The sequence below is a fragment of the Anolis sagrei genome, chromosome 10 (assembly GCF_037176765.1).
Source record: "Anolis sagrei isolate rAnoSag1 chromosome 10, rAnoSag1.mat, whole genome shotgun sequence".
Taxonomy (NCBI): domain Eukaryota; kingdom Metazoa; phylum Chordata; class Lepidosauria; order Squamata; family Dactyloidae; genus Anolis; species Anolis sagrei.
In genome coordinates, this window is record NC_090030.1 from 2,632,505 (window position 1) to 2,776,683 (window position 144,179).

The window sequence follows — 144,179 nt, forward strand, 5'->3', positions numbered from 1 at the left end:
TTTTCCAATGAATATCTCATTGAGTCTCAATCCATTCAACCTAGTTTGCATCAGCCACAAAAATGAAGTTTCCAGAGTAGAACAACTACTTTCAAAGAATCAGAAAGAATCACATAACTACTGATTTTTGTGGATTTTTAAAAGTTTATACAAAAATATTTATTCCCCCCCCCCCACTTTAAAAAGCCACAACAGCAATCCCCTTGAATGTCTATCTAACAGTGTGTCTATATGACACACAATTAAATAATAATAATAATAATAATAATAATAATAATCTTTATGTATACCCTGCCACCATCTCCTCAAAGGGGACTCAGGGCGACTCACATGAGGCCGAACCCGATAATACATTACAGCAAAATAAATACAGAATGACACAAAATAACATCACAATAAAATAAGTGAAACATAAGAGTAAAATAAAATAGTGCAAAATAACAAAGTAAAAAATTAAACACAAACGGCGGGCCCAATGTACGACATAGAATAGTAAAACTCTGGATGAGATAAGAATGAAAAAGTTGTATTTGTAAGGAAGGAGCTCGTAGGGGACGGAACAGTGGAGACGGGCCTTCAGAAAGATGGGGGAGAAATGCAATATGAGGACAATGTTATGGGGAAAACAACAGGAAAGAAGTATATGGTCACTCATAGAATCATAGAATCCTAGAATCCTAGAGTTGGAAGAGACCTCCTGGGCCATCCAGTCCAACCCCATTCTGCCAAGAAGCAGGAATATTGCATTCAAATCACCCCTGACAGATGGCCATCCAGCCTCTGCTTAAAAGCTTCCAAAGAAGGAGCCTCCACCACACTCCGGGGCAGAGAGTTCCACTGCTGAACGGCGCTCACAGTCAGGAAGTTCTTCCTTATGTTCAGATGGAATCTCCTCTCTTGTAGTTTGAAGCCATCCTCCATTGCATCCTAGTCTCCAAGGAAGCAGAAAACTCTTCAAAGGCAACTCTTCAAAGGCACTCTCCAATTAACCACATCACATCAACTTAGCACAGATTTATACTATTACTTACTTACTTTAGTCCTCTTTGCAGATTAAATCATTTTATTTATTATTATTGGGCTCACTCTAAACGACTTATGAGAAGTGGAAATAATTTTGCACAGCCCTAGTAGGAATACTTCAGGAGCAGCAGGTGAGACTAGATGGCTACTAGAGTCCCCTGTAAGTCTGAAGAGTGTAGGAAATGTAATTGATTGCTGACACGCCCCCATTGTTTACCGTAGGATTGGAGTTTGCACGCATTTGCCATCCATGCAAAGGATGCCCTTTCCAAACACAGGGGTCTTTCTCTTACCCGGAAGGGATGCGCATCAGCTTCTGATAAATGGCGTGGGGCAGAGAGAAGCAGCTGGCCAGCACCCAGATGAGGATGATGCAGACCCCTCCCTTCACCAGGGACATCCGGGGCTTCAGCGGGTGCATGATCACCTGCAGAGAAAGAGAGTTGGAAGAGTTAGGAATCCTGACCCACAAATGGAGGCTGGGGAACCATTTATCAACTAATTTCGCCTTGTGACATGTCCAAAGTCTGATGCCTTCCATTGAGATGTTTTAGCTCCTGGTGAAACATCTCACCCGGAGCCACATCCTTATAGCCTTCTACCCAACTCTTGTGATCAAGAGATAGATGAATATGATGATAGATTAGATAGATAGATAGATAGATAGATAGATAGATAGATAGGATAGGTAAACAGGGCTGGTAGATAGATGAGATATAGGGCTGACAGATAGATAGATAGATAGATAGATAGATAGATAGATAGATGAATATTATTGTTATGAAAGCAAATGATAGATAGAGCTGATCAATAGATAGATTAATATGATAGATAGATAGATAGATAGATAGATAGATAGATAGATAGATAGATAGATGATAGATAGGGCTAGTAGAAGAGAGAGGATAGGGCAGATAGATAGATAGATAGATAGATAGATAGATAGATAGATGAATATTATGAAAGGTAGATGGAAGGTAGGCAGCTAGCTAGGTAGATAAGAAATAGGACTGATTGATAGATAAGGTTGATAGATTTATATGATTGGAATGAAGGTGGAGGATAGATAAGGCACATAGATAGATAAATTAGAGATAGGGCTTATAGATGATAGATAGATGACTGTGATAGATAGATAGACAGACAGATAGGGCTAGCAGATAGATAGATAGATAGATAGATAGATAGATAGATAGATAGATAGGGAGCTGGTTGATAGGTAGGCAGGTAAGGCTGGTAGACAAATATGATAGATAAATAGATACATGAATATGATAGATAGTTAAATAGATCGATAGGGCTGACAGACCGACAGATAGATGGCTGAACAAGAGAGGTGATCGATGAATGGATAGATGGATGAATGGACCTATAGATAGACTGATGTATAGTTAGACATACAGACAGATAGGAGGACTGAAAGAGAGGTGCAGATCAACAGAGAGATAGACGACAGAAAATGAGAGGTGATGGATGGAGAGATGAAAAGGTAGATCTACAAATAGACTTGGTGTCAAGTTAGTTTCCACTCATAGCAACCTAATAAGCGAGAGACCTCCAAATGCCCTGGAAATTGAGTTGCCCTGGTCTTGCAAACTAGAGACTTGCAAACTCAGGTCTTGCAAATTCAGGTTGTTGAGTCCAGCCATTGGCAAACTTTGGCCCTCCAGGTGTTTTGGACTTCAACTCCCACAATTCCTAATAGCCGTTAAGGCCAAAGTTTGCCCATGCCTGCCCTGGTATCTATTCCAATCAGACACTAGAGATTATGAGATTTTAAATCACAACAGTTTAATTTGCCGAGCAAAGCCATCAGGTCTTTCAAAGTTAGGTCTTGCAAACTCAAGTCTTGCAAATGCAGGTCTTGCAAACTCAGGTCTTTCACACTCAGGCCATTCACACTCAGGTCTTTCTATCTCAGGTCTCTCAAACTCAGATATTTCAAACTGTTCAAGCTCAGGTCTTTCACACTCAGACCTTGCAAACCAGAGTCTTTTTCACACTCAGAGCTTTCACACTTAGGTCTTTCAAACTGGAGTTGTTCAAGCTCAGGTCTTTCACACTCAGACCTTGCAAACCAGAGTCTTTCACACTCAGAGCTTTCACACTTAAGTCTTTCAAACTGGAGTTGTTCAAGCTCAGGTCTTTCACACTCAGACCTTGCAAACCAGAGTCTTTCACACTCAGAGCTTTCACACTTAGGTCTTTTAAATTGGAGTTGTTCAAGCTCAGGTCTTTCAAACTGAAGTCATGCAAACTCGGGTCTTTCACACTCAGATATGTCAAATTGGAGTCTTGCAAACTCAGGGAAGCCATGGCTCTGTTGAAGGACTCAATCCACTTGGAACATACTCTTCCTCTTTTCCTGCTGCCCTCTTCTTTGCCCAGCATTCACCTCTTTCAAACATTAGGATCATGTCAACTCCAAAGTACCACAGCCACCTCTCCATGAATTTACCCAATTCCATTTTAAAGGAAGGCATCACTCTGCTCCACAACAGGGAGTTCCACCGTTCAAACTAGGTGCCATTAGTAGTAAGGAATGGCTCAGACAGAGAAATGCTCTTCCCCCGTCACTTATTTATGGGATTCCTTACCTGGTGCCGGTCCAAAGCAATGGCGGCCAGGGTCAGCACGTAGACATGGACAGAGCAATACTGGCCAAAGCGGCTGATGTGGCACATCAGCTTCCCAAAAACCCAAGAGCTGCTCACAAACCGTACCTGGGAGAGAGGAAACCAGAAAGTGGTGCCACGTGAAAGACAGTTCTTCATTCTGTATGCACTTATTGGATTTCTGCAAAGAGGACTAAAGTAAGTAAGTAATAGTATAAATCTGTGCTAAGCTGATATATGACTGGGAAGGCACAAGTGCATATAAACATTCTCCACCAAAGCAAGGAAGAGGCATCGAATTCTGCCTGAAGTAGAAAAAGTTGACTGAATTTATACCTGAATTTTATAGGAGCCAGATTGGGGGGAGACTGATATCTCCAGTTCAGGTGGGAGAATGCTGAATCTCTTCTGGCTTTGAGTCTGAACTTTCCAAGAGATACATTTGTTGGAGATTGTGATCTCCAACAAAGGCAAGGTCCTCAATCTGCTCTGAATTTCATTTAGAATTTTCCAACGGATACTTTTGCTGGAGGCTGAGATCTCTAATGCAAAGCTGCTCTGGCTTTCAATCTGAACTTTCCAGGACCTAAATTGGTTGGAGACTGAGATCTCCAATACTGGTGAGGTCCTAAATCCGCTCTGGCTGTCAGCCTGAACTTCCAAGAGATACATTTACTGGAGAGTGAGATCTCCAATGCAAATCTGCTCTGGATTTCAGTCTGAACTTTTAAAAAGCTATACCACTATATCCAATGCAAGCAGGGTCCTGTATCTCCTCTGGCTTTCAGACTGAACATTCCAAGGGATGCATTTGCTGGAGACTGAGATCTCTTAAAGGCAAATCTCTGGCTTCCAATCTGAACTTTCCAGAACCTAAATTGGTTGGAGACTGAGATCTCCAAGGCAGGAGGGGTCCTAATTCTCCTCTGGCCTTCAGTCCACACTTTTCAAGGGATAAATTTGCTGGAGGGTGAGATCTATCCAATGTTAATCTGCTCTGGCTTCCAGGCTGAACTAGAACTTCCCAAGAAGACAATAAATGTGCTGGAGACCAAGATCTCCAGGGCAGGTGGGGTCTTAAATCTCCTTTGGCTTTCAGCCTGAACTTTCCAAGAGACTGAGTTCTCTCCAATGTCATTCCGCTCTATATTCCAGTCTGAATTTTCCAAGGGGTGAAATTAGTGAAGAATGATCTCTCCAGTGCAAAACCCCTCTGGATTTCATCCTGGACTATCCAAGACATATATTTGGTGAAGAATAATCTCTCCAACGCAAATCTCCTCTGGCTTTCAGTCTGAACTTTCCAGGACTTTCATTTCCTGAAGAGTGAGAGCTCTCCAATGCAAATCTCCTCTAGCTTTCAGTCTAAACTTTCCAAGAGATACGTTTGTGGAGACCAAGATCTCCTCCGACATCTCCTCTGGCTTTCAGTCTGAACTTTCCAAGGGATCCATCTGGTGAAGAATACTCTCTTCTATGCAAATCTCTTCTGTCTTGTAGTCTGAACTTTCCAAAGGATACATTTGCTGGAGACTTAGATCTCTCCAAGTCAAATCTGCTCTGGACTTCAGTCTGCACTTTCCAGGACCTAAATTGGATGGAGACTGAGATCTCCAATGCAGACTGGGCCTGACTTCTCCCCTGGCTTTCAACCCACACTTTCCAAGGGACAATTGGGCTGGAGATGGAGATCTCTCCATGGCTTTTAGTCTTAACTTTCCAAGAGATCAATCTGTTGAAGAATGATCTCTCCAGTGTAAATCTGCTCTGGCTTTCAGTCTGAACTTTCCAGACTTGCATTTGCCAGGAGAGTGAGATCTCTCCAATGTAAATCTTCTCTAGCTTTGAGTCTAAGCTTTCCAGGGGATTAATGCCCTGCATTTCCTCTGGTTTTCAGCCTGGGCTTTCCAAGAGAGGGCATCCTTCCAATGCCCACCCGCTCTGCCTTCCAGTCTGAACTTCCCAAGAGCTCAGTATGTTGAAGGATGATCTCTCCAATCCCAATCTCCTCTGCCTTTGAGTCTCAACTTTCCAGGAAATACATTTGCTGGAGAGTGGGATCTCTCCAATGCAAATCTGCTCTAGCTTTTAGTTCAGACTAAAAGCAGACTAAAAGTTTCCAAGGGAGACATTTGTTGGGGAGTGATCTCTCCAGTGCAAATCTGCTCTGGATTTCAGTCTGAACTTTCCATGACCTAAATGGGATGGAGGCTGAGATCTCCAATGCAGGTGGGGTCTCACATCTCCTCTGGCTTTCAGCCTGGGCTTTCCAAGGGATAAATTCGCTGGAGAGTGGGATCTCTCCAAGGCAAATCTGCTCTGGCTTCCAGTCTGAACTTTCCAGGACCTAAACTGGTTGGAGAGCGAGATCTCCAAGGCAGGCAGGGTCCAGTCTGAACTTTCCAGGACTGGACTTACAATTGCTCCAGAGTGGGATCTCTCCAAATGCACACCTTCTCTAGCTTTGAGCCTAAGCTTTCCCGGGGGTGAATGTGCTGGAGACCACTCTCTCCAGGCCAGGCGGGGTCCTGCATCTCCTCTGAACTTTCCAAAAGAGGGTGTCCTCCCTGATGTCCACCCGCTCCACCTTCTAGTCCGAACTTTCCAAGAGAGCAACCTGTTGAAGGATGATCTCTTTAACACCAATCTCCTCTGGCTTTGAGTCTCAACTTTCCAGGAGTTTAAAGTTCTGGAGAGTCCTCTCTGCAAGAGGCTGAGTCCTTCCCGCTGCCCACCTGCTCCGCCTTCCAGTCCGAACTTTCCAAGAGAGCAACCTGTTGAAGGATGATCTCTTTAACACCAATCTCCTCTGGCTTTGAGTCTCAACTTTCCAGGAGTTTAAAGTTCTGGAGAGTCCTCTCTGCAAGAGGCTGAGTCCTTCCCGCCGCCCACCCGCTCCGCCTTCCAGTCCGAACTTTCCAAGAGAGCAACCTGTTGAAGGATGATCTCTTTAACACCAATCTCCTCTGGCTTTGAGTCTCAACTTTCCAGGAGTTTAAAGTTCTGGAGAGTCCTCTCTGCAAGAGGCTGAGTCCTTCCCGCTGCCCACCCGCTCCGCCTTCCAGTCCGAACTTTCCAAGAGAGCAACCTGTTGAAGGATGATCTCTTTAACACCAATCTCCTCTGGCTTTGAGTCTCAACTTTCCAGGAGTTTAAAGTTCTGGAGAGTCCTCTCTGCAAGAGGCTGAGTCCTTCCCGCTGCCCACCCACTCCGCCTTCCAGTCCGAACTTTCCAAGAGAGCAACCTGTTGAAGGATGATCTCTCCAATCCCAATCTCCTCTGGCTTTGAGTCTCAACTTTCCAGGACTTGCATTTGCTGGAGAGTGTGCTCTCTCCAATGCAAATCTGCTCTGGATTTTAGTCTGAACTTTCCAAGAGACAAATCTATTGAAAGATGATCTCTCTAAGACCAATCTCCTCTGGGTTTGAGTCTCAGCTTTGCGGAGGACGAATGTGCTGGAGCGCACTCTCTCCAAGAGGCTGAGTCTTGCCTGCTGCCCACCCGCTCCGCCTTCCAGTCCGAACTGTCCGAGAGCTCAACCTGTTGAAGGATGATCTCTCCAATCCCAATCTCCTTTGGCTTTGAGTCTCCACTTTCCAGGACTTGCATTTGCTGGAAAGTGTGCTCTCTCCAATGCAAATCTGCTCTGGATTTTAGTCTGAATTTTCCAAGAGCTCAACCTGTTGAAGGATGATCTCTCCAAGACCAAGCTGCTCTGGTTTTGAGTCTCAACTTTCCAGGGGTTTAAAGTTCTGGAGATCCCTCTCTGCAAGAGGCTGAGTCCTGCCTGCTGCCCACCCGCTCCGCCTCCCAGTCCGAACTTTTGGGGCGAGGAGCCTGACTCGCTGACTCACCAGGGTGACGGGGGCGTTGAGGAGGGTGAGGGTGATGTCTGCGAGGGCGAGGTTGGCGATGAAGAGCCCGGTGGCGGAGGGTCTCTGGGCGGCCAGGACGTGGCAGACCAGCCCGTTGCCGAAGAGTGCCACGCCGGCCACTAGCGCGTAGGCCACTAGCAGCGCCCCACGCGCGGAAGGGCTCTGCCACTCCGCCTCATAGCGCCACGAGGAGCCGTTCGCCAGCGCCCCCACCAGGCCCTCCAGGTCGAAGGACGAGGAAGGGGAAGAGGAAGAGGAAAGGGAAGAGGAAGAGGAAGAGGAAGAGCGGTTGCGGGAGCCGTAGTACGCCGAGAATAAGGCGGCCAGGGGCGGAGGAGGGGGGCCCGGCATGGCTCCGCTGGAAGGGAGGGGGCAGCAGGATCAAGGAACCCCCCCCCCAAAAAAAACACACCGGGACCCCCCTCCCCCGCCCCTCCGCTTCAGCCCCGCAGTCAGGACACCCGCTTCTGCCGCTTCTGCCCAAGAAGGAAAAGAGAAAGAGGGAAGGAAGGAAAGCAGGAAGGAAGGAGTGGCTGTCCCTGGTGCTGAACGAGGGAAGGAGGGAAAGAGGGAGGGGAAGCAAGAGAGGAGGGGAGAGGTAGAGAACGGGGGGGGGAGAGAGAGAGAGATGGGAGGGCACGAGAGAGGGGCAGGGCAGGGCAGGGGGAGGGGTGGGTGGGTGCCTACGGAAGTTGAGGAAGAGAGGTAGATCGATAGATAGATGGATGGATGGAAGTAATTGGTATGAAGGTAGATGATAGACAAGTCTGACAGATAGTTGGATGTACAGATAGATATGATTGTTATGAAGGCAAATAATAGATATAGCTGATCAATAGATACATGAATATGATGATAAATTAATAGATAGATGGATGGATGGATGGATAGATGGATAGATAGATAGACAGACAGACAGACAGACAGATAGATAGATAGATAAATGGATGGGTGGGTGGGTGGGTGGGTGTTTGGGTCGGTGGGTGGGTCAGTGGGTGGGTGGGTGGGTCAGTGGGTGGGTGGATGGATGGATAGATCAATAGATAGATAGATAGATAGATAGATAGATAGATAGACAGACAGACAGATAGACAGGGCTTATGGATAGATAGATAGATAGATAGATAGATAGATAGATAGATAGATAGATAGGTAGGTAGGTAGACAGATGAATATGATTGTTATGAAGGCAGATAATAGATACAGCTGATCAATAGATAGATGAATATGATGATAAATTAACAGATAGAGAGAGAGAGAGATGGAAGTAATTGGTATGAAGGTGATAGACAAGCCTGACAGATAGTTGGATGTACAGATAGATATGATTGTTGTGAAGGCAGATAATAGATACAGCTGATCAATAGATACATGAATATGATGACAAATTAATAGATAGATAGATAGATAGATAGATAGATAGATAGATAGACAGACAGACAGATAGATAGACAGGGCTTGTAGATAGATAGATAGATAGATAGATAGATAGATAGATAGATAGATATGATTGTTATGAAGGTAGATGATAGAGCTGATCAAGAGATAGATGAATATGATGATAGATTAGATAGATAGATAGATAGATAGATAGATAGATAGGATAGGATAGGTAAACAGGGCTGGTAGATAGATGAGATATAGGGCTGACAGATAGATAGATAGATAGATAGATAGATAGATGAATATTATTGTTATGAAGGCAAATGATAGATAGAGCTGATCAATAGATAGATTAATATGATTGATAGATAGATAGATAGATAGATAGATAGATACATGATAGATAGATAGATAGATGATAGATAGGGCTAGTAGAAGAGAGAGGATAGGGCAGATAGATAGATAGATAGATAGATAGATGAATATGATGAAAGGTAGATGGAAGATAGGCAGCTAGCTAGGTAGATAAGAAATAGGACTGATTGATAGATAAGGTTGATAGATTTATATGATTGGAATGAAGGTGGAGGATAGATAAGGCACATAGATAGATAAATGAGTATGATGAATAATTAGAGATAGGGCTTATAGATGATAGATGACTGTGATAGGTAGACAGACAGACAGACAGGGCTAGCAGATAGATAGATAGATAGATAGATAGATAGATAGATAGATAGGGAGGGAGGGAGCTGGTAGATAGGTAGGTAGGTAAGGCTGGTAGACAAATATGATAGATAAATAGATACATGAATATGATAGTTAAATAGATCGATAGGGCTGACAGACCGACAGATAGATGGCTGAACAAGAGAGGTGATCGATGAATGGATAGATGGATGAATGGACCTATAAACAGACTGAAGTATAGTTAGACATTCAGACAGATAGGAAGAAAGAGAGGTGGCAGATCAATAGAGAGATAGACGACAGAAAATGAGAGGTGATGGATGGAGAGATGAAAAGGTAGATCTACAAATAGACTAGGGAATAGTCAGATAGAGAGAGACAGAAAGATGGCAATAGAGAGAAAGATAGATAGATAGATAGATAGATAGATAGATAGATAGATAGATAGATCGGCAAGAGGATATATGACAACATACAGGTAGGTAGGTAAACAGACAGGCAAATAGAAGCATAGACAAAGAGCAATAGGTGGCTAAAGAGAGTCAGACAGTACACAGGTAGGTAGGTAGGTACTTCTTCTTCCTTCTTCTCCTTCATCTCCATCTCCTTCTCCTTCTCTTTGTCTTCCTTCTTCTCCTTCCCCTTCACCTCCTCCATCTTCTTCTCCCTCTCCTCTTTCTTCTCATTCTCTTTCTCCTTCTTCTCCCTCTCCTCTTTCTTCTTCTTATTCTTCTCCTCCTTTTCCTTCTCCATCTTATTCTCCCTCCCCACCTTCTCCTCCTTCTCCTTCTCTTTGTTTTCCTTCTTCTCCTTCTCCTTTATCTCCTCCTCCTTCTCTTTCTCTTTCTTCTTCTCCCTCTCCTTTTCCCTCTTATTCTTCTCCTCCTTCTCCTTCTCTTCCTTCTTCTCCTTCATCTCCTCCATCTCCTTCTCCTTCTCTTTGTCTTCCTTCTCCCTCTCCTCTTTCTTCTTCTTATTCTTCTCCTCCTTCTCCTTCTCCATCTTATTCTCCCTCCCCACTTTTTCCTCCTTCTCCTTCTCTTTGTCTTCCTTCTTCTCCTTCTCCTTCATGTCCTCCTTCTCCTTCTCTTGTCTTCCTTCTTCTCCTTCTCTTTCTCTTTCTTCTTCTCCCTCTCCTTTTTCCTCTTACTCTTCTCCTCCTTCTCCTTCTCTTCCTTCTCCTTCATCTCCTCCTTCTCCTTCTCTTTGTTTTCCTTCTCCTTCTCCTCCTCCTTCTCCATCTTCTTCTCCCTCTCCTTTATCTTCTTATTCTTCTCCTCCTTCTCTTACTTCTCCTTCTCTTCTTTCTTCTCCTTCATCTCCTTCTCCTTCTCTTTGTCTTCCTTCTCCTTCTTCTCCTCCTTCTCCATCTTCTTCTCCCTCTCCTCTTTCTTCTCCTTCTCTTTATCCTTCCCCCTCTCCCTCTTCTTCCCCTTCTCCTCCTCCTATTCCTCCTTCCTCTTCTTCTTTCTCTTCTTTTCTCCCTTTGTTAAGACCTTAGGTACCCAAAGAGGACGGCATAGTTCTCTGCTCTTCTACGCTCTTTGGTCTACTTGGCACAAAGGCCCTTTTTTCGTAATCGAATGAACCAGGCAGCCGACTTCCTTTTGCAGCCTCGAGACCGAGAGACCTGATCCGGGTCCCGCTTCTTGCTGGAGTATCTGCCCATGTTGTCTTGTGCCTGAACAGCCTCCAGATATAAATAGATATATCTTTGGAACATTGCAAGGAAATGAATCACAACCCTGCTCGGGGCCAAACTGGAGGTGACACTGCCTTCGGCTCCCCTCGGTGTGTTGTGATGTGTTGTGCTCACATGGATCCAACTGTGGGAAAGAAGTGACACATAAAGTTATTCTGTTCTATTGCTTTGGGTGCATCTACACTGCAGAATTAATGGAAATCTTTGGCATGACTTGAATTGCTACAGCTCAATGTGATGGAATCGTAGGAGTTGTAGTTTGACAAGGTCTATGAATGGCAAACTACGACTCCCATCGTTGGGCCAGAGCAGTTCACGTGGGGTCAAACTGAGTTCATTCTGCAGTGCAGATGCACCCTCACACATTGCAAGAACTGTTTGCTTCCAGAAGAACATGAATCAGAACCCAGCATGCATTGCAGCCGCAATCAATGTCGTTTCAACCGGAGTCTAATGCACCCATTACATAATGCATAAGGATGTGGGTGAACTGCAAATTCCAAAATCCTGTGCAGTCCTCTTCAAACTCTGCCAGTATTCAAAGTTTATCATGTTGGGTCTGTGTCAAGTTTGGTCCAGATCTGTTGTCAACTAGATTCAATGCTCTCTCAATGCAGGTGAACTACAACTCCCTGAATGCAATGTCAATCACCCCCAAACCCCACCAGCATTCAAAGTTAGCCATGTTGGATCTGTGTGTCAAGTTTGGTCCAGATCTGTCATTGGATGGGTTCAGTGCTCTCTGGATGCAGGTGAACTACAACTTCCCTAAATCAAAGTAAATTCCCCCCTTATCCCTCCAGTGTGTTCAGTTGGTCATGGGGCTTCTCTGTGTCAAGTTTGCTCCTGGTCTATCGCCCTTTGAGTTCACAATGCTCTATAGATGTAGGTGAACTACAACTCCCCTAAATCAAGGTCAATTCTCCCCATACCTCTCCAGTATGTTCAGTTGGTCATGGGGGTTCTCTGTGTCAAATTTGCTCCTGGTCCATCACCCTTTGAGTTCACAATGCTCTATGGATGTAGGTGAACTACAACTCCCCTAAATCAAGGTCAATTCCTCCTCCCCCCGCCCCATACCCCTCCAGTGTATTCAGTTGGTCATGGGACTTCTCTGTGTCAAATTTGCTCCTGGTCCATCACCCTTTGAGTTCACGATGCTCTATGGATGTAGGTGAACTACAACTCCCCTAAATCAAGGTCAATTCTCCCCATACCCCTCCAGTATGATGAGTTGGTCATGGGGGTTCTCTGTGTCAAGTTTGCTCCCGGTCCATTGGCGGGATCCAGAGCACTCCTTGATTGTAGGTGAACTATAAATCCCAGCAACTGCAGCTCTCATGTATCAAGGTCAGTAGCCCCAAACCTCACCAGTATTCAATTTCCGATATGGCAGGTATGTGTGCCAAGTTTGGTCCAGATCTTTGTTTGGATTTACAGTGCTATCTGGATGTAGGTGAACTACAACTCCCTTAAATCAAGGTCAATTTTCTCCCAAGCCCTCCAGTATTTTCTATTGGTCTTGGGGTTTCTGTGTGACAAACTTGATCCTGATCTGTTATCAGTGGAGGTCGCAGTGGTCTCTGGAAGTGGGAACCCATAGGAAAGCTGCCACAAACATACTCCACCGCCCACATACATACGTCCACATCTATATAAATAAAAATGTAATGTTCGTTTGTGGGATTAACATAACTCAAAAACCACTGGACAAATCGACACCAAATTTGGACTTAAAAACCCAAAAAGTGAAATGATGAAAAGCTAAAAGCTAAATGAAGATACAGAAAACAGGGAAGAAAGAGTGAGGGAAAGAAGGAAGGAAGGAAGGAAGGAAGGAAGGGGAGAAAGAGAGAGAGAGAGAGAAAAACATGGAAGCAAAGAGTGAAGGAAGGAAGGAAAAAGGTAGAGAAGGAAAAAAGGAGAGAAAGAGAGAAGGAAAAGAAAAAAGGGGGAAGAAAGGAAAGAGGTAAAGAAGGAAGGAAGGAGAGAAGGAAAGAAAATAAGGGAAGGAAGGAAAGAGGGAGCAAAGGAAGGAGGGAAAGAAGGAGAGAAAGAGGGAGGGGATGAAAGAGAGAAGGAAGGATGGAAGCAAAAAGAGAAGGAAGAAAGGAAAGAGGTAGAAAAGAAAAAAGGAAAAAGAGGGAAGGAAGGAAGAGAGAAAGAAGTATAAAAGCAAGGAAAGAAGGAAAGAGAGAAAGAAGGATAGAAGCAAAAAACGAAGGAAGGAAGGAAAGAGGTAGAGAAGGAAGAAAGGAGAGAAAAAGGAAGGAAAAGAAAAAGGGGAACAGAATGAAAGAGGTAGAGAAGAAGAAAGGAGAGGAAGAGGGAGGGAGGGAAGGAAGGAAAGAAGGAAAGAGAGAAAGAAGAATGGAAGCAAAAAGCGAAGGAAGGAAGGAAAGAGGTAGAGAAGAAAGAAAGAAGAGAAAGGAGAAGTAAAAGAAAAAGGGAAGGAAGGAAAGAGGTAGAGAAGGAAGAAAGGAGAGAAAAAGGAAGGAAAAGAAAAAGGGGAAAGGAAGGAAAGAAGTAGAGAAGGAAGAAAGGAGAAGGAAAAGGAAAGGGGGAAGGAACGAAAGAGGTAGAGAAGAAGAAAGAAGAGAAAGAGGGAGGGAAGGAAAGAAGGAAAGAGAGAAAGAAGGATGGGAGCAAAAAGTGAAGGAAGGAAAGAAAGAGGTAGAGAAGAAAGAAAGGAGAGAAAGGAGAAGGAAAAGAAAAAGGGGAAGGAAGGAAAGAGGTAAAGAAGGAAGGAAGGAGAGTAAAGTAATGGAAAGAAAGGGAGCGAAGGAAGAAGAGAAAGAAGGAGAGAAAGAGGGAGGGAAGGAAGGATGGAAGCAAAAAGCGAAGGAAGGAAAGAGATAAGGAAGGAAGAAAGGAGAGAAAGGAGAAGGGAAAGAAAAAAGGGGGAAGGAAGGAAAGAGGAAGAGAAGGAAGGAAGGAGAATAAAGTAATGGAAGGAAAGGGAGCGAAGGAAGGAGAGAAAGAAGGAGAGAAAGAGGGAGGGAAGGATGGAAGCAAAAAGCGAAGGAAGGAAAGAGGTAAGGAAGGAAGGAAGGAGAGAAAGGAGAAGGGAAAGAAAAAAGGGGGAAGGAAGGAAAGAGGAAGAGAAGGAAGGAGAGAGGGAAAGAAGAAAAGCGAAGGAAGGAAGAAAAGGAAGTAGAGAAGAAAGAAAGGAGAATCATAGAATCATAGAATCAAAGAGTTGGAAGAGACCTCATGGGCCATCCAGTCCAACCCCCTGCCAAGAAGCAGGAATATTGCATTCAAATCACCCCTGACAGATGGCCATCCAGCCTCTGTTTAAAAGCTTCCAAAGAAGGAGCCTCCACCACACTCCGGGGCAGAGAGTTCCACTGCTGAACAGCTCTCACAGTCAGGAAGTTCTTCCTCGTGTTCAGATGGAATCTCCTCTCTTGTAGTTTGAAGCCATTGTTCCGTGTCCTAGTCTCCAAGGAAGCAGAAAACAAGCTTGCTCCATCCTCCATCCAAGGGGGAATGAAGGAAAGAGGTAGAGAAGGAAGGAAGGGGAGAGGGAAAGCAAAAAAGGGAAGGAAGGGAAGAGGGAGTGAAGGAAGGAGAGAAAGAGGGAGGGAAGGTTGGCCACAGTAACGTGTGGTGAGCACAGCTAGTTTATTATAATATACATGGACAGATTGGGAAAATTGGAACTTAGGGAGGAAACATAAGGAGAGAGCCACCTGGCCATTAAGCCATTAGAGATAATGCTGCAGGTCGGAGCTCAGATGGACATTAACGTGGGTTCGTGCCACAATGTTTACCGGCCGCAGGAACACTTGCTCCTCTCACGTTGAGGACAAATGCCATTTGCATGAAATTGCAGAGAGAAGCTTTGAACCGGAGTGGCTTTCGGTGAGCCTGAGATTCATTTGGAGAGATTCATTTGGAGGCAAAATAGAACATTCGCCCAATTTTTGCAAATATTGCGTGGAAAAGTCGCAAAGTTGTGAAGTTACTTACAGCCTTGAAGCTTGTCTTGTATTCTTTTGCTGGGAACATGCATTCAAGGACCGAAGCCTGCGGCATCACCTGTTCAAGGCCGGGCATCAACAGGATCTGAGTCATAACAATATCTAAGGGAATACGTACACTAATCATATTGTGCAGAAATGCAACCTTTTGAGGGGAGGATCTTTGTGTTTTCCTTCAAACTGCACATCTCACCTTTTGGAGCAAAGCTAATTTGCAAGGATCAGATCACAAACTCTAGGCGTGCAATTGCACCGAAATGGAATTTACGGCCCATCTATGCTATAGAATGAATGCAATTTGATACCACTTTAAGTGTGCTGATTCAATGCTATGGACAGAACATGCAAAATCTCCTGATTCCATAGCATCACATTCTAGGCTGTTATGAAAAATGTTGCCTGGGAATCCAACAGTCTGGATGGCCGTCTGTCAGGAGGGCTTGGATGGTGTTGTTCTTCTTAGGAGGTCTGTAAACAGAGCATGGATTGCTTTGGAGAGCAGCAGACTCTCCATATTTCAATGGGGGATGGTTGGACATCTTTCAGGATTGGTTCAGCTGTATCTTCCTGCCTGCCAGAATGGGGATGGACTAGATGCCCGTTGGGGGTCGCTTCTAACTCCTTTGCATTATGGACTGCCTTGGAGTTTGATGGAGTCTCCATCTTTGGAAAGTCTTTATGCACAGACCGAATGGCCATCTGTTGGAAGGGCTTTGATTGTGGGGATGGACTAGATGCCCTTTGGGCATCCCTTCCAACTCCGTTGCATTATGGACTGTCTTGGAGTTTGATGGAGTCTCCTTCTTTGGAAGTCTTTACACACAGACTAATGGCCATCTGTTGGAAGGGTTTTGGTTGTGGGGATGGACTAGATGCCCTTTGGGGGTCCCTTCCAGCTCCATTGCATTATGGGCTGCCTTGGAGCTTGACGGGGTATCCTTCTTTGGAAGTCTTTATGCACAGACCAAATGGCCATCTGTCAGGAATGTATTGATTGTGTTGTCCTGCATGGGGATGGACTAGATGCCCTTTGGGGATCCCTTCCAACTCCATTGCATTATGGACTGCCTTGGAGTTTGATGGGGTCTCCTTCTTTAGAAGTCTTTACACACAGACCGAATGGCCATCTGTCAGGAGGGCTTTGATTGTGTTTAATTGTGAGCCCCAGGTCTCAGCGGTGGTCAGGGGAGCTTTTGCACAACTAAAACTTGTGCGTACCTTGGGAAGTCTGACTTGGCCACGGTAGTCCACGCTTTGGTTACATCCCGTTTAGATTACTGCAACGCTCTCTACGTGGGGTTGCCTCTGAAGACTGCTCGGAAGCTGCAGCAAGTCCAACGCTCGGCAGCCAGACTACTAGCGGGTGCTGGGTACAGGGAGCACACCACTCCGCTGTTACTCAAACTCCACTGGCTGCCAATTAGCTTCCGAGCACAATTCAAAGTGCTGGTGTTGACCTATAAAGCCCTAAACGACTCCGGCCCTGTTTACCTCTCCAGACGTATTCTCCCCTATGAACCATCAAGACCACTAAGATAGTCTGGAGAGGCCCTGCTCTCAGTCCCACCGGCCTCGCAAGTGCGCCTGGTGGGGACGAGGGACAGGGCCTTCTCGGTGGTGGCCCCGCGACTCTGGAACTCTCTCCCACTGGAGATCAGAACCGCCCCGTCTATCCTGACATTCAGGAAACGGGTGAAGACGTGGTTGTGGAGACAGGCTTTCGATGAATGAGACAGCACCCTAGGATTGTGGATGGAAGATGAGGTATACTTGTTTTAATATGACGACTGACCACCGTAGTTTTAAATATAGTTTTTTATTTTAAATGTGTTATTGTAATTATGAACTATGATATTTTACTGATTGTATGTTTTTATGGTTGTAAACCGGGCTGAGTCCCTCTAAGAGGTGAGAAGCTCGGGATAGAAAACTTTGAAATAAAATAAATAAATAAATAAATAATTTTCCTGCGTGGGGATGGACTAGATACCCTTCGAGGGTCCCTCCCAACTCCATTGCATTATGGATTACCTTGCAGTTTGATGGAACCTCCTTCTTTGGAAGTCTTTACACACAGACCAAATAGCCATCTGTCCAGAGGGCTTTGATTGTGTTTTCCTGCATGGGGATGGACTAGATGCCCTTTGGGGATCCCTTCCAACTCCATTGCATTATGGACTGCCTTGGAATTTGATGGGGTCTCCTTCTTTGGAAGTCTTTACACACAGAGTAATGGCCATCTGTTGGAAGGGCTTTGATTGTGTTTTCCTGCATGGCACAATGGGGTTGGACTAGGTGGCCTTTGGGGTCCCTTCCAACTCTATGAGAGGAAGATCCTGTTCATTGGAGCCAAGGATTAAAGGAGTATATCTTTGTTTCTTCGAATATGTCGGAATCTGACCCTGTCACTGAGGGTTCAACCAAGGCTACCCGGTTGATTATTCATCCTGTGATCTCTTCCTTTGCAAAACAGGACTTGAATCATATGTTATTTTTTCCCACTTGTTTCTCGGTTGCAATAAACCCCACTGACTCATTCGTATTCTGGACGCATTCTGCTACATGTCCGACAGAAGGAAAAAATGAATCTTTGAGAGCAATGCCGGGCCTTGGAGACACCTTTGTCTGGAGGAATCCATCCATCATTTCCGGATCTGAAAAGGCAAGTGATAGAAGAGCAAAGAGGAAAAACTTCTCTCCCTGGACACGAGAAACATTTCTTTCCAAACGAGAGAGAAAAATCAAAGAACAGGTTGTTCTTCGGAAGAGTTCTTTGATGGAACAAGCTGTAATTTTCGCTCAGCAAAGCGAACTTGTCCGCCCCTTCTAGCCAGATTTTTGACAGTCTCCTGGGGTTCCTTCTGTATTTGAGGGCTTCGGAAGCAGACTTTTCCGAACCTTTTCCAAAACATGTTCTCACTCCAGGAAGTCCCTCAAAATTCTGTCTCACAGAAAAGTCCTGGAGAGACACCAAAAAAGTCCTGTTTGCTTTCAATCCCAGTCCTAATATTTTATGTGGTCCTTCTGCAGTGCTTCATGTTGATCTAAGAACCAGATCAACGTGCAAACCGAGTTTGAAGGCAACAGGATCAGAGGCTCATTGCTTTCATGCCTGAAAGGATGTCTGACACAGAGTCTGTCAGGTGGAAAAATGCTGTACTAGATAGATAGATAGATAGATAGATAGATAGATGGATGGATGGATGGATGGATGGATGGATGGATGGATGGATAGATGGATGGATGGATGGATGGATAGATGGATAGATAGATAGATAGATAGATAGATAGATGGATGGATGGATGGATGGATGGATGGATGGATGGATGGATGGATAGATGGACAGATGGACAGATGGACAGATGGATAGATGGATAGATGGATAGATGGATAGATGGATAGATAGATGAGAGATAGGGTAGAGTCAAAATAGGAAAGCCTTCCTTATGGCAACTTTGTCTCCTTTGAGAGCTTGAGGCCCAAAGCCCCTACTTTAAGCCCCAGCAAGTAGCCATGAGATCATGTCGAACGCACCTGGGCTTCAAGGACTTCTCACGGATTCCCTCAGAATGTCTAATTCAGGGGTCCTCAAACTAAGGCCCGGGGGCTGGATACGGCCCTCCAAGGTCATTTACCTTGCCCTCACTCAGGATCAACCTAAGTCTGAAACTACTTGAAAGCACACAACAACAACAACAACAACAACAACAACAATCCTATCTCATCAGCCAAAAGCAGACCCACACTTTCCACAGAAATACTAATAAGTTTATATTTGTTACTATTGTTCTTCGTTTTAATTGTCGTATTGTTTTTACTCGTTTTTTGCACTATGACTAAGATATGTGCAGTGTGCATAGGAATTCAAATTATGGTGTGTTTTTTTCACATTATAATCCGGCCCTCCAACAGTTTGAGGGACTGTGACCTGGCAGTCTGTTTAGAAAGTTTGAGGACCCCTGGTCTAATTAGTCTATTCTTCACTCCCTCCAGTCTCAAATCTAATCTGGCTTCTCAGGAAAAATCCCCATCAGACAAAGGGCATTTCACAAGGGAGCTGAAACCTTCATGTTCTTTCACCTAGAAACAAGCATAGGAATCCCAAATATCAGCCTGCACTTCTCTCTGATCACTAGCAGACTCTTCACTTTGAAACCCATCACTTCCCTCATCCTCTGAAAAGTTCTCTGATGCTTGCTGATCCCCAATAGCATGAATGCTCTCCAGGCAGGACCCTCCTTATCCGCAGTCCTTAATCTAACATCAACTTCACTGCCATATATATATATATTCATGTCAGGAGCGACTTGAGAAACTGCAAGTCACTTCTGGTGTGAGAGAATTGGCGGTCTACAAGGATGTTGCCCAGGGGACATTGCCCGGATGTTCTGATGTTTTCTCATCCTTGTGGGAGGCTTCTCTTATGTCCCCTTTACATGGGGAGCAGGAGCTGACAGAGGGAGCTCATCCGCGTTCTCCCCGTATTTGAACCTCTGACCTGACGGTCTTCAGTCCTGCCGGCACAAGGGTTTAACCCACTGCACCACTGGGGATTTTATTTGAGGCAAGTGTGAATGTTGTCATCAGTCAGCTTGATTAGTATTGAATGGCCTTGCAGCTTCAAAGCCTGGCTGCTTCCTGCCTGGGGGAATCCTTTGTTGGGAGGCTTTGACACTGCTAGGCTATTCAATGCTAATCAAGCTGGCCGATTGCAACTTTCACACTTGCCCATACACACTTGCACAAGAGTTTTTTCCTCCCATCCTGGACATTATTCCACAGGTATATAAACCTCCCTGGCCTAGTTTCCAACAGACCTCACAACCTCTGAGGATTTTTTTGTTGTTGTTGTGTCAGGAGCAACCACTCCTGTTGTGAGAGAATTGGCCGTCTGCAAGGACGTTGCCCAGGGGACGCCTGGATGATTTTTGATGTTTTATCATCCTTGTGGGAGGCTTCTCTCATGTCCCCGCATGAGGAGCTGGAGCTAATAGAGGGAGCTCATCCGCCTCTCCCCGGATTCGAACCTGCGACCTGTCGGTCTTCAGTCCTGCCGGCACAGGGTTTTAACCCACTGCGCAACCGGGGGCACCTCTGAGGATGCCTGCCATAGATGTGGGCGAAACGTCAGGAGAGAATGCTTCTGGAACATTGCCAGGCAGCCCGGAAAACCTACAATAACCCACTGCGCCACCGGGGGCTCCATTGCCATATAATATAATGCAGATTGAATGGCATTCTGTAGTCAGTGTAGACCAGGGGTCCTCAAACTTTTTAAACCGGGGGCCAGTTTACTGTCCCTCAGACCGATGGAGGGCCGGACTATAGTGTTTTTTTTTAAAAAATCAATTAAAAATTCCTCTGCACATTGCACATATCTTATTTTGCGGTGTGGAAGGGCCCTTCGAGGGAGGGGTTCTTTCTAGCCCTCTTTAGGCAGTAATTCCAGGAGCAGAGAATGGGAAATCTTCCTATTTCTAGTCTGACCAAAATCTGTCTGTTGTTGTTCATTCGTTCAGTCGTCTCCGACTCTTCGTGACCTCATGGACCAGCCCACGCCAGAGCTCCCTGTCGGCCGTCACCACCCCCAGCTCCCTCAAGGTCAGTCCAGTCACTTCAAGGATGCCATCCATCCATCTTGCCCTTGGTCGGCCCCTCTTCCTTTTGCCTTCCACTTTCCCCAGCATAATTGTCTTCTCTAGGCTTTCCTGTCTCCTCATGATGTGGCCAAAGTACTTCAACTTTGTCTCTAGTATCTTTCCCTCCAGTGAGCAGCTGGGCTTTCTTTCCTGGAGGATGGACTGGTTGGATCTTCTCGCAGTCCAAGGCACTCTCAGAACTTTCCTCCAACACCACAGCTCAAAAGCATCGATTTTCCTTCGCTCAGCCTTCCCTAAGGTCCAGCTCTCACATCCGTAGGTGACTACAGGGAAGACCATGGCTTTGACTAGGCGGATCTTGGTTGCCAGTCTGATGTCTCTACTCTTTACTATTTTATCGAGACTGGACCTTGCTCTCCTCCCAAGAAGGAAGCGTCTTCTGATTTCCGGGCCACAGTCTGCATCTGCAGTCATCTTTGCACCTAGAAATACAAAGTCTGTCACGGCCTCCACGGTTTCTCCCTCTATTTTCCAGTTGTCAATCATTCTTGTTGCCATAATCTTGGTTTTTTTGACGTTTAGCTGCAACCCGGCTTTTGCGCTTTCTTCTTTCACCTTGATGAGAAGGCTCCTCAGCTCCTCCTCGCTTTCGGCCATCAGAGTGGTGTCATCTGCATATCTGAGGTTGTGAATGTTTCTTCCAGCAATTTTCACCCCAGCTTTGCATTCATCCAGCCCCGCACATCCTCGCATGATGTGTTCTGCATACAAGTTAAAAAGGTTGGGTGAGAGGATGCAGCCTTGCCGTACGCCTTTCCCAATCTTGAACCAGTCTGTTGTTCCGTGGTCAGTCCTGACTGTTGCTACTTGGTCCTTGTACAGATTCCTCAGGAGAGAGGGAAGGGGGCTTGGGATGCCCATCCCACCAAGAACTTGCCACAATTTATTATGATCCACACAGTCAAAATCTGTCTACCAGTATTAAAAAAAACTCTAAAATTATAACTGTAAATAAAGAACAACACTCAAGCACAGGGGAACTCCAGACAAGAAACAATCAGGGCCAGCTCATAACCTCTCAACAAAGGATTCTCCCTAAAAACTGTCAGGCTATGAAATGGTAATGAAGGTGGCCACTTGAAACATTCATACCTACCTCCAACAGACAAGAGTTCTTTCTCCCACCCTGGATCTTCCACAATTTTCCTGGTTAAAGGTTTTCCTCTGATATGAAGTCCAGTCGTGTCTGACTCTGGGGTGTGGTGCTCATCTGCATGTCTAAGTCGAAGAGCCAGCGTTGTCCATAGACACCTCCAAGGTCATGTGGACGGCATGACTGCATGGAGCGCTGGGGCAGCCTCCCTTGGCTGGCTCACGCTGTCCATCGGGCCTGACGGATAGCGTGAGCCTGCCAAGGGGGGAGCAGGCCCGCGCAGCCTACTTGTGAGTAAAGTACACTCGAGTAGACCACACAGAGCAGCTGCCCTTGGCTGGCTCACGCTGTCCATCGGGCCTGACGGATAGCGTGAGCCTGCCAAGGGGGGAGCAGGCCCGCGCAGCCTACTTGTGAGTAAAGTACACTCGAGTAGACCACACAGAGCAGCTGCCCTTGGCTGGCTCACGCTGTCCATCGGGCCTGACGGATAGCGTGAGCCTGCCAAGGGGGGAGCAGGCCCGCGCAGCCTACTTGTGAGTAAAGTACACTCGAGTAGACCACACAGAGCAGCTGCCCTTGGCTGGCTCACGCTGTCCATCGGGCCTGACGGATAGCGTGAGCCAGCCAATGGTAGGGCACTGTGTGGGGAGAGGGCGCTCCTCCTCCGCGGGCCAGATAAGGGCCCTTGGCAGGCCGGAAGTGGCCCGCGGGCCGTAGTTTGGGGACCCCTGGTGTAGACACATAATGCAGATTGAATTCACTGCCTCCATTGCGAAACAAAATGCTAAAAAATAAGAGAGAGATCGGGCAATTTCCAAGCACAACAATGGAAATACAATGATGCCCCAAAGGATACAGTGATAAACAGAGATGCAACTTCCGTGGGAGGAATGCCTGACAAAAACATGCCCAACTTCACTGTCAACCTGTCCTCTCCTAAAGAAATATTTGAGCCCTTGCCTGGAAGGTTTTGCCTTTCCCACAATGGGACTCCACTCGAGTGCCCCTTGGATGGTCCAAATTGCATGAGATTAAATGGGTCCCTCATTCAGGGAGAACAAAGAGGAAGGAGAGCATCTCCCGGAAACACAAAAGAGAGATAATGGGACGAAGAAGAATGTGTTAATCAGTCGTGCATTAACACCTCTTTGTGCGAACCAAAGCTTTCTTCCCTTCTGAGAACATTGCAAAGTGATTTGAGCAGAATGGATATTTATCATCATCGCCATTAACATCATCACCCAAATGTTCTCAGGTCCTAGGGTCGCGTCTACACTGCAGAATTAAATCAGTTTGGCAACACTAAAGGTCTTAAAATAATAATGTTGTTGTTCATTCGTTCAGTCGTCTCCGACTCTTCGTGACCTCATGGACCAGCCCACGCCAGAGCTCCCTGTTGGCCGTCACCACCCCCAGCTTCTTCAAGGTCAGTCCAGTCCCTTCAAGGATGCCATCCATCCATCTTGCCCTTGGTTGGCCCCGCTTCCTTTTGCCTTCCACTTTCCCCAGCATCATTCCCTTCTCTAGGCTTTGCTGTCTCCTCATGATGTGGCATTCAAAGGACTTCCACTTTGTCTCTAGTCTCCTTCCCTCCAATGAGCAGTCGGGCTTTCTTTCCTGGAGGATGGACTGGTTGGATCTTCTAAAGTTGGATCTTCCCTCAGGGACATTCTCATGGGTGTCCTTCAAGGTCAGTCCAGTCCCTTCAAGGATGCCATCCATCCATCTTGCCCTTGGTTGGCCCCGCTTCCTTTTGCCTTCCACTTTCCCCAGCATCATTCCCTTCTCTAGGCTTTGCTGTCTCCTCATGATGTGGCATTCAAAGGACTTCCACTTTGTCTCTAGTCTCCTTCCCTCCAATGAGCAGTCGGGCTTTCTTTCCTGGAGGATGGACTGGTTGGATCTTCTAAAGTTGGATCTTCCCTCAGGGACATTCTCATGGGTGTCCTTCAAGGTCAGTCCAGTCCCTTCAAGGATGCCATCCATCCATCTTGCCCTTGGTTGGCCCCGCTTCCTTTTGCCTTCCACTTTCCCCAGCATCATTCCCTTCTCTAGGCTTTGCTGTCTCCTCATGATGTGGCATTCAAAGGACTTCCACTTTGTCTCTAGTCTCCTTCCCTCCAATGAGCAGTCGGGCTTTCTTTCCTGGAGGATGGACTGGTTGGATCTTCTAAAGTTGGATCTTCCCTCAGGGACATTCTCATGGGTGTCCTTCAAGGTCAGTCCAGTCCCTTCAAGGATGCCATCCATCCATCTTGCCCTTGGTTGGCCCCGCTTCCTTTTGCCTTCCACTTTCCCCAGCATCATTCCCTTCTCTAGGCTTTCCTGTCTCCTCATGATGTGGCCAAAGGACTTCTGCTTTGTCTCTAGTCTCCTTCCCTCCAGTGAGCAGTCGGGCTTTCTTTCCTGGAGGATGGACTGGTTGGATCTTCTCGCAGTCCAAAGCACTCTCAGCACTTTCCTCCAACACCACAGCTCAAAAGCATTGATCTTCCTTCGCTCAACCTTCCCAAAAGTCCAGCTCTCACATCCGTAGGTGACTACAGGGAAGACCATGGCTTTGACTAGGCGGATCTTTAGGAGTAATAATAATATTATTATTATTATTATTATATTTTTATATTATTAATATTATTAATATTAATATTAGACCAATTAATATTGGTTTAATATTATTAAAACCAATAATAATAATAATAAACCTTTATTTATACCCCGCTACCATCTCCCGATGGACTCGGTGCGGCTTACAAGAGGCCGAGCCCAAATACATCAGTAAAACAAAACAATAACAACAATACAGACAATAAATAAAACCATAAACAAAGCAGTAAACATTAACAATAACACCATGACGCATTAAAAACCTGTGGGAGGGCCAAATGTAATAATTAAAATTTTAAAAATAATGCTGGGTGTGACCAGGTGACATATAACTAGGATAGGTATTTGGAGAGGGATGGAGCGAGCAGACAATCCTAGATCACTAGTAAAGTGCATTTAGGGACATGTTGCTTAGGGTTTCCTTATTCTGGGAAGGCACACTGGAACAACCCTGTTTTCAGGCTCCTCCTAAAGACTGCCAGAGTTGGGGCATGCCTATTTATTTGTTGTGTCAGAACAACCAGTCAAATTATATTACATTTCTAACAGAACAAAGCAAACAAGCAGATTACAAAATTTGTGAGTATGAGAGTTGATTAAATGTCCTTTGACCAGTATCTGGCCACTTGGAGTGCTTCTGGTGTTGCTGCAAGAAAGTCCTCCCTTGTGCATCATGTGGCAGGGCTCAGGGTGCATTGCAGCAGGTGGTCAGTGGTTTGCTCTTCTCCGCACTCGCATGTCGAGGATTCCACTTTGTGGCCCCATTTCTGAAGGTTGGCTCTGCATCTCGTGGTGCCAGAGTGCAGTCTGTTCAGTGCCTTCCAAGTCGCCCAGTCTTCTGTGTGCCCAGGAAGGAGTCTCTCATTTGGTATCAGCCATTGGTTGAGGTTCTGGGTTTGAGCCTGCCACTTTTGGACTCTCGCTTGCTGAGGTGTTCCAGCGAGTGTCTCTGTAGATCTAAGGAAACTATTTCTAGATTTAAGTCGTTGACATGCTGGCTGATACCCAAACAAGGGATGAGCTGGAGATGTCTCTGCCTTGGTCCTTTCACTATTGGCTGCTACTTCCCGACAGATGTCAGGTGGTGCAACACCGGCTAGACAGTGTAATTTCTCCAGTGGTGGAGGGCGCAGATACCCCGTGATAATGCGGCATGTCTCACTAAGCCCATCCACTGCTTTAGTGTGGTGAGATGTGTTCCACACTGGGCATGCATACTCAGCAGCAGAGTAGCACAGCGCAAGGGCAGATGTCTTCACTGTATCTGGTTGTGATCCCCAGGTTGTGCCAGTCAGCTTTCATATGATATTGTTTCTAGCACCCACTTTTTGCTTGATGTTCAGGCAGTGCTTCTTGTAGGTAAGAGCACGGTCCAGAGTGACTCCCAGATATTTGGGTGCGCTGCAATGCTCCAGTGGGATTCCTTCCCAGGTAATAATCCTCAGAGCTCGGGATGCTTGTCTGTTCTTAAGGTGAAAGGCACATGTCTGTGTTTTGGATGGATTAGGGATCAGCTGGTTTTCCCCGTAATAGGCAGTAAGAGCACCTAGAGCATACCTAATGTCCTTGGGGAGTGAGTTCCAGAGTGGAGAGGCCACCACCGAGAAGGCCCTGTCCCTCATCCCCACCAATCGTGCTTGCGATGAAGGTGGGATCGTGAGTAGGGTTTCTCCAGATAATCGAAGAGATCGTGTGGGTCCGTATACAGAAATGAGGTCACGCAGGTAGGTGGGTCCCAAACCATTTAGGGCAGTGTTTCTCAACCTTCCTAATGCTGTGACCCCCATAATAGAGTTCCTCATGTTGTGGTGACACCCAACCATAATATTATTTTTGTTGCTACTTCATAACTGTCATTTTGCTACTGTTATGAATCATAATGTAAATATATGATATGCAGGATGTATTTTCAAATCCCAAATACCCGATATGCTCAAATTTGAATACTGGTGAAATGGGGGTGATTGATTTTGTCATTTGGGAATGTTGGACTTGCTGGGATTTATAGTTCACCCAAAATCAAAGAGCCTCCTGAACTCTACCAATGATGGAATTGAATCAAACTTTGCACACAGAATTCCCATGACCAAGAGAAAATACCGGGAGGGTCTGGTGGACATTGACCTTGAGTTTTTGGAGTTGTAGTTCACCTACATCCAGAGAACACTGTGGACTCAAACAGTGATGGATCTGGATCAAACTTAGCACAAATACTCAATATGCCCAAATGTGAACACTGGTGGAGTTTGGGGAGAATAGCTCTTGACATTTGTGAGTTGTAGTTGTTGGGATTTATAGTTCACCCACAATGAAATAGCATTCTGAACCCCACCAATGATAGAATTGGACCCAACTTCCCACACAGAACCCCCATGACCAACAGAAAATACTATGTTTTCTGATGGTCTTTGGCGACCCCTATGACACTCCCTTGTGACCCCCACAGGGGTCTCGACCCCCAGGTTGAGAAACACTGATTTAGGGCTTTATAGGTAAGCACCTGCACCTTGAATTGGGACCGGAAAATGAATGGCAGCCAATGGAGCTTCTTAAACAGGAGGGTTGACCTCTCCCTCTAAGGAGCACCAGTTTACAACCTGGCCACCATCCGTTGGACCAGTTGAAATTTCCGGGCCGTTTTCAATGGTAGCCCCACGTAGAGTGCATTACAGTAATCCAATCTGGATTACTTGCCAAACTATATCTCCCAGGATCCCATAGCATTGAGCCAGAGCAGTGAAAGTGGCATCAAACTGCATTAACTGGACAGTATAGATGCAGCCGACAATAGACTACAAATTCAATGCAGAGCTTATGATATTATGTCGTATGGAGCATAGCGTGAGTTGGGGCTGCTTTGTAATAGCCAAAGTCTGCTTGTTTATTTGTGGGTTGTTTACTATTCTTGGTTTGCGATACAAGGCCGGGCCGGGACTCATCAATTGGTGTTTTTGTGCCTCCTTTTTACGGATGTCCATTTGGAGGAGATGCAAAATGCCTTTGGAAGCTGAAGAGGAAGAGCTACATGCAAAATGTTCCCTAATAGCCTTTTGCATTTCGCCTTTATCTCGGCGGTCCATTAGCCTTTCGATGCGCAGGCGGGCTTCCATTTCAATTCCAAGAAAGCCTTTCAGAGAAGAGGCACAAAAGGGTGCATTTGGATGGATCTATAGTTCCATCAAAGAGCCATTGCCCGCAATGTCATTGGGAGCATTTGGATTCCCAGGAAACTATCAACAAACCGCACGGATCTATTGAGGGTGCATCTACACCAGTGGTTCTCAACCTGGGGGTCGGGACTCCTCTGGGGGTCGCAAGGGGGTGTCAGAGGGGTCACCAAAGACCATCAGAAAACATAGTATTTTCTCTTTGTCATGGGTGTTCTGCGTGGGAAGTTTGGTCCAATTCTATCATTGGTGGGGTCCAGAATGCTATTTCATTGTAGGTGAACTATGAATCCCTGCAACTACAACTCCCAAATGGCAAGGTCTATTCTCTCCAAACTCTACCAGTGTTCACATTTGGGCATATTGATTATCTGTGCCAAGTTTGATCCAGATCCATCACTGTTTGAATCCAGAGTGTTCTATGGATATAGGTGAACTACAACTCCAAAAACTCAAGGTCAGTGTCCACCAGACTCTCCCAGTATGTCTCTTGGGCATCGGAATTCTGTGTGCCACATTTGATTCAATTTCATCATTGATGGATTTTAAAAGGCTCTTTGATTTTAGGTGAACTATAAATCCCAGCAATTCCAACATTCCCAAATGACAAAATCAATCCCCTCCAACCCCACCACTATTCAAATTTGGGCATATCGGGTATTTGTGCCAAATTTGGTCCAGTGAATGAAAATACATCCTGCGTATCAGATATTTATATTACGATTCACAACAGTAGCAAAATTAAAGAAGTAGCAATGAAAATAACGTTATGGTTGGGGGTCACCACAACGTGGGAACCTGTACTAAGGGGTCGCGGCATTAGGAAGGTTGAGAGCTACTGATCTACACTATGGGAATTGATGCACTTTGGTGCCATATGGAGTTTGACAAGATACGGCCCTCCAAGCTCATTTACCTGGCCCTCGCTCAGGATGAACATAAGTCTGAAATGACTTGAAAGCACACAACAACAACAACAACAACAATCGATCTCACCAGCCAAAAACAGGCCCACACTTCCCACTGTATAATCTATATAAATAAAAATGTAATGTTTGTTTGTGGGATTAACAGAACTCAAAAACCACTGGATGAATTGACACCAAATTTGGACACAAGACACCTAACAACCCAATGTATGTCCTTCACTCAAAAAAATTGATTTTGCCATTTGGGAGTTGTAGTTGCTGGGATTTATAGTTCACCCGCAATCAAAGAGCATTCGGAACCCCACCAACAATGGAATTGAACCAAACTTGGCACACAGAACTCCCATGACTAACATGGGCATTGGTGGGCATTGACCTTGGGTTTGGGAGTTGTAGTTCACCTACATCCAGAGAGCACTGTGGACTCAAACAAAGATGGATCTGGACCAAACTTGGAATGAATACTCAATATTCAATATGGACCAAACTTGGAATGAATACTCAATATTTGGGGAAAATGGAATCTTGACATTTGGGAGATGTGGTTGCTGGGATTTATAGTTCACCTACAATCACAGAGCATTCTGAACCCCACCAACGACAGAACTGGGCCGAACCTCCCACACAGAACCCCCATGTGGGCCACAGCAACACGTGGCGGGGGACAGCTAATAAGTTTATATTTGTTAAAATTATTCTTCATTTTAATTATTGTATTGTTTTTAAGTGTTTTGTGCACTACAAATAAGATATGTGCAGTTTGCATAGGCATTCATTCAAGTTGAATGAATCCGGCCCTCCAACAGTTTGAGGGACTGTGACCTGGCTCTCTGTTTAAAAGGTTTGAGGACCCTTGGTGTAGATGCTTCCCAAAGATGGAATTCATGTTTTGCAACCTCACTACTTCCTCGGTCTTTGCTGCCCTCCTGTGTCTTTTGATGGAAATATCCCTTTGGCAATAATAAGATCCATTATTATAGGGATTCTATGAGTCTAGATCCCCCACTGTTGGTCTCGAAATAGCTTAAAATCTGGAGTGGATTGATGTCCCCACTGAGGAGGGGGAGGAGGAGAAAAAGAGGAAATTACTGAGGAAGAAGGAGAAAGAGAAGAAAAGAAAAGAAAAGAAAAGGAAGAAGAAGTGAAAGAAACTGAAGAAGAAGGCAAAGTGGAAGATGAAGGAGAAGAGAAAGTGGGAAGTACTGAAGAAAGAAGAAGAAAAATAAAGAAAGTGAGAGGGAGGAAGAAAGGAAGAAGAAGAGGAGGAGGAGGAAAGTGAAGAAGATAAAGGGGAAAATGAAGAAATAGAAGAAAAGGAGGAAAATACAGGAGGAGGAGGAGGAAAAAGAAAGAAAGAAAGAAAGAAAGAAAGAAAAGGAGAAGAGGAAGAAAAAGACATGGGGAAAGATGTAGGAGAAGTAGGGAAATAAAAGGAGGAAGTACTGAAGAAGAAAAAGAAGGGGAAAGAAAGAGGAGAGGAGGAGGAGGAAGAATCATAGAATCCAAGAATCAAAGAGTTGGAAGAGACGTCCTGGGCCACCCAGTCCAACCCCTTTCTGCCAAGAAGCAGGAATATTGCATTCAAAGCACCCCTGACAGATGGCCATCCAGCCTCTGTTTAAAAGCTTCCAAAGAAGGAGCCTCCACCACACTCCGGGGCAGAGAGTTCCACTGCTGAACAGAGGAGGAGGAGGAGGAGGAGGAGGAAAGCAAAGAAGAAGGCAAAGGGGAAGATGGAGAAGGAGAAGAAAAGAAGGAAAGTACTAAAGAAGGAGGAGGAGGAGGAGAGGAGGGGGAGGTGAAGAACAAGAAAAAGATGAAAAAGGCCTACTGCATTTACATGGCTATTATTATTATTATTATTATTATTATTATTATTATTATTATTTGAAACACAACAAGATGAGTCCACAGAGGACAAGATCACTCTGCTGGCTGTTGAATTGGATCACATGTTGGACACTTCCCAAGTGTCTAGGACTGTGTGATGTAGCAGTGAATGATGCATGCAGATCCCAGTAAGGTGGCCTTTTGCAGCTGGCAGGTGGTCATTTTGTTAGCGCCAATTGTGTTTAAGTGCAGGCCAAGGTCTTGAGGCACTGCACCCAGTGTGCCAATCACCACTGGGATCCTCTTGACTGGCTTGTGCCAGAGTCTTTGCAGTTCGATCTTTAAATCCTCATATCGTGTCAGCTTTTCCAGTTGTTTCTCTTCAATCCTTATTATTATTATTATTATTATTATTATTATTATTATTATTATTATTTGAAACACAACAAGATGAGTCCGCAGCAAACAAGATCACTCTGCTGGCTGTTGTATTGGACCACACGTCGGACCCTTCCCAAGTGTCTAGGACGGGGTGATGTATTGGCAAATAATGCATGCAGATCCCAGTGAGGAGCTGACAGGTGGTAATTTTGTCAGCGCCGATTGTGTTTAAGTGCAGGCCAAGGTCTTGAGGCACTGCACCCAGTGTGCTGATCACCACTGGGACCACCTTTTCTGGTTTGCGTCTTTGCAGTTTGATCTTTAAATCCTCATATCATGTCAGCTTTTCCAGTTGTTTCTCTTCAATCCTGCTGTCACCTGGGATTGCGATATCAACGATCCATACTTTGTTTTTTAACACGATCGAGAGATCAGGAGTATTATGCTCCAGATCTTTGTCAGTCTGAATCCGGAAGTCCCAGAGGAGTTTGGCGTGTTCATTCTCTGTAACTTTTCCGGCTTGTGATCCCACCAGTTCTTTGTCGCAGGCAGATGGTGTTTGTGGCACAAGTTCCAATGAATCTTCTGAGCAACGGTGTTGTGCCTCTGCTTGGAGTCTGTCCACAATCTTCTTGCAGCAGCTCAGGATGGGATCTCTTGTTTCGTCTGCTTCCTTGCAGAGTCTACATTTGGGATCTGTTGTCGACTTTTCAATTCTGGTTCTGATGGAATTGGTTCAAATGGCTTGTTCTTGGGCTGCCAGAATCAGGCCCTCCTTGGTCTCCTTTTTCAAAGTCCCATTTGTGAGCCACAGCCATGTTTTTTCTTTGTCAATTTGGCTCCCATTATTATTATTATTATTATTATTATTATTATTATTATTATTATTATTCAAGGTGAAAGCAGAGGGCATGGAGGGCACCCATCGTTGGCGTCCAACCAAAAGCCTTGTGGAGCCACGTCTGTTGTACATTTCCCAGGCTTGTTACGACAGGAAATCACAAAATCTTCCTTGTTGAAAGACAGGTTGGCTCCGGATTGCATGAGAATGACATTTAGGAAAAATCCTCCTGATGCAAAAGTTCATTCAAAGTCATTCATGAAGGTTGTCTAGTACTTTTCCATCTGTGTCTCATAAAATACACATTCTTCTCACCTGATGGGTCTGCACTTTGCCATTCTCATGCAAGAATGTGCGTATGTGTTACATAATAATATAATATATTATATTATTATTCTAATATTTATATTACTATACACTATATAAAGGAGCCTCCAGTGGCGCAGTGGGTTCAACCCCTGTGCCGGCAGGACTGAAGACCAACAGGTCGCCGGTTCGAATCAGGGGAGAATGCGGATGAGCTCCCTCTGTCAGCTCCAGCTCCTCATGCGGGGACATGAGAGAAGCCTCCCACAAGGATGATAAAAATATCAAATCATCAAATTATCCGGGCATCCCATGGGCAATGTCCTTGCAGACGGCCCATTTTCTCACATCAGAAGCGACTTGCAGTTTCTCAGGTCGCTCCTGACACGACAAAATATTTATTTATTTATTTATTTATTTACATTATTTCTATCCCGCTCATATCAGGCTGATTATAATAATTTTATTATATATTATTTTTTAAATATATATATATATATATATATATATATATATATAAACCTATAAATTATTGTAATATTTATATTATATCATATTATAATATATTATATAATATAATATATAATATAAATATTACAATACTTTATAGGTTTTTAAAATAATATATATTATATATTATTTTTAAAAACTATAAACACAAATGATTTTATATATATATATAAGTTTTTTTAAAAAAATTAAATAAATTATTTACAAATGGATATATATATATATATATTTATATATATATATGAATATGTGTGTGTGGCAATTTGTAATTATAGTTTTTTAAATAAGTTTTAATTCTCAATTTGTTTCTGAGATTTTTATATATTAAAAATTATATATATATATAATTTTTTAAATTTATGTAGGAATATTATTTTAAAACTTACTATTTAAAAAACTACAAATACAAATGGATATATATATATATGAATATTTATGTGTGTATATTATATAATGGAGAAAGGCAGGGAGTTTCAGAAAAACATCTACTTCTGCTTCATTGACTACTCTAAAGCCTTGGACTGTGTGGATCATCATAAACGGTGGCAAGTTCTTGGTGGGATGGGCACCCCAAGCCCCCTTCCCTCTCTCCTGAGGAATCTGGACAAGGACCAAGGAGCCACAGTCAGAACTGACCACGGAACAGGAGACGGGTTCAAGATTGGGGAAAGAGTATGGCAGGGTTGTATCCTCTCCCCCAACCTATTCAACTTGTATGCAGAACACATCATGCGAGGATGTGCGGGGATTGAGGAATGCAAGGTTGGGGTGAAAATGGCTGGAAGAAACATTCACAACCTCAGATATGCAGATGACACCACTCTGATGGCCGAAAGCGAGGAGGAGCTGAGGAGCCTTCTAATCAAGGTGAAAGAAGAAAGCGCAAAAGCCGGATTGCAGCTAAACGTCAAAAAAACCAAGATTATGGCAACAAGAATGATTGACAACTGGGAAATAGAGGGAGAAAACGTGGAGGCCGTGACAGGGTTTGTATTTCTAGGTGCAAAGATGACTGCAGACACAGACTGTGGCCAGGAAATCAGAAGACGTTTCCTTCTTGGGAGGAGAGCAAGGTCCAGTCTCGATAAAATAGCAAAGAGTAGAGACATCAGACTGGCAACCAAGATCCATTGCCTAGTCCAAGCCATGGTCTTCCCTGTAGTCACCTACGGATGTGAGAGCTGGACCTTCGGGAAGGCTGAGCGAAGGAAGATCGATGCTTTTGAGCTGTGGTGTTGGAGGAAAGTTCTGAGAGTGCCTTGGACTGCGAGAAGATCCAACCAGTCCATCCTCCAGGAAAGAAAGCCCGACTAAAGCTCACTGGAGGGAAGGAGACTAGAGACAAAGTGGAAGTCCTTTGAAGGCCACATCATGAGGAGACAGCAAAGCCTAGAGAAGGGAATGATGCTGGGGAAGGTGGAAGGAAAAAGGAAGAGGGGCCGACCAAGGGCAAGATGGATGGATGGCATCCTTGTAGTGACTGGACTGACCTGGAAGGAGACCCTGGGGGTGGTGACGGCCGACAGGGAGCTCTGGCGTGGGCTGGTCCATGAGGTCACGAAGAGTCGGAGACGACTGAACGAATGAACAACAACATTTAAAAAACTACAAATACAAATGGATATATATATATATATATATATGAATATGAATATATATTTATGTGTGTATATTATATATATACATATTATTTTAAAACTTACTATTTAAAATACCACAACCTCAAATGGATATATATATATATATGAATATATATTTATGTGTGTATATTATATATATACATATATATGCATTTGTGTTTATAGTTTTAAATAATAAATTTTGAAATAATATGCATATATATATTTAAGCAATATTCATATCTATTCACACATAAATTTTAAAATCATATTCATACATAAAAATTTAAAATAATATTCACATATAATCCTATATTGACATGTACATTTACATATTAGTTTGTGCTTGTAGTTTTTTCAAAATATAAATTTGAAAATAATATTTGCAAACTATTTTTTAAATAATATTTCTTCAGGTGGTTTTCAATTTGAAATTCTAATTACATTTTATTTAAATTAAATCATTACATTTAACTTCAAGCTTTAGTTGGTAGAGATCCATATATTTTAGTTATATTTTATAATATTATTTTATAATATAACTTGTAGGTGCATCCACACCATCGAATTAACGCAGTTTAGTACCGCTTTAGTATCTCTGGATCTGCACTTTGGCAAGGACTTCCATTCAATGTGCCCTCTAAGCATTGATTTCCAAATTGGACTCCAACTCCCAGAAGCCTCGGCCGCGGGGAACAATGGTGAGGAATTCTGGGAGTTGGAGTCCGAAAGACCAGAATAGACGGAAGACAGGCCCTGCGTGCGCGACGTGACGGCGGCTCCCTTCCTAAGACACGCCCACATCGTGACGTAGGAGTGCTGCCCGTTAGGAGCCAATCCCGCGGCGGCGCGGAAGCCGGGCAGCCAATGAGCGACGAGGAGGCGGGGCCAAGTCTGAGGAGACGTTATTTCTGCCTCCGCCGCCACTGCCGCCGGTTGCTTTCTGTGAGGCGCTTCGTTCCCGGCTTCCCACGATGTCTCTCTCCAACAAGCTGACGCTGGACAAGGTGGACGTGAAGGGGAAGCGCGTCGTCATGCGGTGCGTGGCCCCGGGACTCTGGACACGCATCTTTGCACGCGTGTCACGTGGGAAAGGGAGGACACGTGTCAGGGATTAGACACGTGTCTATTTGAAATACCCCTTAACATGGAAAGGCGGCGTCTGGGTGCAGGGGTGGCATTGGGCATTGCCATGCATCTTTGCACGCGTGTCACATGGGAAGGGGAGGACACGTGTCAGGGAGTAGACACGTGTCTATTTGAAATACCCCTTAACATGGAAAGTCGGGGTGCAGGGGTGGCATTGGGCATTGCCATTTTGTATTATTATTATTATGTATTATTACCTTGCTTTCCTCTCTTAAAGGAGATTTTCTCCATTATTATTATTATTATTATTATTATTATCTTAAAGGGGAACTTCTCCAATATTGAACATTAATTGTAATTGTAATATATTATATTGTAATAATAATATCTACTACTCTTGAAGGAGAACTCCAATATTAAACATTATTATTATTATTATTATTATTATCTTAAAGGGGAACTCCTCCAATATTGAACATTAATAATAATATATTATTATATTGTAATAATAGTAATAATATTCTATCCTCTACTTGCTTCTCTTGAAAGAGAACTACTCCAATATTGAACATTATTATTATTATTATTATTATCTTAAAGGGGAACTCCTCCAATATTGAACATTAGTAATAATAATATTGTAATAATAGTAATATCTATCTTCTACTTGCTTCTCTTGAAGGAGAACTCCAATTTTAAACATTCTTCTTATTATTATTATTATCTTAAAGGGGAACTCCTCCAATATTGAACATTAATAATAATAATAATAATAATAATAATATTGTAATAATAGTAATAATATCTATCTTCTACTTGCTTCTCTTGAAGGAGAACTCCAATTTTAAACATTATTATTATTATTATTATCTTAAAGGGGAACTCCAATATTGATCCTTAATAATAATAATAATATATTTAATAGTAATGTGTATCCCCTACTTGCTTCTCTTGAAGGAGAACTCCAATTTTAAACATTATTATTATTATTATTATCTTAAAGGGGAACTCCAATATTGATCCTTAATAATAATAATAATATATTTAATAGTAATGTGTATCCCCTACTTGCTTCTCTTGAAGGAGAACTCCAATATTAAACATTTATTATTATAATTATTATCCTAAAGGGGAACTTCTCCAATATTGAACATTAATAATAATAATAATAATATATTGTAATAATAGTAATAATATTCTATCCTCTACTTGCTTCTCTTGAAGGAGAACTCCAATATTAAACATTATTAATATTATTATCTTAAAGGGGAACTACTCCAATATTAAACATTAATAATAATATATTGTAATAATAATAACATGTATTCTCTTCTTTCTTCTCTTGAAAGAGAACTCCAATTTTAAACATTATTATTATTATTATTATCTTAAAGGGGAACTCCTCCAATATTGAACATTAATAATAATAATATATTATTATATAATAATAATAATATTCTATCCTCTACTTGCTTATCTTGAAAGAGAACTCCAATATTAAACATTATTATTATTATTATCTTAAAGGGGAACTCCTCCAATATTGAACATTAGTAATAATAATATATTGTAATAATAATATCTGTCTTCTGCTTGCTTCTCTTGAAGGAGAACTCCAATATTAAACATTATTATTATTATCTTAAAGGGGAACTTCTCCAATATTGAACATTAATAATATATTATTATATTGTACAAATAGTAATAATATTCTATCCTCTACTTGCTTCTCTTGAAGGAGAACTACAATATTAAACATTGTTATTATTATTATTATTATTATTATCATCTTAAAGGGGAACATCTCCAATATTGAACATTAATAATAATAATAATATATTATATTGTAATAATAGTAACAATATCTATCCTCTACTTGCTTCTCTTGAAGGAGAACTCCAATATTAAACATTATTATTATCTTAAAGGGGAACTTCTCCAATATTGAACATTAATAATAATAATAATATATTATTATTATATTGTAATAATAGTAATAATATTCTATCCTCTACTTGCTTCTCTTGAAGGAGAACTCCAATATTAAACATTATTGTTATCTTAAAGGGGAACTTCTCCAATATTGAACATTAATAATAATGATATAATATATTGTAATAATAATATGTATCCTCTACTTGCTTCTCTTGAAAGAGAACTCCAATTTTAAACATTATTATTATTATTATTATCTTAAAGGGGAGCTCCTCCAATATAAAACATTAGTAATAATAATATATTGTAATAATAATAATATATATTCTCTACTTGCTTATCTTGAAAGAGAACTCCAATTTTAAACATTATTATTATTATTATTATTATTATTATCTTAAAGGGGAGCTCCTCCAATATTGAACATTAGTAATAATAATATATTATATTGTAATAATAGTAATAATATTCTGTCCTCTACTTGCTTCTCTTGAAGGAGAACTCCAATATTAAACATTATTATTATCATCTTAAAGGGGAACTCCTCCAATATTGAACATTAATAATAATATATTATTATATTCTAATATTATTAATAATATATCCTCTACTTGCTTCTCTTGAAAGAGAACTCCAATTCCCGTATCTCGGGAAGTCTGATTTGGCCACGGTGGTACACGCTCTTGTCACATCCCGCCTGGATTACTGCAACGCTCTCTACGTGGGGCTGCCCTTGAAGACGGCCCGGAAGCTTCAGCTGGTCCAGCGTGCGGCAGCCATGTTACTAACTGGAGCGGGTAGCAGGGAGCACACAACGCCCTTGTTGTCCCAGCTCCACTGGCTGCCGATTTGCTGCTGGACCCAATTCAAGGTGCTGGTCTTGGCCTACAAAGCCCTAAACGGTTTCGGCCCAAAATACCTTTCTGACCGCATCTTGGCCTACGAGCCCACGAGGACCTTGAGATCGTCTGGGGAGGCCCTTCTCTCGATCCCGCCTGCATCACAGGCACGCCTGGCGGGGACGAGGGAGAGGGCCTTCTCGGTGGTGGCCCCCCGGCTGTGGAACACTCTCCCGGCACACATCAGACAGGCGCCCTCCCTCATGTCCTTTCGAAAAAGCCTTAAGACCTGGCTGTTCGAGAGGGCATTTAATTAAGTGCTAAGCAACAACATTACGGTAATGAGAACTGGAATGGTATAAGGAAAATGAGACTGGCTATGATTCTACTAAGAGACGAAGCGGATTTTTATGTAGTTTGTATTTGTCGTATAGTTATATGTTGTTGATACTGGCCTTTGTAACTGTCTTTTTATGTGTACTGTACACCGCCATGAGTCGCCCGTAAAGGCTGAGAATGGCGGTTAATAAGTGCATCAAATAAATAAATAAATAAATAAATATTATTATTATTATCGTAAAGGGGAGCTCCTCCAATATTGAACATTAGTAATAATAATATATTGTAATAATAATAATATCTATCCTCTACTTTCCTCTCTTGAAAGAGAACCCCAATATTAAACATTATTATTATTTTATAATATAATATTATTATTGACTTATTCCCTGCTCATTTCTCTTAAAGGAGACCCCCTCCATAATTGAACATTATTATTATGTTGAATTCTATTATTATAATATTAAATTATAATATTAAGGCCCCCTGGTGATGCAGCGGATTAAACTGCTGAACTTCCTGACCGAAAGGTTGGTGGTTCAAATCCAGTGAGTGGGGTGAGCTCCTGTTAGCCCCAGCTCCTGCCAACCTAGCAATTTGCAAACATGCAAATGTGAGTAGATCAATAGGTACCACTTTGGCAGGAAGGTTACAGCACACTGTGCCAGCCACATGACCTTGGAGGTGTCTATGGACAACGCCGGCTCTTTGGCTTACAAATGGAGATGAGCACCACTGCTCAGAGTCCGACACGACTAGACTTAATGTCAAGGGGAAACCTTTACCTATTACTATTATATAAATAATAATATTTATCCCCTACTTTCCTCTCTTGAAGGGGACTCCCTCCAATCTTGAACATTATTGTTATTGATACACTACTTCTTCCCTTCAATGAGATCCCCTCCCAAGATTGAATGTTGTTGTTATTATTATTATTATTATTAATACCTTCATTCCTTCTCTTAAAGATACCCTCCAGGATTGAATGTTGTTGTTGTTGTTGTTGTTATTAATACCTTCATTCCTTCTCTTAAAGACACCCTTCAGGATTGATTATTATTATTATTATTATTATTATTATCTATACCCTCATTCCATCTCTTAAAGACACCCTCCAGGAACATTGTTGTTGTTGTTGTTGTTGTTGTTATTGTTATTATTATTATTATTTATACCTTTGTTCCTTCTCTTAAAGACACCCTTCAGGATTGAACATTGTTGTTATTTTTATTATTATTATTATTATTATTATTAATAATAATACCCTTATTCCTTCTCTTAAAGACACCCCCCAGGATTGAACGTTGTTGTTGTTGTTACTATTATTATTATTATATACCCTTGTTCCTTTTCTTAAAGACATCCTCCAGGATAGAACATTGTTATTATTATTATTATTATTATTATTATTATTATTATTATTTATTATCTATACCCTCATTCCATCTCTTAAAGACACCATCCAGGATTGAACATTGTTATTATTATTATTATTATTATTATTATTATTACCACCATCATAATTATCCCCTACTTTGTTCTCTTAAACAAGACCTACAGGATTGAACATCATCATCATCATCTTTATTTATGCTCTACTTTCTTCTCTGAAATGAGGCCCAAACTGTCCCACAACCTTAAAAGCAATGCAGTCCAAAACCCACAATCCATAGATGTTAGAAATAAACCAATAATTATTAAAAACGAATAGTATAATTAAGACCCTGTCCATGGTCATGAAGAGGCGCTTGGGAGTTTATTCTCTGTCAACTTTCCAAATAGTTTATTTTATTTATGGTCTAAGACAGACATGGGTAAACTTGGGCCCTCCAGGTGTTTTGGACTTCAACTCCCACAATTCCTAACAGCCGGTAGGCTGTTAGGAATTGTGGGAGTTGAAGTCCAAAACACCCGGAGGGCCCAAGTTTGCCCATGCCTGGTCTAAAAGATAGGCCAAACAAAGAAGGAGCACTGGAAAGTGTTGTGCAAAACAGGACTTGGATTAATTTTTTAAGCAGACATAGCTAGGATCCCCTTACTATGCCCTCAAGTTGTAACATTAGGGTAAATGGACCTAAAAAGATGTGTTTTAACTCTGAAGACCGAATGAATCACTGGCTGGAGAAGTGAATCAATGTGTGCAGAAATGCTTCCGTGACTCAGTGCACGTTTAAGCCATTCGTTGCTGGAAAGTGGGTTAACGCTCCTGCCTTTGCAGCAACATATGAATTCAAACAGATTGGAGTTGCAATTCCTAGTACAAAGCCGTTGGATAAGAAGACCCGTTCGAAACCTCTTTGCTTAGAGCCCCAAAGACATTTATAATATAATATATTGTGTATACACATAATATTGATAATATTATAATGAAGTATAATATAATACTAATAATAATATGATATTATAATTATATATTTTATTTATTTATTTACGACATTTATATGCTGCCCTTCTCACCCCAAAGGGGACTCAGAGCAGCTTACAAACTATATATACATACAATATATTATATTATTAGCATAGTACAATGTCAGTATTCTATATTACTATATTGTATTAAACCATTATATTGTAATATTATTAGTAATATTACATGTAATATAAATGTATAATTATAATATCCTCTTATTAGTAGTATTATATTGCATTACATTACAATAATATAAATATTATATGTATATACAATACAGTGTCAAGACCTTGCGTCTAACAGCAACCAGACGCAGAGCCTTTACAGCAGTGGCACCATCACTCTGGAATACTCTGCCACCTGAAGTCCGTGCCTTGCGGGACTTATCAGCTTTCCGCAGGGCATGTAAGACATATCTGTTTCGATGGGCCTTTGATCTTTGATTGCTGTTTTTAAATTGTGTTAGATTTTAGCCTGTTCTTGTAAGCCACTCCGAGCCCCAGGGGAGTGGCCGCATAGAAGTTTGAATAATAAATAAATAAATAAATTATACTACATTATATTATTAACAATATATTATATTATATTATATTATATTATATTATTAACGAATAATATTACTTTGTAATGGTATAGCACAATGTAGTAATATATAATAATATTGTGCTATGATAATAATTAATATATTGTATTTACATATTACTTGTAAGCTGCCCTGAATCCCCTTCGGGGTGAGAAAATGTCTTAAGTGAATAATCTATATAAATAAAAATGTAATGTTGGTTTGTGGGGTTAACATAACTCAAAAACCACTGGACGAATTGACACCAAATTTGGACACAAGGCACCTCTCAGACCAACGAGTGACCATCACTCATAAAAACACTGAAAATCACAACAAAAGAGACTTAAAAAGCAAAAAAATAAGAAATACATTACAATGCATGCGCAAAACCACACATATATGCACATATACACATATATATACACACATATACACACACAAAACACATATACACAGACTGGGCCACAGCAACACGTGGCAGGGGACGGCTAGTAAATAAATAAATTTTGAAAAGCGACATATAAATGTCTAAGTGAATAATCTATATAAATAAAAATGTAATGTTGGTTGGTGGGGTTAACATAACTCAAAAACCACTGGACGAATTGACACCAAATTTGGACACAAGACACCTCTCAGGCCAACGAGTGACCACCACTCATAAAAACACAACAAAAGAGACTTAAAAAGCAAAAAAATAAGAAATACATTACAATGCATGCGCAAAACCACACATATATGCACATATACACATATATATACACACATATACACACACAAAACACATATACACAGACTGGGCCACAGCAACGCGTGGCAGGGGATGGCTAGTAAATAAATAAATTTTGAAATGCCCCAGGAAGAGGGAAGTCAATATCCAACAGCTCGTTTTATTAGGAGTGAATTGTTTCCAGGCGAAGTGCATGGGATTTCGAGCCTGGAGATCTGCAGTGTGTGCCAGAATTTTTGAGTTTGGAGTCTCCAAGTTAGTCTGAAAGTCACCTCTTAAGTTTTGACTCTTTTAAAAAGGCAATTATTCAATGCCTTAAACACAATATACATCCAATATACCATTAAATAAACATTTCAATTAAAAATGGCAAACGGGCCCTTCCAGGTGTTTTGGACTTCAACTCCCACAATTGCTAGGTTGGCAGGAGCTGGGGCTAACAACGGGTGCTCACCAGGCTCCACAGATTTGAACCGTCGACCTTTTGGTCAGCAAATTTGGCAGCGCAGCGGTTGTGTATATTATAATATTATAACAATATTAAGGTAAAGGTTTTTCCCTGACTTTTAGTCTAGTCGAGTCTGACTCGGGGGGGGGGGGGTGGTGCTCATCTCCAAGATTAAGAGCATTAAAACATATTTAAAAAGTAAACAAGATTAAGAGCATTAAAGCATATAAAACATTGCAGTTGCAACAATAAAATCACATCTTCCGCAATCATAGTCAGGCCATTCCAATAATCGTTACACACAAATCCAAGTCCATCTATTGCACTGTGTTTTTGGCCAAAGGCTTGCTCCCAGAGCCATGTTTTTACCCTCTTTCTGAAGGTCAGGAAGGAAGGGTCTGATCTAATATTGCTGGGAAGGGAGTTCCACAACTGAGGGGCCACCACTGAAAAGGCCCTGTCTCTCGTTCCCACCAATCGCACCTGTGAAGAAGGCGGGCCCGAGAGCAGGGCCTCTCTGAACGATCTTAATCTCTGAGATGGTTCATACAGGGAGATATTATTATTATATTATTATAACTTCATTTGTACCCCGCTAGCATCTCCCGAAGGATTCGATGCGGCTCACAATAGGCCGAAGCCCAACACAATACAACAATACAATATCTAGCAAATAAAAACAGTTAAGCAGAAAAACAATAGCAATACAAGAAGACATTATTAAAAACTGAGTCGGCTGGAGTAGGGGTACAAGGTTAAAAGTGCTGATGTATCGGAGGGGTGTGGGATTATGATATAAGTGCGGTGTGCGGTGATTTGGTACTAAAGTGCTTCTGGGATTTGGTAACGTTCAGATAGGTAAACTGGATGAAAAGATTTCTTTTTCCAGGTTTGCTGGTACTCGGCAAGGGCATTTCCTTTGATTTTCAGTTGAAGTTGTTTGGCAAATTATATACTCAAAAATTGAATAATTTGGAACATCAAAATCTGGCATATTTTAGACTATGTTACACTATGATTTTTGTTCCTGGGTTGTAAACGTCATTTCCTAATTGGTTCTAATTTTAAAAATGGGAAAAGTTGACTAAACTACAAAACTTTTGTTTCTGCAGGAAGTAGTTCTTGCTATAGCACCTTTCGCTCTAGTTTTTCTATGAATAGCTCTATTCGTTGAGGCCCCTTCTACACTGCCATGTAATCCGGATAATCAAAGCGAGTTTACATTCTCCTATAATCAAGTTCAGAGCAGATAATCTGGATTTTATTTGGCAGTGTAGAAGGGACCTGAGTCTCAACTCATTCAACAGTTTGCGGCAGCCACAAAAAATGAAGTTTCTGGAGTAGAACAACTACTTCCAAATAGATAAAGGTTTTCCCCTGATATTAAGTCTAGTTGTGTCCGACTTGGGGTTGGTGCTCATCTCCATTTCTAAGACAAAGAGCCAGCGTTGTCCATAGACACCTCCAAGGTCATGTGCATGGAGCGCTGTTACCTTCCCGTGGTACCTATTGATCTACTCACGTTTGCATATTTCAAATTACTAGGTTGGCAGGAGCTGGGGCTAACAGCAGGAGCTCACGCCGCTCCCCGAATTCGAACCTGCGACTTTTTGGTTGGAAGTAAGGAAGTATTCCTTACTTCCAAAGCAAAGAATGCACAATTAAACAGGAAATCACATTTTGAAACCAGGAACAGGATATTGTATTTCAAGTTTGTTTATATAGCTTTATTAAATGATTTTACAGCCTGGGTTTTGTTTCCTTTTCCCTAACTGAGGCCCCTTGTAAACTTCCATATAATCCAAATTATCCAAACAGATGATCCACATTATCTGCTTTGAACGGGATTATTTTAGTCTATATTACTATATAATCCAGTTCAAAATAATCTGGATTTTATATGACAGGACCTGAGATGGTGTTAGGTGCTACAGTGAGTTGCACAAAGCAGTTTGGAGAAGATTTGTTGCATCTTGGAAATATGGGGAGTGTCATTCTACAACCTGAGCATTCAGAGTTGAGCTAAGGCATGTCACTGAACTGCCGGTTTCCTGTTTTAACCGAAAGGAAGCCTGAAGGTTAGCATTCTTTACACAACGCAACTTCCTCTGCCCTTCAAAGCTTGTCCTTTCGGGGCAGAAAGCGGGCTTTGAAGCAATGCCTTCTGGAGCTGCTCCTCCTCCTCCTCCTCCTCCTCCGGGTCTCTCCCCATCTGCCATGTGATGGCATGCAAACCTTTCTGCTGAGTAATTCCTCTCCATTGACATGCAGGATGAGAGTTCTCACAAAGGAGGAGAACTTGCTATCTAAGCCAGTACTTAAATGCAAGCTGCTACATGCAGAGTGGGCATTCTTATGCGCTTTTGGCCCACTGGGAGAAGGAAGTCCCAAAGCTTTGTGAGAACTGCCCAGAATTTGAATGGAATTGGAATGGTATAAAATAATGAAATTGCTCTCCCAGAAGTGTGGTTTATGGCCAGTCAGATCAATAAACAGATGATCCACTGGCCCCATCAGTTAACATGAGCAGTGAGTTGTAAAGAGCAATCCAATGAGTTTAAAGCCAGGAAGGAAAATAATGTGGTCTTCCAGATATGAAACCACTAGCCGTCCCCTGCCACACGTTGCTGTGGCCCAGTCTATGTATACGTGTTTTGTGTGTATACATGCATATATGTGTGTATATATATTTGTGTATATGTGTATATATGTGGTTTTGTGTATGCATTGTAATGTAGTTTTTGTTTTGGTTTTTTTGGTTTTTTGGTTTTTTTGCTTTTTAAGTTCTCTTCTGCTGTGTTTTTATGACTGATGGCCACTCGTTGGGCTGAGAGGTGTCTTGTGTCCAAATTTGGTGTCAATTCGCCCGGTGGTTTTTGAGTTATGTTAATCCCACAAACATACATACATACGTACATACATATATATATATATATACATACATACATACATACACACACACACACACACATATATACGCATATATACACATACACACATATTGTGTGTGTGTGGTTTTGTGCATTTGTTGTAATGGTCTTTTTTTTTTCTTTCTTTTTTTTGCTTTTTAAGTCTCTTCTGCTGTGTTTTTCAGTGTTTTTATGAGTGATGGTCACTTGTTGGCCTGATAGGTGTCTTGTGTCCAAATTTGGTGTCAACTTGACCAGTCGTTTTTGAGTTATGTTAATCCCACAAACGAACATTGCATTTTTATTTAGATAGATAACTCTCATCATTCCTTGCTTGGCCAGGTTAATATTGCTGCTTACAGGACCTGAGGAACCACATGTTCTCCATTCTAAGGGCCCTTCCACGCAGCCATATAATCCAGAATATCAAGGCAGAAAATCCCCCAATGTCTGCTTTGAACTGAGTCCACACTGTCATATATTCCAGTTCAAAGCAAAACATGTGAGATTTTATTCAGCTGTGTAGAAGGGGCCTTAAGTTTCAAGTCTGGAGAGTGATTGGATCCTGAATCTCCCATACACAAGCCCATTGCCTTGTCCAAGGCAAAACCTTGTTGATATTTTACAGGTTCCCCTGAAATCCTGATGTGTTTCTTTCCATTTGTGCATTGCACTGTGAGGAGGTGGGGACAAAGGCTCACACGAGAGAGAGTGCAAATAGACGCTGTGCTCTCTCAACCTTGACTTAGAAACCATCTTGGCCTGCTTCCCAGGCTCTGATCTTTGTTTTAGAATGTTTTTACCTGTCCCCTACCTTTACTTTTGGAATCCCCAAAATTGTATGGTCGATTTCAAAATATAATTATTATTCTTAAAGAGTCACTGTTCCTTTATTTGCTTTACTTTCCCAGGTGTAAATGTGGGAGTGAAATTGTGAGCTATACTACTTCCCGATGTCAGACGTCATTGTTTTCTGGGGAAATGGTGGGGGAGATGGAGCATTATTTGCATATTATGCACGGTTGGTGGGGACGAGGGACAGGGCCTTCTCAGTGGTGGCCCCTCGGCTGTGGAACGCCCTACCCACAGACATCAGATTAGCTCCCTCATTAATGGCATTTCGGAAGAAAGTGAAAACCTTATTCGAACAGGCGTTTGAATAGGCAGTGCAATGAATTACAATGAATTATAGGAAATCAGTGCAACGGATGACGAGCTTGGATTATGATTTTAGTTATGAGATGCCAGTGAGTTGTTTATTGATGTTTACTGATGGTTATTGATGTTAATTGCTTATTGTATTATTGTGTTAATTGTCTTTTAAATGGCTGTACGATGCTTGCATTGAATTTTTGCCGCTACTTGTTGTTAACCGCTCTGAGTCGCCTAATTGGCTGAGAAGAGAGGTATACAAATAAAGTAAATAAATAAATTCTTAGTCTCCCTTTATTATCTTTTTAGGGTTGACTTCAACGTCCCAATGAAAGACAACAAAATAACCAACAACCAAAGGTAAGAGGCCTTTCTGGACTTTTAAACAGGAGATTAATGGGAAGCAGTGATTTGGGTGTCATGTGGAAGACTGCTGTTTACTTGCATGAGATTTCAGGAATGATATGTATAGACAAGACACGGAAGATGGTATGGATCTGTTGGCTCTGAGCCTTGCTCCTCCGACTTTGACGGAACAGTCAAAGTAGCTCAGCTTCCAATTGATCTGAAGAAGGTTAAGGGCTAGATGGAAATCAAATGCAATTGGAAGGTTGCAACTCTCGGGCTACCGTCATTGGTTCATACGGAACCAAATACGTTGCAAATGGCCGTTCGAATATTTTGGTAAGTGATGTTGTGGGTTGGGTTGTTAGAAAGACAAATGGCCCCAATAATGTTTGTGGCATCAACATACAGGTTATGGAAACAATCCTGGATTAATGTGTCGTCAGGCATGTAGCCGGGGGGGGGGGGGGGGGGGGGGGCTTAAGGGGCTTCAGCCCCCCCCCCCCCCTGAAGTTCTGATGGTGGTCCACGAGAAGGCCTTACTGGTGCATTATTTAAACTGTTATGTTTATTCATATCATGATCTGATCACCATACTCAATATATCCCATATGCATGGAGGGGGTATTGGGGTAACGATACAAAAGGTTTGCTAGGCTAGACCCTCTTTCACTCAGAACCCCCCCCCCCCCCCCCCGAATCAAAATCCTGGCTACGGGCCTGTGTGTCGTTGAAGGTTTTCATGGCCAGAACCACTGGGTTGCTGTGGGTTTTCCTGGCTGTCTGGCCATGTTCCAGAAGCATTCTCTCCTGACATTTCACCCACATCTATGATAGGCACACTCAGAGGTTGCGAGCTCTGTTGGAAACTAGGCAAGTGAAGTTTATATATGTGTAGAATATATAAACAGGGTAGGAGAAGAAACTCTTGTCTGTTGGAGGAAAGTGTGAATGTTGCAATTGGCCAGCTTGATTGGCTTTTGATGGACTTGCAGCTTCAAAGCCTGATTGCTTCCTGCCTGGGGGAATCTTTTGTTGGGAGGCTTTGAAGCTGCAAGGCTATTCAGTGCTAATCAAGGTGGCCAGTTGCAACGTTCACACTTGGCTCCAACAGACAAGAGTTCTTTCTCCCACCCTAGACATCACTCCACAGATATATTATAATAATAACAATAATAACAACAACTTTATTTGTACTCCATCTCCCCGAAGGGACTCAGGGTGGCTAACACGGGGCCAAGCCCAAGCAATTACAATAAAGCAAAATAAAATGCATTCAAGACACACAACATCAAGTAAAAATGCTTATACAATAATATAATAGGACAATAAAATAATTACATAATAAAACAGAGTATATGAGCTCCACTTGCCTAGTTTCCAACAGATCTCACAACCTCTGAGAATGCCTGCCATAGATGTGGGCGAAGCATCAGGACAGAATGCTTCTGGAACATGACTTGGCAGCCCGGAAACTCACAGCCACTCAATCCTGAATTAGCTTGAATTGCTTTTCTAACTTTGACCCCTGAGTGAGGCTTTGCCTTTCACCTTCTGTTTTGATTGCAGAATCAAGGCAGCTGTCCCGACCATCAAGCACTGCTTGGACCATGGAGCCAAGTCCGTGGTCCTCATGAGCCACTTGGGGCGGCCAGATGGGGTCCCGATGCCCGACAAGTACTCTCTGCAACCGGTCGCCGCAGAACTCAAAACCCTGATCGGCAGGTACGGCCTCACGTTGCATTTTTTTGGATTTCCTTCTTATTGTAAAATGCCTGGACTCAGGTTGTGTGTTCTTGGGTTGTCCCCCCAGGGATGTCTTGTTCCTGAAAGACTGTGTGGGTGCGGAGGTGGAGGCCGCTTGTGCCAACCCTGCCGCCGGCTCCGTCATTCTCCTGGAGAACCTCCGGTTCCACGTAGAAGAGGAAGGGAAGGGGAAGGATGCCTCCGGGAACAAGGTGGGTGCCTGTGCCTTCAATCAAGTTACGGACACCTCAATTGGACACAGCAGCTCAAAAAGTCAGTGTGATTCTAGGCTGCATCAAGGAGTATTAGTGTCTAGCTCAGGCCTGGGTATTCGTGCCAAGTTTGGTCCACAGTGCTCTCTGGATGTAGGTGAACTACAGCTCCAAAACTCAAGGCCAATGCCCAGCAAACCCTTCCAGTTCTGTGTGCCAAGTTTGGTTCATTTCCATCATTGATGAGGTCAGAATGCTCTGTGATTGTAGGTGAACTATAAATCCCAGCAACTACAACTCTTAAATGACAAAATTCAATTCCCCCCCCCCCCCCAACCCTATCAGTGTGGAGGAAACCATGAAAATGAACAAAATCTGGCTAGTAGTATTAAAAAACTCTAAAATTACAACAGCAAAACAACAGAGAGGAAACTATCTGGGACATCTAATCACCTCTCAACAAAAGATAGCCCCAGGCACTGCCAGGCCGTCAAATGCTAATCAAGGTGGTCAGTTGAAACATTCACACCTAGCTCCCACAAACAAGAGTCCTTTGTCCAACAGACCTCACTACCTCTGAGGATGCTTGCCATAGATGCAGGCGAAACGTCAGGAGAGAATGCCTCTAGAACATGGCCATATAGCCCGAAAAAAACCTACAACAACCCAGTGTTGAATTGGTTTGTATCAGGGTTGAGACTCTATCAGATACTGATTGAAAAACTAGAGTAAAATATGCTGCGAGATCTCCCTTCCACAGGCACAAAGGTTTTGCAGTTTAAAAAACTTTTTCCATGTTTTTATGATGGAACTGATTAGGAAATGACCTTGGTAACCCAGGAACCAAAATCGCCATTCTATGACCCCCATGAATTTCCTCCTGCGGTCACTTTGCCAGTCCCTTTCTCTAGAATACAACCTGGGATTCATCGATTGTCTCCCATCCAAGTACTAAACAGGGGTTGGCCTTTCTTAACACCGGACGCCTTAAGGGCATTCAGGCCACCTCTGACATTTCCTTGAAGGTCACCTATGGTGCTTGGTCCCAGCCGGTTTCTTTTCTTAGCCACTCTGACCCCATTAAGCCTCCGACTTGGCTCCTTTTGGGAGCACCCCGAGTGTGGGAGGCTGACATACAGTAACAGTGCCCTTTTGCAGCGTGATACACAACACCGCATGGCGCTTCAGAAGCATGTGCAAGCAGACGCCTGGAGGCCAAGGGCTTTCATGCACACTGCGCCAGTGTCCACTTATTCTGAAACCTGTGTGAAATACAGGCTGGGTCACTTGCCCTGGGCTTTGCATACTTGCTCCCATTTCCCTCTCAGCTTGTTTTCTCTCCCATTTTAAGCATATGTTCTAAAGTTGCTAGTTCTGTGCAGATAGATATTGATGGGCTTATATGAGGCATGGGCAAACTTATTTATTTATGACATTTATATACCACCCTTCTCACCCCAAAGGGGACTCAGAGGGGCTTACAAGTAATATGTAAATACAATATTTCATATTATTACCATAGCACAATATTAGTATCATATATTACTATATTGTACTATACCATTATACTGTAATATTATTTATTTATTTATTTACTACATTTGTATGCTGCCCCTCTCACCTTGAAGGAGACTCAGAGTGGCTTACAAGATGTATATACATACAATATATTATATTATTAGCATAGTACAGTATCAGTATTATATATTACTATGTTGTACTCTACCATTATATTGTAATATAACACGGAATATAAAATATATAATCATAATATCATATTATTAAATTGCATTACATTATAATATTATAAATATATGTATATACTATATATTAATTATATTACATTATATTATGTTATTAGCATAGCACAGGAGACAAGGTGGAACTGTCTTCTGCCCCCCCTCTCTTCACTCTGGCCCAGAGCAGCAGTTGGTTCGGTGGGGTGGGGTGGGGGTCCCCAACTGATGACATATACAGGAGACAAGATATTATTAGTAATATTATATGTAATATAAAATGTGAAATTATAATATCATATTATTAGAAGTATTGTATCACATTATATATATATATACACACACACACACACACAATGTATTATATTATACTATACTATATTATATTATACTATACTATATTATTATTAACATAGCACAGGAAACAAGGTGGAACTGTCCCCTGGCCCCCCCTCTGTTCACTCTGGTCCAGAGCAGCAGTATCATGCAGGAGATGATATTATTAGTAATATTATATGTAATATAAAATATGTAATTATAATATGGTATTATTATGATTTGTATTGTATTGTATCACATTATAATATTACCAGTATTATATGTATACACAATATATATTATATTATATTATATTATATTATATTATATTATATTATATTATGCTATACTATTAGCACAGTGCCGGAGACAAGGTGGGACTGTCTTCCTGGCCCCTCTCTTCATTCTGATCCCAGAGCAGCAGTTGGTGCTTAGCCCTCCAGGTGTTTTGGACTTCAACTCCCACCATTCCTAACAGGCCCCTTCCTTTTCCTCCTCAGCCGTTTAAGCATTCGTTAGTTGTTGTGGGGGCACTTAAACTAATTTCCTAAAGCTGGTCAATTCTGGAGACTTAGAAGCCATTGAGAGTATTAGTAAATAAGCCAGTGGTAATAGAGAAGGCGACTCGCTTCTGGATGAGGCAAATCCAGCCATGGAGAGGTTTTGGCATGGCTGAGGGGAATTATCCAATTGCTCATAGTGCCTCCAAATAATGTAAACCCAATATATTTTTTTAAATCTCTCTTGTTGTCCACAGATCAAGGCTGATCCTGCAAAGGTGGATGCTTTCAGAGCCTCCCTTTCGAAACTGGGCGATGTTTATGTCAATGATGCTTTTGGGACGGCGCATAGGGCCCACAGGTATGCAGCCTCTGTTTTCACATCATCCGTGTTGGTTTAGCCCTGCTCCTTTATGGGAAGCTTCATGTCCTTCTGTTTTAGGGACGCTGGTTCTGATCCAATCATTATAGTCTTGGGACTCTCTCAGTCTTAGCAAAGTGCAGTTTAATGTGTCCAGAATTCCCCTTATTGTAGGAAATAGGCATTGGGAGAGCTACCTCAATTGAAAAATACTGTGCAATTGCATTATTTCAGTGTGAACGTACTCCATCTATTCTGTGTATGTTTTTACCAGATAGTTGAGCAGCTGTTGCATTCTGGTTACTGGATTTTCAGTTTATATATCTGCTACTTAGCATTGGAATACCCACTAAAAGACTGTTGCTAAATTATTGTTATTATTATTACTATTATTACTATTATTAGCACTATCAACATTATTATTCTAATCGACCCATTTTTTTTAAATTGTTATATGAAGAATAAGAATAATTACTACTACCTTCATCATCATTGTCCCAAGCTGCTGCTATTATTATTATTATTATTATTATTATTATTATTATTATTTTACTGGTTCAAAAAATCACAAGTCAAACACTTCCTAAGTGTCTACTGTTGTTGTTATTGTTATTATTATTATTATTATTATTATTATTATATTATTGAAGGCTTTTATGGCCTGAATCACTGGGTTGCTGTGTGTTTTCTGGGCTGTCTAGCCATGTTCCAGAAGCATTCTCTCCTGACGTTTCTCTTGCATCTGTGGCAGGCATCCTCAGGGGTTGGGCATCTAATTGTGCCTCCTCCTGTAAGCCGCCCTGAGTCCCCCCCGGGGTGAGAAGGGCGGGGTATAAGTAAGTGAAATAAATAAATAAATTGTGAGATCTGTTGAAAACTAGGAAATGGGGTTTATGTGTCTGTGGAAAGTCCAGGGTGGGGGAAAGAACTCTTGTCTGTTTGAGGTAGGTGTGAATGTAGGAATTGGCCACCTTGATGAGCATTTAATGACCTAGCAATTTTCGAGGTCTGGCTTCTCACTGCCTGGGGGAATCCTATGTTGGGAGATGATTAGTTGGCCCAGATTGTTTCTTGTCTGGAATTCCCCTGTTTTTGAGTGTTGCTCTTTATTTACTGTTATAATAAACGCAAGGAAACCAGATCTTTTCCTGTTCTTTCCTACCATTTCATCCAGTCATATAAATGAATCTTTCACACAACAGTGTTGCTTGCAGAAGAGCACCAATAATGTTTGCAGGACATGTTAAATTAGAGGTGTGAGCTTCGAGAAGTCCACTATTGTGTCTCCAGTATTCACATTTGCTGCTAAATCTGTGTATAGCTTTGGATTTGAAGAGTAGAGTGATAAATCCTTATGGAGCCAAAAGAACAGGTGCTGTTATTGTTGTTGTTGATACAATTCAGCACCGTGCATTACTGGCAATGTGTTTTTCTTCTTCCAATAACACAGCTCCATGGTTGGGGTCAATCTGCCCCAAAAAGCTGCCGGTTTCCTGATGAAGAAAGAGCTGGATTATTTTGCCAAAGCTTTGGAGCACCCGGAGCGCCCCTTTCTGGCCATCCTTGGCGGGTAAGAGCCAGAGTGCCAATTTTCCGCTTCTAATTTAAAGTGGATCACTCGGTGGTTGGCTACAAAAGTGGCCTCAACATGTGCAGATACTTGTCTCTTTCTCCTTAGGATCATCAGCATGTTTGCTATATCAGTCAGAATAGTGTGTGTGTGACATTTCCATCAGAGTTCAGGTTGCAAACATATCATAATCTCCACTCAGTACTTCCTGTAGTGCAATGTTTCTCAACCTGAGGGGTCAGGACCCCTGGAGGGGTCGTGAGGGGGGTGTCAGAGGGGTCACCAAAGACCATCAAAAAACACAGTATTTTCTCTTGGTCATGGGGTTTCTGTGTGGGAAGTTTGACCCAATTCTGTCATTGGCGGGGTTCAGAATGCTCTTGGATTATAGATGAACTATAAATCCCAGCAACTACAACTCCCAAATGTCAGGGCCTTTTTTCCCCAACCCCCACCAGTGTTCACCTTTGGACCTATTGAGTATTCGTGCCAAGTTTGGTCCAGATACATCATTGCTTGAGTCCTCGCTGCTCTCTGGATGTAGGTGAACTATATCTCCAAAACTCAAGGTCAATGCCCACCAAACTCTTCCAAGTATTTTCTGTTGGTCATGGGAGTTTTGTATGCTAAATCTGTTTCAATTCCATCGTTAGTGGTGTCCAGAATGCTCTTTGATTGGAGGTGAACTATAAATCCCAGCAACTACAACTCCCAAACATCAAGGCCTATTTTCCCCAAACCCCACCCGTGTTCACATTTGGTCCTATCAAGTATCTGTGCCAAGTTTGGTCCAGATCCCTCATTGTTTGAGTCCTCAGTGCTCTCTGGATATAGGTGAACTACAACTCCAAAACTCAAGGTCAATGCCCACCAAACTCTTCCAAGTATTAGGTTCTTGTGGGTTTTTTCGGGCTATATGGCCATGTTCTAGAGGCATTTCTCCTGACATTTCGCCTGCATCTATGGCAAGCATCCTCAGAGGATCTTCCAAGTATTTATTGTTGGTCATGGGAATTCTGTGTGCCAAGTTTGGTTCAATTCCATTGTTGGTGGAGTCCAGAATGCTCTTTGATTGTAGGTGAACTATAAATCCCAGCAACTACAACTCCCAAATGGGCGTATCAGGTATTTGTGCCAAATTTGGTCCAGTGAATGAAAATACATCCAACATATCAGATATTTACATGACGATTCATAACAATAGCAAAATTACAGCTGTGAAGCAGCAACAAAAATACATCACAACATGAGGAACTGGATTAAGTGGGTCACAGCATTAGGATCGTTGAGAAACACTGCTTTAGTGTGAATTGAAACTATAGCTGGGAGTTACTGTAGCCCAGGCACGGGCCAACTTGGGCCCTCCCTCCAGGTGTTTTGGACTTCAACTCCCACAATTCCTAACAGCCGGTAGGCTGTTAGGAATTGTGGGAGTTGAAATCCAAAACACCTGGAGGGAGGGCCCAAGTTGGCCCGTGCCTGCTGTAGCCAATGACAGGGAATCATTACAACTCTTTTAAGTACTTTAGACAAAGCTGGGCCAAGAGACCAAGCACATTGTTGACTTAAATACAGTTCTACTGTTTACAGTGGGTGTTGCACAATATATTCTATGATGTGTCAAATCTGCTCTTTGAGGCTCCAGTGGGCAAAGGCCAAACTGAGCCTTGGAACGTACCCACAAGACAGGGGCCTTCCCATAAAATTGCAAGACTTCAATGGGCAGGCGCATATTCTTCCGGTTTAAGGAAAGTTATGCACTATCCAAGCCACACCAATGCATTATATTGCAATATAGTATTTTCTTCTTGCTTTTAGTAGGGCTTATAAGCGAAAGTGACAACAGGCTGGCTTGGTTTTGTGACTCTGTGTCTTGTATGGCAAGCTGCTTAATGTTGCCCCAGGTGTTTGTAAAGTAAAGTGCAGATACTCAAGTGGAAGTGTTATATATATATATATATATATATACACACACACACACACACACATACACACACACATACATACACACACACATAGTATAACCTATATATATATATATAAATGCTCTGTGCATAATGAGTACCTTAAAAACAAAAGAACCAACAAACGAAATCACACCAAATTTGGCCACAAAACGTCTCACAATACAAGGAGTGACCATCACTCAAAAAATTATGATTTTTTCATTTGGGAGTTGTAGTTGCTAGGATTTATAGTTCACCTACAATCAAAGAGCATTCTGAACTCCATCAACGATGGAATTGAACCAAACTTGGCACCCAGAACTCCCATGACCAACAGAAAATACTGGAAGGGTTTGGTAGGCATTGACCTTGAGTTTGGGAGTTTTAGTTCACCTACATCCAGAGAGCACTGTGGACTGAAACAATGATGGATCTGGACCAAACTTGGCACAAGAACTCAATACTCCCAAATAAGAACACAGATGGAGTTTGGGGAAAATAGACCTTGACATTTGGGATTTTTAGTCATTGGGATTCACAGTTCACCTACAATCAAAGAGCATTCTGAACCCCACAAATGACAGAATTGGGGCAAACTTCCCACACAGAACCCCCATGACCAACAGAACATACTTAAGGCCATCCAGTCCAACTCCCTTCACCAGGGCAAGAAAAGGTAATCAAAGTCCTCCTGACAAAGAGCCATGAAGCCATAGAGATAGATAGATAGATAGATAGATTGAGATGAAATGAGATGAGATGAGATGAGATGAGATGAGATGAGATGATACACACACACACACAGGTGTAAAATCATAGATTTGAAAAGGATCCCTAAAGAAGGACAATTCTGTGTTGCATATTCCAGGGTGGGCAAACCAGACACTCTCCACATCCACACTGACAAAGAAACAACAAGAAATACTGTTTACTCACAAGCAGAAAGAAATTACATATATTAGAAACCAACACTTTCTCATTATTTCAGTTTCCAGATCAACGGACTGGGCCACAGCAACGCCTGGCAGGGGACAGCTAGTAATCTATATAAATAAAAATGTAATGTTAGTTTGTGGGATTCACATAACTCAAAAACCACTTGGCGAATTGACACCAAATTTGGACACAAGACACCTGTCAGGCCAACAAGTAACCATCACTCATAAAAACACTGAAAAACACCAGAAGAGACTTAAAAAGCCAAAAAAAAAAAAGAATACATTACAAGACATGCAGAAAACCACACACACATATATAAATGCAAACACACATATACTCAAATATATACACACAGAAAACACATATTTATTTATTTATTTATTTATTTATTTATTTATTTACTGCACTTGTTGACCGCCGTTCTCAGCCCTCGGGCGACTCACGGCGGTGTACAACATATAAAAAACAATTTACAATAAAGGCAATATCACAAACCACAATAACAACATCACTATCAATAATACAATTACACTAAATCATTCGCGACGTCTCATCATAGAATCACAATCCAATCTCGTTATCCATATTCCGTTCCAATCATCGTTGCCAATTGTTGTAGCACTTAATCAAACGCCTTCTCAAACAACCACGTCTTTAGGCTCTTGCGGAATGTCATAAGGGAGGGCGCCTGTCTGATGTCTACAGGGAGAGTGTTCCACAGCCGGGGGGCCACCACCGAGAAGACCCTGTCTCTCGTCCCCGCCAGGCGTGCCTGTGAGGCAGGCGGGATCAAGAGAAGGGCCTCTCCAGACGATCTCAAAGTCCTCGTGGGCTCGTAGGCCATATACAGAGACTGGGCCACAGCAATGTGTGGCAGGGGACTGCTAGTATAATATAATATAATAATATAATATAATATATCCAACAGAGTGTCTGCTGTGGACTCATCTTGTTGTGTTTCTAATAATAATACTTTATTTATATCCCACCCTATCTCCCCAAAGGGACTCAGGGTGGTTTACAACAAGAGTAACAGCATAGCAACCATTTAATACCAAAATGAACGAACAACAAATCAGTTGGAGCCGCGGTGGCCTGCTGGAGGGTGATGACGAGTCTTATACGTATATATCCCTTTCGAGCTCTTTGTGGCTCTCTTCCTAAACAGTTCAAGGACTAATATATGTGGTTCTTTCCCCCCTTTTCTTTCGTCAGAGCAAAGGTTCAAGATAAGATCCAGCTGATCAATAACATGCTGGACAAAGTCAATGAGATGATCATCGGTGGCGGAATGGCCTTCACCTTCCTGAAAGTCATCAACAAGATGGAGGTATGTATGCGACTTGTAGCATTTGTAACATTTTTTTATTTCTATCTCATCCAGGATTTGATTATTCTATCCATGCACTTGGCCTGCTCTATTTGTTTGACTTTTATTATGTTATTGTTGTTATTATTATTATTATTTCAGTTACTTCTACCCCATCCTTCTCACCCCAGAGGGGGACTCAGGGCGGCTTACAAAGGCACAATTCGATGCCGGCATCAACATAGTCACTGCTGAATGTTTTTATGTTGAATGTTTTTATACTGAATGTTTTATATTGTGTATAAGCTATTTTAAATTGTAAGTCGCTCGGAGCACTTTGGTGGAGAGCGACTAATTAAGAAATAAAGTGATGGGAGGAGATTCCATCTGAACATAAGGAAGAACTTCCTGACTGTGAGAGCCGTTCAGCAGTGGAACTCTCTGCCCCGGAGTGTGGTGGAGGCTCCTTCTTTGGAAGCTTTTAAGCAGAGGCTGGATGGCCATAAAACCAATAAAACCGATTTCACCTAATTAAGGCTCAACGTTCGCCATCTCATAGTCCAAATTCCAGTTCCACTTTTGTTATTTTGCATTGTCTATTTTATTTTGTGATTTTATGTATTTTGTTCTGTATTTTATTTTACTGTATTGTATTTTTGGGCTTGGCCTCATGTGAGCCGCCCCGAGTCCCCTTCAGGGAGATGGTTTATTATTATTATTATTATTATTAATAATAATAATAATAATAATAATAATAATGTTTATTATTATTGTCCTTATTCAGCGTGAAAGGCATTGCAGGCAGTCCCCGAGTTACGAACAAGATAGGTTGTATAGGTTTGTTCTGAATTTGTGGGTAAGTTGGGACAGGGAAATTTCTTAAGTGTGACTCCAGCCAATTCTATCTATCTAAAATCTTTGGATGGCATTGTTCATTCGTTCAGTCGTCTCCGACTCTTCGTGACCTCATGGACCAGCCTACGCCAGAGCTCCCTGTCGGCCGTTACCACCCCCAGCTCCCTCAAGGTCAGTCCAGTCACTTCAAGGATGCCATCCATCCATCTTGCCCTTGGTCGGCCCCTCTTCCTTTTGCCTTCCACTTTCCCCAGCATAATTGTCTTCTCTAGGCTTTCCCGTCTCCTCATGATGTGGCCAAAGTACTTCAACTTTGTCTCTAGTATCTTTCCCTCCAGTGAGCAGTCGGGCTTTATTTCCTGGAGGATGGACTGGTTGGATCTTCTCGCAGTCCAAGGGACTCTCAGCACTTTCCTCCAACACCACAGCTCAAAAGCATCGATCTTCCTTCGCTCAGCCTTCCCTAAGGTCCAGCTCTCACATCCGTAGGTTACTACAGGGAAGACCATGGCTTTGACTAGGCGGATCTTTGTTGCCAGTCTGATGTCTCTACTCTTGACTATTTTATCAAGACTGGACATTGCTCTCCTCCCAAGAAGTAAGCGTCTTCTGATTTCCTGGCTACAGGATGGCATAGGGAAGGGTAAACACTACCTCTGGAACCTCACAACCTCTGAGGATGCCTTTCATAGATGCAGGCGAAACGTCAGGAGAGAATGCTTCTGGAACATGGCCATATGGCCCAAAAAACCCTCAACAGCCTTGTAAACACTAGGCTTGTGCATACTCGTGAGTAGTCTGCTAATATCTTTAATAGAACAGAGAAATGTATGTCATGTTTTTTTTTCCTTCTGCCTCCAGATTGGCAACTCCTTGTTTGACGAGGAAGGGGCCAAAATAGTCAAGGACCTGATGGCGAAGGCGGAGAAGAACAAAGTGCGGATCAACCTCCCCGTCGACTTCATCACGGCGGACAAGTTTGACGAGAAGGCGCAGAGCGGGAAGGCCACTGTGGCCTCCGGGATCCCGGCCGGATGGATGGTGGGTCCCACGAGAGCCTCCGAGCCAGGTCCCCTTTTCACTCGTCTCTGGGGAAACGGCCGAACCGCAATATCCTCTTTTTTTCTTCCTTTTTAGGGCTTGGATTGTGGTCCCGAGAGCGTCAAGAACTTCGTGGAGGCCGTGGGCCGAGCCAAGCAGATCGTGTGGAACGGCCCGGTGGGCGTCTTCGAGTGGGAGAAGTTTGCCCACGGCACCAAAGCCGTGATGGACAAAGTGGTGGAGGTCACGGCCAAAGGGTGCATCACCATCATCGGTAGGGATGGGGTGGCCCCATGCGACCCTAGAAGGGAGGGCTCTTGACCTGGATCACTGGAACTGTCAGGGATTCTGGGGGAAGAACTAGTCCAGGAATGAGGAAACTTGAGCCCTTCCTCGAGGTGTTTTGGACTCCAACTCCCACCATTCCTAATAGCCTCAGGCCCCTTCCTTTTCCCCCTCAGAGGCTTAAGCGTCTGGTGGGAGTTGGAGCCCAAAACACCTGGAGGGAGGGTCCAAGTTTGCCTGCCACTTTTGGACTCTTGCTTGCTGAGCTGTTCCTGCCTAAGTGGCTGAGGGGGGAAAGGAAGGGGCCTGAGGCTGTTAGGAATGGTGGGAGTTGGAGCCCAAAACACCTAGAGGGAGAGCCCAAGTTTGCCTGCCACTTTTGGACTCTTGCTTGCTGAGCTATTCCTGCCTAAGTGGCTGAGGGGGGAAAGGAAGGGGCCTGAGGCTGTTAGGAATGGTGCGAACTGAAGTCCAAAACACCTGGAGGGAAGGCCCAAGTTTGCTCACGCCTGGACTAGAGTGAACTACATTGACATGAGCGTGGAGGTTGTGGTAGGGAGTAGAAAACCAGAATTTTTGTGCACAAACGTAATTTGCGACTTTACGTCGGCCACTGCAGAACCTCACCAACAATGCAGCCCACTCACAAGCCAATACCTTGGTAATTTACTACCTAGGTTTCTATAGAAAGTCACTCATGAAGTTCACACTCAAGAGATTCCGGTTTTCTGCACACTACCACAACCCCCAGCCTTGTGTCCATGTTACAGTTACAGGGTTTATCACTTTAACAATGACGAAAGGACCCACAAATTTTGGGCTCAGCTTTTTATTTATTTATTTATTATATAAATAAATATTTATTTGTTTGTTTGTTTATGGCATTTCTATGCCGCCCTTCTCACCCTATACTTCATTATAGTATTTACTTATTTGTGGCATTTATATGTCGCCCTTTTCACCTCGAAGGGGACTCGGAGCAACTTACAAGTAATATATAAATATATTATATTATTAGCATAGCACAATATCAGTATTCTATATTACTATATTGTACGATACCATTATATTGTAATATTATTAGTAACATAAAATATATAATATCATATTATTATGAGTATTATATTGTATTTCATTATAATATTTATTTATTTCTTTATGGCATTTATATGCCGCCCTTCTCACCCCGAAGGGGACTCAGAGCAGCTTACAATATATAGATACATACAATATATTATATTATTAGCACAGCACAGTATCAGTATTATATATTACTATATTGCACTGTACCATTATAATGTAATATTATTAGTAATACTACATGTAATATAAAATATATAAATATATCGTATTATTAGTAGTATTATATTGTATTTCATTACAATGTTTATTTATTTACGACATTTCTATGCCGCCCTTCTCACCCCGAAGGGGACTCAGAGCAGCTTACAAGATATATCTATACATACAATATATTATATTATTAGCACAGCACAGTATCAGTATTATATATTTCTATATTGTACTATACCATTATATTGTAATATTATTAATAATATAAGATATATAATTATAATATTGTATTATTATTAGTATTATATTGTATTTCATTATAATACTTATTTATTTATGACATTTATAGGTCGCCCTTTTCACCCCGAAGGGGACTCAGAGCAGCTTACAAGATATAGATACATACAATATATTATATTATTAGCATAGCACAATATCTGTATTATATTTACTATATTGTACTATACCATTATAATGTAATATTATTAGTAACATAAAATATACAATATGATATTATTATGAGTATTATATTGTATTTCATTATAATATTTATTTATTTACGACATTTCTATGCCGCCCTTCTCACCCCGAACGGGACTCAGAGTGGCTTACAAGATATATCTATACATACAATGTATTATATTATTAGCATAGCACAATATCAGAATTATATATTACTATATTGCACCATATCATTATATTGTAATATATAATTATAATATCGTATTATTATTATTATTATTATTATTATTATTATTATATTGTATTTCATTATAATATTTATTTATTTACGGCATTTATATGCCGCACTTCTCACCCCGAAGGAGACTCAGAGCAGCTTACAAGATATAGATACATACAATATATTACATTATTAGCACAGCACAGTATCAGTATTATATATTACTATATTGCACTGTACCATTATAATGTAATATTATTAGTAATATTACATGTAATATAAAATATATAAATATATCGTATTATTAGTAGTATTATATTGTATTTCATTACAATGTTTATTTATTTACGACATTTATATGCCACCCTTCTCACCCCGAAGGGGACTCAGAGCAGCTTACAAGATATAGATACATACAATATATGATATTATTAACATAGCACAATGTCACTATTATATATTACTATATTGTACTATACCATTATATTGTAATATTATTAATAATATAAAATATATTATTATAATATCGTATTATTAGTAGTATTATATTGTATTTCATTATATTTATTTATTTACGGCATTTCTATGCCGCCCTTCTCACCCTGAAGGAGACTCAGAGCAGCTTACAAGATATATATATATATGCATACAATATATTATATTTATTTATTTACGACATTTTTATGCCACCCTTCTCACCCCGAAGAGGACTCTCAGAGCAGCTTACAAGATATATATACATACAATATATTATATTATTAGCATAGCACAATATCAGTATTATATATTACTATATTGTACTATACCATTATAATGTAATATTATTAGTAATATTACATGTTTATATATATATATATATATATATATGTGTGTGTGTGTGTGTGTGTGTGTGTATATAATATTATATTTTTTGGACAATTACACTGGTTTAAGAAATTTAGTAAACAGACTGACTTGCGAGTGGACTGCATTGCTGGCGAGGTTCTGCAGTGGCTGATCAGTCAGTATTGACTGATTCCCGCTACCCACCCCAAAGCCTTTAAAACGCATTTCCATCCTGTCTTTTGCTGAGCAGGTGGCGGGGACACTGCGACCTGCTGCGCCAAGTGGGACACCGAGGACAAAGTCAGCCATGTCAGCACCGGCGGAGGGGCCAGCCTGGAGCTCCTGGAAGGTAACGAACACTCTCTCCCCTTTCTCTCTCTTGACCCCCTTGCCGTTTTCATGGAGTCCGGTTCCAGGGATGCCCACAGGGGCCTTTGGGGCCCGAGCCAGGCAGGTGGGGAGAATCAGGGTGCCGTTTCTTTTATCATATCAGGAGCAAACCAAAGGTAAAGTTGTAATGTATTTTTTAAAAACACAAAGTTTAAAAACTTGGCATTATACTAGATTTCCTTTGGCCAGTAGCTGACCACTTAAGGTGCCTCTGGTGTTGCTTCAAGAAGGCCCTCCATTGTGCATGTGGAAGGGCTCAGGCTGCATTGTAATAGGTGGTCTGTGGTTTGTTCCTCTGCGCACTCACATGTCGTGGACTCCACTTTGTGGACCCATTTCTTAAGGTTGGTTCTCACAGTGCTAGAGCCCCATCTGTTCAGCTCCTCTCAGTTCACCCAGTCTCATAAGGTATCAGCCATCTAGTCCCGTCTAGACTACTGAAATGCTCTCTACGTGGGGTTGCCTTTGAAGACTGCTCGGAAGCTTCAACTGGTTCAACATTCGGCAGCCAGGATGCTAACAGGAGCGGCACTCAGGGAGCATACAACTCCTCTGTTGCGCCAGCTCCACTGGCTGCCAATTTGCTACCGGGCACCATTCAAAGTGCTGGCATTGGCCTATAAAGCCCTAAACGGTTCTGCCCCAAGTTACCTATCCGAACGCATCTCCGCCTACGAACCCACTAAGACTTTAAGATCTTCTGGGGAGGCCCTGCTCTCGATCCCGCCTGCAACTCAGCCACGGTTGGCAGGGACGAGGGACAGGGCCTTCTCAGTGGTGGCCCCTCGGCTGTGGAACACCCTCCCCACAGACATTAGATCGGCTCCCTCATTAATGGCATTTCGGAAGAAAGTTAAAAACTTGGCTATTTGAACAGGCGTTTGAATGAGCAGTGCAATGAATTACAATGAATCATAGGAAATCGGAATAACAGATGACGAACTTGGATTATGATTTCAGTTATGAGACGCTAGTGAGTCACTTATTGATGGTGATTGATGTTTATTGATGTTAATTGCTTAGTGTATTATTGCCTTAATTGTTTTTATATGGTCTGTATGTTGTTAGCATTGAATTTTTGCTGCTGTTTGTTGTTAACCGCTCTGAGTCGCCTAAGGGCTGAGAAGAGCGGTATACAAATAAAGTAAGTAAATAAATAAATATTAGGGCTGGGCGGTTTCGTTTCGTTAATTCGTAATTCGTTAAAAATTCGTTATTTTTTTTGTTACGAAGCGATAACGAACCATTCAGGGGCAACCTAAAAACGAAACGAATTTTTCAATTCGTTTCGTAAATGCTTCGTATTTCGTTATGTATTCGTTTCGTTATTGGTTTGAGGTCATTTCGTTATTATTTCCGCATGTCTGGGGCAAGTTTTATAGTTGTTTTTTGTTTAATTAGTTAAAAAAAAAAATATCTCAACAACAGAGGGAGAGGGAAGCTTCAGAAGTTCCCCCTGTCCCATTTGGAGGTTTTTTAGCGTATTGCGCGGTCGCGTCTGCCATTAACGAATCGATTCGTTATTGTTTCGTTATTGTTTTGTAATTTTTTTACCATTTACGAAATTTCGTAAATATCGAACTTTTTTTAAAAAAAATTTGGAATTCTTTTAAATATCGAAACGCAAAAAAACCCAAAAAACGAATCGATTTTAGAAACAAATTTTTCCGTTGTTACCCAGGCCTAATAAATATATAAACCCATTTTCCTAGTTCCAACAGACCTAAATTTGGGATACAAAGGGTCCCTTGCTCTGCTCCTTTGACGGGCACGCATTCTTTCCTTCCGCCACGAAGCGCTAGGTGACAAAGACCTTGTCCAGCATTGAAATAAACCATCACAGAAGTTGCTAAATGCGGCTGCTTTTATTGGGAATATAAATCTCTTTTTTTTTCTTTTTTTTTGGGGGGGGGGGGAGTCTGATGGAAGACTGGGCATGGAAACCTCGTTCCTTGAGGATGGGAAAAGGGGAGATCCAGGTTTCACCTCCACAGTTGGGATTCAAAACACAACGGACGGCCTCTTTCTTCCAGTGGGCCCACAAGGTCAGGTTGAGCCAGGCCTGGGCAAACTTATTTATTTATTATTTATTTCGGTTGCTTCTACCCCGCCCTTCTCACCCCGGCTGATACCTTATGAGACTGGGTGAACTGAGAGGAGCTGAACAGATGGGACTCTAGCACTGTGAGAGCCAACCTTAAGAAATGGGTCCACAAAGTGGAGTCCACGACATGTGAGTGAGGAGAGGAGCAAACCACAGACCACCTATTACAATGCAGCCTGAGCCCTTCCACATGCACAATGGAGGACCTTCTTGAAGCAACACCAGAGGGAGCCAGGGCGGCTTACAAAAGCAAGGCACAATTCGATGCCCGCATTACATAACAGCAAAGGACAATAACAACAGTTAACAAACAGCAATTTTAGCAACAACAATTAACAGAAAACAATAATTATTATCGACAAAAACAACTATAAAAGCAATAAAATCAATACAAACCTCATTGATGGTCAGCGTTTCACAGTCTCATAGTTTAAGTTCCAATTTCCACAAATTGTCGGTCCTATCCATCCGGTTATCCATATCTAATTGTCAGGGTGTCCAAAGGCCTGGTCCCACAACCACGTCTTTACCTTCCTCCTGAAGGAGAGGAGGGATGTTGATGCCCTGATTTCCCCCGGGAGTGAGTTCCACAGGTGAGGGGCCACCACTGAGAAGGCCCTGCTCCTCGTCCCCACCAGCCTCACTTGTGATAGCGGTGGGGTCGAGAGCAGGGCCTCCCCAGATGATCTCAAATTCTGGGGTGGGACGTAGAGGGAGATACATTCAGACAGATACACTGGAACGGAACCGTAAAGGGTTTTGTAGGTCAGAACCAGCACCTTGAATTGTGCTCAGAACTGAATCGGTAGCCAGTGGAGCTGACAGAGCAGGGGGGTGGTGTGCTCCCTGTATGTCGCTCCAGTAAGCAATCTGGCTGCCGCTCGCTGGACCAATTGAAGTTTCCAAACAGTCTTCAAGGGCAACCCCACGTAGAGTGCGTTGCAGTAGTCTATACGGGATGTAACAAGAGCGTGGACCACTGTGGCCAGATCAGACTTCCCGAGGTACGGGCGCAACTGGTGCACAAGTTTTAATTGCGCAAAGGCTCTCCCAGCCACCACTGAGTCCTGGGGTTCCAGGCTCAGCAATGAGTCCAGGATCACTCCCAAGCTGCAAACCTGTGTCTTCAGGGGGAGTGTAACCCCGTCCAACACAGGCTGTAACCCTATGCCCTGTTCAGCCTTACGACTGACCAGGAGGACCTCTGTCTTGTCTGGATTCAGTTTCAATTTGTTAGCTCTCATCCAGTCCGACACAGCAGCCAGACACTGGTTCAAGATCTGGAATCGGTGGGCCCTCCCTCCAGGTGTTTTGGACTCCAACTCTCACCATTCCTAACAGCCTCAGGCCCCTTCCTTTCCCCCCTCAGCCACTTAGGCAGGAACAGCTCAGCAAGCAAGAGTCCAAAAGTGGCAGGCAAACTTGGGCCCTCCCTCCGGGTGTTTTGGACTCCAACTCCCACCATTCCTAGTAGTCCCAGTCCCCTGCCTCAGCAAGCAAGAGTCCCAAAGTGGCAGGCAAACTTGGGCCCTCCCTTCAGGTGTTTTGGGCTCCCAACTCCCACCATTCCTAACAGCCTCAGGCCTGTTATGCAGGAACATCTCAGCAAGCAAGAGTCCAAAAGTGGCAGGGAAATTTGGGCCCTCCCTCCCTCTGGGTGTTTTGGGCTCCAACTCCCACCATTCCTAACAGCCTCAGGCCTGTTAAGCAGGAACAGCTCAGCAAGCAAGAATCCAAAAGTGGCAGGCAAACTTGGGCCCTCCCTCCGGGTGTTTTGGACTCCAACTCCCACCATTCCTAGTAGTCCCAGTCCCCTGCCTTTTCCCCCTCAGCAAGCAAGAGTCCCAAAGTGGCAGGCAAACTTGGGCCCTCCCTCCAGGTGTTTTGGGCTCCCAACTCCCACCATTCCTAACAGCCTCAGGCCTGTTATGCAGGAACATCTCAGCAAGCAAGAGTCCAAAAGTGGCAGGGAAATTTGGGCCCTCCCTCCCTCTGGGTGTTTTGGGCTCCAACTCCCACCATTCCTAACAGCCTCAGGCCTGTTAAGCAGGAACACCTCAGCAAGCAAGAGTCCAAAAGTGGCAGGCAAACTTGGGCCCTCCCTCGGGGTGTTTTGGACTCGAACTCCCACCATTCCTAACAGCCTCAGGCCTGTTATGCAGGAACATCTCAGCAAGCAAGAGTCCAAAAGTGGCAGGGAAATTTGGGCCCTCCCTCCAGGTGTTTTGGGCTCCCAACTCCCACCATTCCTAACAGCCTCAGGCCTGTTATGCAGGAACATCTCAGCAAGCAAGAGTCCAAAAGTGGCAGGGAAATTTGGGCCCTCCCTCCCTCTGGGTGTTTTGGGTTCCAACTCCCACCATTCCTAACAGCCTCAGGCCTGTTAAGCAGGAACAACTCAGCAAGCAAGAGTCCAAAAGTGGCAGGCAAACTTGGGCCCTCCCTCTGGGTGTTTTGGACTCCAACTCCCACGATTCCTAGTAGTCCCAGTCCCCTGCCTTTTCCCCCTCAGCAAGCAAAAGTCCCAAAGTGGCAGGCAAACTTGGGCCCTCCCTCCAGGTGTTTTGGGCTCCCAACTCCCACCATTCCTAACAACCTCAGGCCTGTTATGCAGGAACATCTCAGCAAGCAAGAGTCCAAAAGTGGCAGGGAAATTTGGGCCCTCCCTCCCTCTGGGTGTTTTGGGCTCCAACTCCCACCATTCCTAACAGCCTCAGGCCTGTTAAGCAGGAACGCCTCAGCAAGCAAGAGTCCAAAAGTGGCAGGCAAACTTGGGCCCTCCCTCCCTCTGGGTGTTTTGGGCTCGAACTCCCACCATTCCTAACAGCCTGTCTCTTGACCTTCCCACAGGTAAAGTCCTGCCTGGGGTGGATGCCCTGAGCAACGTCTAAGCGAGAGAGACCCGGCTGCAAGGAGACCTCCCTCCCTCGCTGTCCCTGTGCACCTTCCAGCAGCCGCGGCAGCGCTTCCCTCCCTTTAGGAACCGCACATCACAGAATGTCAGCCTGGGAACCCGAGGGAACGAACGGCGGAGGGGCTGAAGAAGGCTCTGGGTCGTGGATCCTGCTGTTTTCGAGACGCTGGTTTGCTCACGGTTGCTCCCCCTCGGAACTACTCTCGTGTCCACTTGTCCCTGTGATTCTAGAGTGTACATATTGGTGTTGCTGGCCTCCAGTCTCTCCCAAACCAGCTCCGCTGCATTCGTTGTTGTTAGTCGCTGCTCTTTGTCGATCCACACCGTTCACACACAGCACCCCGAGGGGGGGAAACGGCGGGTTTCATGGTCCCGACTCCAACGTTAGCTTCGAAATAAATGTTTAATTTACGAACCAGTTGACACTTATTTACTTATTTGCAGCTTTTATATTCTGCCCTTCTCACCCTGCAGGGGACTTAGGGTGGATTACAGTGCACACATATATGGCAACATTCAATGCCAATTTTTGACATACAACATATACAGACATACACAGAGGCTATTTAACTTTTCTGGCCGCCAGGGAGCTGTCGCTTTCATCATCCATCTACGACGCTGATGAAGCACTTCCGCATTCCCCGCATGCTTCCCCGCTGGAGTGCTTTGCTGGAGTCTTTTTTACGGCCTCATAAATCAGTTAATTTAGCCTCCCCACACTTTAAGGTGGTACCTTATTTTCCTACTTGACAGATACAACGGTCTTTCGGGTTGCAAAGGTCGACAACATGCTACACCCAATTGGTTGGAAACCCACTCCAACCCGGGCTGGCTTTGAACTCATGACCTTTTGGTCAGAGTGATCTTAATGCAGCTGACACTCAGCCAGCTGCGCCACAATCCCGGTGCACGGAAGCCTCGTTCTTTGATGTGCTTCCCTTCTCCTTCAGTGAGATAACTTTGGGGCTGCACTAGATGACCTTTGGGGTGTTCCCTTCCATATCTATTCAATTACACCAGTGTTTCCTCAACCTTCCTAATGCCGTGACCCCTTAAGACAGTTCCTCATGTTGTGGTGACCCCCAACCATATTATTATTTTTGCTGGTACTTCCAAAACTATAATTTTGCTACTGTTATGAATCATTATGTCAATATCTGATCTGCAGGATGTGTTTTCATTCACTGGACCAAATTTGGCACACATACCTGATATGCACACATTTGAATATTGGTGGGGTTGGGGTGGGATTGATTTTGTCATTTGGGAGTAGTAGTTGCTTGGACTTATAGTTCACCTACAATCAAAGAGTATTCTGAACTCCACCAATGATGGAATTGAACCAGACTTGGCACAGAGAACTCCATTGACCAACAGAAAGTACTGGAAAGGTTTGGAGGGCATTGACCTTAAGTTTGGGAGATGTAGTTCACATACATCCAGAGAGCACAGTTGACTCAAACAATGAAGGATCTAGACAAAAAATGGCACGAATCCTCCATATGCCCAAATATGAACACAGATGGAGTTTGGGGGAAATAGACCTTGACATTTGGGAGTTGTCATTGCTGGGATTTATAGTTCACCTACAATCAGAGTATTCTGAACTCCACCAACAATGGAATTGAACCAAGCTTGGCACACAGAACTCCCATGACCAACAGAAAATATTGGAAGGGTTTGGTGGGCACTCACCTTGAGTTTTGGAGTTATAGTTTACCTATACCCAGAGAACACTGTGGACTCGAACAATGAAGGATCGAGACAAAAAATGGCACGAATCCTCCATATGCCCAAATATGAACACAGATGGAGTTTGGGGGTAATAGACCTTGACGTTTGGGAGTTGTAGTTGCTGGGATGTATAGTTCACCTACAATTAAAAGAGTATTCTGAACTCCACCAACAATGGAATTGAACCAAGCTTGGCACACAGAACTCCCATGACCAACAGAAAATACTGGAAGGGTTTGATGGGCATTGACCTTGAGTTTGGGAGTTGTAGTTCACATACATCTAGAGAGCACTGTGGACTCAATGATAGATGTGGACCAAACTTGGCACAAATACTCAAAATGGCCAAATGTGAACACTGGTGGAGTTTGAGGAAAATAGACCTTGATATTTGGGAGTTGTCGTTGCTGGGCTGTATAGTTCACCTACAATAAAAGAGTATTCTGAACTCCACCAACGATAGAATTGAACCAAGCTTGGCACACAGAACTCCCATGACCAACAGACAATACTGGAAGGGTTTGATGGCCATTGACCTTGAGTTTGGGAGTTGTAGTTCACCTACATCCAGGGGGCAGTATGGACACAAATAATGATGGCTCTGGACCAAACTTGGCACGAATACTCAATATGCCCAAATGTGACCACTGGTGGAGTTTGGGGAAAATAGACCTTGACATTTGGGAGTTGTAGTTGCTGGGCTTTATCGTTGGCGTTCAATAGAATTGGGCCAACCTTCCCACACAGAACCCCCATGCCTTGAAGGGACTTGCTGGTGCATACTGCCTTGCATGCGCCCCCTCGCACAACTCCATGTGCCAAGCAATTCAACCCAGTTTGTGGCAGCCACAAAAACAACAAAGTTTCTGGAGTGAAACAACAACTTTCAAGCTAAGGGCCGCACAATTAAACAGGAAAGAAACACTTTCAAGCTTTCAAACACTTTTTTTCCCCTTGCACACGTAGTTCTTATTTATTTACTGTGCTTGTATACCGCCGTTTCTCAGCCTAACTGGCGACTCAACGCGGTTTACAACAAAATATACAGTGCACAGTATACAATTAAAACCATAAAAAACATAATACACAATATTACACGAAATCACAATCCAATACATCTCCTAACTAAAATCGTGGTCCAATTGCATCATCCATATTACCAATCCGTAATCAACACATTCATTGTACCGAATTAGCCAAATGCCTGCTTGAACATCCAAGTTTTTAGTCTTCTTCGGAATACCATCAGCGAGGAGGCTGATCTTACCTCCATGGGAAGGGCGTTCCAGAGCCGAGGGGCCACCACAGAAAAGGCCCTGTCTCTCGTCCCCGCCAGCCGCACCTGTGAAGCAGGCGGGATAGAGAGCAAGGCCTCCCCAGAAGATCTTAGGGTCCTGGTGGGCTGATAGACCGAGATACGTTCGGATAGGTAGGTTGGGCCAGAACCGTTTAGGGCTTTAAAGGCCAACGCCAGCACTTTGAATTTCTTTTATTTCTTGCGAATGGCTCCAGATACAGAAAGGGGTGAAATGCGGACGTTACGGCAACGCTTCAGGCTTTTGCTTTTCTCCACGGAGGGCATTTGGGGGGCATGTCCTTCATTTTGCTTGTGCCGGATTGCAGTCCCCAAATCGAGATGGTCAACACAGTTGCTTTGCAGAGCAGGAAGGGATGGAGGAGAGCGGGATCGGGTTCTGCGGAGAATGGGCTTTGGCTTGACACGCAGGGAGAACAGAGGATTTTGTTTCGGCTGCAGAAGGATCCGCAAAGGCTGTGGGAAGGGGATCTGGCGAAGGTCCAGGTGCCTTCATCAGGACAGAGGCGGTTGCCACAAAGGGGCTCAAAGGGCCAAGGAACCTGCGTGCAGGAGCGATGGGAAGGCAAGTTCAGCATCAATGACTTTTGGTACAACTAGCGCATGCATATATCTCTATCTCTATTTATTTATTATTTATTTACTGCACTTGTAGACCGCCGTTCTCAGCCCTGGGGCGACTCACGGCGGTGTACAACATATAAAAACAGGTACAATTTGCAACATAAGCAATATCACAAACAACAATAAACAACATCACTATTAATAATACAATTACACTAAATCATTCGTGACGTCTCATCATTGAATCACAATCCGAATCTCGTTATCCATATTCCGTTCCAATCGTCATTGCCAATTGTTGCAGCATTTACTCAAACGCCTTCTCAAACAACCACGTCTTTAGTCTCTTGCGGAATGTCATAAGGGAGGGCGCCAGTCTGATGTCCACAGGGAGGGTGTTCCACAGCCGGGGGGCCACCACCGAGAAGGCCCTGTCCCTAGTCCCCGCCACGCGTGCCTGTGAGGCAGGCGGGATCGAGAGAAGGGCCTCCCCAGACGATCTCAAAGTCCTCGTGGGCTCATAGGCAGGTATTTTGGCCGGTCAGACAGGTATATCTCTACCTAGTGTTGTCCCTGCTTCCCTCCCTTCTTTTCCTTTCCCTCCCCTTTCCCCCTTTTCTTTCTCTTCCTTCACTTCTTCTCTCTCCCTCCCTTTTCCTTCTTTCTCTCTCTTTCCTTTCTCCCCTCTCCAGCTCTGAGAGGGCCGACCTCACTCACACTGTCTCCACGGCCCCTTTGCTACGCGTTCTTTCCTCCCTCATTCCCCTTTACGCACATGCTACCTTTCTTTCGTAAACAAAGAGCCACATCACCCAGCCGTAGCCAAGGGGCCACTTATTTATTGATTTATTTATTTATTACTGTACTTGTATACCGTTGTTTCTCAGCCTAAATTGGCGACTCAACGCGGTTTACAACAAAATACAACAATCAACAATATTCAGTTTAAAAACCATAAAAAACATACACAATACACAATATTGGCCCATCAATAACAATCCAATGCATCTCCTAACTAAAATCGTGGTCCAATTTCATCATCCATATTACCAATCTTTAGTCATCAAAGGCGAAAGGTCAGGAGAGAATGCTTCTAGAACATGGCCATATAGCCCGAAAAAACCTACAACAACCCAGTGATTCCAGCCATGAAAGCCTTTGACAATACATTATTATTATTATTATTATTATTATTATTATGGGGTCGTTGTAGGTTTTTCGGGCTATATGGCCATGTTCTAGAAGCAGTCCCTCCTGATGTTTCACCTGTATCTATGTCAAGCGTCCTCAGAGGTTGTTAGGTCCATAGATGCAGGCGAAAGGTCAGGAGAGAATGCCTCTAGAACATGGCCATATAGCCCAAAAAAACCCACAACAACCGAATTAACCGAACGCCTGTTCGAACATCCAGGTCTTCAATCTTTTTCGAAACACCATCAGCGAGGGGGCTGATCTTACCTCCATGGGAAGGGCGTTCCACAGCCGAGGGGCCACCACAGAAAAGGTCCTGTCTCTCGTCCCCACCAGCCGCACCTGTGAAGCAGGCGGGATAGAGAGCAAGGCCTCCCCAGAAGATCTTAGGGTCCTGGTGGGCTGATAGGCAGAGATACGTTCGGATAGGTAAGTTGGGCCAGAACCGTTTAGGGCTTTATAGGCCAACGCCAGCACTTTAAATTGAGCCCGGTAGCAAATCGGTAGCCAGTGGAGCTGGTGCAGCAGAGGAGTTGTGTGCTCCCTGCGCTCCGCTCCAGTTAGTATCATGGCTGCCGAACGTTGGACTAATTGGAGCTTCCGGGCCATCTTCAAAGGCAACCCCACGTAGAGAGCGTTGCAGTAGTCTAAACGGGATGTAACCAGAGCGTGGACTACCGTGGCCAAGTCAGACTTCCCAAGGTACGGGCGCAGTTGGCGCACGAGTTTTAACTGTGTGAATGCTCCCCTGGTCACCGCCGAAACCTGGGGCTCCAGGCTCAGCGATGAGTCCAGGGTCACACCCAAACTGCAAACCTGCGTCTTCAGGGGGAGTGCGACCCCGTCCAACACAGGCTGTAACCCTATACCCTGTTCGGCCTTGCGACTGACCAGGAGAACCTCTGTCTTGTCTGGATTCAGTTTCAATTTGTTAGCTCTCATCCAGTCCGACACAGCAGCCAGACACTGGTTCAAGATCTGGAATCGGTGGGCCCTCCCTCCGGGTGTTTTGGACTCCAACTCCCACCATTCCTAACAGCCTCAGGCCCCTTCCTTTCCCCCCTCAGCCACTTAGGCTGGAACAGCTCAGCAAGCAAGAGTCCAAAAGTGGCAGGCAAACTTGGGCCCTCCCTCCGGGTGTTCTGGACTCGAACTCCCACCATTCCTAACAGCCTCAGGCCCCTTCCTTTCCCCCCTCAGCCACTTAGGCAGGAACAGCTCAGCAAGCAAGAGTCCAAAAGTGGCAGGCAAACTTGGGCCCTCCCTCTGGGTGTTCTGGACCTCTGTCTTGTCTGGATTCAATTCACCAGGCACTTCACCCAGCAATGGCCTCCCCTTCACCCAGCAACAGCTAAATCCAGCAACACAGCGATGGCCACTTCACCCAGCAGTGGACAGTCCTTCACCTACATCCAGAGCGCGCTGTGGACTCAGACATTGGTGGATCTGGACCAAACTTGGCACTGATACTCAATGTACCCAAATGTGAACACTGGTGGAGTCTCAGCCAAATGAGCAACTCAGAGAAGGCCACTTCACCCAGAAACAGTCAAAACTAGCAACTCACAGGGGGCATTTCACCCAATAACTTCCTTCCCTTCACCCAGAAACGGCCAAACCAGTGACAAGGCCACTTCACCCAGCAATGGACAGTCCTTCATTTAGCATCAGCCAAATGAGCAACTCGCCGAAGGCCACTTCACCCAGCAACAGTCAAAACTGGCGACTCACGGGGGGCCACTTCACCCAGCAATGGCCAAAATTGGTGACTCACAATAGGGACACTTTACCCAGCAATGGACAGTCTGCCTAGCAGCAGACAAACCAGTGACTCTGTGCTGGTACAACTGTACCAGGAGCTCCAATTCTGTTTGCTTTGCATTAAATGTTTGTTTGCAATCCCAGGCTTGGGATTTTGCAGCAGAGTGGCTTCCTGTTATAGTTTGCAATCATAGGGCAAGCCACCTGTCAATTATAGTTAGGTTCCCTGGTCCCACCCATCACCTATTATTATTATTATTATTATTATTATTATTATTATTATTATTGGGTTGTTGTAGGTTTTTCGGGCTATATGGCCATGGTCTAGAAGCAGTCCCTCTTGATGTTTCACCTGTATCTATGTCAAGCATCCTCAGAGGTTGTTAGGTCCATAAATGCAGGCGAAAGGTCAGGAGAGAATGCTTCTAGAACATGGCCATATAGCCCGAAAAAACCTACAACAGCCATGGTTCACACATGGCCATATAGCCCGAAAAAACCTACAACAGCCATGGTTCACACATGGCCATATAGCCCGAAAAAACCTACAACAGCCATGGTTCACACATGGCCATATAGCCCGAAAAAACCTACAACAACCCAGTGATTCCAGCCATGAAAGCCTTCGACAATACATTATTATTATTATTATTATTATTATTATTATTATTATTATTGGGTTGTTGTAGGTTTTTCGGGCTATATGGCCATGTTCTAGAAGCATTCTCTTGTAATGTTTCACCTGTATCTATGGCAAGCATCCTCAGAGGTTGTTAGGTCCATAAATGCAGGCAAAAGGTCAGGAGAGAATGCTTGTAGAACATGGCCATATAGCCCGAAAAACCTACAACAACCCAGTGATTCCAGCCATGAAAGCCTTTGACAATACATTATTATTATTATTATTATTATTATTATTATTATTATTATTATTATTGGGTTGTTGTAGGTTTTTCGGGCTATATGGCCATGTTCTGGAGGCAATTTTTCTCCTGACGTTTCGCCTGCATCTATGGCAAGCATCCTCAGAGGGAGTGAGGTCTGTTGGAACTAGGAAAATGGGTTTATGTATCTGTGGAATGACCAGGGTGGGACAAAGGACTCTTGTCTGCTGGAGCGAAGTGTGAATGGGTTGTTGTAGGTTTTTTCGGGCTATATGGCCATGGTCTAGAGGCATTCTCTCCTGACGTTTCGCCTGCATCTATGGCAAGCATCCTCAGAGGTAGTGAGGTCTGTTGGAACTAGGAAAATGGGTTTATGTATCTGTGGAATGACCAGGGTGGGACAAAGGACTCTTGTCTGCTGGAGCGAAGTGTGAATGGGTTGTTGTAGGTTTTTTGGGGCTATATGGCCATGGTCTAGAGGCATTCTCTCCTGACGTTTCGCCTGCACCTATGGCAAGCATCCTCAGAGATAGTGAGGTCTGTTGGAACTAGGAAAATGGGTTTCTATATCTGTGGAATGACCAGGGTGAGATTATTATTGTTGTTGTTATTGTTGTTATTGTTGTTATTGTTATTATTATCCTGCGTTATCTCTCCCAAAGGTGATTCACAGATGGCCACTTCACCCCGCAAGAAGCCTTGTGGTGCAAACAGTAGAGAGGCAGGCAGGCTTTGACTTTGATAGATGGAGGGGTGCTCTCTCTTTCAAGTCTCAAAGAGGGGGCACAAATACACCAAACCAAAGCATGGCTGTGGGCTTCCTGTCCTTGCTTTCGAGTCAGCTGTGTTGGCCCTAGCTTTGGTTGAAGGTTTTAGTCACAGAGGCTGGGCTAGATGGCCCTTGGGGTCCCCTCCTGCTCACCTTCCCAGCGGAGGGGGGCTGAGGAGGGGGCTGCGGAAGAAGGACATCATCCAGGCGAAGCCGCCGAGGCCGAGCGGAGCGGTCAGGGCCGCGGGTCCAAAGGCCGGTGCCGTTGCGGAGACGGGCATGGCCCTCCAGGCCGGACTGAGGGGGAGGTCCAGGTAGAGGCCCAAGGGAGGTGCCAAGGGGCCGCAGGGCAGGACCCCCAAGAGACCCGTCTTCTCACGCTTCCTCCATTTGGCCCGACGGTTCTGGAACCAAACCTTCCCAAAATACAGAGAGAGAGAGAGAGGAAAGTCAGTAATCAGTGAACCCTGGTGAAAGGAAGGACTTCCAGCTGAAGAACACAACAGAGCTGTGCTGGAGACTCACAAGGGGCCACTTCACCCAGCAATGCCTTACCTGAACCCGGGCTTCTGTGAGGTTGAGCCGCATTGCCAGTTCCTCCCTGAAAAGAGACATCCGAAAATACGTTTCCAATGCTGGAAATGCTAAATCTACAAAATTATGATGCTCATAGAATCATAGAATCAAAGACTTGGAAGAGACCTCCTGGGCCATCATCCAGTCCAACCCCTTTCTGCCAAGAAGCAGGAACATTGCATTCAAATCACCCCTGACAGATGGCCATCCAGCCTCTGTTTAAAAGCCCCCAAAGAAGGAGCCTCCACCACACTCCGGGGCAGAGAGTTCCACTGCTGAACGGCTCTCACAGTCAGGAAGTTCTTCCTCATGTTCAGATGGAATCTCCTCTCTTGTAGTTTGAAGCCATTGTTCCCTTGCGTCCTAGTCTCCAGGGAAGCAGAAAACAAGCTTGCTCCCTCCTCCTCTCTGTGGCTTCCTCTCACATATTTATACATGGCTATCATATCTCCTCTCAGCCTTCTCTTCTTCAGGCTAAACATGCCCAGCTCCTTAAGCCACTCCTCGTAGGGCTTGTTCTCCAGACCTTTGATCTGCTTTCTCCTCCCCGTGGCTTCCTCTCACATATGTATACATGGCTCTCATCATATCTCCTCTCAGCTTTCTCTTCTTCAGGCTAAACATGCCCAGCTCCTTAAGCCACTCCTCATAGGGCTTGTTCTCCAGACCCTTGATCATTTTAGTCACTCTCCTCTGGACACATTCCAGCTTGTCAATATCTCTCTTGAATTGTGGTGCCCAGAATTGGACACAATATTCCAGGTAAAGTGGTCTAACCAAAGCAGAATAGAGCATGGGGAGCATGACTTCCTTAGATCTAGACACTATGCTCCTATTGATGCAGGCCAAAATCCCATTGGCTTTTTTTGCCACCACATCACATTGTTGGCTCATGTTTAACTTGTTGTCCACGAGGACTCCAAGATCTTTTTCACACGTACTGCTCTCGAGCCAGGCATTGTCCCCCATTCTGTATATTTGCATTTCATTTTTTCTGCCAAAGTGGAGTATCTTGCATTTGTCACTGTTGAACTTCATTTTGTTAGTTTTGGCCCATCTCTCTAATCTGTCAAGATCGTTTTGAATCCTGCTCCTGTCCTCTGGAGTCTTGGCTCTCCCTCCCAATTTGGTGTCATCTGCAAACTTGATGATCCTGCCTTCTAGCCCTTCATCTAAGTCATTAGTAAAGATCCTGAGCAGGACCGGGCCCAGAATGGAACCCTGCGGATGGCACTCCACTTGTCACTTCTTTCCAGGATGAAGAGGAAGAATTAGTGAGCACTCTCTGTGTTCGTCCACTTAACCAATTCCAGATCTACCTCACCGTAGTTCTGCCTCGCCCACCTTGGACTAGTTTCCTTGCCAGAAGGTCATGGGAGACCTTGTCAAAGAAGGCCTTCCTGAAATCCAGACACGCTACATCCACATTCCCAGCATCTACCCAGCTTGTAACTCTATCGAAAAAAGAGATCAGATGAGCCTGGCATGACTTGTTTTTGATCAATCCATGTTGACTCTTAGCGATGACCGCATTTGTTTCTAAGTGTTTGCAGACCACTCCCTTCACAATCTTTTGATGCCTTGATGCCTTGCCCATGGGACTTGGCTGCAGCTAAGGAGCCTCCCATCGAAAATGGGACATATGGCTCGTTGCTCCATTTGCTAAAATGCATCAGGGGAGAAACCACAAGCGTTGGAAACAGAAAGGACAAGAAGGGACTTCCTTCTACGTTTGGTATTAAAAAGCCAGAGAATTGTGAGATAATACAAACACATTTTTTCAATCTATATAAATAAAAATGTAATGTTTGTGGGATTAACTTAACACAGAAACCATTGGACGGATTGACACCAAATTTGGATACAATACACCTCTCAGGTGCCTGATAAAACACTGAAAAACACAGTGACAAAAACAACTTCAACCCCAAAAGGCTGTTAAGAAGGCTGTTGGGAATTGTGGGAGTTGGAGTCCAAAACCCCTGGTCTACACCATGGAATTATTCCACAGCATTGAGCCATGGTAGATAAAGGGGCCCCATAGGCCATCCAGCCCAACCACGTTTGGCAGTAAAGGAAGACAGCATCAAAGCCCTCCAGACAGATGCCCATCCAGTTGGAAAGGAGCCCCAAAGGCCATCCAGTCCAACCTCATTGGGCGGTAAAGGAAGACACCATCAAAGCCCTCTTGACAGATGGCAATCCAGTTGGAAAGGAGCCCCAAAGGCCATCCAGTCCAACCTCATTGGGTGGTAAAGGAAGACACCTTCAAAGCACTCCTGACAGATGGCCATCCAGTTGGAAAGGAGCCCCAAAGGCCATCCAGTCCAACCTCATTGGGCGATAAAGAAAGAGACCATCAAAGCCCTCCCAACAGATGGCCATCCAGTTGGAAAGGAGCCCCAAAGGCCATCCAGTCCAACCTCATTGGGCGGTAAAGGAAGACACCATCAAAGCCCTCTTGACAGATGGCAATCCAGTTGGAAAGGAGCCCCAAAGGCCATCCAGTCCAACCTCATTGGGTGGTAAAGGAAGACACCTTCAAAGCACTCCTGACAGATGGCCATCCAGTTGGAAAGGAGCCCCAAAGGCCATCCAGTCCAACCTCATTGGATGGTAAAGGAAGACACCATCAAAGCCCTCCGGACAGATGCCCATCCAGTTGGAAAAGAGCCCCAAAGGCCATCCAGTCCAACCTCATTGGGCGGTAAAGGAAGACACCATCAAAGCCCTCCAGATAGATGGCCATCCAGTTGGAAAGGAGCCCCAAAGGCCATCCAGTCCAACCTCATTGGGCGGTAAAGGAAGACACCATCAAAGCCCTCCTGACAGATGGCCATCCAGTTGGAAAGGAGCCCCAAAGGCCATCCAGTCCAACCTCATTGGGCGGTAAAGGAAGACACCATCAAAGCCCTCTTGACAGAGGGCCATCCAGTTGGAAAGGAGCCCCAAAGGCCATCCAGTCCAACCTCATTGGGCTGTAAAGGAAGACACCATCAAAGCCTACCCAACAGATGGCCAACCAGTTGGAAGGGAGCCCCAAAGGCCATCCACTCCAACCTCCTTTGGCCCCTTAAAGATGTGTGTCTGTCTGTCTGACCATCCATCTATTTACCTACCTATGTTCTATCCACCTACCTTCTGTTTCATCTGTCAATGTCCCTTGCATATGTCTCTTCTGTCTATTGTTTCATGCCTGGAATTCCTCTGCTTTCTGAGGGCCACAGCTATGTGTGGCAGGGGATGGCTAATCTATCTATCTATCTATCTATCTATCTATCTATCTATACATATATCTATCTATCTCTCTCTCTCTATCTATCTATATATCTATATATATATATATAGATATAGATATAGATATATATAAATGCTCTGTGCATAATACCTTAAAAACAAAAGAATCAATGAACAAAATCACACCAAATGTGGCAACAAAACGTCTCACAACGCAAGGAGTGGCCATCACTCAAAAAATTATGATTTTGTCATTTGGGAGTTGTAGTTGCTGGCATTTATAGTTTACCTACAATCAAAGAGCATTCTGAACTCCTCCAATGATGGAATTGAACCAAACTTGGCACACAGAATTCCCATGACCAACAATAAATACTTGGAAGAGTTTGGTGGGCATTGACCTTGAGTTCAAAGCAGATAATGTGGATTATATGGTGGTGCAGACTCATATAATCCAATTGAAAGCAGATAATGTGGTTTATATGGCAATATAGACTCATATAATCCAATTGAAAGCAGATAATGTGGATTATATGGTGGTATAGACTCATATAATCCAATTGAAAGCAGATAACGTGGATTATATGGTGGTGCAGACTCATATAATCCAATTGAAAGCAGATAATGTGGATTATATGGTGGTATAGACTCATATAATCCAATTGAAAGCAGATAACGTGGATTATATGGTGGTGCAGACTCATATAATCCAATTGAAAGCAGATAATGTGGATTATATGGTGGTGCAGACTCATATATTCCAATTGTGGACTATATGGTGTTGTAGACTCATATAATCCAGTTGAAAGCAGATAATGTGGATTATATGGTGGTGCAGACTCATATAATCCAATTGAAAGCAAATAATGTGGATTATATGGCAATATAGACTCATATATTCCAATTGAAAGCAAATAATGTGGATTATATGGTGGTATAGACTCTTACAATCCAATTCAAAGTAGATAATGTAGATTATATGGTTGTATAGACTCATATAATCCAATTCAAAGTAGATAATGTGGATTATATGGTGGCGCAGACTCATATATTCCAATTGTGGACTATATGGTGTTGTAGACTCATATAATCCAGTTGAAAGCAGATAATGTGGATGATATAATCCAGTTCAAAGATGGGAGAGATCTCACCTGGCGAAGACATCTGGATAATGGGACTTCTGGAAGGCGCTCTCCAAGTCCTGAAGCTGGGAGTCGCTGAAGGTGGTGCGGGAGCGGCGCTGGGGCTTCCTCCTCTTGGCCTGGCCTTTGAGGGCGGCGCTCTCGCCCCAGGCTTCCTCCTCCTCTTCCTCCTTCTCTGCTTTGGGCTCCTTCCCCAGCAAAGGCCCTTTGGGGAGCCAGAGGGAGCGCACCCCGCCTTCAGAGGAGAAGAGAGAAGCAAGCCCTGGCAGGGTGGGGAACCCAGAACTCAAGCTATGCGACCTCCCCAAACTACAACTCCCAAGCCTCTATCGCAGGCATGTGCCAACTTGGGGCCTCCTGGTGTTTTGGACTTCAACTCCCACAATTCCTGATGAGAAGAGAAGAGAAGCGAGCGAAGAGAAACAGGAAGATAAGAGAAAGGAGAGAAGGGAAGGGAAAGAAGAAAAGAAAAGAGAAGAGAAGGGAGAGAAGGGAAGGGAAGGAAGGGAAAGAAGAAAAGAGAAGGGAGAGAAGGGAAGGAAAGAAAGAAAGAAAAGAAAAGAAAAGAGAAGAGAGAGAAGGGGAAGAAAAGAGAAAAGATGAGAAGAGAAGCAAGAGAAGCAAGAGAAGAGAAACAGAAAGATAAGAGAAGGGAGAGAAGGGGAAGAGAAAAGATGAGAAGAGAAGCAAGAGAAGCAAGAGAAGAGAAACAGAAAGATAAGAGAAGGGAGAGAAGGGGAAGAGAAAAGATGAGAAGAGAAGCAAGAGAAGCAAGAGAAGAGAAACAGAAAGATAAGAGAAGGGAGAGAAGAGGAAGAGAAAAGATGAGAAGAGAAGCAAGAGAAGGGAAACAGAGAGAAGGGAGAGAAGAGAGACAGAAAGATAAGAGAAGGGAGAGAACGGGAAGACAAGAGAAAAGATGAGAAGAGAACCAAGAGAAGCAAGAGAAGGGAAACAGAAAGATAAGAGAAGGGAGAGAAGGGGAAGAGAATAGAAAAGATGAGAAGAGAAGGGAGAGAAGGGAAACAGAGAGAAGGGAGAGAAGAGAGACAGAAAGATAAGAGAAGTGAGAGAAGGGGAAGAGAAGAGATAAGATGAGAAGAGAAGCAAGAGAAGGGAAACAGAGAGAAGGGAGAGAAGAGAAATAGAAAGATAAGAGAAGGGAGAGAAGAAAAGGAAGGGAAGGGAAAGAAGAAAAAAGAAGGGAGAGAAGGGAAGGGAAAGAAGAAAAGAGAAGAGAAGGGAAGGGAAGGGGAAGAGAAGAGAAAAGATGAGAAGAGAAGCAAGAGAAGGGAAACAGAGAGAAACAGAAAGATAAGAGAAGGGAGAGAAGGGAAGGGAAATAAGAAAAGAAAAGAGAAGGGAAGGGAAGGGAGAGAAGGGGAAGAGCAGAGAAAAGATGAGAAGAGAAGCGAGAGAAGGGAAACAGAGAGAAGGGAGAGAAGAGAAACAGAAAGATAAGAGAAGGGAGAGAAGAGAAACAGAAAGATAAGAGAAGGGAGAGAAGAGAAGGAAGGGAAGGGAAAGAAGAAAAGGGAAGAGAGAGAAGGGAAGGGAAAGAAGAGAAGAAAAGAGAAGGGAGAGAAGGGGAAGAGAAGAGAAAAGATGAGAAGAGAAGGGAGAGAAGAGAAGGAAGGGAAGGGAAAGAAGAAAAGAGAAGGGAGAGAAGGGGAAGAGAAGAGAACAGGAAGAAAAAGAGAAAAGAGAAATAGGAAGAGGAAGAAAAGGGAGAGAAGGGAAAGAGAAGAGAAAAGATGAGAAGAGAAGCGAGAGAAGAGAAACAGATAAGAGAAGGAAGAGAAGAGAAGTACTTACCAAGGCAGATGCTGTCCATGGAGCTCACCTTCCTTCCTTCCTTCCTTCTTCCCTCCTTCCAACCAATGCAGGGTTTTATGACAGGAGAAGAGCACTGCTTTTGCTTGGAAGGGGCGGGCAGAAGGACCCCTCCTTCCTTCCTTGCTTGCATTGGAGGGAGGGAAGGCGGTGCATTTCAACACAGGGGGGAAACTAAGGCAGGGCTACACTCTGGCCATTCAAATGAGAAGGCACAGGTATGGGATGCAACAACCCTGGAAAGGATCTAGAGAGAAGTCTTGGTAGAACACAACACCTGGACAACGGCCAAGGGGCTTCTAGGCTGCTGCATCAATAGTCTAAATCTGGACCGACACTGCCCAATATCCCAGGATCTGATCCCAAAGTACACTATGTAATGCAATTCTTATTATCATATCATTATTATCATCATCACCATCAGTGTTAGTATTATTATCAGTGCTATCATTATATTATCAGCAACAACAGCATGACTATTATTATCATATTACCTTATTATTATTATTATTATTATTATTATTATTATTATTGGAAACACAACAAGATGAGTCCACAGCAGACATTCTGCTGGCTGTTGTATTGGATCACACGTCGGACACTTCCCAAGTACCTAGGACTGTGTGATGTATTTATTATTATTATTATTATTATTATTATTATTATTAGAAACACAACAAGATGAGTCCACAGCAGACACTCTGCTGGCTGTTGTATTGGATCACACGTCGGACACTTCCCAAGTGTCTAGGACTGTGTGATGTATTTATTATTATTATTATTATTATTATTATTATTATTATAAACACAACAAGATGTGTCCACAGCAGACACTGCTGGCTGTTGTATTGGATCCCACGTCCGACACTTCCCAAGTGTCTAGGACTGTGTGATGTTGTTATTATTATTATTATTATTATTATTATTATTATTATTATTTGAAACACAACGAGATGTGTCCACAGCAGACACTGCTGGCTGTTGTATTGGATCACACGTCGGACTCTTCCCAAGTGTCTAGGACTGTGTGATGTATTTATTATTATTATTATTATTATTATTATTATTATTATTATTATTTGAAACACAACAAGATGAGTCCACAGCAGACATTCTGCTGGCTGTTGTATTGGATCACACGTCGGACATTTCCCAAGTGTCTAGGACTGTGTCATGTGTCGGCAAATAATGCCTGCAGATCCCAGTAAGGTGGCCTTTTGCAGCAGCTGGCAGGTGGTAATCCTGTCAGCGCCAATTGTGTTTAAGTGCAGGCCAAGGTCTTGAGGCACTGCACTGTGTGCTGATCACCACTGGGACCCCCTTGACTGGCTTGTGCCAGAGTCTTTGCAGTTCGATCTTTAAGTCCTCATATCGTGTCAGCTTTTCAAGTTGTTTCTCTGCAATCCTGCTGTCACCTGGGATTGCGACATCGATGATCCATTCTTTGTTTTTCAACACGATCGTCAGGTCAGGAGTGTTGTGCTCCTAAACATAATCTGTCTGAATCCGGAAGTCCCAGAGGAGTTTGGCGTGTTCACTCTCTGTAACCTTTTCAGGCTTGTGATCACACCAGTTCTTTGTCAAAGGCAGATAGTCTTTGTGGCACAAGTTCCAATGAAATATGTGAGAGGAAGCCACAGGGAGGAGGAGGGAGCAAGCTTCCTTTCTGCTTCCCTGGAGACTAGGACACAATGGAACAATGGCTTCAAACTACAAGAGAGGAGATTCCATCTGAACATGAGGAAGAACTTCCTGACTGTGAGAGCCGTTCAGCAGTGGAACTCTCTGCCCCGGAGTGTGGTGGAGGCTCCTTCTTTGGAAGCTTTTAAACAGAGGCTGGATGGCCATCTGTCAGGGGTGATTTAAATGCAATATTCCTGCTTCTTGGTAGAATGGGGTTGGACTGGATGGCCCAGGAGGCCTCTTCCAACTCTTTGATTCTATGATTCTATGAATCATCTGAGCAACGGTGTTGTGCCTCTGCTTGGAGTCTGTCTGATTGATCTTCTTGCAGCAGCTGAGGATGGGATCCATTGTTTCATCTGCTTCCTTGCAGAGTCTACACTTGGGATCTGTTTTCGACTTTTCAATCCTGGCTTGGATGGCCTTGGTTCGAATGGCTTGTTCTTGGGCTTCCAGAATCAGGCCCTCCTTGGTCTCCTTTTCCAGAGTTCTGTTTGTGAGCCACAGCCATGTTTTTTCTTTGTCAATTGGGCTCTCACTTTTTCCCAGGAACTGTCTATTATTATTATTATTATTATTATTATTATTATTATTATTAGCAATGTCCCTGACATTGCCCAAATTATTTGAAAAAGCCTTTTTTTTATTTTACAGAATGCATAACGTTGTGGGTGAACTACAGCTCCCATCATGCCAGGTTAACCCCCTGAAACTCCCATCAGTAGTTAAAGTTGGTCATGTTGGGCAAGTCTGCTCTCTAGATGCATCATCAGTGGAGTCCGTGGGGTGTCTGGCTGCAGGATAAACTACAACTCCCACCATGGTGGGTCAGTCCCCTCAAACCCCTCCAGTGGGTTCTGTGTGCCAAGTTTGGTCCAGATCCATCATCAGTGGTGGTCACAGTGTCTCTGGATGTAGGTGAACTACAACTCCCAGAAATGAAGGTCAGTTCCCCCCAATGCAAGGGTCTGGTAGCTCATTCAAGACCAACACATCCTTGTCTATGATGTTGATATCCTGTCGCTCACAAAAGGTGACACTGTTTGGGAAAGTTCCTTGCTTGCACCACCATTGCCAGAAACTCACCAAGTTCAGAGCTGACCTCAATGCAAGAACGTGAGCAACAGCAACGAAGGAAGGAGCGAAATTAGACAAATACGTTGAATATTAGCATGCAATGCCCTTTCTTGTTTCCAAGCTGTACTCAGCAACCCCAGTCTTTGGGAAACTAGAACAAAAACATTGGATATAGCTGATCGAGATCAAGGTAAACAAGCAAAAGTCTTTGCAACAGAGAGATTGTGATTGTGAAGCAAAGCAGAAGACTAACCAGACAGCTTGAATTACAAGTTTGGCTTGTAGGAAATGCATTCAGGGGGCGATCTGCAAAAGGAAAGGAATATATTGCATTTGGAAAGCGTCCCCTCGCAGCGAGAGGCTTTTGACAAAAGTTGACTTTCACACACAATTAAACCAAATAATGTCGGTTTTCAGGTTTCGCCGGAGCCGATCCAGAGAGCGCCCCATCTCCAGGCTGATTGCGTGTTGATCCGAATCACAAAATTAATATTTAGTGGGAGACGACAAGCTTTCAAGCCGGGAAAATAAAGAAAGAAATGAGAGCGCGTTACAAGGAGGAGGAGGAGGAGGAGGGTGTGCAATAAGAGCCCAAATGACAATCATGGCAGAGGAAGAGGCAGCTCTCGGGCTCTTTGCAATTAAAGAAGATGGAAAAGTGGCAAACCACATCTCAAGGAAAGCCCAGGAAGTCAAGTGTCCCTGTGACTTCTTATAAAATTATGTGGCCATCATTGCTTCACTTCTTCTGTTGTCCTTGACTTTGGAGCTGGGAAATCTTAGAAAAGAGGCATTCTCTCCTGACGTTTCGCCTGCATCTATGGCAAGCATCCTCAGAGGTAGTGAGGTCTGTTGGAAATAGGACAATGGGTGTATATATCTGTGGAATGGCTGGGGTGGGGCAAAGAGCTCTTCTCTGCTAGAGCTAGGTGTGAGTGTTTCAAACTGACCACCTTCATTCGCATTTGAAGGCCTGCCTGAGCCTGGGAAAATCTTTTGTTGAGAGGTGTTAAGATGTGCCTGGTTGTTTCCTCTCTGCTGTTTTGCTGTTGTGATTTTAGAGTTTTTTTAATACTGGTAGCCAGATTTTGTTCATTTTCATAGTTTCTTCCTTTCTGTTGAAATTGTCCACATGCTTGTGGATTTCAATGGCTTCTCTGTGTAGTCTGACATGGTGGTTGTGCGAGTGGTCCAGCATTTCGGTGTTCTCCAATAAAATGCTGTGTCCAGGTTGGTTCCTCAGGTGCTCGGCTATGGCTGACTTCTCTGGTTGAAGTAGTCTGCAGTGCCTTTAATGTTCCTTGATGCGTGTCTGGGCAACGCTGCGTTTGGTGGTCCCTCTGGAGACTTGTCCCCAGCTGCATGGTATACGGTAGACTCCTGCAGAGGTGAGAGGATCCCTCTTGTCCTTTGCTGAATGTAGCATTTGTTGGGTTGTATTGTCGAAGTGCTCTTCCAGCAGTCACCAGCCAATCCCTCCCCAATGCCAGAAATGCCTGTGACATCAGGCAGAGTGATATAATGTCACAACTGGTATGTGGCATGTCAAAACTGGGGAGGTAGCACGTCACAGCTGGTGAAAGTCAGAGTCACAACACAAGAGGTGAGAAGTGTGGCTGCCCAGCAGCACTAATAATAATAATAATAATAATAATAATAATAATAATAATAACAACAACTTTATTTAAACCCCGCCACCATCTCCCCAAGGGACTTGGAGCGACTTACATAAGGCCAAGCCCAACAACACATCAATAAAGTCTGACTTGGCCACGGTAGTCCACGCTCTGGTCACATCCCGCATAGATTACTGCAACGCGCTTTACATGGGGCTGCCCTTGAAGACTGCCCGGAAGCTTCAGATGGTCCAGCGCTCGGCAGCCAGGTTGCTAACGGGAGCGGCACTCAGGGAGCATACCACTCCTCTGTTGAGCCAGCTCCACTGGCTGCCAATCTGCTACCGGGCACAATTCAAGGTGCTGGCGCTAGCCTACAAAGCCCTAAACGGTTCCGGCCCCACTTACCTCTCCGAACGCATCTCCACCTATGAACCGACGCGGACACTAAGATCTTCCGGGGAGGCCCTGCTCTCAGTCCCGCCTGCATCACAGGCACGGTTGGCGGGGACGAGAGACAGGGCCTTCTCGGTGGTGGCCCCTCGGCTATGGAATGCCCTACCCATTGACATCAGACAGGCCCCTTCGCTGCTGGCGTTTCGGAAGAAGGTTAAAACCTGGCTCTCTGAGCAAGCGTTTGGCTAATCAGCGCAATTGAACATAGGACGACGGTAAATTGAACATAGGAATGGCACAAGGATTATGAGAATGGATTTTGCTTTGTGATCGAGGCATCATGAATTGATAATAATTGTGTATTTTGTTATTGTGTATGATGTGTTTTAACTGTTATTGTTGTGTTAATTTACATTGTGTAAACCGCATTGAGTCACCTAATTAGGCTGAGAAACGCGGTATAGAAATAAAGCAAATAAATAATAATAAATAAATAAATAATAAAACAAGAAAGCATAAACAAAAACAATACAATGCAATAAATTAATATAGGTAAAGGTAAAGGTAGTCCCCTGACATTAAGTCCAGTCATGTCTGACTCTGGGGTGTGGTGCTCATCTCCATTTCTAAGCTGAAGAGCCTGCGTTGTCCGTAGACACCTCCAAGGCCATGTGGCCGGCATGACTGCATGGAGCGCCGTTACCTTCCCGCCGGAGCGGTACCTATTGATCTACTCACATTTGCATGTTTTCGAACTGCTAGGTTGGCAGAAGCTAGGGCTGACAGCAGAAGCTCACGCGGCTCCCCGGAATCGAACCTGCGACCTTTCGATCAACAAGCTCAGCAGCTCAGTGCTTTAACCCACTGCACCACCCATAAATTACATATAAACAATAAGCAATAAACAATAACACACAAGGATTTATAAAAAACTATGGCCGGGCCAAATTTAATAGTTTAAAATTTAAAAAATAAACGCTGGGCATGAACAAGGGAGGATATATCTGGTAGAAGGGTTTTAAAAGATGTGAGGGGAGCACAGTCCAACCCTATCCAATAATTAAAGTGCATTCTGAGGATATATTGCAGGGAGTTATTTCCTTATTCTGGGAAGGCACACTGGAACAGCCACGTTTTCAGGCTCCTCCTAAAGACTGCCAATGTGGAGGCATGCCTGATGTCCTTGGGGAGTGAGTTCCAAAGTTGGGGGGCCACCAAAGAGAAGGCCCTCTCCCTCATCCCCACCAATCGCGCCTGCAAAGGAGGTGGGCGCACAAGAAGGGCCTCTCCAGATGATTGAAGAGCTCGTGTGGATTCGTACATGGAAATGCAGTCACGCAGGTAGGCGGGTCCCAAACTGTTCAGGGCTATGTAGGTGAGAACCTGCACCTTGAATTGGGACCGGAAAATGAATGGCAGCCAATGGAGCTCCTTAAACAGGAGGGTTGACCGCTCCCTATAAGTCGCATCAGTTAGTAACCTGGCTGCTGTTCATTGGACCAGTTGAAATTTCCGGGCTGTCTTCAAGGGCAGCCCCACGTAGACTGCATTACAGTAATCCAATCTGGAGGTGACTAAGGCATGGCCAGATCCACCTTCACGAGGTACGGTCACAGCTGGTGCAAGAGTCTTAATAGTGCGAAGGCCCTCCCGGCCACTGCTGACGCCTGAGCTTCAAGCGTGAGTGACAAGTCCAAGAGGACACCCAAGCTGTGGGTATCCTTCTGGACTCAGCTATGTTCAGTGTGGCTAGGTAGTAAGGACTCCTTGCCACCTCTAAAGCAGCTCAGGGAATCTTTGTACAGTGATGAGGGGTTGTTCATTTTTGAAATTTTCTAAATGTTTATGGTTACTGTTTTTTTTATATTGGTATTGAATTTTGGTGTTTACGTGTTGTTATAGAAAGTCCCCACATCAGAGTTTCCCATTCTCTGCTCTTGGATTTCAACTCTCAGAATCACGTATATGTATTAGGCCAAAATCAAGACAAACTTTTGACTTACACGGTGACAGCAGCAAGACTAACCTATGCAAAACTATGGAAACAGGAAATCACTCCAACTAGAACATTATGGGCATATATTTTTTTAGCCGTGTCAGGAGCGACCTGAGAAACTGCAAGTCGCTTCTGGTGTGAGAGAATTGGCCGTCTGCAAGGACGTTGCCCAGGGGATGCCCAAATGATTTTTGATGTTTTATCATCCTTGTGGGAGGCTTCTCTCATGTCCCAGCATCAGGAGCTGGAGCTGATAGAGGGAGCTCATCCGCCACTCCCCGGATTTGAACCTGCAACCTGTCAGTCTTCAGTCCTGCCGGCACAGGGGTTTAACCCACTGTGCCACTGGGGGCTCCTATTATGGGTTGAAAAGTATCAGGGGAGCTGAGGGATGATTTATTGTTGCCACCAATTTGAAAGGAACCAGTATTCAGGAGATTTTACCCCAGTTCCCAATTTTAAAAAGACTTAGCCGATTTGCAATGGAGGTTGCCAATTAGGAACCAAATTTACCATCAAGTTAGGAGGGAAGCTGTTCATTTGCACCTCCTCCTTTATTAAGAAAGTAATAACTTAGTACAGGCCCGTAGCCAGGATTTCGTTTCGGGGGGGGGGGGGGGGGGCTAAAAAAATTTTCAGGGGGGGTTTCGGGGGGGGCTGAGTTTCGGGGGGGGGGCTGAGTCTGAGTGAAAGAGGGTCTAGCCTAGCAAACCTTTTGTATCATTACCCCAATACTCCCATGCATATGGGATATATTGAGTATGGTGATCAGATCATGATATGAATAAACATAACAGTTTAAATAATGCACCAGTAAGGCCTTTTCGCGAACCATCATGAGAATTTCGGGGGGAGCTGAAGCCCCCCGAGCCCCCCCCCCCCCCCGGCTACATGCCTGACTTAGTAGTAATTACACTGTAGCGTGACTGGAGAGAAGAATGTAGATTTATTTGGTTACTTTTCCCTACTTTTCTGCCACCACGTGAGGTAAGTTGTAATATTGTGAGAAATGGCACTTGGTACACAGAATAGACGGAGCTGAGGCAATCTTCAAATAAAAGTTAACAATTTTATTAAGTACACAGCGTGTAGTTGCAAGACGTAACTTTTCCTTGTTGCACTTGGAATAATACCTGTAACATTAACAGTTCATTCTTTCAAGTAACACAGTATCTTTCTGACGTAGAGCACTTGTTTCAGACAAAGTTTCCACACAGGGATGTTTCCCTTAGTTGATCCTCCCTATATCAAATACTAAGTAACCTATTCTTTAGCCTCTCCTTAGACTAAAAGAATACCAGCTAGGTTTCACCATTCGGCTGCACTAGCCTGAGAAACTTCCATTAGCCAAACCCAGCTTTTCAAAGCCTCAAAGCTTTGCTTCACAAGTCACTCCACCACCTTTCCTTTCCTTCTCTCCCAACTCCTCACTCCTCACTCCTTTGAACCTAAACCCAGACTGCTCACTCCTCTAAATCTAAACCCCTAACTGACTTTTAACTGTCGTTTTTTCAAACTCTCCTCTCTAAGCTCCTCCCACTTCCCTCTCTCCTGCATCAGTCTCCATGGCAACGCACATGGAGGACTCCTCTGACTTAGGCCGCTCCAGCATTACTGCAGCCAATCTAAACACAAATACAGTTAAAATCATACAATTTATAATCAACTCCTGTACATGGGTATTAAGATTACTAGATATAATTAATATGGGCATATTGACTTATCAAATTTCATGTCATTCCCCAAATCCCAGAAAAAATTAAACATTAAAAAAAAGAAAACGTATTGGACACTCCTGAAATGTTTTCTGAAAGACGAACATCTGGAAATAATAGTAAATGAAACCATTATATGAAATATATGGAACAATTTAAGTCAAGCACTAAAAGGACTAGTAATTTATAAATAATTCTATTTTATTGTCATTTTGGATAACAATTCTTCAAGGCGAAGATAGGAAGCACCGAATCTTTGCTCTACCCTAGTTAATTCCTTTTTTTAAAATATATTTTTAATACCTCCAATACTCTTCTATTCCTTACTCAATTCATTACATCAACTATAATGGTACGTTATATACCTGTGACCATCTTTCTTCGAGGGCCTTGCCTTGCCTTTTTGCCTTTGCCTTGTCTTAATTGCTCTCCTTTTTTGGGATGCTATTAAAAACGGCCAAGGTTTGGATAATGGGGAGCGTATCTCCCATTGAATTTCCATTTTGTGGCTCTATTTAAAGAGCGGTATTATCACGGCCCATTTCCTGCCAGGCCCTTCTTCTATTTGCCCGCGCGGCGGGAGGCAGGACACTTTGGGGGCCCCAAAGAAATGATTATCTCTGAGTAAATTACTCCTAACTCCATTACGGAATACTAAACGCCCGCTCCTCCGTGTTTGCTGTACCTGAGATAACGCTGCCATTTATTTATTTGGTTTGTCCTGTCTGCCTGGGTGACCTCCTCGGAGTCCAGGAAGGCCATAAACCCGGAGCCGCATTAGATAATTATTGATGTGGCGAGTGTCAAGATGTACAGTAGCCGGAGTGGCTTTGATGGCTCTCCAAACGGATAATGGCGCATCGTTTTCACGGCCGGTTGGGTGCTAATTCCCCTCTAATAAGGGAGCTATCAGGAGAAAGTGGCCCTCCTCCTCTTCCTCCTCCTCAAACAAAGGAAGCCATTCGTGAAATGATTCAAAAATTTGTTTAGATTGCTTCTCAGGTGGATTTTTCGCCTCCCTTTGAAAGTTTGTTGTGTGTCGTCCTTTCCAGAGGTTGCCTGTGAACTTGGACAATTGTGTGGTTTTGGATATATAATTTTTGGGTTGTTGTAGATTTTCCAGGCTGTCTGGCCATGTTCAAGAAGCATTCTCTCCTGACATTTCACCTGCATTTGTGGCAGGCATTCTCATACTTCCGCCGGGAAGTAGCAGCCAATAGTGAAAGGACCTATTGGCAGAGACATCTCCAGCTCATTCCCTGTTTGGGTCTCAGCCAGCACGTCAACGACTTAAATCAAGACATAGTTTTCTTAGATCTACAGAGACACTTGCTGGAACACCCCAGCAAGCGAGAGTCCAAAAGTGGCAGGCCCAAACCCAGCACCTCAATTCATGGGTGATACCAGATGAGAGACTCCCCCCTGGGCACACAGAGGACTGGGCGACTTGGAAGGCGCTGAACAGACTGCGCTCTGGCACCACGAGATGCAGAGCCAATCTTAAGAAATGGGGCTACAGGGTGGAATCCTTGGCATGCGAGTGCGGAGAAGAACAAACCACTGACCACCTGCTGCAATGCACCCTGAGCCCTGCCACATGCAACCCCAGAGGCACTCCAAGTGGCCAGATACTGGTCAAAGGACATTTAACCAAATACCAAATTTGCAAAATCTGTGTGTTTTTTTTTCCTTTTTCTTTTTAATCTGTGTGTTTGTTTTGCTCCGTTAGAATTGTAATACAATGGCTGCTGATGACACGATAAATAAAATAGGCATTCTCAGATGTTGTGAGGTCTGTTGGAAACTAGGAAAATGGGGTTTATGTACAACCCACTGGTTCAGACAAATTAATGCAAAACCTGTATACCAGTGGTTCTCAACCATCTATGTCTATGTGGCTGAAAGGGGCTGGACTAGATGACCTTTAGAAGGTTCCCTTCCATATCTCTCCATTACACCAGTGGTTCTCAACCTTCCTAATTCCGTGACCCCTTAATCCAGTTCCTCCTGTTGCAGTGACCCCCAACCATAACATTATGTTTGTTGCTACTTCCACAACTGTCATTTTGCTCCTGTTATGAATCATAACGTAAATATCTGATATGCAGGATGTATTTTCATTCACTGGACCAAATTGAGCACAAATACCCAATTTGAATACTGATGGGGTTGGGATTGATTTTGTCATTTGGGAATTGTAGTTGCTGGGATGTCTAGTTCACCCACAATTAAAGAGCATTCTGAACCCCACCAATGATGGAATTGGGCCCAACTTCCCACACAGAATACCCATGGACCAACAGAAAATACTGTGTTTTCGATGGCCTTTGGTGACCCCTCCGACACCCCCTTGCGACCCTCCTCCCGACAGGGGTCCTGACCCCCAGGTTGAAAAATACTGTTGTATATCAATGTACACATAAACAAACTAACGAAAACAAAAATACTGTACCTTTTAAAAAGTTTTTTTTTATGTCGGAGCAACTTGAGAAACCGCAAGTCGCTTCTGCCGTGAGAGAATTGGCTGTCTGCAAGGACATTGCCTAGGCGTTTGTTTTGGAAATGTTACTGTACAGAAGTCATTGATACTGTTAGAATATATTTGTTTTGGTAACAGTAGCTGAAAGCTAGAGCTAACTGGTTGTATCCACAGGAGGTTGCCAAGGAAACGAAGCAGGCTTGCTCAGAGAGTGAGAAGTGGGCGGAGCCTAGCAAGAGAATGTTAGCTGCGTTTTGAAAAGAAGCAGTTCAGTTGGAGTTAGGAGTTTGGAGTTAGTAGTTGAGAGAGGAGAGTGGGGAAGCAGTGTGTGTGAATAGCCAGAGGTTTCTTCAGTCTAGGAAGGCTGAAGGGAGAAACCTAATTAGTTTCATTAGTCAGAGAGGACTAAGGGAAGCTTGTTTAGATCACTAGTTAGGAAAGAACTAGGGATCTAGGATTTGATCAAGAAAGGATCAAATAGGAAGGCTATTCACCTCAGGAAACATTGTTTAAGAAAGTGCTTCACCACAGTAAAAGTCAATTACAAGTTGTATCATCGAGAAGAGTGAACTGTATTGCAAACCCAGTTACATTCAAAGTTCTATAAGTTATTCAAAGTTATTCCAAGATAATTACCAGCCTGCAACCATACGCTTTGTACAAAATAAACTTATTAACTTTTGTTGAAGACCGTGTTATCTCCATTTATCTGCGTCTGGGGAGCCAGTTCTCATCGGCAATACCTCACGTTGGTGGTAGTTACCTGAATTACATCCATAATCATCCACACCTGTATAATTGGTGGCAGAATTTAAGGATAGTCTATACAATTAGAGACAGCGGGTGGGTTCTTTAAAGTTAAAAAACCTTATACCCTGTCTGTTGTGGGAATTGCAGCACCTTCGTAATAAGCACAATTGTACAACTGGTGCGTGCAGACTTCGCAAATAGGTGGCAGCCCTGTACAAATTGGAGTACAACCTTTACAATTGGCTAGCATCATCGCAGTTACTAACTGAAACAAACCAAGTTACAAAGACAGACTTGTCGGTTCAGAACCCGTGCAAAACCTGGAAAGCAAATACGAATGGCATGGTTTCTTTGCCCTTGGCCTCTTGGAGAGAAGCCGCACTGACTCCTTAGCAAAAAACATCTGTGATGCCCGCGCTGTACTCTAAATTGCTGCAATCATGTCCGCTACTTCCGTCGTACAAAGACATGCATTACATGAAGTCACACGATTTTTGTTCCTGGGTGATCAATGACATTTCCTAATTGGTTCTATCATTTCAAAAAAACATGGGAAAAGATATCCTGCAGCATATTTTGCTCTGGTTTTTCAATGACTATCTGAGAGAGCAGGCATCTGAAAACTTTGGCAAACTTTGGCCCTCCCTACTTTCAAAGTAGGGAAATGCGAAAGACTGCTCAAACTTTCGTACAGTGGCCCTTATTTCTCATCATGCCAGGAAGGGAATGCTCAAGATCCTGCAAGGAAGACTCCAGCAAGACATGGAGCGAGAGTTGCCAGATGTCCAACCTGGGTTTAGAAAAGGCAGAGGAACCAGAGACCAGATTGCCAATATCCGGATGCTGGAGAATGGAGAAAGGCTGGGAGTTCCAGAAAAACATCTACTTCTGCCTCATTGACTATTCTAAAGCCTTTGACTGTGTGGATCATAACAAATTGTGGCAAGTTCTTGGTGGGATGGGCATACCAAGCCCCCTTCCCTCTCTCCTGAGGAATCTGTACAAGGACCAAGGAGCCACAGGAAGAACTGACCACGTAACAAGAGACTGGTTCAAGATTGGGAAAGGCGTCCGGCAAGGCTACATCCTCTCACCCAACCTTTTGAACGTGTATGCAGAACACATCATGCGAGGATGTGCGGGGCTTGAGGAATGCAAAGCTGGGGGTGGAAATGGCTGGAAGAAACATTAACAACCTCAGATATGCAGATGACACCACTCTGATGGCCGAAAGCGAGGAGGAGCTGAGGAGCTTTCTAGTCAAGGTGAAAGAAGAAAGCGCAAAAGCCGGGTTGCAGCTAAACATCAAAAACACCAAGATTATGGCAACAAGAATGACTGACAACTGGGAAATAGAGGGAGAAAACGTGGAGGCCGTGATACTTTGTATTTCTAGGCGCAAAGATGACTGCAGATGCAGACTGTGGCCAGGAAATCAGAAGACGCTTACTTCTTGGGAGGAGAGCAATATCCAATCTCGATGAAATACTGAAGAGTAGAGACATCAGACTGGCAACAGAGATCCATTGCCTAGTCAAAGCCATGGTCTTCCCCATAGTAGTCACCTACAGATGTGAGAGCTGGACCTTAGGGAAGGCTGAGCGAAGGAAGAGAGATGCTTTTGAGCTGTGGTGTTGGAGGAAAGTGCTGAGAGTGCCTTGGACTGCGAGAAGATCCAACCAGTCCATCCTCCAGGAAATAAAGCCCGACTGCTCATTGGAGGGAAGGAGACTAGAGACAAAGCGGAAGTCCTTTGGCCACATCATGAGGAGACAGCAAAGCCTAGAGAAGACAATTATGCTGGGGAAAGTGGAAGGCAAAAGGAAGAGGGGCCGACCAAGGGCAAGGTGGAGGGATGGCATCCTTGAGGTGACTGGACTGACCTTGAAGGAGCTGGGGGTGGTGACGGCCGACAGGGAGCTCTGGCGTGGGCTGGTCCATGAGGTCACGAAGAGTCAGAGACGACTGAACGAATGAACAACAACTTTCAAAGTGAGGACCGCACAATGAAACAGGAAATAACACTTCCAAACCAGGAAAATAACATTTTTCGACCCTTCTCCCAGATGATAAATGGTCTTAATGCCGCCAAGCAAACCGGGAATTTTTGCGGCGCTGCGATCACGTTGGAGTCATTAAGTAAAATGATTAATCAGACATCGATGTTCCTAAGCTCCGGGTCGGAGCTCCGCGTGGAAGGCTAATGCATTTGTTCTGTTGTCGTTGGCCTCCGACGTCAGAACCGGACGGAAATCGGTGTGCCATTAAGCTCAAGTGATGACCTCCTCGGACACGTTTTGGCACTTTTCATCCGAGAGGCTGTTGTGCAAACAGATCGGCGAATCCCAGCGTTATCCAGGATTGCATTAGCGCTTGTTTTCCAAGCAGACGGGTATCGTTCTGGATTTTAATACACGCAACGACACCCCATTCAGCGCCATAAATTACTGCCGTTATCAGTCGGCAAATAGCGTTATCAGTCAGCGAATGGATCGGATTGAAGGCATTAGAGGGCGGGGCACAAAGCATCCCCCCTTCCCCTTACAAGGAAGCAAATGGATTGCTATTTAATTCCTGTTTAATTGTGCAGTCCTGACTTTGAAATTAGCTGTTCTACTCCAGAAACTTCACTGTTTTTGTGGCACAAATTATGCTGAACTGGTTGAGACTCACTGAAAAAAACTAGAGCAAAATATGCTATAGTAGGATGTCTATAGAAACAAAAGTTTTTTTTGCAGTTTAGTCGACTTTTCTCATGTTTTTATGATAGAACCAATTAGGAAATGACGCTTATGACCTAGGAACAAAAATGTCATTACAGATATATTATTACATCTGGTTATTGACTTCTGCTTCGTTGTACATTGCTTTGGAAGTCCTCATAAACAAGAAAAGAAGTAATTGCTTTCAATGTGTGCGCTTCAAAGCTTTTGTCCATGTACTTTCCTCTCTTCCATTCTCTGACAAAACTTCAGGCTCAGTTTCAGACAGTGGAAAACAAGGATCGGGGATCCACTTATCTAACTCGGGTTGGGCTTTAGCACAACAGGTTAACCGCCAGCTACAGTAAATCTTGCCAGTTGAAAGGTTGAGAGTTCGAAGCCCCAGTCAGGGTGAGCTCCTGGCCTTTAGCCCAGCTTCTGCCTACCTAGCAGTTTCAAAAAACAGCAATGTGAGTAGATAAATAGGTACCGCTCAAGAGATAAAAAGGTGGTTGGGCTTCAGCACAGCTAGTTAATCTCCAGCAACAATAGATCACACTGGTTAATCTCTAGCAGCTATAAGATCACACCAATCGTAAGGTTTGCAGTTCGAAACCCAGGTCAGGGTGAACTCCTGGCCTTTAGCCCAGCTTCTGCCTACCTAGCAGTTTAAAAAACAGCAATATGAGTAGATAAATCGATATCATTCAGTAGATAAATAGGTGGCCAGGCTTCAGCACAGCTGGTTAATCTCCAGCAGCAATAGATCACACCAATTGAAAGGTTTGCAGTTCAAAGCCCAGGTCAGGGTGAACTTCTAGCCTTTGCTCAGCTTCTGTCCAACTAGCAGTTTCAAAAACAGCAATGTGAGTAGATAAATAGGTATTGCTCAGTAGATAAATAGGTGGCCAGTCTTTGGCACAGCTAGTTAATTTCCAGCAACAATAGATCACACCAGCTGAAAGGTTGGCAGTTCAAAAGCCCAGGTCAGGGTGAACTCCTGGCCTTTAGCCCAGCTTCTGTCCACCTAGCAGTTTCAAAAACAGCAATATGAGTAGATAAATAGATATCATTCAGTAGATACATAGGTGGCCAGGCTTCAGCACAGCTGGTTAATCTCCAGCAGCAATAGATCACACCAATTGAAAGGTTTGCAGTTCGAAGCCCAGGTCAGGGTGAACTCCTGGCCTTTAGCCCAGCTTCTGCTTACCTAGCTGTTTTGAAAAAAATGACATGAGTACATAAATAGGTACTGCTTAGTAGATAAATATGTGGCTGCATCTCAGCACAACTGGTTAATCTCTAGCAGCTATAAGATCACACCAATCAAAAGGTTGGCAGTTCGAAGCCCAGATCAGGATGAGCACCCAACCTTCAGCCCAACTCACTGTCCACCTAAGCCATTCAAAAACAGCTGTGAGTAGAGAAATTAGGCACAACTTAAAGCGGGGAGGTATTTTACAGCACCACAAAAAGGAAATATCAGAAAATGCCAGCGATCAAAGAGAGGCAGAAGTATGTGATTAAAGGGTCTTGGTCGTAGAGGATGGAGCAACAGCACCTTCCTGTGGCCAGAATCAAGCACAACCTTCAGGACGCCGAAGTTGGGAAAAATGCTGACTTATGCCTCTATCTGTTGTCTGTCCTGTCTGTTTAACAGCACTGAATGTTTGCCATGTACATGTTCTGTGATCCGCCCCAAGTCCCCTTTGGTGAGAAGGGCGGAATATACATACTGTAAACAAATAAATAAATAACTCAGCAAAGCACAACACGCACCAACCACCTCAATCCACTTTGCAAGATCCTTTCCAAACATGACACCGCACACAACCAGTTGCATTAGGTTTGCCTCGTTTTTAATGCCATCTCAAACTACCATATTTGTGTGACTATCTTCATATACAATTAGAGCTTTTGGGGGGGGGGTAAGATGTTTGCCAATATTTTATAACAATGTGTTAAATCCTTCACAACATCAAAAGAGAAAGAAAAAATGGGGAATATTCTATTAACATTATAGCAAGTAGATACAGAATGTACAGTAAACAGTTGAATTTAAAACTGCATTTCAGCATACATTTCTTTAGCAGAAATTCTGGAAAAACAGTCCAGATTTAATATATATATATCTATATATATATATATCTATATCTTTTTTAGACCATCTGAATTATATTCTCCTATTTTGCTTTGGTTAAGAAATATGTCATCTTTAGGACGCCGGTAACATTGGCTGTTACGAAGCGATTCACAACTACGTCGCAAAACCTATTTGAAACACGCATTTCTCTTCTTTCTGCGTCATGTGTTCCAGGACAATACAATGGCCAGAACTCAAGTCACGATCACGGCCTGCTTCTGCATCGTTTCTGGGATTTTTGTCCAAAATTTTGTGCAAAGTACAGCAAAGAATGCAACCAATGCTTCCAAAGTCGTGTTGACGTGACAGCCATAAGGCCATTAATGGGGTTAGCGAGTATTTCTACAATCGCTCTGCCCAAAGGGAGGAAGATATGAGTAAATAGACTTTTTGTTGTTGTTTTTCATACCAAATAATGCGCTCTAAGATTTTCTACAACTACTGTTCACCAGGCTTTATAAGGATTTTACATTCCTATATATACATATACAATTTTATGATAGAGATATTATTATTATTTTCTGGAAAACTTTACAGATTTTCTTTGATCGTCATGTAGAAAAATAATAATAAACACCAAAGAAAACATTTTATTAAAATGTCAGGATGATGCTCTTATAAATACAAAGAATTGGAGTGCAACATCCTTGACTTTGTTTTGCAGCTGGTTGAAAAAGAGTTTCTAGAACAGGCATGGGCCAACTTGGGCCCTCCATCTTGATGTTTTGGACTCCAACTCCCACAATTCCTAACAACATCAGGTCCCTTCCTTTTCCTTCTCAGCCACTTAAGTGGTTGAGGGAGGAAAGGAAAGGGCCTGAGGCTGCTGAGGGTGAAAAGGAAATGACCTGAGGCTGTTAGGAATTGTGGGAGTTGAAGTCCAAAACACCAAGAGAGCAGGCTATGAATAACTCCAAATTTTCCCACTGGTTCAGTCTGTACAAACTTGACCACGATAGGGCTATCCACCTGACTAAGCTCACATTTCCAAAAATTAGGCAAGTCTTCACAACTCTTTGTTTATGTGTTTGCGGGGCCTCGGAAATTGAGGATTTGCCTCCCTCTCTGTTCTCAAGAACTAAAATCCTGGGGCCTCTTTCTTTATCTCCCTCAAACCAATCCAGTGTCAGAAAAGATTGTCATGTTCTTGGCTGACACTAACCCTGTGGTTACTCCCAAGGTGTCTCTTTTTTGCCCTGGCAGCACAGAAAATCCTAATTTCTGATTTTGCAGTCGACTGTGCTGGGGATGCTTTTAACTAATAGTGAATGTTTATATCCAAGGTGTTCCCTGCTTTAAAATCCTGAATTTACTTGGTTTTACCTGGTTTTTAATTATGCAGGTGCTAGTCCATGCAGTATCTTATGGAGTATTTTAAGGGTGTATCACATTATTGACATATGAAGCATTTTAATGATTTATGTAGGATTTTAATGGTGTATTTTATATTGTATTTAATCATAACTTGGAAGTCATAAGATGGCAGCTAGTTGTTGTTTTTTTCTATTTCCAAAAGATGAATGGGTTAATATAATAAGCATTTTTGTGAAGGATCTGCTTTCTGTTCCTTTTAATCACTTCTTTCTCACCATTTAAACATCTCAAATAATGTTAAGGCACCATGAAACTACGGGAAAGAGGTTAACACAAGAATATATACACACAGGGAGAAAAATGTGGATTTTTTTTTTTTACTAGGCATGCTGTTACCATTCCTTTATACTAAATCAGGGTTGCACATCATAATGCAATGACCTTCCCTCCAGGCTCAGCACTGACTAACACTCTCAAATAGCTTTTGCACTTCCTAACAAGCAGAAAAGTGCCTGTTTGACAACAGACCCTCACAGGTCACCATGCGTTGCAGATACTGGAATTTTGCTGACATTTCCTAAGTCATGCATTCATTAGGTGACTACAGGACACCTCAAAAGGGCTTTCCATACAGCACAATGCTTGGATAATATATTCCCAACAGCAAACGAGAAACGATATTAGTGATTCCTGCAAACAGTCCTAAATGAGCTGGAGGCAAAGACCTTTTGATCCAAGAAACACATCCGTTCTACAATGTTCCCAGAAACAGAATATGCAAACGTTTGAAAGCAAAATAGATTAGCCTAGATAGATTTTTTAAAAAGAATACCCTCTCGAATTCTTATCTCACTTGGGGAAAATAAGCCATTCTTTTCAACATTAACCAAAAAAAATGAGTGATGTAGGAGATACGCAACAGCGAGTCCAAACTCCAACTGAAAGTGTGGAATAGGCGTACGTATGGACATATGTAAAAAATATGAATAGGTTTTAAGGCTTAGAAAGAACGCCGACAAGGATTATCCGCAGACTCCCTCTCACATCAAAACATCCACGTCTCCTTGGTGGTCCTCCTCAGTCACTTTGAGAGAGAGGACTTCCTCGTTGAGGAACAAGCCGCTCAGCTGCTCCTTCCGGGCCTGCCGCTGCTCCTTCAGCTGCCTCTTCCGCAAAGCCTTTTGCTGGAGCTTGCGCTGCTTAGAACGTTTCTGTCGAAATAAAAAGGACATTGAAAGGCTTTGGATAGAGCGCAAAGAGCCTGCGAAATAGTCAAAATGGACAAACGAACTTTGCCTTTAACTCTAATAATAATAACAGTACTGACAACAACTTTATTTACATCCCATCACAGGGACTTTGGCAGCTTACAAAAGCACATGGTAGTGCAGCGGAACACACAAAATACAGTAAAACACATAGACGTTTGTAAAACAATCACAATGTCAGTTAACGTAATCTAATAACAAACTAATAAACACACACACAGATTTCAAGAAGATGAGACTTCAGAACTTGTTAAGTAAAAATACTATTATTACCTCCCATACACACACACATATATATAATGTTCGTTTGTGGGATTAGCATAACTCAAAAAATACTGGATGAATGGATACAAAATTTGGACACAATACACCTCTCAGGCCAATGAGTGACCATGACTCATAAAAACACTAGAAAACACAGCGGGACTTAAAAAGCTAAAAACCAAAAATTACATTACAACACATGCGCAAAACCACACACACACACACACACAAACACACACACATATATGCTCAAACACACATATATACACATATACACAAATATATACACACAAAAAACACATATACACAGACTGGGCCACAGCAACGCGTGGCAGGGGACGGTTAGTGTATGTATGTATGTGTGTGTGTATATATACACACACACACACACACATATATACATATATACATACACACACACACACACACACTTTGTAATACTTATTAACCCCTCACTTAAGAATCTCTGGTATCCCCTAATTAGATTTGGATCATTCACATGGGAAAGAATGATAGTGATACACACACTATCTGCACAATACTAATTTATTAACAGATTAAACAAAACCTTTGCATTATATGTAGGCAATAATTAAAATAATTACAATTTGATAAGAGGGGAAAGTGTTTTAAAAAATAACCTAAATAAGCACTAGCAAGATGAATGTTTAATGAAGAAGTGCTAAAGGAAAAGACAAGAAGAACAGGGAACAACATAGAAAACATCCATTCTTGTTATTTTATTTATTTATACCCCACTTTTTCTCCAAAGTGGCATACATTAAAAACATTTCAGTGCAATTTAAAGCCTACATATATTTAAACATTAATACAGAATTAAATATCTTTAAATATATATAAATATATATTTGGCTGGAGTTACTCTTAAGAAATGTGAAGGATTCCAACTTCCATACAAATTCAACTTATGAACAAACCTACAGGATCTAGAAACTCACATTGTGTGTTTTAATCTCTGAGCTGTGTATTTAATATATATCTTTTAATATGTGTGTTTATAGAACTTTGGCAATATTTGTGTGTTTTTACTGTGCTGCAACCCACCTTGAGGAGAGGCGGGTAAGAAATAAAATTATTATTATTATTAATATGTAGAAATACACTTTAATATGTATCTTTTCTAGAACTGCATTTCGATATGTGTGTTTGTACAATTTTCGCAACACTTGTGTTTGGACTGTGCTGTGAATCATGAGGAGAGGTGGGTAAAATTATTATTATTATTATTATTATTATTATTATTATTATTATTATTATTATGAGTTGCCAGCTGGCTGAGAAAGGCAGTATACAAATACAGTAAGTAAATAAATAATACATTATTATTATTATTAAACTGAAGGAGTACTGATTTGGAGATTTAAAAGAAAATTAAAAATCAATACTAGCAGGATGTGTATGCTTATGATCACAGAAGGTGAAGCATTTACTTTTGAATCCCGGATGCGTTCGGCAGCGCTGGCGGAGAGGTTGCTGTCGCTGTGGGCCCGGCTCATGTTGGCGCTGGAGTTGGAGCCCGAGTGGCCTGCGCTGGAGCCACCGCTGCTGCTGGCGGAGCTGACCATGCTGGCGCTGCTGCTGCTGGCGCTGGCCCCGCTGACCCCGCTGGCACTCCCGCAACTGTAGCCGCTCCGCTTCCAGTTCTCCCGCGCTGACCGCTGCCGAGGGCCATGCTCCTTGATGTAATTCCGGACCTGAGCAAGAGGAGACGGAGTGGAAGAAGAGCAACACCAAATGCATGAAATTCGGGATAATGGTTTCTGGAAAACTGAATATGTAACATACTTTACATGGGATTCCCTTCATTATGTGCTTTAATTGGTTCCAAAAAAAAAAAAAAAAGCTAACTGGAGAATTTTGCTATAATACATTCCCAAATCTAACAGTTCTATCTGCAAGAAAAAAGTTATGAGATAAAATCCCCTAAACATCAAGCCTGATGATGTAGAACGATGTTTGTTCCTGGATTACAAATATCATTTCCTAATTGGATCTAGCATTAAAACATGGGGAAAGATCAGCTCCGACGTTAATGGTGTTTCGGAAAAAGCTAAAAACCTGGTTGTTCGAACAGGCATTCAGATAAACGGTGCAATGAATATGATGAATATAGGAACGGAATTATAGACGACGAATTGGATCACGATTTTAGTTACGAGACGTTGTTGCGTTGTTGTTGATGTGCCATTATTGTATATTGTGCTTTCATGGTTTTAAATCGTTCTGCTATTTTGTTATGATTGTTTTTGCTATGCTGTGAACCGCGTTGAGTCGCCTACGGGCTGAGAAACTGCGGTATACAAGCAAAGTAAATAAATAAATGAATAAATAATAAAGTTTATTAAACTACAAAAACTTTGGTTTTTGCAGGACGGACATCCTGAAGCACAATTTGCTATAGTTTTTAATATATATAAATAAAAATGTAATGTGGGATTAACATAACTAAAAAGCCACTGGATGAATTGACACCAAATTTGGACACAAGACACCTATCAGGTCAACAAGTGACCATCACTCATAAAAACACTGGAAAACACAGCAGAAGAGACTTAAAAGGCCAAAAACCAAAAATTATATTACAGTGCATGCCGAAAACCACACACACACACACACATATGCGCAAACACACATATACACAAATATATACACACACAAAACACATATACATAGACTGGGCCACAGCAACGCGTGGTGCACAAAACCACATATATATACGCAAACACACATATACACAAATACATACATATAAACACACACAAAACACATATACGCAGACTGGGCTGCAGCAACGCGTGGCAGGGGATGGCTAGTCTATATAAATAAAAATGTAATGTTCGTTTGTGGGAGTAACATAACTCAAAAGCCACTGGATGAACTGACACCAAATTTGGACACAAGACACCTATCAGGCCAACAAGTGACCATCACTCATAAAAACACTGAAAAACACAGCAGAAGGGACTTAAAAGGCCAAAAAACAAAACAAAAATACATTATAACGTATGCGCAAAACCACAAATATACACACACACATGTATATACACATATACACAAATATATACACACACAAAACACATCTACACAGACTGGGTCACAGCAACGTGTGGCACGGGACAGCCAGTATCTCAACCAATTCATGTCTCAACCAATTCAATATAGTCTGTGGCAGCCACAAAAACGAAGTTTCTGGAGGAGAACAACTACTTTCAAAGTGAGTACTGCACAATAACATGAAATAATACTTTCAAACCAGGAGCAGAAAAAAAAAAACAAATTTTGTTACATAGTGCTATTAAGAGTCCTGTTTTGTTGTTCTAATGATGCTAAAGTTTTAAAAAATATTCTCCAATATTAGACCAAATCACGTGCTCGACTCTAGCTTGCACTTCAATCTCCCAGACATATGCCATTAAAGAAACCAAAACTCTTTTGCAGTATCTTGGAATAACAATGTATTTATAAGTGCATTAAGCACTATTACAGATCAAGAAAACCAACATTTGACTTTAAAAATAAGTTTAACCTACCTGTTTCAGTTTTTCATCAGTCAGGCAATTGAGTTCGATAATAAACTCGTTGTCCGTAGGAGAAATCTGAGCAGTGGGGTCAATGATTTTAATAATATCCAGCTGCTCTCGAAGCCCCATCTCTGTGCTGACTTTACGACTCAGATATTCAATATATTCAACCTAAAAGAAAAAGGTTGGTTAGTACTGCATATAATATATAGGCCATTGGTTAGTTAACACTGTTGCTCTATGTGTAAAAAAAGTGTATAAACACAGAAATTAAAAAGTAAAGTTTTCTATTTTATATACATTGACATATTTGATGAATAAGTGGGTGTAAATGATTTTAGTCCTTTCTCAATGTAAGATGCCTAGAAAGAGATAAGGGGGGAGGCTTGTAAGGATGAAGGCTCCTCTATCCTGCACCTGCAAAGTTTTACCTGTTCATCGTTAGTCATTGCACTCCATGGGAGCTCATCAAGATTCCTGTGTTTGTTTTTCTTTTTTGGAAGCAGGCAAGGAGAGCTTGGGATGCTGGGTATGATGTCCGAAAGCACGTCACTTCCACTTGCAATATCACTGCCAGGCAACTGGTAATGGCAGAGAAGAAAAGGAAATCTGATTTCAGAATAAAGCATCTCAACAAGTCACTAATTGAATCGAAAGGTGAAATCAAATTCTAATTAAAGCATAATTAATGGGATTTACATAGATGCTGATTTACTAAGCTGTCACCGATTCTATATCTTCTCTAGCAGTGAGCAATTAAAACACACACACACACACACACACACAATAAAATGAATTTAAATCCTGGTATTTCTGAAATGAATATAAGATCAGAGAATGGACCATTTGATTTACCAAAATATGATTACATAAGCTATCGCAAATGAAATAAAATCCAAATAATAAGAATACTGATAACAATAATTCTAAAATGCTAAAAAACAAAAACAAAACAAACAACAAGATTTTGATCATCTAGGAAAAGAAAGATAATTGCAGAAATATTGCAAGCTCTAATAATATTAATAGCTATAATCTGGAACACTTCCAGGTAAACTGTAATGAAAGAAAACCAATCCAGTGCTTATTTATAATGTAACAATTATAGTATGGCAATCTCCCTTGTGTTTTTATTTTAAAAAATACTTGTAAAATACAACACCACAAAATAAAATTAAAATTGGTATAAAAAACTATTTTTCATTATATACAAAGGTAAATCATTATTATTATTGCTTATACTCCACTTTTTCTCCCCACAAGGAGACGCAAAACTAACACACCTATATCTACAACATACTACCTATATTCATTCTAAACAAATACCTACTAACTAATCTATGAGCTTCTTGCTCATTGTCTGTTCATTTTTCACTTATTACTTGTTAGTCCTTTCATGTATCACTTCATTTCCACTTTCCTACTTTTAACAACTCTCTTCTACAGCAGAAAACCCATGACTGAAAATTGTCTCCATATTTGCTGTATAAAAGTAATATGTATGTCCAGTCTTTCTTGAATTATAGTCCTGCACTGCTCTAAGTGTGCTGTTGGGAAGGGATTTTTCCACCCAATCCGGTTATGTGAACTCTTAACAGCTCATCTTTGGAAAGGCGACCCAAAATCCTTCCCCTTATTTGAAGTGCGTAAGGATTTTTACCTGCCATTCAAACTCGCTGTCTGACCAGTCCCAATACGTGCTGATAGAGGAAGAGACATCGCTGCAGACACTCCCCTCTGGGAACAAGTCAAAAGACGTCAACTCCTGGTCATCCAACAGGGAGAAACAATCGTCCTGGTCGCCAACCGAAACGGAAGAAAAAAGTTCTTCGCTGCATTCGGAACTTGCTACACTTGTGCCGCACGAGGTCAAGTTCCACCTGCAAAACAGAATGAAAGAGCTGCCACTGTTAACCTCTGTCCTTGGGGAACACCTAATGCTTCAGCCTAAAGACAGCTAGTTTGTTTGAAAGCTGGGCCACACAATCATCAACAGTGAATAGCTGTTCAGCCCAATTTAAGGTGCAGGTGCTTACCTACAAAGCCCTAAACAGTTTGGGACCATCCTACCTGCATGACCGTATCTCCGTTTATGAACCCACGCACACTCTTCGTTCATCCGGAGAGGCCCTGCTCGTGATCCCGCCAGCGTGACAGGCGCATCTGGTGGGGACGAGGGACAGGGCCTTTTCTGTGGTGGCTCCCTGACTCTGGAACACCCCCCAAAAGATCTTAGACAGGCCCCTACATTGGCAGTCTTCAGAAAGAACTTGGAAGACCTGGCTGTTCCGATGTGTCTTTCCAGAATAGGAAAACTCCAATAACAAGTCCCAGAAGCACTTTATTAGCATTGAGATTGCCGCACACTGCACACACCCTATAATCCTTACATATCACCTGTCACATCAGCACTTTTAATTCTGTACCCATTACTCTGGCCCGGTCCAGTTTTATTGTGTCTTGGTGTATTGTTTATTGCTTGTTGTTTAATATTGCTTTAACTGTTTTTAATTTGCTTTAGGTGTTGTAATGTTACGTTGTGTTTTGAGGCCTTGGCCTATGTAAGCCGCATCGAGTCCTTCGGGAGATGCTAGCGGGGTACAAATAAAGATAATAATAATAATAATATAATATCTGCTTAAGTCGTTTGTGCCCATCACGAGCACCCAAGTAGTCTCCAGGCATCTGCATTCCCTGAAAATACTTCCCACAAAGCCGACTGAAGAACAGATCAGTGAAACGGTTGCTCATTGAGCTTTAAATGTCTGCCTAACAGCTTCAAGGTATTTCACAAATCAGTTAGGACCATTTTGTAGAAGTCTTTCCTCTGCTAAATATTCAATTGTCCCCTAAGTGACCCATAGCTCCAGCCAGTTTCAGGGAGCAACAACAGAGTTTGATTTCAACATATATTGGGGGAGAAAACTTTTACTGAGCACCTATATGCAGACATATAATGAATTGTATGCGTGTTTTACTCTTCAGCATAGTTTTAAATATTTATTGCATTTCATGAACAGTTCAAATACCCATATACACCTATATTCAAATGATGATTATGCTAATAATAATGATAATACTAGTAATAACATGGGGCCCAAACAGCTGAAACACCCATATAATCCTGTATTGAAATGATGCTGCTGCTAATAATAATAATAATACTAGTAATAACTTGGGCCCCAAACAGCTGAAACACACATACAATCCTACATTAAAATAATGTCAATGATGATGATGATGTGATGATAATAATAAAACAATAATAATGGTAATGATTACAACAACAACTTGGGCCCCGAATAGCTCAAACACTCCTATAATCCTAAATTAAAATAATGTCAATAATAATTATAATATGATGATGATAAAACAATAATAATGGTAATGATGATTATAACAACAACAACCTGGGCTCCAAATGGTTCAAACATTCATATAATCCTACATTAAAATAATGTCAATAATAATGATGATTACGATGACAGTAATAGTATGATGATGATGATGATGATAAACAATAACCCTAACCCTAATACATTATTTTTCTACCTAACACATTGTTCCCAACAGCCATGCTGTGGTTTTGCAAACCCAGAGCCTATATCACTGGAACTATCAGGGGTTTGGGGGGAAGGACTAGTCCAGGCATGGGCAAACTTGGGCCCTCCCTCCAGGAGTTTTGGACTCCAATTCCCACCATTCCTCACAGCCTCAAGCCCCTTCCTTTTGGGGGTTTTAGCCTGCCACTTTTGGAGTCTTGCTTGCTGAAGTGTTTCTGATTAAGTGGCTGAGGGAGAAAAGGAAGGGGCCTGGGAGTACTTGGAATGGTGGGAGTTGGAGTCCAAACCACCTGGAGGGAGGGCCCAAGTTTGCCTACTACTTTTGGACTCTTGCTTGTTGAGATATTCCTGCTTAATAGGCCTGAGACTGTTAGGAATGGTGGGAGTTGGAGTCCAAAACACCTGGAGGGAGAACCCAAATTTGCCTGCCACTTTTGGACTCTTGCTTGCTGAGGTGTTCCTGCTTAAGTGGCTGAGGGAGAAAAGGAAAGGGCCTGAGAGTACTAGGAATGGTGGGAGTTGGAGTCCAAAACACCTGGAGGGAGGGCCCAAGTTTGCCTGCCACTTTTGGACTCTTGCTTGCTGAGGTGTTCCTGCTTAAGTGGCTGAGGGAGAAAAGGAAGGGGCCTGGGACTACTAGGAAAGGTGGGAGTTGAAGTCCAAACCACCCAGAGGGAGGGAGGGCCCAAATTTGCCTGCCACTTTTGTACTCTTGCCTGCTGAGGTGTTCCTGCATAACAGGCCTGAGGCTGTTAGGAATGGTGGGAGTTGAAGCCCAAAACACCCAGAGGGAGGGCCCAAGTTTGCCTGCCACTTTTGGACTCTTGCCTGCTGAGGTGTTCCTGCATAACAGGCCTGAGGCTGTTAGGAATGGTGGGGATTGGAGTCCAAAACACCAGGAGGGAGAGCCCAAATTTCCCTGCCACTTTTGGACTCTTGCCTGCTGAGGTGTTCCTGCATAACAGGCCTGAGGCTGTTAGGAATGGTGGGAGTTGAAGCCCAAAACACCCAGAGGGAGGGAGGGCCCAAGTTTGCCTGCCACTTTTGGACTCTTGCTTGCTGAGTTGTTCTTGCTTAAGTGGCTGGGGGGGGGGGAGGCAGGGGCCTGGGGCTGTTAGGAATGGTGGGAGTTGGAGTCCAAACCACCCAGAGGGAGGGAGGGCCCAATCTGGCCCAGGCCAGGAATAGAGGCAATCCCAGTGTGAGTGAAGGGAGGCCTGCCTGGCGAGGCCTGTTCCCCTCCCTGGAGCCTGGCCCTTTCCTGAGGCTCGTACCTGTGCCCGTGGAGGAAGGGCCCAAGTTTGCCTGCCAATTTTGGACTCTTGCTTGCTGAGGTGTTCCTGCATAACAGGCCTGAGGCTGTTAGGAATGGTGGGGATTGGGGTCCAAAACACCAGGAGGGAGAGCCCAAATTTCCCTGCCACTTTTGGACTCTTGCCTGCTGAGGTATTCTTGCATAATAGGCCTGAGCTTGCCTGCCAATTTTGGACTCTTGCTTGCTGAGGTGTCCCTGCTTAAGTGGCTGAGGGGGAAAAGGCAGGGCGGGAGGGGGGGAGGGAGGGGGGGGGGAGTGCCCAATTTGGCCCAGGCCTGGAATAGAGAGGCAATCGCAGTGTGAGCGAAGGGAGGCCTGCTCCCCTGCCCGGAGCATGGCCCTTTCCTGAGTCTCGTACCGGTGCCCGTGGAGGCGCCGGAGCGGGTCGGTGCGGTGGCAGGAGGAGGAGGAGGAGAGGTGGCAGCCGAAGTCGCTGACGAAGTCCAGCCCGGCGGGGCCTTCCTCGGCGCTGCAGCCCAGGCCCAGGCCCAGCCCGAGGCGCGAGGGCGGCGTGGGCGTGGAGAAGCGCGGCTCCTCGCCCGCCAAGGACCACTTCTGCGCCTCCTCGCCCACTGCCGACATGGCCGCGAAGAGAAGCCCAGAGACAGAGACAGAGTCAGAGAGAGGGAGAAGGAGAAACAGCCCCTCCTCAGCCGGCCGCCATGACACAACACTCAGGCGCCGGCCGGGCCGAAGGAAGTGCGTCACCGCGCTTCCGCTTCCTTGGGGAAAGCGCCTTTCGCCTCCTTCCCCACAGCGACACCCACAGGCAAGGAGCCCGAACTGCGCCCCTTGTTTGCTTGCGTTTCCTGATCCATCCAGCAGGGGACGCGCGAGAGCAAGCGAGAGAACATTCCCCGGGAATCCGGAAGCAGCCCCACAGCGACACCTACAGGCAAACAGCTCCAACTGCGCCCCTTGTTTGCTTGCATTCCCTGATCCATCCAGCAGGGGCCGCGCGAGAGCAAGCAAAAGAACATTCCCCGGGAATCCGGAAGCAGCCCTGGGATATTTTTGCAAACAGGCTTTTTTTGCAAACAGGAGCTTGCATTTTCATTGCTGTTTTTTTCTTGATTTCCTTTTTCACTCAGCCGCCATGGCTGCACTGGTCAAGGCAGGGCTCTCCCTAGAAAGCAATGCAAACAACAGCAGCAGCAGGGTCAGTTTCTTAGGGTCCCGGTTGCCCCCCGAAGTGGAAGCCATGGCTAGAAGCCTACGAGAAGTGAGCAAAGAGACCTTCCGGAAGATCCTCAAAGGTAAGCACAATGCACACACACAGACACTGTTGCATCTGCACTGCACAGTTAATGCAGTTTGGCAACGCTTGAACTGCCATGGTTGCATGCCATTGGGTCCTGGGAGTTGTAGTTGCACCAGGGCATCATCCTTCTCTGTCAAACTACAACTCCCATCATCCCATACATAGCACTGAGACAAAGCAGTTCCAAGTGGGCTCAAAATGCATTCATTGCATTGAGCCTTAAGTGAGCAGAAGAGGGTGCACCACACAGGCCTGTATCAACAGTATTGTATTATATTATAGGATATATATATATATATATATATAGGGCTTTAATATATTCCATATATATGATATAATATATCATAGGTTTGAATAGATTATGTTACATTATATATTAATATATATAATATCATATATTGTACATATTAATATTATATATATATTATATATATATATATATATTAAAAGTTTTAATATATTATATGTAATATAATATATTGTAATTTTGGCTTTATTATATATAATCTATAATATAGTATATCATAGGTTTGAATGGATTATGTTACATTATACATTAATATATAAAATATGATATATTGTACATACTAATATATTTTATATATATTAAAGGTTTTAATATATGTAATATAATATATTGTATTATTGGCTTTATTATATATATAATCTATAATATAATCATAGGTTTGAATAGATTATGTTACATTATATATTAATATATATATAATATATTGTACGTACTAATATATTCATTATATATATATATATATATAAAGTTTTAATATATTATATGCAATAAAATATATTGTATTATTGGCTTTCTTATATATATAATCTATAATATAATATATCATAGGTTTGAATATATAAAATAATATATGAATATATATTATATATTGTGAGTATTAAAACATTCATTATGTTATATTTACAATATTATATATAGATAGATAGATCAGTGGTTCTCAACCTTTGTAATGCCACGACCCCTTTGTATAGTTCCTCATGTTGTGATGACCCCCAACCATAACATTATTTTCATTGTTACGTCATAACTGTAATTTTGCTCCTGTTGTGAATTGCACTGTAAATATCTGATATTCAGGATGTATTTTCATTCACTGGACCAAATTTGGCACAAATACCCATTATGCCCATCCCCATCAGTATCCAAATTTGGGCATATTGGGTATTTGTACCAAATTTGGATACTGATGGGGATGGGGGGATTGATTTTGTCCTTTGGGAGTTGTAGTTGCTGGGGTTTATAGTTCACCTACAATCAAAGAGCATTTCAAACTCCACCAACAATGGAATTGAACCAAACTTGGCACACAGAACTCCCATGACCAACAGAAAATACTCAAAGGGTTGGTGGGCATTGACCTTGAGTTTGAGAGTTGTAGTTCACCTACATCCAGAGAGCACTGTGGACTCAAACCATGATGGATTGTTTGCGTCCACAAACTTGCCACGGATCCTCAACATGCCCAAATGTGAACACTGGTGGAGTTTGGGGAAAATAGACCTTGATATTTGTGAGTTGGAGTTGCTGGGATTTATAGTTCACCTGCAATCAAAGAGCATTCTGAACCTCACCAACAATAGAATTGGGCCAAACTTCCCACACAGAACCCACCATGACTAGGTTGAGAAACACTGAGATAGATAGATAGATAGTACTATTAAATTATACTATGTATATATGTAATATTAAAGGTTTTAAAGGAGGGTTATAGGATTGCAGTCTTAGTTCTGAAAAGCACAGAACTGTGAAATATTTGACACTTTCCAAGGCCCACAATGAAGGGAAATATACTGTGTTGTCCTTCTCTCCCAATGACAATAAAGGAAGTCGTTCTCGCAAACATCTTATTGTTATCGTATGTATCGCATCCATTTGTTTGCTCTGCAATGTAACTGGAAGACGGACAGAAAGCAATCCACTTGCTAGCTTTGGCAACTATTTAAAATACTTTCCATCAATAAGAATGTTTGGTTCAAAGTATGAAAAATTGTTGCAAATGTTGGCTAGTTTTATACTTTGTCCAATAAAAATATTTATATTCTATGTGCATTGTGTATCTTACATATTTTTTAATCCCAATGATAGAATCATAGAATCAAAGAGTTGGGAGAGACCTCATGGGCCATCCAGTCCAACCCCATTCTGCCAAGAAGCAGGAATATTGCATTCAAATCACCCCTGACAGATGGCCATCCAGCCTCTGCTTAAAAGCTTCCAAAGAAGGAGCCTCCACCACACTCCGGGGCAGAGAGTTCCACTGCTGAACGGCTCTCACAGTCAGGAAGTTCTTCCTCATGTTCAGATGGAATCTCCTCTCTTGTAGTTTGAAGCCACTGGATGGGTCTATTGTGAGGAGCCAACTATTTTGGATTGCAATACCCATCATTTCAAGGGCATGATGGGAGTTGCAGTCATAGAATCATAGAATCAAAGAGTTGGAAGAGACCTCGTGGGCCATCCAGTCCACCCCCATTCTGGCAAGAAGCAGGAATATTGCATTCAAATCACCCCTGACAGATGGCCATCCAGCCTCTGTTTCAAAGCTTCCAAAGAAAGAGCCTCCACCACACTCCGGGGCAGAGAGTTCCACTGCTGAACGGCTCTCACAGTCAGGAAGTTCTTCCTAATGTTCAGATGGAATCTCCTCTCTTGTAGTTTGAAGCCATTGTTCCATTGCGTCCTAGTCTCCAGGGAAGCAGAAAACAAGCTTGCTCCCTCCTCCTCCCTGTGGCTTCCTCTCACATATTTATACATGGCCCTCACCATATCTCCTCTCAGCCTTCTCTTCTTCAGGCTAAACATGCCCAGTTCCCTAAGCCGCTCCTCATAGGGCTTGTTCTCCAGACCCCTGATCATTTTAGTCGCCCTCCTCTGGACACATCCCAGCTTAGAGTCAATATCTCTCTTGAATTGTGGTGTCCAGAATTGGACACAATATTCCAGATGTGGTCTAACCAAAGCAGAATAGAGCATGGGGAGCATGACTTCCCTAGATCTAGACACTATGCTCCTAAGGAAGTAATGCTACCCCTCTATTCTGCTTTGGTTAGACCACATCTGGAATATTGTGTCCAATTCTGGGCACCACAATTCAAGAGAGATTTTGACAAGCTGGAATGTGTCCAGAGGAGGGCGACTAAAATGATCAGGGGTCTGGAGAACAAAACGCACAACACATATTTAATGTTAGCTTATATAATGTATTGGTTATGATTTAGTTTGATAAAAGATACATATTAAAATGTATTTCTATAAAATACAGTATTAAGTACACAGTTTAAGAGCAGCCATATGAATGTGTTGTGCATTTTGTTGCAGGGTTAGAAGAGTAAATACACACAACACCCTTGCCAAGCAGGCACATTAATTGAATCCTATCATGGCTTCCTCCAGCTTCACAATGGGACGGACTGTTTCAAAGGCAAGCAATTAGTTCCAATCCAAAACACTGCAGAGTCTTGGTCATGGTTAGCAGAGATTTCGTAGCACAGCCTTTGACCTTGTATAGCAGCTCACCAGCTTGAATAAACACACTTGAGCTCAGGCTTTCATCCAGACTTCTTTAGAGGTTTATTCTTCAGTTACTGTTGCATATAACACTCACATGATGAGGACGGATGGTGGATTATAGATGCAGAGAGAGCAAGTACATGGCAAAGAGGAAGCACACATATCTAGATTGCTATGTACACATATCTGCTAGGCTTGGGCGATCCAGTTCGTTAATTTCGTAATTCGTTATTGATTCGTATTTAAATTAGCTTACGATCCAATATCGAGCCATGCAGGAATAGTGTGAGGAGTAATTAAGAATCAAAACATTTTTTCCAATTTTCGTAATTATTTCGTAATTATTTCATAATTAACCCAAAATTTCTCATTACTTTATTTTTCATACCCTCACTCTATGCCACAGCAATGTGTTGCCAAGTACAGCTAGAATATAATATAATATAATATAATATAATATAATATAATATAGGAGCTCCCAGTGGCGCAGTGGGTTAAAGCACTGAGCTGCTGAGCTTGTTGATCGAAAGGTCGCAGGTTCGATTCCGGGGAGCGGCGTGAGCTTCCGCTGTCAGCCCTAGCTTCTGCCAACCTAGCAGTTCAAAAACATGCAAATGTGAGTAGATCAATAGGTCTTCCCGCTCCAGCGGGAAGGTAACGGCGCTCCATGCAGTCATGCTGGCCACATGACCTTGGAGGTGTCTACGGACAACGCTGGCTCTTCGGCTTAGAAATGGAGATGAGCACCACACCCCAGAGTCAGACATGACTGGACTTAATGTCAGGGGACTGCCTTTACCTTTAATATAATATAATATTATAATAATATAATATATATTATATATTATATTATTATAATACTATTAGATTATAGTATTGTATATTATATTGTATATTATATTACTATATTATTATTATATTATATTATAATTGTATATTATACTAAAATATATTGTAATATAATATACAATAATATAATATAATAATAATATAATAATATAATATAATATACAATAATATAATAATAATATAATATAATATAGTTGTTGTTTGTTTTATCACACCAACAGCCAACAACAGAGGGAGAGGGAAGCTTCAGAAGTTCCCCCTGTCCCATTTGGAGGTTTTTTTAGCATATTGCGCAATCGTGTCCGCCATTAACTAATCAATTCGTAATTTACGAAATTTCAGAAATTTTGAAATCTTAAATTTCGGAAGTCCTCAGAATTTCGGAAGTCCTCAGAATTTCGAAACGCTAGCGCACCCTAGAAACGAAACGAGTTTGGAACCAATTTTTTTCTTGATTGCCCAAGCCTAATATTATCTGCCATTCCCATTCCAGGGATCACAGGAAATGACTTAACTGTGAACACATGTGCATTAGAATGGTATTTTTCCACACACTGGAGATCCATGCAATGCAGTCTTCCTCTTTTGCAATTGCATCCTTTCTAGTGTGTTGTGCCTTCTCCTGATATTTCCCTTCTTTCTTGCTCAACAGTCACAGTGAGTGCCTTGGAAGGGAAGGACTGCAAGGAGTCGGTCAGGACGATTGCCGAGAGCACAGGACTCTCCGACGAGCAGCTCGCCGTCCTCATCTCCGGCATGTATACGCTCCTCCGGGAAGCATTAAGGCTCCCCGCTTCCTCTCTCAAGCAAGAAGTGAGTCCAAAGCCCCAAACGGCGCTCAACATACCGTGTGAGGAAGTCGCCTAAATCCACCTTCCATAACTTGGATGCTTCCAGAGGTTTTGCACTCGCATCATTTCCGATATCCAAGCTCTTTGGAGTTCATGATCAAAATGAATGAGCGCTGTGTTGTCAATTGCATTCGTGGCTGGAATCACTGGGTTGCTGTGAGGTCTCCGAGCTATATGGCCATGTTCGAGTAGCATTCTCTCCTGGCATTTCACCTGCATCTACGGCTAATGGCATCTTCAGAAGTCTGTTGGAAGTGAGGCAAGCAGTGTGTGTGTGTGTGTGTGTGTGTGTGTGTGTGTATACACGCACACATACATACATACACATACTTAAATAGACAAGGGTTCTTTCTCCCACCCTGAATATTATTCCACAGATATGTGTGTGTGTGTGTATACACACACACACATGCACATACACATACAAACATACACATACTTAAATAGACAAGGGTTCTTTCTCCCACCCTGAATATTATTCCACAGATGTGTGTGTGTGTGTATGTATACACACACACAGATATACACACACACATGCATAACACATACTTAAATAGACAAGGGTTCTTTCTCCCACCCTGAATATTATTCCACAGATGTGTGTGTGTGTGTGTGTATGTATACACACACACACATATATACACACACATACATACACATACTTAAATAGACAAGGGTTCTTTTTCCTATCCTGAATATTATTCCACAGATATGTGTGTGTGTGTGTATATATACACATACATATATACATGCTTACACATACATACATATCTGTGGAATAATATTCAGGGTGGGAGAAAGAACCCTTGTCTGTTTGAGGCAAGTGTAAATGTTGCAATGAGCATTTGCGTAGCCATGAAGCTGAAAAGTCAATCAGTGATGGTGTCTGCATAGAGGTAGCCTACCTGTTGTTGTCTGGAGGCACCCTCTGCTTGGGAGGTGTTCGCTGGCCCTTAATTATAAACTGTGGAATAATGTCCAGGGTGGGAGGAATAACCCTTGTCCATTTGAAGCAAGTGTAAAAGTTACAATTAGCGAGCTTGAATTAGCATTGATAATAACAAGGAGAAAAAAACATGAAAATGAACACAACAGAATCAAGACAATGATTAATGAACACAACTCAGAAGCAGGGGAACTCCAGACAGCAAACAAGCAAGGGCCAGTGAACACCTCCCAAACAGAGGGTGCCTCCAGGCAACAACAGCCAGGCTAACTCTATGCAGATACCCTCACTGATTGACTTTGCAGTCTTCATGGCTCCTCAGTACGATTCAAGCTTGCAGACTGCAACATCCAGACTTGCTTTAAACAGTCAAGGGTTCTTTCTCCCACACGGGACATTATTCCACAAGTATGTGTATATGTGTGTGTATACACACACACACCACTTGCTTCTGAAGAACCATTAGCCACAGATGCAGGCAAAACGCCAGGAGGGAATGCTGCTGGAACATGGCCATGCAGTCCAGAAAAACTTACAACAACCCAGTGATTCTTTGACAATACATTTATATTTATTTTGATAGGCAATTTCAAGGCAAATAACCAGGATTTCTGACAATTTGTTTGAGATCCTAGAAGGATGTAGTTCATCGCTCTATGTATCTCTATCCACACATACGCATGTTGCGTATTTATAAGTAAAACTAGCCGTTCCCTGCCATGCATTGCTGTGGCCCAGTCTGGTGATCTGGAAAACAAAGTAATGAGAAAGTGTTGGTTTCTCATATATGTCATGTCTTTCTGCTTGTGGGTAAACAGTATTTCTTGCTGTTTCTTTGACAGTGTGGATGTGGAGAGTGTCTGGTTTGCCCACCCTAGAACATGTAACATATCATTGTCCTTCTTTAGGGGTCCCTTTCACATCTATGATATTGCATCTGTCATATACATATATGCGTGTCTGTGAATGGCTGGATGGCCCTTTGTCAGGAGGGCTTTGATTATGTTTTCTTGCCCTGGTGAAGGGAGTTGGACTGGATGGTCTTAAGGCAGAATTTCTCAAACTGGAAAGACCCGGGGGGGGGGGGGTCACCAAGGGAGTGTCAAAAGGATCACCAAAGACCCCGCCACACAGTATTTTCTGTTAGTCATGTGTGGGATGTTTGGCCCAATTCCATCACTGATGGGGTTCGGAATGCTCCTTGATTGTAGGTGAACTATAAATCCCAGTAATGACAACTCCCAAATGTCAAGGTCTATTTCCCCCAAGCTCCATCTGTGTTTATATTTGGGCATATTGAGTATTCCTGCCAAGTTTGGTTGAGATCCATCATTGTTTGAGTCCACAGTGCTCTCTGGATGTAGGTGAACTACAACTCCAAAACTCAAGGTCAATGCCCACCAAACCCTTCTAGTGTTTTCTGCTTTCTCTGGCTTTGAACCCAACTGTGCCCATTATAATTTGCCACCAACTCCTGTTTTCCTTGTTACTTCACAAATCGGTTTAATGGTTGAACAACTTCAGAGGTTGGACAACAACTCCCAGAATGCTCTACATTTCAGGGAATTATAGGCCCCAGAAGGAATTTTCTCCAACTCTGGCCTTATTCGCTACTAAAATGGAAAGTTATTATTCATAGTGTTTACTCTGGTAAAGATGTATAGCGCAATGTTTCTCAACCTGGGGTCAGGACCCCTAAGGGGGGTTGCAAAGGGGGTTTCAGAGGGGTTGTCAAAAACCATCAGAAAACACATATTTCTGATGGTCTCAGTAACATTTTTGGCAGAGAAGGTTGAAGATCTCTCTGCCCATTCTCTTCCTTTTTGGTGTTGGTGAACTACAACTCCCAGAATTCAAAAACAGCCCCTCCCCAACTCCACCAGTATTCAATGTTGGCCATGTAGGTAGCGTGCCAAGTTTGGTGCAGATCCATTGTGGGCTGGGTTCAGAATGCTCTTTGATTGTAGGTGAACTATAAATCCTAGCAACTACAACTCCCAAATGCCAAAGTCTAGTTTCCCCAAACTCGACCAGTGTTCACATTTGGGCATATTGAGTATTCGTGCCAAGTTTGGTCCAGATCCATCATTGTTTGAGTCCACAGTGCTCCTCTGGATATAGATGAACTACAACTCCCAAACTCAAGGTCAATGTCCACCAAACCCTTCTAGTGTTTTCTGTTGGTCATGGGAGTCCTGTGTGCCAAGTTTGGTTCAATTCCATCGTTGGTAGAGTTCAGAATGCTCTTTGATTGCAGGTGAACTATAAATCCCAGCAACTACAACTCCCAAATGACAAAATCATAATTTTTTGAGTGATGGTCACTCCTTGTGTTGTGAGACGTTTTGTTACCAAATTTGGTGTGATTTCGTTCATTGGTTCTTTTGTTTTTAAGGTACTCACTATATATATATAGATAGATAGATGAGTTGGCCAAATAGTTTGGGCTTCTGCAAAATAAAAGTGAGCTGTATCGGAAGTGACTTTAAAACACGCGCATGTCAACAGTCTTAAGGGGATGATGGGATTAAGCATTGCCCTCGCGATGGGAAATCATATGGTGTGAAAGGACTTAAGCCTGTGGATCAAGGATTTCCCTTTTTGGCCAGAGTGGATGGCTGGGGTGGCTTTCTGTTTGCAAACAAGACTCATGAAAGCAATTCATGGATTCATCGTTGAGCCTGGACCCCCAGGTTTCAGCGGTGACCAGGGGAGCATTCGCACAGCTCAGGCTCGTGCGCCAGCTGCGCCCGTACCTTGGGAAGTCTGACTTGGCCACGGTAGTACACACTCTGGTCACATCCCGCCTTGACTACTGCAACGCTCTCTACGTGGGGCTGCCCTTGAAGATGGCCCGGAAGCTCCAGCTAGTCCAGCGCGCGGCAGCCATGTTACTAACAGGAGCAGGACGCAGGGAGCACACAACGACCTTGTTGTCCCAGCTCCACTGGCTGCCGATCTGCTACCGGACCCAATTCAAGGTGCTGGTGTTGGCCTACAAAGCCCTAAACGGTTCCGGCCCAAAATACCTATCTGACCGCATCTCGGCCTATGAGCCCACAAGGACCTTGAGATCGTCTGGGGAGGCCCTTCTCTCGATCCCGCCTGCCTCACAGGCACGCCTGGCGGGGACGAGGGATAGGGCCTTCTCAGTGGTGGCCCCCCGGCTGTGGAACACTCTCCCTGTAGACATCAGACAGGCGCCCTCCCTTATGACATTCCGCAGGAGACTAAAGACGTGGTTGTTTGAGAAGGCGTTTGACTAAGTGCTACAACAAATTGGCAATGATGAGTGGAACGGAACATGGATAACGAGATTGGATTGTGATTCTATGATGAGACGTCGCGAATGATTTAGTGTAATGGTATTAATAGTGATGTTGTTATTGTTGTTTATGATATTGCTTTCATTGTAAATTGTCTTTTTATATGTTGTACACCGCCGTGAGTCGCCCTAGGGCTGAGAACGGCGGTCAACAAATGCAGTAAATAAATAAATAAAATAAATAAATAAAGTAGTGGATCCTTTTGAGTGCTCACACCATGACATACGTCTTCCAGAAGGCAGGTATTTCCCAGGACACTTTTTGAATATCCCAAATATTTGGGAGAAACCGGGCACAATTCAAAGTGCTGGCCTTAGCCTATAAAGCCCTAATCCAATATTTCTCAACCTTCCTAATGCTGTGACCCCTTAATACAGTTCCTCATGTTGTGGTGACCCCCAACCATCACATTCTTTTGCTACTTCATAACTGTAATTTTGCTCCTGTTATGAAACATAATTTGGGAGTTGTAGTTGTTGGGATTTATGGTTCATCTACAATCAAAGAGTATTCCGAACTCCACCAACGATGGAATTGAACCAAACTTGGCACACAGAACTCCCATGACCAACATGGGCATTGATGGACATTGACCTTGACTTTGGGAGTTGTAGTTCACCTACAGAGAGTACTATGGACTCAAACAATGATGGATCTGGACCAAACTTGGCACGAATACTCAGTGTGCTAAATGTGAACACTGGTGGAGTGTAGGCCTTGACATTTGGGAGTTGGAGTTGCTGGGATTTATAGTTCACCTACAATCAAAAAGCATTTTGAACCCCACCAATGATAGAATTGGGTCAAACCTCCCACACAAAACCCCCCATGAACAACAGAAAATGCTGTGTTTTCTGATGGTCTTTGGTGACCCCTCTGGCACCTCCTGGCAACCCCTCCAGGGGTCCTGACCCCCAGGTTGAGAAACACTGCCCTAAACAGTTCTGGCCCAACTTACCTGTCCGAACGCATCTCCTCCTATGAACCGGCTAGGGCATTAAGATCATCTGGGGAGGCCATGCTCTCGGTCCCGCCTGCATCACAGGCACGCCTGGCGGGGACGAGAGACAGGGCCTTCTCAGTGGTGGCCCCTTGGCTGTGGAACACCCTTCCTACAGATATTAGATCAGCCCCCTCCCTATTGGCATTTCGGAGGAAAGTGAAGACCTGGTTGTTTGAGCAGGCATTTGAATAGGCAGTGTAATGAATATAGGAATACGGAACAACAGATGATCAGATTGGATCTTGATTCTACTTTGAGACGCTAATGAGATGTTATATTGATGATTAACTGTTGATTATGTTATTGTTTTAATTGTTTTTAACTGTTTTTATGATGTTGAGCATTGAATTTTGCTATTGTTAACCACTTTGAGTCGCCCAAGGGCTGAGAAAACGTTATATAAATGAAGTATTTATTTATTTATTAGTTATTTACTTTGCTTCTATACCGCAGTATCTCAAGCCCGAAGGCGACTCACAGCGGTTCGCAAACAGTAAAAACAGTAGAAACAGCAGTGGTTCCATACAACATATAACAATCATCCAAGCGTAGTCCAGGTTCGCCGTCCATTGTTCCATTCCTATATTCCATTACCAGATTGCACTAAATTACTCAAACGCCTGCACAAACATCCAGGTCTTCACCTTTTTGCGGAATACCATTAGAGATGGTGCTAGTCTAATGTCCGTAGGAAGGGCGTTCCACAGCCGAGGAGCCACCACCGAGAAGTAAATAAATAAACCACCGAGAAGTAAATAAATAAACTTCAGAAACATGGCTTTAATTCTGCTTTTTCCCCCTTTTATTCTCTCCACAGGTCTTTCGAGAAGACTTAAAGGAGCTTAGGTATGTCTGCTTTGTATTGATTTGTTGCTTCTCTCGTTGTGGTGCGCTGTTTTGGGCTTAAACTTTTGTTTTATTTGCCTTTGGTTTATTTTTGTGTTGTATTGTGTGTTTATTTTTATGTGTTTTATGCCACAAGTAAGCCACGTGTAACCCCTAGTCCCTTCAGGGAGACGGAGGCAGGGTACAAAAATAAAGTTGTTGTTGTTGTTTGCTTCGTTGTTGAACGAAGAACCTGTCAGGATACTGTTAGCATCCCACAGAATATCTCAGCCCCCTTTTACTCTTAGTGTGATTAAAAACGCAAAAAATACACATGACTCTGTTGCTTTAAGTAGAAAAGAAAATGTAAATTCACTGTAGTTCAGTGATACAAAGAAAAACAGAAGAGTTGTTCTTCTCAGCAATGAATAACAAACAATATCTCCAGTGAGTTTTTTCTTTTGGTCGTGTCAGGAGTGACTTGAGAAACTGCAAGTCACTTTTGTTGTGAGAGAATTGGCCGTCCGCAAGGACGTTGCCCAGGGGACGCCCGGATGAATTGATGTTTTTATCATCCTTGTGGGAAGCTTCTCTCATGTCCCCGCATGAGGAGCTGGAGCTGATAGAGGGAGCTCATCCACCTCTCCCCGGATTCGAACCTGCGACCTGTCGGTCTTCAGTCCTGCCGGCACAGGGGTTTAACCCACTGCGCCTCCGGGGGCTCCTATCTCAGTGAGTCATCTTCCTCAAATGACAACATGCAAACAGATAGCAAATAATACAGTCTCTCTACTTTCTTATCAGTAGAATATCCTTATCTTGCCATAAATAAGCAGTTTTCCTTGGCACTCCAAACGGATTCAGCTTCAGGATGCTGCGTAACCTCTCCCAGCAACATCCAACTGCTTCAGCTCTGTTGAGCCATCAAGCTAAGTCAAATGCAAAGCTCACAAACCTAGTGCCTTGTTACATGCAGAAGTTGATAACACACCCAATTAACTTGTAGCAACTGTAACAGAAATTGTTCTGATCCTCACTGCTACTTAGAAAAAGCCTATTGTAAACCTTTAGTAGCAACAGAACCTGCTTTGTGCATTACTGCTTTGAATCTCCTGGTGGAGAGAAAAGCAGGGTATAAATAAACATAAGTTGGGCAAACTTTTGAAACCAACCAACCAATGAGGATGCCTCTGAGCAATTTGTGAGGTTGACATTGATGTTGTTGTTCTGTTCGCTTCAATGGGTCCTTTTCTCTCTTTTTTAAGAATCCCAGAAGACTTCATTGTGGACTTTGCCACGGTGGCCTTTGGGAACAGGTTAGTAGCATTGACTTGTATTGTTTCCCACACCACTTTGTTGTTGTTGTTGTTGCTGCTGTTATGTTTATCTAAACCCTGCTTTTTCTCTCCACAAAGGAGATTCAATGCATCTTCCATTAAGAAGCATTTCAATACAATTTGAAATCTACAAACATGCAAACAGAATTAAATATTATGGGTTTAGGTGCAATGTGGCTAGAGGGAGAGATTGGCAAAAGGTCGGCGGTTTGAGTTTGGGGAGTGGGGTGAGCTCCCGTCTGACAGCTCCAGCTCCCCATACAGGGACACAAGAGAAGCCTCTAACAAGGCTGGTAATACATCAAAAACACCCATTGGGCTCAAAAGAGCTTTGAGAGCATTAATACAACATTGCAACACAGATCAGCTCCAACTCAATTACAATAAAACCAAAATCATGGCTTTCGCTAATAGGCCCAGGACTTACTCTTGGAGCATAGATGGTCATAAAATTGAACAAGTTACATCCTTCAAATATCTAGGTGTAGTTTTCCAATCTAATGGTAGCAGAAGAGCTCATGGGGATCAAGTATCCAACACCGCGCAGGGGAGCTCAATTGCCATTCTTAAATATCTCAGGACAAGAGGGGGCCACTTCACACCGGCAGCGCTCAAGCTGTTTGAAGCCAAGCCATTAGCCCAACTCTTGTATGGTGCTCAGCTGGGCCCCTTCCCCAGTTTTGCCCCATTAGAGGTGGTTCAGTCCAAGTTTCTGAGATCGGCCTTGCAGGTACCTAAATGTGTTTCTAATGCCACCCTGCGACTAGAGACGGGGTTTATGAGAGTGGAGGCCAGGGTGTGGGTGGCCATACTCAACCTCTGGCTCAGACTATCCCGTGCACCCTTTGGTCTTGCCCCACTAACCATGAAGGATGACTTCCAATCCACATGGAAGCAGGCGGTAGCATCCAAAATCTCCTCGTTGGGATTTTCTCCAGGTCTACTATTAGCTATGGATTACAATCAAGCCAAAGCACTTATTAAACAAGGTCTCACAGACACAGAGCGCCAACTAGATCTGGCCTCGGCTCCAAGCTTCCTTATCAGTGAAGACAGCAGATACCTTGCCTCCCCTATGGCATATTTAACATACTTAGAGGTTCCTATTCATCGAAGGGCTTTCACCCTGGCCCGATGCCACGCTCTCCCATCAGCTGTACTCGAAGGCCGCTACCGGAAGATCCCTTTCCCAAAGAGACTCTGCCCTTGTGACTCGGGTCATGTGGAAACAATAGAACATGTGCTCCTTCAGTGTCCGTTCTACAGGGATACCCGTGCCAGGCTTATCTTACCCCTGATAGACAAGCACCCAGGCCATTTAGGACAATTTTATACCTCCCTGCTACTTGCGGATACTAATTCAGCTACAACCTACAATGTCGCAAAGTTTTGTGCAGCAGCATACAAAATCCGCCAGGGAATGACTAGTCCCAAAAGTCAACTGTGTGTCCAGTAATCGTCTTCCCTGAATCTACAATTTGGTAATGGATCTGGACATTGTATGTTTTTACCCTGTTTCCCCTTCTACTCCCTCACCCATATTGTGTTTTTAGTAGTTGTATTTATATTTTTAATGTACCAAACATGCCAGGTTTGTAAGGAAATGTGACACTATTTCCTGTGCTGGTCAATGACCGAAATAAATGTTTTGATTTGATTTGATACATCAAAAACATCTGGGCATCCCCTGGGCAACACCCTTGTAGACGGCCAATTCTCCAATTTCCAACAGACCTCACAACTTCTGAGGATGCCTGCCATAGATGCAGGCAAAACGTCAGGAGAGAATGCTTCTGGAACATGGCCATACAGCCCAGAAAACTCACAACAACCCAGTGATTCCAGCCATGAAAGCCTTTGACAATACATTGGCCAATTCTCTCACACCAGAAGCGACTTGCACTTTCTCAAGTTGCTCCTGGCATGAAAAAAAGGAAGACATGTGTTAGGGAGAGGTGTGGAGAAGAACAAAGAAGGACACAAAGAAGAAGAAGAAGAAGAAGAAGGAAACGTGCTTTCCTGTACTGGCAGTTGCTCATATTTTCTGGCCATATTTTCTTAGGCATCTTAGGTGTCTTTTAAAGCTGGGAAATAGGCAGAAAAGATCAGAGGAAAAGAATAACTCATTATTCCTGCACTTCGCATTCCTGACTGTATTGACAAAGCTGAGGAGGAGTCAAAGTTGTCTTCCAATGAATGACTCTTCCTGGTAAAAGAATGTGGTGATTCTCAAAAGCCTTACATTTACATCTATTTTCATGCTATATTTCTGCATTTTTTCTCCCCCAACAGGCGACCAACTCTTGACGCTGCCTTGCAAAACCAATCCAGCAAGCTGCCCAGAATTGAAGACCTCAAATGGAGAGTGGATGTGGCCATTTCTTCCAGGTAGAATAATAATAATAATAATAATAATAATAATAATAATAATAATTTTATTCCTTACCCTCCTCTCCTCGTAGAATCATAGAATCCTAGAATCAAAGAGTTGGAAGAGACCTCCTGGGCCATCCAGTCCAACCCCATTCTGCCAAGAAGCAGGAATATTGCATTCAAATCACCCCTGACAGATGGCCATCCAGCTTCTTTTTAAAAGCTTCCAAAGAAGGAGCCTCCACCACACTCCGCGGCAGAGAGTTCCACTGCTGAACAGCTCTCACAGTCAGGAAGTTCTTCCTAATGTTCAAATGGAATCTCCTCTCTTGTAGTTTGAAGCCATTGTTCCGCGTCCTAGTCGTAGCTCGAATCATATACTGGGATTCACAAATATCCATAAACAAGATAGCATGAATCCAAGGCAGGCAATCTATACCATACATGAACAAACTTAGAAACTTGAAAACATGAATTCCAAGAACATAGGCCCAAAAATTGAGAGCTGTTCACTTGAATACAGTGTTGCTCTCACCAAGAATTGTACCAGCAGGAACCACTTTTAGAAGGCCTCATCCCTCCCATAACATCATTCCGCATACACCTGCTTTTCCTCTCCTTATCTCTAATTCTTTGGGAAAAGCGAGTCTGTCTCTATTGCATGCTCTGTCTCTGCAATTCCAAGTGCCTTGACCTAAACCAGGGGTCCCCAAACTTTTTAAACAGACGGCCGGGTCACAGTCACTCAAACTGTTGGAGGGCCGGATTATAATTTTTTTAAAAAAAAAACATGAATGAATTCCTATCCACACCACACATATCTTATTTGTAGTGCAAAAAACACTTTAAATAATAAAATAATTAAAATGAAGAACTATTTAAACAAATATAAACTTAGCAGTTTAGAATAACATGCAAAATGTGAGTAGATCAATAGATACCGCTCCAGTAGGAAAGTAACGGCACTCCATGCAGTCATGCCGGCCACACGACCTTGGAGGTGTCTATGGGCAACACCGGCTCTTCGGCTTAGAAATGGAGATGAGCAGCAGAGTCCCAGAGTCTCACCCTTCTCCACAGCCCGCGGGCCGGATAGATGCCCTCGGGGGGGGCGGATCCGGCCCGCGGGCCGTAGTTTGGGGACCCCTGACCTAAATAAACATTTGTCTCCTCCACCTCTTTCAGCCTGCACTTCTGGCAGGTTCCCATGAAAACTAATATCCTTTCGCCGGTCTCGTGGGAACTGCCAGGAGCTTCCAAAACAACTCACTCTAGGCCCCTTCTGTCATCCCCTGGGCCCTCTGAATCTATCCGAGCATCCCTTTCCTCATCTTCTGAGTAATTCTTGGGTTCTGTATTACATTTTGGGGGTTTGTTTGGGTTTTATGTTGTTGTTGTTGTGTCAGGAGCAACTTGAGAAACTGCAAGTCGCTTCTGGTGTGAGAGAATTGGCTGTCTCCAAGGACGTTGCCCAGGGGACGCCCAGATGATTTGATGTTTTTATCATCCTTGTGGGAGGCTTCTCTCACGTCCCTGCATGAGGAGCTGGAGCTGATAGAGGGAGCTCATCCGCCTCTCCTCGGATTCGAACCTGCGACCTGTCGGTCTTCAGTTCTGCCGGCACAGGGTTTGAACCCACTGCGCCACCGGGGGGGGGGGTTGTTTTTTCATGTCAGAAGTGACTTGAGAAATTGCAAGTTGCTTCTGGTATGAGAGAATTGCCGAGGGGACACCTGGATGTCTTACCCTGCTGTGGGAGACTTCTCTCATGGCCCTGCATGGGAAGTTGGAGCTGAAAGAAGGGAGCTCACCCTGCTTCCTGAATTCAAACCGTCGACCTTCAGGTCAGCAGTTCAGCCAGCACATCCTGGAAAGAGAGAGATGCACTGATAAGTGTCGCCTTCAGCATTTCTTCCTATTGTTGCTTTGTATTGTTGAAGGCTTTTCTGGCCGGAATCACTGGGTTGTTGTAGGTTTTTCCAGGCTATTTGGCCATGTTCTGGAGGCAATTTTTCTCCTGATATTTCGCCTGCATCTGTGGCAAGCATCCTCAGAAGTAGTGAGGTCTGTTGGAAGTAGGAAAAATGGGTTTATATATCTGCGGAATGACCAGGGTGGGACAAAGGACTCTTGCCTGCTGGGGCTAGCTGTGAATGTGATTTGCATTCAATGGCTTGGAAGTGCCTGGGGGGAATCTTTTGTTGAGAGTGATTTTATGTGCCTGTTTGTTTCCCCTCTGTAGTTTTGCTGTTGTAATTTTTGGGTTTATTGTTGCTTTCTTAAACAGGTACAGAGCAGAGGTTGGAAATGTTCATAGGATGGGTAAAACCAGAGTTTGCTGAGCATTGAGTCTTCCTCCTGCCTCTCAATTATACTCTTGTCCTGATAATGTTTGTGCGATTGCTTTCAGTTCGTTGGCTCGTGCCTTGCAGCCGTCCATTCTGATGCAGATGAAGCTCTCCGATGGATCGGCCCATCGCTTTGAAGTAAGCGGGTTTTGGATGCTAATCAGACACCAAAAGAGACTTGGCATTAATACAGGGTTAGTCAAAACGCATAGGCCAAACATCCATACAATTGTATGTATGTTTGGCCTATGCATTTTGACTAACCCTGTATTATTTTCAAAAAAGATAGTGAATCGCTATTTCAAGCTTTGGAAGCCATTCGTTTTCACCAAACCTTGACCTTTTGGAGACTTCCGCACAGATTAAAAAGCCTCCCAATGGTCATTATTGCCATTTCCAGGATCGAAGCACCATTGCTGTAACTAAACAACAACAACAACAACAACAACAACAACAACAACAACATAATAATAATAATAATAATTTATTTTGTTGGCAAAATGGCACTATCCAGATCCAAGAGGGGAAGGTATACACATTATTGTTGTTGTTGTTATTGTTATATTTATACCCCACTTTATCTGTCCTGCAGGATACTCGAAGCCGCTCAACATAAAAGCATCAGCATACATTTTCAAATATACCAATATGCAAACATTAAAACAGGATTAAATATAAACAGCGTATTGTTGAAGGATTTCATGGCCAGAATCACTGGGTTGCTGTGAGTTTTCCGGGCTTTGTGGCCATATTCCAGAAGCATTCTCTCCTGACATTTCACCCACATCTATGGCAGGCATCCTCAGAGTTTGAAGGCTCTATTGGAAACTAGGCAAGTGAGGTTTATATATCTGTGGAATGATGTCCATGGCAGGAGAAAGAACTCTTGTCTGCTTGAGGCAAGTGTGAGTGATGCAACTGGCCACCTTGATTAGCATTGAATGGCCTTGCAGCTTCAAAGCCTGGCTGCTTCCTGCCTGGGGGAATCCTTTGTTTGAAGGTGTTAGCTGGCCCTGATTGTTTCCTGTCTGGAATTCCCCTGTTTTCTGAATGTCCTGATTCTGAAGTTTTTTAATACTGGGAGCCAGATCACAACCTCTAATATTGCCTGCCATAGATGTGGGCGAAAGGTTAGGAGAGAATGCCTCTGGAACATAGCTAGGCAGCCCAGAAAACTTAACAGCAACCCAGTGATTCTGGCCATGAAAACCTTCGACAACACTTATATTTTATTATTCTTATAATTTATTGCTTTTTATTGTGTTTATTTTATTATTATTATATTTTATTACATATTTTATCATTTATTATTATTATTATATTTTATTACTTTTATTTTATTATGTATACATTTTATTTTATTATGTATATTATTATTATGCATATTATTATTATCATTTAGTCCTGAGTTGTTTTACTTAAGGTAAAGGTAAAGGTAGTGCAGTCCAGTCATGTCTGACTCTGGGGTGTGGTGCTCATCTCCATTTCTAAGCCGAAGAGCCGGCGTTGTCCATAGACACCTCCAAGGTCATGTGGCCGGCATGACTGCATGGAGCGCCCTTACCTTCCCACCGGAGCGGTACCTATTGATCTACTCACATTTGCATGTTTTTGAACTGCTAGGTTGGCAGAAGCTAGGGCTGACAGCGGAAGCTCACGCCGCTCCCCGGAATCGAACCTGCGACCTTTCGGTCAACAAGCTCAGCAGTTCAGTGCTTTAACCCACTGCGCCACCGGGGGCTCTTTACTTACTGTATTAATATTGTCAATATAGTCCTATAGTATAGTACGGAGTATTGTATTAGTAACCACGTTTTTAATAGTGACTCTCAAGCATCCAGAAACGATGCTGGTTAATGGAGAGTCTCTTGTGTGTGTGTGTGTGTGTGTGTGTGTGTGTATATATATATATATATATATATATATATATTCCTAACTTCTGTGAATATGATCCCTTTCGTATTCCAGGTGCCGGTGTCAAAATTTCAAGAATTACGGTACAACGTTGCTCTGATCCTGAAGGAGATGAACGACTTGGAGAAAAGGAGCGTTCTCAAGATTCAGGATTGACCCAGAAAAGCAAAAACCACCAAACCCAAAAGGCCAAGCCAAGCAAGGAGCTCCTGTTTCGAAATGCAATGCATTGTAATGTTGTCTGTAAATATTTCCAACTTTGGAATGTGTTTTCTTACTTGATCTTTATTATTATTATTATTTAATCCCACCTATAAATCACGATCGGCGTTATCATCCTTGCCGACAATCTCTTCTTTTGTTATGATTCATCCCAACGTTTCAAAAATAGATGCCGAGAAGCCCTTTCCAAATGATTCATCCCCTTAAAGCGGAGCATTCGTGAGCGACTGAGAAGGAAAGAGGTGGAAGAATTGGGTTTTGGAGCCAAAGACCTAACTCCGAAAATACTGTGCAAAATGATATCAAGGTGCATTTGAGGGAGAAATCAGGAAATGTCCCAAATTGCAACTTTCGGGACCTTTCTGTTAATTTGGAACAGGCAGAAAGGAGCAGCTTACTTACTTACTTACTTAGGCAATCCCTCGTTGTCTGAGTAGGATAATCCTCCAGGGTGGGTCCGTAGGTGTCGCAGCTCAGGATCAATTCACCTTGCTCAGAACACCTCCACACACCAAGGTTATTCTGCTTTGGTTAGACCACATCTGGAATATTGTGTCCAATTCTGGGCACCACAATTCAAGAGAGATATTGACAAGCTGGAATGTGTCCAGAGGAGGGCGACTAAAATGATAAAAGGTCTGGAAAACAAGCCCTATGAGGAGCGGCTTAAGGAGCTGGGCATGTTTAGCCTGAAGAAGAGAAGGCTGAGAGGAGATATGATGATAGCCATGGATAAATATGTGAGAGGAAGCCACAGGGAGGAGGGAGCAAGCTTCCTTTCTGCTTCCCTGGAGACTAGGACGCAATGGAAGAATGGCTTCAAACTACAAGAGAGAAGATTCCATCTGAACATGAGGAAGAACTTCCTGACTGTGAGAGCCGTTCAGCAGTGGAACTCTCTGCCCCGGAGTGTGGTAGAGGCTCCTTCTTTGGAAGCTTTTAAGCAGAGGCTGGATGGCCATCTGTCAGGGGTGATTTGAATGCAATATTCCTGCTTCTTGGCAGAATGGGGTTGGACTGGATGGCCCAGGAGGTCTCTTCCAACTCTTTGATTCTAGGATTCTATGATTCTATGTTGTAGGTTTTGCAGTTTACTGAAGAAAAAGCAAAATCATAAAAATAGAAATAAGGTTGCAAAAGTTCAAAAGCCAAAACAGAGTCTTAAATGCAAAGCCAAAATTTCCAAGGTCCAAAGGCAAATAACATGAACTATAATCCACAAGCATTGCATCTATGTCAGCACGACAAAGTTCCCAGAAAGCAAGATCAAAACCAAAGTCCCAAAGAGCCAAAAGCTTTCCCCAATAGCCGAGGCAATTCCAGAGAAGTTAACAGGGTGTAAGCAAAGTTGAACTGACAAAAGGTTGACTTCAATCAGATCGTTAAATATGTTTTCCTAGCATGAAAGTATTGTGTTGACCTTGAACTTCCCGTTTGTTAGCATGCCGAGCACTTCGGCGTACCCTTAATTGCAAACGGTCCTCCCTAAGCAAATTCCCATCTGCCAACCTAGCAGTTCAAACACATGCAAATGTGAGTAGATCAATAGGTACAACTCCGGTGGGAAGGTAAGGGCGCTCCATGCAGTCATGCCAGTGGCCACATAACCTTGGAGGCGTCTATGGACAATGCCGGCTCTTCGGCTTAGAAATGGAGATGAGTTGGACACGACTGGACTTCATGCCAGGGGAAAACCTTTACCTTACCTAACACTTTCAAACCAGGAACAGAACTTTATTTATTTATTTACAGCATTTATATTCCGCCCTTCTCAACCTGAAGGGGACTCAGGGCGGATCACAGAACACATACACGGCGGTACCTATTGATCTACTCACATTTGCATGTTTTTGAACTGCTAGGTTGGCAGAAGCTGGGTCTAACAGCAGAAGCTCACCCGCTCCCCAGATTCAAACCACTGACCTTTCAATCAACAAGTTCAGCATCTCAGCGGTTTAACCTGCTGTGCCACTGGGGGCTCCAATAGAGGCATATGTACCAACGATTGAATTGAACCCTACCAACGATTGAATTGGGCCAAACTTCCCACACAGAACTTCCGTGACCAACAGAAAATACTGTGTTTTCTGATGGTCTTTGGTGACCCCTCTGACACCCCCTTGTGACCCCTCCAGGGGTCCCGACCCCCAGGTTGAGAAACACTGGCTTAGGTGGACAGTGAGCTGGGCTGAAGGTCAGGTGCTCACTCTAACCCAAGCTTCGAACTGCCAACCTTTTGATCGGTGTGATTGTATTGCTGCTGGTTTGTTTGTTTTTTTGTCATGTCAGGAGTCGCTCCTGTTGTGAGAGAATTGGCCGTCTGCAAGGCGTTGCCCAGGGGACGCCCGGATTATTTGATGTTTTTATCATCCTCGTGGGAGGCTTCTCTCATGTCCCCGCATGAGGAGCTGGAGCTGATAGAGGGAGCTCATCCGCCTCTCCCCAGATCCGAACCTGCGACCTGTCGGTCTTCAGTCCTGCCGGCGCACGGGTTTAAACCACTGCGCCACTGGAGGCTCCATTGCTGCTGGTGATTAATCAGCTGTGCTAAAGCCCGGCCTTGGACAGAATTTATGCAACAAAATCTGAAAAATATTCTGTTCCTGGTTTGACAGTGTTATTCCTGTTTAATTGCGCAGTCTGTACTTTGAAAGTAGTTGTTTGACTCCAGAAACTCAATTTTCCTGCCTGAACTGTTTGAGATATTCATTGAAAAGGGGCTGCGGTGGCGCAGCAGGTTAAACTGCTAAACTGCTGAACTTGTCGAACAGAAGGTCAGCGGTTGGAATCCGTGGAGCAGGGTGAGTTCCTGTCACCCTGAGGATGCTTGCCATAGATGCAGGTGAAACGCCAGGAGAAAATGCCTCCAGAACATGGCCATATAACCCAGAAAAACCTGCAACAACCCACTGAGTTCCCATCGTTAGCCCCCGCTTCTGCCAACCTAAAAAGGTAAAGGTAGTCCCCTGACATTAAGTCCAGTCATGTCCGACTCTGGGGTGTGGTGCTCATCTCCATTTCTAAGCCGAAGAGCCAGCGTTGACACCTCCAAGGTCATGTGGCCACTGGCATGACTGCATGGAGTGCCATTATCTTCCCGCCGGAGCGGTACCTATTGATCTACTCACATTTGCATGTTTTCGAACTGCTAGGTTGGCAGAAGCTAGGGCTGACAGCGGAAGCTCACGCCGCTCCCCGGAATTGAACTTGCGACCTTTCGATCAACAAGCTCAGCAGCTCAGTGCTTTAACCCACTGCGCCACCGGGTGCCCCAACCTAGCAGTTTGAAAACTTGCAAATGCAAGTAGATCAATAGGTACTGCCTTGGCAGGAAGTACCTATTGATGCAGTCATGCTGGCCACATGACCTTGGAGGTGTCCATGGACAATGCTGGCTCTTCAGCTTAGAAATGGAGCCCTCAGTGGTGCAGTGGGTTAAACCCCTGTTCTGGCAGGACTGTAGACTGACAGGTCGCAGGTTCAAATCTGGGGAGAGGTGGATGAGCTCCCTCTATCAGCTCCAGCTCTTCATGCGGGGACATGAGAGAAGCCTCCCACAAGGATGATACAAACATCAAAATCATCTGGGCGTCCCTTGGGCAACGTCCTTGCAGACGGCCAATTCTCTCACACCAGAAGCAACTTGCAGTTTCTCAAGTCGCTCCTGACACGACAAAAAAAAAAAGCTTAGAAATGGAGATGGGCACCAAAATCAGACACAACTAGACTTAAGGTCAAGGGGAAACCTTTACCTATATACACACATACATGCATACACATTTTAAGTGTAACTCCAACTATATTGCGGACCGCGATGCTAAGGAGAGAAAGAGGATGCTGGTGCTCCAAACAGATCCTCTTATTTATTCCCAGGCCACTTCCAGGAGAGGCCGGAAAAAGCCATGCTCTTTCCCCAAACTCTGAAATTAGAAATCGAGCAGCTGTTGCAGGAAATCCAGACGACTTTGGGTCTCTTCTTATTTTTAGCCTGCCGTATTTATTTTTTACGTAACCTGCGCCCTTTCCTGCCCTCCTGCGAGGGTTGTCATTGCCACTGGGCGGCTCAGCCGCTGCCCGTTACACAACTCCCCAGCACAACAGCAGCACAGTCTGCTTGCGGCCTCGGAGATGCACAATGCCTGGGATCTGGAGCTGGGCAAGAGGCTTAGCGGCATCTCTAGAGCTGGCATTCTATACTACGTGTGTGTGTATACATACATACAAGAGAGGTTCTGTTAAGTTGAATTGATATGTAACAGTACAAACACAAAACAATCTATGCGTAATGTCAAAGTGTATTATCAAGAAAACATATAGTATTCTATTTACCAAAATCCCCAGCACATAGCTCGATTCAGTGGTACACAGAAATCAAAAGGAGCAACCGCTCTCAAACGTAACAGTTCTGGGTTTGGATAGGGATTCCACTGTGTATAGTAGGGCTGGGCGGTTTCGTTTCCTTAATTCGTAATTCGTTAATAATTCGTTAATTTTTTTAATTACAAAACGATAACGAACCATTCTGGAGCAATTTTTTAAAAAAACGAATTTTTAAACACGTTTTATAAATGCTTCGTATTTCGTTATTGTATTCGTTTCGTTATTGTTCTGAGGTCGTTTCGTTATTATTTCCGCATGTCTGGGGCAAGTTTTTTGTTTAATTAGTGAAAAAAAATTATAACATCACACCAACAGTCAACAACAGAGGGAGAGGGAAGCTTCAGAAGGTTTTGGAGGTTTTTTAGCGTATTTCGCGGTCGTGTCCGCCATTAACGAATCGATTCGTTATTGTTTCGGAAATCGATTCGTTAATGTTTTGTATTTTTTTTCACATTTACGAAATTTCGTAAATATCGAACTTTTTAAAAGGAAAATTTTGTAATTATTTTAAATAACGAAACGCAAAACCCCCCAAAAAACGAATCGATTTTAGAAACAAATTTTTCCGTTGTTACCCAGGCCTAGTGTATAGGCTTCAGGGATACATTCAATGAGAAAAGTCATATAAACAAAGTAAGCATTGAGTCATGAGGCTATATGTAAGCTGAAGACAATAATGAGGATGAAGTGCCACTCTCAAAACAATCTTCATGGAAAAGATCCAACTCAAGTCCAGTGAAAAATGCAGCACTGCTTCTCAAAATAAGTCTTCAAAGGAAAGTCCCAATGGCATTCAACAAGGGTGCCTGCCCGGGTATTTTTGTACCCTGTTTCGGGGAAAGCAGTCCCCTTCCTCAGGAGTTGATAAATTCAGCAACTCTAGACTCTTATATCATGCCAGGTAGCTTATACAAAAAGTGACTCTGCTTGTTTCATTATCTCCAAGTGCTAGAAAGCTACAAAGAAGACCACAAAATGGGTTTTGCTCCTCAGGAGACATTCTGGGAATCAATTATGAAGAGAGAAAAGAAGCTAATAAAAGGTTTATATCAGAAATTGCTTGAATGGTTCACAGAAATATGTGAGAGGAAGCCACAGGGAGGAGGGAGCAAGCTTGTTTTCTGCTTCCTTGGAGACTAGGACGCAATGGAACAATGGCTTCAAACTACAAGAGAGGAGATTCCATCTGAACATTAGGAAGAACTTCCTGACTGTGAGAGCCGTTCAGCAGTGGAACTCTCTGCCCCGGAGTGTGGTGGAGGCTCCTTCTTTGGAAGCTTTTAAGCAGAGGCTGGATGGCCATTTGTCAGGGGTGATTTGAATGCAATATTCCTGCTTCTTGGCAGAATGGGGGTGGACTGGAAGATGGCCCAGGAGGTCTCTTCCAACTCTTTGATTCTATGATTCTATGAAACCGATTTAATAAAAGAGAACATGATCTCCTGGGCCATAGATCTAGGGCACTCCATTCGACTTAAGGAATGGGAGGATATATGGAGATTTAAAATAACATTTGCCAAGTCTGTAAGTATTATGGAAAGCTGGTACAAAATGTTCGTGCGGTGGCATCTAACCCCCCCAAAGGTTAGCGAAATTTCAAAAAGGGGTTAACAAGCTATGTTGGAAATGCGGGAAACACCTGGGTACATACCTACATATATGGTGGGACTGTAGAAGAGTCAGGGCTTTTTGGAGGGAAATTCACCGCGAAGTGCAGGGTATACTCCAAGTAAGGTTTGAGTTGAAAGCGGAATACTACCTACTGCACCTTATTGACTTTAAATTAGAGTATAACAAGGAGATGCTATTGTACCATTTCACGGCAGCGGCCAGAACTGTATTCGCCAGCAAATGGAAAACAAAAGAACTCCCGACGATAGAAGCATGGACATTAAAAATCAGAGATTTCATGGAACTAGACTCTCTGGCAAGCATTGTTTATGATACCAGTAAAAAAAAGAGGATTGATTGGATTCCTTTGAGACAATACTTGAAGGAGAAGAAAAGTATTCAATCAATCAATGATTTATTACGGTCTTTGACCAGCACAGTACAGAATGGGGCATCGGTGCCCAAGGAAGGGATCAAGTATAAAAGCAGATTAAAAGCAGATTAAAAACATGTTATAAAAGAGACAAATTAAAAAGATAAAACAGACTAAACTTACAGTTTAAAGTGCATGTATGAATCTAAAATAGGGGGCGGCTAATAGCAAATATCAGACGACTGGGAAGCTATAAAAGGGATGAGAGGGGAGCATTTACAGCATTTCAGTTATTACAAATCATTCTATCTATATTCCCGGCAGGAAGTTGCCTGGTGGAGTCGGTCATCAGCCGTCTAATGTTAATTGCTGCTGCACAGAACTTGGCCACACTGTAGGTTGTCGCAGAGCAAGAGTCCGAGAGCAACAGGGAGGTGTCATATCTTTCAGTGCGCCCTGGATGTTTTAAAAGCCATGGAGTGATGAAATTAGCTCTAATGTCTTTATAGAACACACATTGGAGGAGCACATGTTCAGTTGTTTCGATGTAGCCAGACTCACACGGGCATAGTCTCTCCTGGGCAGGGGTCTTCCGGTACCTTCCCTCCAGTACTGCCGATGGAAGGGCATGGCATCTTGCCAAAGTGAAAGCTCTTCGGTGTTTAGGCACCTCCAGGTTAGCTAGGTAAGGCATGGGAGCGATAAGATATCTGCTATCTTCGCTAATGGTGAATGCTGGAGAGCAGGCTAAGTCTGATTGTCGCTCTGTATCCAGGATCCGTTGTCTAATAAGATCCTTGGCTTGGTCCCATCCCATACCTAGCAGTTGTCCTTGAGAGAAGCCTAGAGTTGCGATTTTGATTGCCACTGCCTTATTCCATGTAGACTGAAATTCATCTCTCAGAGTTAATGGGGCAAGGCCACATGTTGAGAAAGACAGATGCAGCCAATAATTGAGGGTGGCTGTCCACACTCTCACCTCCACTCTCACAAGGCCTGTCTCTAATCGAGAAGAAAAGTATTGTTTTATGAATACATTAGGACGAAAGGGGAAAGGCTACGATGCTTAATTATGTTTATTTATGGAAAGTATATCTTACAAAGCTGATATGGCCTCGCAGAAGGTTGAGGAAGTTCATTTGTTGTATTGTGTGCACTGTATTGTAATGTAATTGTCCCCCATCACCCCATCCCATCCCCCACCAACCTCCCCCCCCCCCCCCCCACCTCGACACACCATGCTTCACCATCTCGTTCCCCAACCCCTGGCTAACGTTTAATTTTCCTTACCAGCAAGGTTTCTGGCAGGAAGTGGTGTAGTGGGAAATTTAGATGTTTCGAGGTTTGGTAGATATGTTTTATGTACTAGTTGCGTCAATATTGTATCTTGTGGTTTGTGTATATAACTGGTTTGTTTGAAAAAAACCTTAATAAAAATATATTTTTAAAAAAGTGACTCTGCTTGAAGTAAATTCGCACTCTCGCAGTGTTTCTAATTACTCTTTATAAACCTGTGGATGACCCTTCAGAATTACTCGCAGTGTGAATTTACTTCAAGCAGAGTCACTTTTTGTATAAGCTACCTGGCATGATGTGAGTCTATGTTTGATGCTTGATGTATCCATTATCTTTACTACTGTAATTGTGCTGGAAAATACTTGTTACTCTATGTGATGTTATGTTTTGTTATAGATAAGAGTCTAGAGTTGCTGAATTTATCAACTCCTGAGGAAGGGGATTGCTTTCCCCGAAACAGGGTACAAAAATACCCGGGCAGGCACCCTTGTTGAATGCCATTGGGACTTTCCTTTGAAGACTTATTTTGAGAAGCAGTGCTCCATTTTTCACTGGACTTGAGTTGGATCTTTTCCATGAAGATTGTTTTGAGAGTGGCGCTTCATCCTCATCATTGTCTTCAGTTTACATATAGCCTCATGACTCTATGCTTACTTTGTTTATATGACTTTTCTCATTGAATGTATCCCTGAAGCCTATATACCAGTGTTTCTCAACCTGGGGGTCGGGACCCCTGAAGGGGTCGTGGAAGGGTGTCAGAGGGGTCACCAAAGACCATTAGAAAACATAGTATTTTCTGTTGGTCATGGGGGTTCTGTGTGGAAAGTTTGGCCCAATTCAATCGTTGGTAGGGTTCAGAATTCTCCTTGATTGTAGGTGAACTATAAATCCCAGCAACTGCAACTCCCAAATGTCAAGGTCTATGTTCCCCAAACTCCACCAGTGTTTACATTTGGGCATATTGAGAATTCGTGCCAAGTTTGGTCCAGATCCATCATTGTTTTGAGTCCACAGTGCTCTCTCAATGTAGGTGAACTACAACTCCCAAAACTCAAGGTCAATGCCCACCAAACCCTTCCAGTATTTTCGGTTGGTTATGGCAGTTCTGTGTGCCAAGTTTGATTCAATTCCATCGTTGGTGGAGTTCAGAATGCTCTTTGTAGATGAACTATAAATCCCAGCAATTACAACTCACACAGGACAATATCAATATCCTCCCACAATCCCACCAGTATTCAAATTTAGGTGTATTAGGTATTTGTGCCAAATTTGATCCAGTGTATGAAAATACAATCTGCATATCAGATATTTACATTATGATTCATAACAGGAGCAAAATGACAGTTATGAAGTAGCAATGAAACTAATTTTATGGTTGGGGGTCACCACACATCATGAGGAACTGTATTAAGGGGTCATGGCATTAGGAAGGTTGAGAACCACTGCTATACACAGTGGAATCCCTATCCAAACCCAGAACTGTTACGTTTGAGAGCGGTTGCGCCTTTTGATTTCTGTGTACCACTGAATCGAGCTATGTGCTGGGGATTTTGGTAAATAGAATACTATATGTTTTCTTGATAATACACTTTGACATTACGCATAGATTGTTTTGTGTTTGTACTGATATCTTACAAGTACTCTGGGATATTGTGTAGTAGAATTCATATGTAAGTCAGAACAAGGACATTTTTAAAGGGTAACTCAAGGATTTTGAAATTGTTCAATTGGGTATCATTGCCATCACCATCTTTCAATAAGACAGCCTGCAATGGCACTTGCGAGCTTATATCTCAGAAAAAGAAGACCAAGGAGGGCCTGATTCTGGCAACCCAAGAACAAGCCATTCGAATCAAGGCCATCAAAGCCGGAATTGAAAAGTCAACAACAGATCCCAAATGTAGACTCTGCAAGGAAGCAGGTGAAACAACAGATCCCATCCTCAGGTGCTGCAAGAAGATCAAGCAGACAGACTCCAAGCAGAGGCACAACACCCTTGCTCAGGTGATTCATTGGGACTTGTGCCACAAACACCACCTGCCTGCGACAAAAAACTGGTGGGATCACAAGCTGGAAAAAGTTACAGAGAATGAACACGTCAAGCTACTCTGGGACATCCGGATTCAGACAGACAGAGTTTTGGAGCACAAGACTCCTGACCTCACAATCGTGTTAAAAAACAAAGTATGGATCGTCGATGTCGCAATCGCAGGTGACAGCAAGATTGACGAGAAGCAACTGGAAAAGCTGACACGATATGAGGATTTAAAGATCGAACTGCAAAGACTCTGGCACAAGCCAGTCAAGGGGGTCCCAGTGGTGATCGGCACACTGGGTGCAGTGCCTCAAAACCTTGGCCTGCACTTAAACACAATTGGCGCTGACAAAATTACCACCTTCCAGCTGCAGAAGGCCACCTTACTGGGATCTGCACGCATTATTCGCCGATACATCACACAGTCCTAGACACTTGGGAAGGGTCCGACATGTGATCCAATACAACAGCCAGCAGAGTGTCTGCTGTGGACTCATCCTGTTGTGTTTCAAATAATAATAATAATCCTAGTGACTTCCAAACCTCTAGCTGGGCTTTGGCTGCTTATAGACACATTAGAAGAAATATGTGAGATTACTCACACCTTCTCTTTCTCGCATCCACACCTACAAACATAAAGGATGTCATTTGCCAGGGAAACAAAACGTTACCCAGCTGGCCTCCTTGTTGCTTGGTTCAATAGCCGCTCTGTTCTTAAGGGCCATTCCCGCTGTGGCCAATCGATCCGGCCTTTCTTTCATCTCCAAGTGCAGTTACGATCCTGGTAGACGACACAGTGACACATTTCTGCCGTTTCTTTTGGAAACCCAAACCTCGCTTTCGAAGTGCCTCACCCAGCAATTGGAGCCATGATTCACTACTCAAATGAGCCACGTTCACCACTGCATCAGCAACTGTGCAAAGTGCAACATGGGAGCACGCCCCTCCCTTGCACAACAGTGGATTCCGTCCATTAGTACGGACTACACATAGTTGCAACTCCTTGTACAATGGTTTGCACTAACATAAGGGGCTTGTGCTGTCCTGAATGGGAGAGTGCCTTTGCTAGACCTTTGTCAGCCACTTTTCCGTCTTTGAAGAGAGTAAAAGATGGCTATAAATGGATATAAATAATCATAACAGACCTCAAGTATTGTAATAACAATAGACTTGTGTTTGGATTTGGGCTTCCTTTAACACCAAGACCTACTTCTTGACTTTACTGGACCTTTGTCAGCTGCTTTTGAGTATTTTAAGACAGAGAAAGTGGGCTATAAATAATAATAATAATAATAATAATAATAATAATAATCCTCAAGTATTGTAATTACAACAGCCCTGGGCTTGGCTTTCGACTTCCTTTGACACTGGGAACCTCTGCTTTCAGTTTCTTCTAAGAGAGAGAAAGTGGGCTACAAGTATAATAATAATAATAATAATAATAATAATAATAATAATAATGGGTTGTAGGTTTTTCCGGGCTATAAGGCCATGTTCTAGAGGTATTTTCTCCTGACGTTTCGCCTGCATCTATGGCAAGCATCCTCAGAAGTAGTGAGGTCCTCACTACCTCTGAGGATGCTTGCCATAGATGCAGGCAAAACGTCAGGAGAAAAATTGCCTCCAGAACATGGCCATATAGCCCGGAAAAACCTACAACAACCCAGTGATCCGGCCATGAAAGCCTTTGACAATAATAATAATAATAATAATAATAATCCTCAGGTACTGCAATAGCAATAGCCCTGGGCTTGATTTGGACTTCCTTTGACACCACGACCCTCCGCTTTCAGTTTCTTGTAAGAGAGAGAAAGTGGGTTACAAATATAATAATAATACTAATAATAATAATAATAATAATAATAATAACAATCCTCAAGTATTGTAATTACAACATCCCTGGGCTTAGCTTTGGGCATCTTTTAACACCAGGACCCTCGGCTTGACTATGCTAGACCTTTGCCAGCTCCTTTTGAGTCTCTTCTAAGAGAGAAAAGCAGGCTATAAATACTACTACTACCAATAGTAATAATAATAATAACAATAATAACAATAATAATACACATCAAGTATAATACACATCAAGCTTTGGGCTTGGCTCTGGGCTTCTTTTGACATTGGGACCCTCTACTTTGAGCTTCTTCTAGGAGAGAGAAAGTGGGCTATAATAATAATCATCATCATCATCATCCTCAAGAATTGCAATAGCAAAAGCCCTGGGCTTGGCTTTGGACTTCCTTTGACATTGGGACCCTCTACCTACACCAACCCATTCAACATCGTTTATGCCACAATAACAACAAAGTTTCTGGAATGGAACAATGACTTTCAAAATAAGGACTGTACAATTGAACAGGAAATTACTCCCGGTGGCGCAGTGGGTTAAAACGCTGAACTTGCTGACCGAAAGGTTGCAGGTTCAAATCTGGAGAGCGGCGTGAGCTCCCACTATTAGCCCTAGCTTCTGCCAACCTAGCAGTTCAAACACATGCAAATGTGAGTAGATCAATAGATACCTCTCCGGCAGGAAGGTAAGGGTGCTCCATGCAGTCATGCCAGTGGCCACATAACCTTGGAGGCGTCTATGGACAATGCCGGCTCTTCGGCTTAGAAATGGAGATGAGTTGGACACGACTGGACTTCATGCCAGGGGAAAAACTTTACCTAACCTAACACTTTCAAACCAGGAACAGAACTTTATTTATTTATTTACAGCATTTATATTCCGCCCTTCTCAACCTGAAGGGGACTCAAGGCGGATCACAGAACACATACACGGCGGTACCTATTGATCTACTCACATTTGCATGTTTTCGAACTGCTAGGTTGGCAGAAGCTGGGTCTAACAGCAG

General features: G+C 43.3%; 5 protein-coding genes across 8 annotated transcripts in view; 2 read left to right on the forward strand and 3 right to left on the reverse strand.

Annotated features, from left to right (window-relative positions):
• LOC132763128 (G-protein coupled receptor 83-like) overlaps nt 1-7,880 on the reverse strand; it is a 12,461-nt gene extending 4,581 nt beyond the window's left edge. Inside the window, exons 1-3 of the mRNA XM_060756517.2 lie at nt 7,495-7,880; nt 3,621-3,746; nt 1,317-1,450 (exon numbers count right to left, since the gene is read on the reverse strand). Coding sequence (XP_060612500.2) covers nt 1,317-1,450; nt 3,621-3,746; nt 7,495-7,866 — 632 coding nt within the window. The 5' untranslated portion in view covers nt 7,867-7,880. The remainder of the gene's footprint in view (nt 1-1,316; nt 1,451-3,620; nt 3,747-7,494) is intronic.
• Nucleotides 7,881-35,118: 27,238 nt separating this feature from the next.
• LOC132762832 (phosphoglycerate kinase) lies at nt 35,119-68,425 on the forward strand. The gene is made up of 11 exons (XM_067471499.1): nt 35,119-35,259; nt 46,949-46,999; nt 48,554-48,709; nt 48,798-48,942; nt 51,754-51,857; nt 53,308-53,427; nt 57,528-57,642; nt 59,338-59,517; nt 59,614-59,791; nt 62,853-62,951; nt 67,947-68,425. The coding sequence occupies exons 1-11, from the start codon at nt 35,195-35,197 to the stop codon at nt 67,985-67,987; spliced, it is 1,254 nt and encodes a 417-aa protein (XP_067327600.1). The 5' UTR covers nt 35,119-35,194; the 3' UTR covers nt 67,988-68,425.
• A 2,862-nt stretch (nt 68,426-71,287) lies between these two features.
• On the reverse strand, nt 71,288-92,627 carry LOC137097647 (homeobox protein ARX-like). 3 transcript variants are annotated; one of them, XM_067471720.1, is made up of 5 exons: nt 91,865-92,620; nt 81,193-81,418; nt 76,784-76,829; nt 76,382-76,644; nt 71,288-71,601 (listed from the first exon to the last, which is right to left on the reverse strand). In XM_067471720.1, the coding sequence occupies exons 1-5, from the start codon at nt 91,872-91,874 to the stop codon at nt 71,385-71,387; spliced, it is 762 nt and encodes a 253-aa protein (XP_067327821.1). In that variant the 5' UTR covers nt 91,875-92,620; the 3' UTR covers nt 71,288-71,384. The 3 variants fall into 3 exon arrangements, with proteins under 3 accessions (XP_067327821.1, XP_067327820.1, XP_067327822.1); XM_067471719.1 differs by lacking the exon at nt 91,865-92,620 and adding an exon at nt 82,999-83,378; XM_067471721.1 differs by lacking the exon at nt 81,193-81,418 and having other exon boundaries at nt 91,865-92,627.
• A 6,640-nt stretch (nt 92,628-99,267) lies between these two features.
• Nucleotides 99,268-111,553, reverse strand: FAM199X (family with sequence similarity 199, X-linked). The gene is made up of 6 exons (XM_060756009.2): nt 111,198-111,553; nt 107,622-107,841; nt 106,393-106,542; nt 105,971-106,132; nt 103,871-104,134; nt 99,268-102,098 (listed from the first exon to the last, which is right to left on the reverse strand). The coding sequence occupies exons 1-6, from the start codon at nt 111,419-111,421 to the stop codon at nt 101,928-101,930; spliced, it is 1,191 nt and encodes a 396-aa protein (XP_060611992.2). The 5' UTR covers nt 111,422-111,553; the 3' UTR covers nt 99,268-101,927.
• Nucleotides 111,554-111,799: 246 nt separating this feature from the next.
• On the forward strand, nt 111,800-131,743 carry COMMD5 (COMM domain containing 5). Of its 2 annotated transcripts, XM_060756010.2 has the most exons (7): nt 111,801-112,095; nt 117,140-117,300; nt 123,431-123,459; nt 124,704-124,754; nt 127,068-127,163; nt 129,559-129,634; nt 131,465-131,743. In XM_060756010.2, the coding sequence occupies exons 1-7, from the start codon at nt 111,936-111,938 to the stop codon at nt 131,564-131,566; spliced, it is 675 nt and encodes a 224-aa protein (XP_060611993.2). In that variant the 5' UTR covers nt 111,801-111,935; the 3' UTR covers nt 131,567-131,743. The 2 variants fall into 2 exon arrangements, with proteins under 2 accessions (XP_060611994.2, XP_060611993.2); XM_060756011.2 differs by lacking the exon at nt 124,704-124,754 and having other exon boundaries at nt 111,800-112,095.
• The last annotated feature ends 12,436 nt before the right edge of the window (nt 131,744-144,179 follow it).

Coding starts and splice junctions, on each gene's coding strand:
- LOC132762832 (XM_067471499.1), top strand. CDS start 35,195: ATGTCTCTCTCCAACAAGCTGACGCTGGACAAGGTGGACGTGAAGGGG. Junction 51,858..53,307: donor ACGGCGCATAGGGCCCACAG/GTATGCAGCCTC, acceptor CCAATAACACAG/CTCCATGGTTGGGGTCAATC. Junction 59,792..62,852: donor AGGGTGCATCACCATCATCG/GTAGGGATGGGG, acceptor TTTGCTGAGCAG/GTGGCGGGGACACTGCGACC.
- LOC137097647 (XM_067471719.1), bottom strand. CDS start 83,149: ATGCAAGCAAGGAAGGAAGGAGGGGTCCTTCTGCCCGCCCCTTCCAAG. Junction 76,645..76,783: donor TCACAGAAGCCCGGGTTCAG/GTAAGGCATTGC, acceptor TATTTTGGGAAG/GTTTGGTTCCAGAACCGTCG. Junction 71,602..76,381: donor AGCCCCCCTCCGCTGGGAAG/GTGAGCAGGAGG, acceptor TCCTGCACGCAG/GTTCCTTGGCCCTTTGAGCC.
- FAM199X (XM_060756009.2), bottom strand. CDS start 111,421: ATGTCGGCAGTGGGCGAGGAGGCGCAGAAGTGGTCCTTGGCGGGCGAG. Junction 106,133..106,392: donor CAATGACTAACGATGAACAG/GTAAAACTTTGC, acceptor TTTTTCTTTTAG/GTTGAATATATTGAATATCT. Junction 104,135..105,970: donor CTGATGAAAAACTGAAACAG/GTAGGTTAAACT, acceptor CCTCTTGCTCAG/GTCCGGAATTACATCAAGGA.
- COMMD5 (XM_060756010.2), top strand. CDS start 111,936: ATGGCTGCACTGGTCAAGGCAGGGCTCTCCCTAGAAAGCAATGCAAAC. Junction 123,460..124,703: donor GAAGACTTAAAGGAGCTTAG/GTATGTCTGCTT, acceptor CTCTTTTTTAAG/AATCCCAGAAGACTTCATTG. Junction 129,635..131,464: donor GATCGGCCCATCGCTTTGAA/GTAAGCGGGTTT, acceptor TTCGTATTCCAG/GTGCCGGTGTCAAAATTTCA.